At 46.9% G+C, this 144,179-nt stretch overlaps 1 protein-coding gene and 1 long non-coding RNA gene across 2 annotated transcripts; both read left to right on the forward strand.

Annotated features, from left to right (window-relative positions):
• Positions 1-11,410: 11,410 nt before the first annotated feature.
• Positions 11,411-88,395, forward strand: LOC138663169 (oocyte zinc finger protein XlCOF22-like). The gene is made up of 8 exons (XM_069749316.1): positions 11,411-11,452; positions 55,608-55,752; positions 55,882-56,061; positions 56,144-56,267; positions 56,351-56,448; positions 56,649-56,739; positions 86,161-86,226; positions 87,077-88,395. The coding sequence occupies exons 2-8, from the start codon at positions 55,675-55,677 to the stop codon at positions 88,180-88,182; spliced, it is 1,743 nt and encodes a 580-aa protein (XP_069605417.1). The 5' UTR covers positions 11,411-11,452; positions 55,608-55,674; the 3' UTR covers positions 88,183-88,395.
• A 1,131-nt stretch (positions 88,396-89,526) lies between these two features.
• LOC138663144 (uncharacterized) lies at positions 89,527-116,935 on the forward strand. Its single transcript, XR_011318123.1, has 2 exons — positions 89,527-90,343; positions 115,129-116,935. It is a non-coding gene; the product is annotated as an uncharacterized lncRNA (long non-coding RNA).
• Positions 116,936-144,179: the final 27,244 nt, after the last annotated feature.

Raw genomic sequence — 144,179 nt, forward strand, 5'->3', positions numbered from 1 at the left:
GTGAGTACGGACCACTTTCTACATTTCTGACAATATACCTCTATCTCATCCTGACCCTGACACAGAGCCAGCAAATTTTTCTCTGCCTGATCCACTGAATTAGGTTCATCGTACAGCAATCTGAGAGCCAGGAAAAACGCATCGATATTACTTAATGCAGGATCTCCTGACGCAAGAGAAAATGCCCAGTCCTGAGTGTCGCCACGTAAAAAAGAAATAATGATCCTAACTTGTTGAACTGGGTCACCAGAGGAGCGAGGTTTCAAAGCTAGAAATAGTTTACAATTATTTTTGAAACTCAGAAATTTAGTTCTATCTCCAAAAAACAAATCAGGAATAGGATTTCTCGGTTCTAACATAGAATTCTGAACCACAAAGTCTTGAATATTTTGTACTCTTGCCGTGAGCTGATCCACACATGAAGACAGACCTTTAATGTCCATTGCTACACCTGTGTCCTGAACCACCCAAATGTCTAGGGGAAAAAAAAGGCAAAACACAGTGCAGAGAAAAAAAAAATGGTCTCAGAACTTCTTTTTTCCCTCTATTGAGAATCATTAGTACTTTTGGCCTCCAGTACTGTTATGATAAGGTAATTCAGTACCACAATGGACATAGAGGTCAGAGCACATACAGTGACCTGACAATAACCCAAAAATATAGAACGAGCTCTGAGACGTGGGAACTCTGCTGACCGCAATCCCTAATCCTCTCCAACCACACTAGAGGCAGCCGTGGATTGCGCCTAACGCTCCCTATGCAACTAGGCACAGCCTGAGAAACTAGCTAGCCTGAAGATAGAAAATAAGCCTACCTTGCCTCAGAGAAATACCCCAAAGGAAAAGGCAGCCCCCACATATAATGACTGTGAGTTAAGATGAAAAGACAAACGTAGAGATGAAATAGATTTAGCAAAGTGAGGCCCGACTTTCTGAACAGAGCGAGGATAGGAAAGGTAACTTTGCGGTCAACACAAAACCCTACAAAAACCACGCAAAGGGGGCAAAAAGACCCTCCGTACCGAACTAACGGCACGGAGGTACACCCTCTGCGTCCCAGAGCTTCCAGCAAGCAGAAAAAAACAAATAGACAAGCTGGACAGAAAAAACAGCAAACAAAATAGCAAAGCGGAACTTAGCTATGCAGAGCAGCAGGCCACAGGAACGATCCAGGAGGAAACAGGTCCAATACTAGAACATTGACTGGAGGCCAGGATCAAAGCACTAGGTGGAGTTAAATAGAGCAGCACGTAACGACTTCACCACATCACCTGAGGAAGGAAACTCAGAAGCCGCAGTACCACTTTCCTCCACCAACGGAAGCTCACAGAGAGAATCAGCCGAAGTACCACTTGTGACCACAGGAGGGAGCTCTGCCACAGAATTCACAACACCGCAGTCCCCGACGCGCGTTTCGGTTAAGAAACCTTCCTCAGGGGGCGTGCCAAAGATCTAAACATACCGTCTTATATAGTGCAAGTATAGGCCGCAAAGCGAAACCGGAAGTCGATTGCCATTGTAATACATTACAAGGCACCAACGGCGTAAAACCGGAACTAGTGGGGCGTCGCTACTATGTCGCCATAACAACGATAACGCCGTGGTAATACATGCAAAACATAGAGCCGGAAAACCGGAACCAGTCGAGCGTTGCCAAAGCGTCGCTGGAGTATCGCTCAAGCGTCGCCATTGCAACAAAAATACCAACTCACTATAAATCATTTGCCGGGGGAGATCGCAAATACCCACATGGCGCACAAAAGCCGGAAACGCTAGAGCGTCACCAAAAGCCAGAAACGCTAGAGCGTCACCATAAAGGCAGCCACAGCATCCAGGTACGCCGCCACCCGAACAGCTGATGCCGGAACACATGGGGCCCCATGTGACCGAGCAACAGACTGACAAGAGGTCTTACGATCGGTGGTCTTCCTAAAAATATCTGTCTCTTCCTGTCTGACGAACAGGGGTCGGTGGACCGTGTCCCTCTTTGGACACGTTACATCGATGATATCTTCTTCGTCTGGCAGGGCACATCCTTCGACCTTGCGCAATTCATTTCCACACTTAACAGCAATGACCGTAACATCCACCTGACATTTGTATGGAGTACGGACAGAATAGATTTTTTGGATGTCACCATTTCCAGAGATGCCGCGGATATGGCTCAGACAGATATTTTTAGGAAGACCACCGCTACCAATACGCTCCTCCACGCTTCGTCGGGGCACCCACCACACATGATCAGATCTGTCCATATTGGACAGTTTCTGAGATTACGCCGCATCTGCTCGACAGATGTAGACTTCGAGAAAAGAGCCTCAGACTTAAGGGAACGCTTTCTAGCAAGGGGGTATAGTGGTAGAGTAATTAAAAAAGCGTACCATCGGGCTAAGTATACCTCTCACCAACAACTGCTGTATGGGAACAGATCAGATACTGTACGTCAGGGTGATCAAGTGAGGTTTATTACCACCTTTAACTCACAATCTAGTAGGGTGAGGTCCGCGCTTGCCAAAGCGTGGCCCATCCTTAAAGTTGACCCCATAATCAGCAGGTTTCTCCCCGATAAACCGTTGATTACCTTCCGCCGCTCTAAAAATCTTAGAGACCATCTTACACAGAGCCATTATGTAGGACCACGTCCATCTATGTTTTTGGACGGTGGCACTGTTGGGGGTGGTTGTGTCCCCTGCGGCAGATGTATCGCCTGTTCTAATGTCGATCGATGTGCTACCTTCACGGACTCCAGTGGCAAGAGAACTTTCGATATCAGACAGCGTATTACGTGTACTACACGATATGTAGTATACTATGCATCTTGCCCTTGTGGCCTAATATACATCGGTCTGACAACTCGCCAGCTGAAGATCCGTGTGAGGGAGCACGTCTTGGGCATTCGGGCGGCATCTGCGCAGGTGGACACTTCCACCCTCAAGACGTTACCTAGACATTTCAAGCTGTTTCACGCCTGTGATGGTTCGCTATTGCGGGTTCGTGGTATCGATGCCCTCCGGATTAATATCCGGGGGGGTCAATTGTCTAAACGGCTGGGTATGATGGAGTCACGCTGGATATGGACGTTAAAGACAGTCCATCCGTATGGATTGAACAAGAATCTTCCCTTTGCTCCTTTTCTGTAGTCGCCCCGCCCCTGCGCACCTAACATGTTTATAATGCTGCATTTGGTTCTTTTATGTGGTTTTAATATGTGTTTTTCATTTTTAGTATCCATATGCCTTATGTGGGTTGGCGATCGTAGGTATACTTTCTGTGAGGATGATGTCATCGGACATACGGGGGACTGCGTGAATCTACTGGAGCTGCCTTTTCTTCTGGATTCATTGCTGCTATCTGTATTCGAGATTATTTGTATGTCTGGACATTATCTATATATATATAGTAATACTGTGATACTCCATACATTGTTTTTTCATATTTATATCTCTGGATATATGCAGTTTTGGTCTGATGATCCATTGATTATTGTTTTTAATATATCTGGATTACCCTCGGGATAGTTGTACATCTGCGTTTAGTCCTGTTACCTGCCTCTGTCCTCTCTTTTTGAGTTTAGGTATACCTGTAATAAGATCCAAACTTGAATAAGTTGTATATTCATATAGTAATACGCTGTACCCCCATTTGGATTCTGTTTTTATGCTTTGTTTCCTTAGTTTTTTTCATTTTTATTTTTTTCCTCCTTGTCTTACATCCGTCTTGTGGTTACCTGTTTTGCTGCGGCTGCTATGCGGCTTATTTTTCCATTTTTGGCGCCGGGACTCCGCCTCTTGTCAGTCTGTTGCTCGGTCACATGGGGCCCCATGTGTTCCGGCATCAGCTGTTCGGGTGGCGGCGTACCTGGATGCTGTGGCCGCCTTTATGGTGACGCTCTAGCGTTTCCAGCTTTTGGTGACGCTCTAGCGTTTCCGGCTTTTGTGCGCCATGTGGGTATTTGCGATCTCCCCCGGCAAATGATTTATAGTGAGTTGGTATTTTTGTTGCTATGGCGACGCTTGAGCGATACTCCAGCGACGCTTTGGCAACGCTCGACTGGTTCCGGTTTTCCGGCTCTATGTTTTGCATGTATTACCACGGCGTTATTGTTGTTATGGCGACATAGTAGCGACGCCCCACTAGTTCCGGTTTTACGCCGTTGGTGCCTTGTAATGTATTACAATGGCAATCGACTTCCGGTTTCACTTTGCGGCCTATACTTGCACTATATAAGACGGTATGTTTAGATCTTTGGCACGCCCCCTGAGGAAGGTTTCTTAACCGAAACGCGCGTCGGGGACTGCCGTGGACGGTGCGGTGACGGACGCTATACTCTGGTATGTCTCTACTTTAGTGTGTGTACGATACTGCTGTATGTATTTCATTAAACTGCTACCAGGGTAGCCAAACATGGCTGTATATATGGTCACGTCATGATATACCTTGTTTCTACTACTGACATTATACGGATACCGTCCACGTCTTTCGTTGGGCACTTGTCGTGCCGTGTTCTTACGTGTGTTCCCATTTGTTTCCATGTACCTGTTGGTCTATTTCTATGATAATAAAGTAATTTTTGATATTTTGGATATTTAAGCTGCCTATGGTGCTTTTGTTTCTTTCTAAGAATGTGAAGACTGATGCCCTGTCAAGGAGTTTTGTGCCTGACTCTCCGGGTGTTCCTGAGCCGGCGGGTATTCTCAAAGAGGGGGTAATTTTGTCTGCCATCTCCCCTGATTTGCGGCGCGTGCTGCAGAAGTTTCAGGCTGATAGACCTGACCGTTGTCCAGCGGAGAAACTGTTTGTCCCTGATAGATGGACTAGTAGAGTTATCTCTGAGGTTCATTGTTCGGTGTTGGCGGGTCATCCTGGAATCTATGGTACCAGATATTTGGTGGCTAGATCCTTTTGGTGGCCTTCTTTGTCACGGGATGTGCGTTCTTTTGTGCAGTCCTGTGGGACTTGTGCTCGGGCTAAGCCCTGCTGTTTTCGTGCCAGCGGGTTGCTTTTGCCCTTGCCGGTCCCGAAGAAGCCCTGGACGCATATTTCCATGGATTTTATTTCAGATCTCCCTGTCTCTCAAAGGATGTCGGTCATTTGGGTGGTTTGTGATCGCTTCTCTAAGATGGTCCATTTGGTACCCTTGTCTAAATTGCCTTCCTCCTCTGATTTGGTGACATTGTTTTTCCAGCATGTGGTTCGTTTGCATGGCATTCCAGAGAACATCGTCTCGGACAGAGGTTTCCAGTTTGTTTCGAGGTTTTGGCGGTCCTTTTGTGCTAAGATCGGCATTGATTTGTCTTTTTCTTCAGCTTTTCATCCTCAGACAAATGGCCAAACCGAACGAACTAATCAGACTTTGGAGACATATCTGAGATGCTTTGTTTCTGCTGATCAGGATGATTGGGTGTCCTTCTTGCCTTTGGCTGAGTTCGCCCTTAATAATCGGGCCAGCTCGGCTACTTTGGTTTTGCCTTTTTTCTGTAATTCTGGTTTCCATCCTCGTTTCTCTTCAGGGCAGGTTGAGCCTTCGGACTGTCCTGGTGTGGATAAGGTGGTGGACAGGTTGCAGCAGATTTGGACTCATGTGGTGGACAATTTGACATTGTCCCAGGAGAAGGCTCAACATTTCGCTAACCGCCGGCGCTGTGTTGGTCCCCGACTTCGTGTTGGGGATTTGGTTTGGTTGTCATCTCGTCATGTTCCTATGAAGGTTTCCTCTCCTAAGTTTAAGCCTCGTTTCATTGGTCCGTATAAGATTTCTGAAGTTCTTAATCCTGTGTCATTTCGTGTGGCCCTTCCAGCTTCTTTTGCCATCCATATTGTGTTCCATAGGTCGTTATTGCGGAGATACGTGGCGCCTATGGTTCCCTCCGTTGATCCTCCTGCCCCGGTGTTGGTCGAGGGGGAGTTGGAGTATGTGGTGGAGAAGATTTTGGATTCTCGTATTTCGAGACGGAAACTCCAGTACCTGGTCAAGTGGAAGGGTTATGGTCAGGAAGATAATTCCTGGGTTTTTGCCTCTGATGTTCATGCTGCCGATCTAGTTTGTGCCTTTCATTTGACTCGTCCTGATCGGCCTGGGGGCTCTGGTGAGGGTTCGGTGACCCCTCCTCAAAGGGGGGTACTGTTGTGAATTCTGTTATCGAACTCCCTCCTGTGGTCATGAATGGTACTGCGGCGAGTTCTGTCCATGGACTCCCTCTGGTGGCTGTGAGTGGAGCTGCTGCTTCTGAGGTTCCTTCCACAGGTGATGTAGGTTATCCTTTGGCTGGCTGCTCTATTTAACTCCACTCAGATCATTACTCCATGCCAGCTGTCAATGTTCTTGTACTGGTTCAGTTCGCTCTTGGATCTTTCTGGTGACCTGTCTACTCCAGCAGAAGCTAAGTCCCTGCTAGTCATTTATTTGTTCATTGTTTCCTCGTCCAGCTGGCTATCATGATTTTTCCTTGCTAGCTGGAAGCTCTGGGATGCAGAGTGGCACCTCCGCACCGTGAGTCGGTGCGGAGGTCTTTTTGCACACTCTGCGTGGTCTTTTTGTAGGTTTTTGTGCTGACCGCAAAGATACCTTTCCTATCCTCAGTCTGTTTAGTAAGTCTGGCCTCCCTGCTGAAACCTGTTTCATTTCTGTGTTTGTGACTTTCATCTTAACTCACAGTCAATATATGTGGGGGGCTGCCTTTTCCTTTGGGGAATTTCTCTGAGGCAAGGTAGGCTTTATTTTCTATCTTTAGGGTTAGTTAGCTCTTACGCTGTGAAGAGGCGTCTAGGTCGTGTTAGGTATGCTCCACGGCTATTTCTAGTTGTGTGATAGGATTAGGGGTTGCGGTCAGCAGAGTTTCCACTTCCCAGAGCTTGTCCTGTGTGAGTTTAACCATCAGGTCGTTCCGGGTGTTCCTAACCACCAGGTCCACAACAGATATGAATCTAATACGCTCATCTCCACCCATGCGGCGACGTCGGGCGTTAGAGTGTAGTAGATTACTACGCGGTGTATTGCGTGCCCGGTCGTATCCAGCTTTTATGGACCTGCGGCTATACCCGCGGGCCACGAATCTATTCTTTAGATCCGTGGCTTGCGACTCAAAACGGGCCTCAGTGGAGCAAATTCGCAGCACCCTGAGGAACTGTCCGACCGGGATGGCCCTAATGGTGGCCGAATAGTGAGCAGAGAAGGCATGTAGTAAAGAACTAACAGCGGTCGGCTTCCTGTAAACATCCGTCTGGATGCGCCAGTCAAAATCGACCTCCAGACGGATATCCAGGAAGTCGACCGCAACCTCACTAAATTTGTATGTGAGCCGTATGTTAAACGGATTTTCGTTAAGACTCATCATGAACTCCTCGAGCTGGTGGGCAGACCCCCCCCCCCCACAAAAACAGAATGTCATCGATATAACGGTGCCAGCACAGCACATGAGCAGCAAGCGGTGGGCCCCCGTCCCCAAAAACCTCCCTCTCCCAGGAGCCAAGGAAGAGGTTGGCACACGAGGGCGCACACGCCGCGCCCATGGCTGTGCCGCGCTTCTGGAGATAGAAAACGTCTTTAAAGACGAAGTAGTTGTGGGTGAGGATATACCCCACCAGCTCAAGGATCAGCTCACACAGAGGGCCGCCCAGGTCGGAGGCCCCCAGGAAGCGGCGGACAGCCGCCAAACCATGAGAGTGATCTATACATGTATATAAGCTCTCGACGTCAGCCGTGAAAAATATGGTGCCCTGGTCCACAAGGATGCCGTCAACCCTAGCCAGGACGTCCGTCGTGTCCTTAACAAATGATGGCAAGGTCTCCACTAATGGTTTAAGGTAGTAATCAATGAAACGACACACAGGATCACATATACCGTCGATCCCGGACACGATAGGACGCCCCGCGGGGTCGAGGGCATCCTTATGGACCTTGGGCAACAGATAGAAGGTTGGAACTCTCGGGGACCTAACCAACAAACCCTCAAGCACCTGCTTGGTAATTACATTTTCATCAAGAGCCCCAACTAGAATGTTCTGCAGTTCCCGTAGGAAGGGAGCCGTGGGATTGGAGGACAACTTGAGGTAAGTATTTGAATCTTTGAGCTGCCGGAAAACTTCCCGCTCATATTTGACACACGGCCAGAACACCACGTTCCCCCCCTTGTCCGCTTGTTTAAAAACGACATCTTTCATAGACTTTAGTTGTTGTATAGCTTGACGCTGTCTGAAGGTTAAATTATCGTATGTCCGCCGTGCCGACAATTTCTTGAAGTCCTCACCAACCAGTTTGGTAAAGACTTCTATTGCCGGGGACAGGAACAAGGGGGGAAACTTGGTTGATCTGGAATGAGTAGAAGGAGGAAAATTACTTACATCAGATGTCTGTTGTTCCTCAAGTAAATCCTCCAAATCACGAAGAGTCTCCCTCTCTATTTCACTCATCCCCACAGTCGGGTCTCTGCCAGAATGGAGTTTCTTGAGGATAAGTTTACGGGAAAATAAATGGAGGTCTTTTAGTGCTGAAAAAAAATCAAAAGAATTTGTGGGAGAAAAGGTCAAACCCTTACTGAGGACATAAACCTGGTCCTCTGAGAGAGTATGGGTAGAAAGATTGAGCACTTGTAAGTATCAGCAGATCCAACCATGTATATACTCCAGCTCCAGATAAATGGTAAAAAACTTTTTCTTTATTGATCCAACGTAATAAAAACAGGATAATCCTTACAGATGGCAGACAGAATAAGTGATTGCGCAGAGAACGGCTACGCGTTTCGACCACAATGGGTCTTACTTGTAAGCATCCCTGTGTACCCACCTGGGTGGCCCTCCCTCTGGATGCCTGGGTCTTATTATATTGTCTTGTAGCCATTCTTCTGTCACCGGATACCGGGACAGCAGAACCTCCAGGTTGGGAGGTGAAAATCGCATCCTCATCACAGGTGGATTTGTTGGAGCGGGTAGAGGTGGACCTTGACCTAGATTGGAAACCATTTCTATACCTAGTGTGAGATCGTCCAAGGGGATTCTGCCACCTATATACTCTAGAGTGTTGCTTATCTTGGATGTCACGCTGGAATTTTTTTGCTTTAGAAGCCTGTATTTCCTTGGCCCATTTCTGGAGCTCCACATCCACCTCATCTTTAATTTTTTCAAAGCATCACCTGTCATGTCCTTATGCAATATGGCCTGTAGCCCGTCAATCTCAGCTTCAATAAGGTCCAAGGATTTTTGATTCATTTGTTTCAGAAGAACCATAAACCCCTTGGAACAGGTGTTAGTAAGGTCCTCCCATTTGCCCCTGAACTCCTCATCATCAATCGGAAATGAGGGGAAAACTTGAATACGAAGTCCCCTTGGGGTGAGGTCTTTTGAGATGTACTTGGCAAGGAATTCATAATTCCACCAAATACGCGTTCTTTTGCGTAACAGATCCTTGAACCGTACGATGACCTCCTGTAACTCTCTGGTGGGTCCATCACTGCCCCCTTCAGTGCTATCGTGGAATACCTCATTTAGTTGTGCGCGCCAGGTGCGGTCACGTGCACGAAAGTCCATTATAACAACGGAAAAGACTGTGAAACACACAGAAACAGTTAATGCAAACCAGGATTCCGAATACATATCAACAAACACTAGGAATAACTGCTAGTGCATGTAATAATAACCCAGATAATATATATAATTGCTCAAAACACTAAATAGGAAAAAAGAGGAGGACCAAGAGCATATAGTAAAGCTATAAAAGGCAATTTTTATTCATACAAAAAGCTATTAAAATTTGGACATCAGCACTAGTTACAAAGCATACCACGACATACCATAAGCAGGGGGAAAAAAGACAGTGCGCACTTGCTTTATACCCTGACTAGGTCCTGGCAGTTTTGTGACTGCCTTTTCCCATGTAGTTACTTGCTGCTATGCGGTGTCTTCCCGCTTTTAGCTGCAATTGTAATCACTCCTTACATTCTTATAGGGGCGTTGAGATGTAGGGTGTTTACTGTCTTTTTTCCCCCTGCTTATGCTATATCGTGGTATACTTTGTAACTAGTACTGATGTCCAAATTTTAATAGTTTTTTGTATGAATAAAAATTGCCTTTTATAGCTTTACTATATGCTCTTGGTCCTCCTCTTTTTTCGTATAAGGGGTGAAGGGCAGGGATTGTGCACCGTGATTTTATAAATCTCTCTAAAATACAATCATGGACGCAGCCCTCCATCCTTTTAACAAAAAAAACCCACGTTGACTGAAGAGGTGGATGGTCATGTATGACCCTTAGCTGGACACAGGAAGGGTTAAATAAGCAAGATTTCGGCATTTTAGCTCCAGGTATGGAGTCGATAGCACAATCATATGCCGCCATATAATAGACGTCCGCTAACTGGTAATAATTCCCTCATGTGTGGGGTCTATTTGTCTCCAGAGAAATCACACGTTACAGTCCACACATAACATTGTGTAGAAAAGGCGGCGCGGGGTAATTGTGCCAGTAGAGAGGGCGAATAATGGCAGAAATGTGTTGTGAATTCTGTTGTCGGGCTCCCTCCTGTGATCATGAATGGTACTTCGGCTGGTTCTGTCCATGGACTTCCTCTGGTGGGTGTTTCTGAGTTTCACAGGTGACTAGGTTAATTCGTTAGCTGCTGCTCTATTTAACTCCACTTAGATCTTTGCTCTATGCCACCTGTCAATGTTCCAGTATTGGTCTAGTTCACTCCTGGATCGTTCTTGTGACCTGTCTTCCCATCAGAAGCTAAGTTCTAGCTTGTATTTCTTTGGTTTTCTATTTTTCTGTCCAGCTTGCTATTTAATTTGTTGTCTTGCTTGCTGGAAGCTCTGGGACGCAGAGGGAGCGCCTCCGCACCGTGAGTCGGTGCGGAGGGTCTTTTTGCGCCCTCTGCATGGTCTTTTTGTAGGTTTTTGTGCTGACCGCAAAGTAACCTTTCCTATCCTCGGTCTGTTCAGTAAGTCGGGCCTCACTCTGCTAAATCTATTTCATCTCTGTGTTTGTATTTTCATCTTTACTCACAGTCATTATATGTGGGGGGCTGCCTTTTCCTTTGGGGAATTTCTCTGAGGCAAGGTAGGCTTTATTTTTCTATCTTCAGGGCTAGCTAGTTTCTTAGGCTGTGCCGAGTTGCATAGGGAGCGTTAGGCGCAATCCACGGCTATTTCTAGTGTGTTTGATAGGTTTAGGGATTGCGGTCAGCAGAGTTCCCACATCCCAGAGCTCGTCCTTATTATCAGTAACTATCAGGTCATTCCGTGTGCTCTTAACCACCAGGTCCATTATTGTCCTGACCACCAGGTCATAACAAAATGTCACTGACTGAGAAGAAGTTTCCATGTAGCGTCTTCACTGTGGATATCATTCACTGAGGAGGACCCTGATCACGTGATCACTGACTCCTCCCCTCCTGTGACCTCATCACAGGTCCTGTGCGCACAGAACAGCCATATATGTGGAGTTCGGCTCTGCTGGTGGAGGTAAGTGCTGGAGATTCCCAATTACTGGGGGGACATTAACCCCTTCAGCACTGAGTCTCTTCTGGTGTTTTTGTTGCCACTTTATAAGAATCATTGCGTTTTTGTTCTGTTTCCTGTAATAGATACATACGACCCAAAAATGGAAGACAGGAAAGGAGGAAACAGATTGTTCTAATAGTACAGGGCCCCTTTCTTGGCTCCACACAGTGTAATACCCCCATTATGCCCCTGCAAGCAGGGTTCTGCCACCACAACCAGCTGCCTCAGGCACTTTACCATGGACTGGTACCACACATTCTTTCCCAACACCCCATTCCTTTTCTTGGTGTCACATCTGTTCTGGCTTTGGGGCTATGGCCTTTACAATAACAGTAAACTGCATCATCAAGGTCACCTGACTTGGTGTACCATGTAGACTAGGGTGGGGAACCTTTTTCCAGCCGGAGGCCATTTGGAAATTTCTACCATCGGTAAACCAGGGGAAGAGTCTTGAGGAGATCATTTGCATATTCCCAGTGCCTTCGGGGATAAGTGAAGAGTCTCCGCGAGCTCAAAGAACACTGGATTTTGGCCGTTAACAGCTGAAAGGAGGACATCGGTAAACCGCGCGCCAGAATTTTGGCATATTTTTTACCTCTTTGATATGCACTAAGAATATGGAAGAGGCAAGGAGCCATATGGTGAGCTTCATTTCTTGCTACATGTTCACAGAATTACCAGTGGAAAAGCTAAACGTCACATGCCAGAAATGCAAGCTTGTGTCCCTGTTGGAGGAAAAGTTGCAAAATCTAGAAGAGAGGTTAGCAACATTGAAAATCATTAAGGAAAGTGAAGAGTTCTTAGACAGAGCAGAATTATCTCTTTATGTTACAGAAAGAGAAGAAATTCCAAGTGCACCTGAAGAAACGGAGGAATGGAAGCATGTGACACAGACAAGCAGGAGGATCAAGAGGCAGTCAGCACCTATACTGCTCAGGAACCAATACCAGGCTCTCACACAGGAGAAAGACGGAGAAATACATCAAGATAAGACTTTGCCCACAAAGCACAACCTTGGATGCCCTCAGAGTCCTCTTGAATGGAGAAAGAAGAATGTTGTGAAGAAGGAACGGAGAGTTGTGGTCATGGGGGATTCCCTGTTGAGAGGAACAGAGGCTGCAATCTGCAGACCGGATATAACCCCAAGAGAAATGTGCTGCCTTCCCGATGCAAAAATTAAAGATGTGTCTGACAGGATATCAGGACTCTTCAGACCTACAGATGACCACCCATTCCTGCTAATAAATGTGGGGACAAATGACCACAAGAAAGGACCTGGAAACCATCTGCAGTGACTTTGAAAGCTTAGGAAAGAAAGTAAAAGAGCTGGGAGCACAGCTGGTCTTCTCTTCCATCCTCCCAGTGGATGGCCATGGAACAAGGAGGTGGAATAAGATTCTGCAGGTGAACAACTGGCTACGTCGATGGTGCCTTCAGCAAGGATTTGGATTTCTGGATCACGGTGTGAATATCTATATGATGGACTACTTGCTAGAGATGGGGTGCACCTTACGAAGACTGGAAACATGTATTTGGAAGTCGCCTTGCTACACTCATCAGGAGAGCTTTAAACTAGAACAATGTGGAAAGGGAAGCAAAAGGCCAGAAAAAGCCATACACCTTCCTAATACTACTGAGAACTCTGCTATTAGAAGTGGAAAGGAAGAACAAAGACAAAAAAATCTAAATAATAAAAATATTGGAGGAAGAGAAACCAATCACAAACTAAAATGTTTCTATATGAATGCACAAAGCATGGGCAACAAACAAGGAGAACGCAGGAAAAGAAATATGATATCATTGGAATTACTGAAACTTGGTGGGACGATACACATGATTGGAATACAAGGCTAGAAGGATACAACTTATTTGCAAGAAACAGACTTGATAAGCGAGGGGGAGGTGTCGCATTGTATGTTAGAAAAGCATATATCTGCACAGAGATTGAAGCTTCAGAGACTGGGAGTTCTGTGGAAAATGTTTGGGTAAGAATACAAGGACAGAACAATGGAAAGGACACGATTGTAGGCATTTACTACAGGCCGCATGTGCAAACTGAGGATATGGATGAACTCTTTATGCATCAAATGGCCAAGTTCTCCAAAAAAAATGACATAGTTGCCATGGGTGATTTCAACTATTCAGACATTTGTTGGGAATCTCTCTCAGGCAAAGCTAACAGGTCAAGCAAATTCTTATCCTCTCTTGCTGACAATTTTATCTTCCAAAAGGTAGGAGAGAAAACAAGGGGATCTGCAACCTTTGGATCTAATCCTTATAAACAGGGAGGAAATGGTTGAGGAGGTAAGGGTGGCTTGGACCCTAGGACGTAGCGACCATGCTATTTTAGAATTTTGGATAACTAGAGGAGGAAGACCTGAGAAGACTCAGACTTCAAGGTTAGATTTCAGAAAGGCAGATTTTAAGGGACTCCGAAAGATCGGAGGGATCCAATGGCTGGATATCCTTAAGGGCAAAAATGTCCAGGAAGGATAAGAAATCTTGAAAAACGAGATTCTCAAAGCACAATCGTTAACAATTCCAAAAAGAGGGAAGAATAGGAAGCATTTAAGGAAACCAGGATGGATGAACACAGAACTTAAACAAATGCTAAAAACTAAGAAAGAAATGTTTATCAAATGGAAAGAGGGAGGCATATCTAAAGAAGAATATAATGATGTCTGCAAAAACTGCAGGGCACGAATCAGATTAACTAAAGCTGACAATGAGGTAAGGCATGCAAGAGACCTCAAAAGCAATAAAAAAGGATTTTGGGGATATGTCAAAAGTAAAATAAAAGTGAAAGATGCTATAGGATTTTTACAGGATGGAAATGAAAAAATGATAAGAAAGGATGCTGAGAAGGCCAAACTTTTAAATTCCTATTTTGCATCTGTTTTCTCTCAGAAAGGAAATGTAACATCAACTGATTTTCACTGTCCTATTAAGGGAATAGAAGAATCCAGGATATCTATAAACAGAAAGATAGTGAGGAAACACTTAGCTAACATAAATGAATTCAAGTCTCCAGGTCCAGATGAATTACACCCCACAGTACTGAAGGAGATAGCAGAAGACATTTTTGAACCACTCTCCATAATCTTTGAAAATTCTTGGAGAACAGGAGAAGTACCAGAAGACTGGAGAAGAGCAAATGTTGTTCCTATCTTCAAAAAGGGGAAGAAGGTGGACCCAGGGAACTATAGGCCGGTGAGTCTGACCTCTATACCAGGAAAGATCTTTTAACAAATTATTAAACAACATGTATGTAAGGACCTGGATAAGAATTATGTGATTAAACAGAGTCAGCATGGGTTTGTAACTAATAAGTCATGTCAGACTAACTTAATTTCCTTCTATGACAGAATCACTGACTGGGTTGATCAGGGAAATGCTGTAGATATAGTAAATCTTGACTTCAGCAAAGCATTTGACAAAGTATCTCACACAATCCTTATTGAAAAAATTACTAAGTATGGAATGGACAAGGCAACTGTTAGGTGGATTCATAACTGGCTTAGTGATCGGGCCCAAAGAGTGGTCATAAATGGCTGAACATCCAGTTGGAAAAATGTTTCAAGTGGGGTACCACAGGGCTCTGTCCTGGGCCCTGTATTGTTCAACATCTTTATCAATGATTTAGATGAAGGAATTGAGGGTAAACTGATTAAATTTGCTGATGACACAAAGCTAGGAGGGATAGCTAATACTAGAGAAGAGAGAGGATTCAAAAAGATATAAATAAACTCGAGCAGTGGGCAGCAACTAACAGAATGGTTTTTAACAAGGAAAAATGCAAAGTACTACATCTGGGCAATAACAATTAAAAAAGCATATACAGAATGGGAGAAATAAGGCTAAGCAACAGCACATGTGAAAAAGACTAATTGATCACAGACTGAACATGAGTCAACAGTGTGATGTAACAGCAAAAAAGGCAAATGCAATTCTGGGATGTATTAACAGAAGCATACAGTCTAGATCACGCAAAGTCATTATTGCCCTCTACTCCTCTTTGGTCAGACCTCATCTGGAATACTGTGTCCAGTTTTGGGCACCACCTTTGAAAAAATACATTAACAAACTGGAGCAAGTTCAGAGAAGAGCGACCAGAATGGTGACCGGTATGCAAACCATGTCCTATGAGGAACGGTTACAGGATTTGGGAATGTTTAGCTTGCAAAAAAGAAGACGGAGAGGAGACTACAAATATCTCAAGGGCTGTCACATTGTAGAAGGATCATCTTTATTCTCATTTGCACAATGAAAGACTAGAAGCAATGGGATGAAACTGAATGGGAGGAGACACAGATTAGATATTAGAAAAAACTTTTTGACATTTAGGGTGATCAATGAGTGGAACAGGCTGCCACGATAGGTGGTGAGTTCACTTTCAATGGAAGTCTTCAAACATTAGTGAATCCTGCTTTGAGCAGGGGGTTGGACCAGATGACCCAGGAGGTCCCTTCCAATTCTACCATTCTATGATTCCATGATACATCATTCAGGGGCCACACAAAAATGATCACCTTGAAAATTACCCCACTATATTTAGTCAATTAATTACGGTAACTCACCCTTAATGTGACGGCTGGAGTTGCTTCTCTTTGGTGCAGCTGTGATGTTAGGTGATACTGATAATGTTGCTTCTCACAGCTGCTTTTCCATGTTTGTGTCGGCAAGGAGAGCAGTCAACTTTTTGTCATAATAAGTTTTGTAAATCATATACATCACATAGGAGACGCTGGGACTACTGCATGTACATCACCTAGGAGATGCTGAGACAGCTGTATATACACCACATAGGAGATGCTGGGACTGCTGTATATACATCACACAGGAGACACAGGGACAGCTGTATATACATCACACAGGAGATGCTAGGACTGCTGTATATACATCTCACAGTAGACACTGGGACTGCTGTATATACATCACATAGGAGAAGCTGGGACGGTTGTACATACATAACATAGGAAACTTTGAGACTGCTATATATGCATCGCAGGAGACTCTGGGGTCATGTAAATTACAGGAGGGGCTGGGAGGCATAGACATCACAGGAGATGCTGGGACATATTCATCAAAGGGGAGGCTGGAGGAATAGACATCACTGAGGGGCTATATACATCACTAGGAAGCACAGACAGCACTGGGGGTATACATGTCCCTGAGGTGGATATACATCACTGATGAGATCACATACATCACTGGGGGCTATATATATCACAGGTGGGGGGATATACAGTACTCAGGGGGTTATACAGCACTTTTGAGGTAAATGCAGCATTAGGGAATATACACATCACTTGGGTGCACATACAGCCGTGGGGGATATACAGCACTGGGGAAGAGGGATATACAGCACTGGGGAGAACAGGCATCGCCAAGGAGGCATATAGATCACTGGAGTGAGAGCTCATAGATCACTGAGGCACACAGAGCTGGAGGGGGCACAGATCACATAGGGGCACAAATATCACAGGGGATACATAGCAGGGGGCACAGGGATAACAGGGGGCACATAGATCACAGGGGGCACAAAGCTTGGAGCCACAGATATCACAGGGGTGCACATAGCTGGGGGAACAGATCACAGGGGTGCACATAGCTGGGGGCACAGATCACAGGGGGCATATGTTGGGGGGGCACAGATCACAGGGGAGCACAAAGCTGGAGGCCACAGAGGTCACAGGGGCGCATATAGCTGGAGGGCACAGAAATCACATGAGGGGCATATAGCTGAGGGGGCAGAGATCACAGGGGGACATATAGCTATGGGGCACAGAGATCAAGGGGGCACATAGTTGGGTCCACAGAGATCACAGTGGGGGACACAGATCACAGGGGCAAAAAGATCACATGGGGACACATAGCTGGGGGGCACATATTACCAGTGGAAAAGCACAGAACTGTCCAGACACAGATCCCTGGGGAGGCACAGAGATCACTCTGGACTCAGCAGCAGCTTCTCTTCCGCAGGGACAAGAGAGCATTGGGCGCTAACCCCACCCATCTTTGCACTAACCCCACCCACCCAGATGACATCATCATTCATGTGCAGGGCATTCAGCGTTCTATAATGGACACTACATGCCATGCACTTGTGGGTTAAAGGGCCGGCAGCCATCACGATACGGCTGCCGCCCGAGCATTGGGGACTGCGGGGACCTGCCCGCGGGCCACATGAAAAGTCACCACGGGCCGGTGGATCCCCACCTCTGATCTAGACTCTTGCTTCCTGAAACCCTCCCTCTTCCCATTGATTCCGCAGAGCCCAGTCTGGATGGCAGCCTTTTTGTACAAATGCAGCACAGCCATGAGGATTCTTTCTTATGACACACCTTTTTACACCCCTTTTGCAGTATATATGATACCCCTCACACAGTAAAATATTTCCACAGTACTGGCATCTCTCATACAAAAGATATTTCCACACTACGGCCATACCCCCGCACACAGCATAATGTTCCTACAGTACCACCATCCCACCACACACAGTATAATCTTCTCACAGTCACTCCATTCTCTCCACACAGTATAATGTTCCCACAGCACCACACACAGTATTTTGTTTCCATACCCACAAAATAATGTTTCCACAGGACTGGCATCCCTCTGACATCCAGCTTAATGTCCCTACAATACTGCCTTCCTCCCACTTTCTAATGATGTCACACTGCTGCCCCCTGTTAGGAGCCAGGATTCTCCAGCTGCACGGGCTAGATCCCAAGCCTTTGGCCACTGCGGATGCTGCTGAGCATAGACGTCAGTCCAATCTTCTTGCTCAGGCTGGTGCTATTCGTTTGGTTACAGCTGGCTCTTCAGCCAAGTCTATGGTAACCAGCGGTAGGCATCAACGAGCAATCGCTCTGGAGACTAAGACCAGAAATCACCCTACTGAGCATGCTCATGATGTGGCAATGTCTCATTGGTGGTCGGTCATCAGCTGCTCTGATGATGTGGCAGCTCCGGATTGGTCCACGGGCAAGGTCATATCTGACTGGACGTGAGCTTTACGTATAAAAGGCTAGTATCAACCTCTTTCTATGTGTGAATGAGACATTGCAACAGTGTGGTTCTTGTCAGCATGTGCTTAGGGTTGGCGGTAAGCTGTTAGAATTCCGGCACCTCCGGAGAGGAGTTTGTTTGGATTCAGGGCTGGCATCTAGCCATTAGAATTCCAGCTCCTATGGAGAGGAGTTGGTTGAATGCTGTTGCTGACTGTGTGACCACTGTTTGCTACTTACCCCATTAGTGGGCTTCCATCCACTGTGAGGTTAACAGGGATCGCATCTAGCATCATATCTGCTTCATTACTGTGTGCAAGTGACACAGCTCTATTTCAGAGTATCTACTTCGTTACTGTGTGCGAGTGACACACCTCTATAGCAGAGCATCTATTCTGTTTGCGAGCGACACAGTTTTATGTGCTGTTCAATGAGTGACGTGTAAGGGTATGTGCACACGCTGCGGAATACTCTGCGGATTTTTTCCAGATTGATTTTGGTAAATCCGCAGGTAAACCGCACTGCGGAATTACAGCGAATTTACCACGATTATCTAGCGGATTTCACCTGCGGTTTTACAGCTGCGGATTCCTATTTTGGAGCAGGTGTAAACCGCTGCGGAATCCGCACAAAGCATGTGTGAGTCGCCTGTCAGGGCTGTGGGGTACTCGATACCGGGTCCGGTGTTCACAGGGGGATGTCACGGTGGCGACCCGGTCTGTGGCCCTGGGCGCCCATGTAAAAGGGGAAAGTCTTAAAGGGATTTGATGAATAAAGTCTATTGTTCGCTACGCCATCTGTGGTGTTCGGTCAGTGGGGACCGTCGCTGCATTAAAAGGTCCTCCAAAGTGATGGTATGGCAGCTAGATGGTATAACTTCCCACAGGTGAAGTATATCCCCAGGGCTCCCGGTGTGTAGATGGAAGATGGTGAATGGTGCAGTAAAGAACGAGGACACAGGTTTGCAGTCTCTTTACTTGGTTTACTTCAGGCAGCCACAGTCCAGGGTACCCTGTCACAGGGTAGGCAGGGTCCGGCCGGCTTGGAAGCGAATCCAGAGTTCCACTTTACCAGGTGGAGATGAAAGTCTTCCTCTAGCGCGGTGGTGTTGTAGTCCCTTACTGCCTATGGATTCAGATAAGGTCCTCACTCTTCTTCTCTGTCCCCCATATAGGATAGGACAATACCTGCATGACAGGTAACTCGAGCCTTTTTACAGGGACTCTAGCACGCCCCGGGCTCTATGTGTTACTGTGTCACAAGTGTGTGTGGTGGACAGGTAACTTGCAGTTCAGCTGTCCTGCCGATCTCTGCTGTAAGTCGTAGAGTCCCTTACAACCTCGGTGGTCCGGCTACCTGCAATCAGCGCTTCAGAAGGAGGCAGCCTGCTCATAGCTGGTCTCCCCTGATATCACGCTCCTGTGCTTCGCTCTCCTTTACACTCACTGAACAATGTTCTGTCCTTCTGTACGTCTCTTTTCAGGAGCTGTAGCAACTGCAGCTACACGGCTCTTTCAGACCTTCTGACACTCTATGTCGGTCTGCCCTCTTCTGTCTCTCTGACAACCTAAACTCTCTTTCCCTCCAAACCACAATATGCATATGGGAGTCACCTAGTAAATAGGATCAAAAGCTCCCCCTTGTGGCCTGGAGTGTGAACATATTGTGTGTTTGGTGGTTACCTGATGAGAGTTATCCTTCATCGCTTCCAAACGTAACATCTCTCTCCCCGTGAGGAGATGCTATCTTTCCACAGTGTCAGTGAATCAAGTTGTTTGCTAATATGCTAATGACATATTGAACTAGCTTTTTGAAACAATGAGCCCCTTTGACATCCTCCCCCCCTGACCTGTCAATGAGGAGAGGGACTTTTAAAATATCAGGGAGGTTAGACATGAGAGCAGATTGTGTGTGGAATAGTAATGGATAGTCCGGCTCTTTTTGGTGATCCAGCTCTCATGGCTCCGCTCACCCAAAAGAGCCGGCTCTTTTGGCTCACAAGATTGCTCTTTTTGGATCCTAAATGGATGCCCACTGAATGTGTGTTCAGGCGCCCGAAACTATGCCCATCTACCGCAGAAACTGGAGTTTTGCTCAGGTGGGCGGGGTTAAGCCTGCCGAAGTCCGGGATTTTATGCCCAGTGAGAGACATTCAGGGATTTTAGTGGCTCTCACTGGCGTGCCGGCTCTCATCGTTCACAGCAGGGAGCCGGCTCTTCATGAACAACACATCACTAGTGTGGAACTATGATGTGAACACAGCACCTCAGAGAGAAAGTAGAGTATATGGACTACGTTATCCTCTGTCTGCTGGATTGTTGCACTCTAACCTCCCAGGGCTTTTATCCTATTACTGAACTGCATTCTGGTTCTGGACTATCTTATCCTTTGTGTAGTGGATTGTATATAGACCTTTCATATTTTTGCCTAAATAAAGGACTTGGGATTGTTTACTCTTCTCTTGCTCTGTTGATTGTGTGATATCGGAGAAGGACCCCGTGACAACTGCTGGCGGTGGTGGGACAGAGCGTAACCAAATTGAGAACCACACACAGAGTGAGTACAGAAATTGGACTGTATCCAGTTTACAGGAGAGAGTCAGAGACCTGGGCCTGAACTACCAGGAACTGACTAAAGAGGCCTTAATTGTTCTACTGGTGGGTGCTAGCCAGATCACCTACTCCCATATGTCTGACGGAATAAGCACAGAAGACGAGGACCCCACCCCAAAAAACCAGTGGTTGGTGTGGTACGACGAAGAAGTGGCGGTTCTGGGTCCAGGTGTCTCTCAGGAGTATAAGGAGGAGGCTGCTCGCCGAGCACAGCGGAGACAAAAGCGATGGAGGTCGAAATAGGGAGTAATGCAATGTAAAGTGTAAACCCCACAATCTGGGATCCTGTACGGATCACCTGGACAGACTTTAAAGGGAACCTGTCACCTGAATTTGGCGGGACTGGTTTTGGGTCATATGGGTGGAGTTTTCGGGTGTTTGATTCACCCTTTCCTTACCCGCTGGCTGCATGCTGGCCGCAATATTGGATTGAAGTTCATTCTCTGTCCTCCGTAGTACACGCCTGCGCGAGGCAATCTTGTGGAGAGTTATAGTGGTGTTTCTTCCATTTTTCAGTATCATCTGATGGTATGCTGTTTACATATGTGCTGGAATATACAATTCCTGGCCCACATGTGGGATAGGTTCTGGGTTATAGCTTTATTATACAGTGCTGTGCAAATTAATTGGAACAAAGTATTTTTTAAGTAAAATCGTAAGTTGGTTACCAGTCAGTGATTCAAACCAGTTTTAATATATAATAAATAAATCTTGGTCAACTAGCCAGTGGAAAAAGGTAATTTTAAGAATCAGTATGTAACAGTGCATTATATTTTATTATTAAATATTCAAAAATATGTGTTTTTTGCTTTGTCCCAATTAATTTGCACAGCGCTGTAAGCTTATTTGCTCCTTAGGTTATGTCACATGTGTGACTTTTTAGGCTATGTCCACACGTTTTGGATTTTTCACTATAAAAACACGATAAAACTGTAAAAACCACATCCATTAAGCATCCTATAGTTAGAATGCAATCCGCAATTTTTGTGCACATGTTGCGTTTTTTTCCGCAAAAAAAAGCATTGCGGAAAAAAAAGCAGCATGTTCATTAATTTTGCAGCTTTTTCGCGTTTTTCCCTCTATATTATTCAAGTGGGGAAGCTCCAGAAAAAAAATGGGAAAAATCCGCAAAAAAAGTGCAAAAAACGCGAGAAAATGCGTGCGGATTTCCTGCGGAAAAAGTCCGTTTTTTGTCAGGAAATTTCTGCAAACATTCCTGAGGTATCTTCTTTACCATCTGCTTATAGTGAATTTTCAGACATTTGTGAGAAGATGGCAGACCAGCTTCCTCCTCACAGACCGTATGATTATCCCATTGAGCTACTTCCGGGGGCCGCTATTCCATTTAAGAATGTCTACCCACTAGCAGCTCCAGAGCTGCAGGCTTTAAAGGAATACATCAATGAGAATTTGGGTAATGGTTTTATTTGCCCCTCCTCATCACCGGCAGGAGCACCCATCTTTTCCGTTAAGAAGAAGGATGGAACTCTTAGACCATGTATTGACTATCGGGAGCTCAATAAGGTGACCATTTGGAATCGCTATCCGTTACCGTTGATTCCTGAACTGCTGGAAAGAGTGCGACAGGCTAAGATCTTCTCCAAGTAGGATCTTCGAGGAGCCTCTAATTTAATTGGGATTCGCTCTGGAGATGAATGGAAAACTGCACTTAGATGTCGGTATGGGCATTTCGAATATCTGGTGATGACTTTCGATCTCTGTAATTCTCCGGCAACCTTCCAACATCTGGCTAATGATATTTTCAGAGATCAATTGGACCATTTTATTGTGATCTATCTGGACGATATTTAAATTTTTTCTGATTCTTTGCAGGAACACCAGGAGCATGTTAAAACTGTCCTGAGGTGTCTGAAAGAGAATCATCTCCACATTAAGCCCGAGAAATGCAAATTCCATTGCAATGAGATTCATTTTCTGGGGTATGTCATCTTACCACAGGGGCTTAACATGGAGGCAAGTAAGATACAGGCTATTCTTTTTTTTTAACCATTCAATTTTTATTGAGAAAACAGAGTACAATTAAAATGCAACATGGGAAGGAAAAAGGGGGAGGAAGGGGGAGGGGAAGAGGCAGACATAAATGTAAATATCCACGATCAAGAATGAAACAAAAAAAAATTACAATACATGGTCGCATACATAGCTATGATATCAAACAATTGAGTCAGCTGGCAGAAGATGGGGGATGGTGGTCAGGCGAGGAAATAAAGGGTGAGGAGACCCAAGGGTCCCACCACGTAAGGACCTTATTCTTTTTTGCAAGACAGTCCGCAGTAATCGACTCATAACTAAAGTGCAGATTAATTTTGGATATCAATTCAGGTCTGGAGGGAATATTAGAAGATTTCCAATGCTTTGCAATACATTGTCGGGCCGCCGCAAGAATATTAGAAATAATGGGTTGAAGGGAAGATGGGAAGTCCAAGAGAGATATACCCAATATTGCTAAAGGGCCAGTTAGGTTGATAGGAAGATGGGTCACCTCTGAAAGAATCGCTTCAACCTGACGCCAAAATATTTGCACACTAGGGCAACTCCACCATACATGAGCCAGCGAACCAGAAACACCACAATTTTTCCAGCATAATGGGGAAGAGGAGGGATAAAATTTAGCTAATTTAACAGGAGTGAAGTACCATAGGAGCTGAATTTTTTTGCTTTGTTCGAGGTGACCAAGAGACGAAGAGAATTTGGAAGGATGCAGCATAGCCATGCTCCAATCCTCCGGGGAAGCCTCGAATGCAAGGGCACCCTCCCAAGTGGACATAAATGGGAGTCTCTCAGAGAAATCATGGGAGAGGAGGGATTTATAAATGATGGAAATGCCATGATCAATCCACGTGTTTGGTCTGAAAAATCTGTGGATTGGGGTCTCCATACCCAGGGGGGACACGGCCACACCGAAGGAGTTACAATGTTTAAGGAGGCTACAAATTTGGAAATACTGAAAAAAAGCCCTAGGAGGCAAGTTATAGCGAGCAGTGAGGTCCGCAAATGATCTCAGGCCCGACTCATTATAGAGATCATTCACTCGGTGTATTCCGCAGTCCCACCAGGCAGAGAGAGACAAACCATCTATTGCATATTCTAATGCTTGAATAGAGACGTAGTCAAATATAAAAGGGAGGTAAGTAGGGCAGAGACTTGTCCAGACCTTAGTGGCGGAGCAAATTGTTTTAAGAGGGGAGCTCCGACTGGGCGGCTGGAGCAAACAGATCTCCAGCAAAAGTTTGAGGGAACCCCTAGGGGCAAAGCACGACTCAATATGGAACCACTGGAGGGAGGAGTTCCCCTCCCACCAAATCTTAAGGGGGTCTAGGAGAGCAGCTTTGTGGTAAAGGTGGATATTAGGGGCACCAAGACCTCCCCTGGCATATGGGAGAGACATTAGAGAGCGTTTTATTCTATGTGGCTTGTTATTCCAAATAAAACGGTCAATAATTGCTTGAAAAGCAGAGAGGTACTTAGAGGGGATAGCGAAGGGGAGGCATCTAAAAAGATATATAAGTTTAGGGAGAATTAACATCTTAGACGTTTGTATCCTAGCCATCCAGGATAGATGAGAGCTGTTGTGAATTCTGTGGCTGAATTCACTCCTGTGGTCACAAGTGGTACTGCAGCTTCTGAGCTTCTTCCCTCAGGTGTTCTGGTGAGCTCGTTAACTGCTTCGTTACTTAACTCCGCCTGATGCTGCTATCCCTGCTCCTTGTCAATGTTCCAGTGTTGGATCTGAGCTTCTACTGCTTGTTCCTGTGTCCTGCTGCTCTGTATAGCTAAGTGCTTTTTTGCTATTTTGTTGCTTTTTTTCTGTCCAGCTTGTCTTTTGTTTTGCTGGTAGCTCTGAGAAGCAAAGGGTGTACCGCCGTGCCGTTAGTTCGGCACGGTGGGTCTTTTTTGCCCCCTTTGCGTGGTTTTTGCTTTAGGGTTTTTTGTAGACTGCAAAGTTCGCTTTACTATCCTCGCTCTGTCTAAGATTATCGGGCCCCACTTTGCTGAATCTATTTCATCCCTACGTTTTGTCTTTTCATCTTACTCACAGTCATTATATGTGGGGGGCTGCCTTTTCCTTTGGGGTATTTCTCTGGGGGCAAGTCAGGCCTATTTTTCTATCTTCAGGCTAGCTAGTTTCTTAGGCTGTGCCGAGTTGCATAGGTAGTTGCTAGGCGCAATCCACAGCCGCTTTTAGTTGTGTTTAGGATAGGTAGGTGTGCAGTCTACAGAGTTTCCACGTCTCAGAGCTCGTTCTTTGTTTTTGGGTATTTGTCAGATCACTGTGTGCGCTCTGATTGCTAGGCACACTGTGTCTCTGGATTGCCTTCATTACACCTTTCATTAGCAGACATAACAGTACAAGGAGCCAACTAATGATTCTCAATAGAGGGAAAGAAAAAGTTCTGACATCATTTTTTTTTTTTTTTTCTCTGCTCTGTGTTCATTTTTTTTTTTCCCCTAGACATTTGGGTGATTCTGGACACAGGTGTGGACATGGATATTCAGGGTCTGTGCTCTTCAATGGATAATCTCGTTTTAAATGTACAGAAGATTCAAGATGCTATTGATCGGAAATCTATGTTAGAACCAAGAATTCCTATTCCTGATTTGTTTTTTGGAGATAGAACAAAGTTTCTAAGTTTCAAAAATAATTGTAAGCTATTTCTGGCCTTGAAACCTCATTCTTCTGGTAATCCTATTCAACAGGTTTTGATTATTATTTCTTTTTTGCGCGGCGACCCTCAAGACTGGGCATTTTCTCTTGCGCCAAGGAGACCCTGCATTGAGTAGTGTCGATGCGTTTTTCCTGGCGCTCGGATTGCTGTACGATGAGCCTAATTCAGTGGATCAGGCTGAGAGAAATTTGCTGGCTTTGTGCCAGGGTCAGGATGATATAGAAGTATATTGTCAGAAATTTAGGAAATGGTCAGTACTCACTCAGTGGAATGAATCTGCGCTGGCAGCTTTGTTCAGAAAGGGTCTCTCTGAGGCTCTTAAGGATGTCATGGTGGGTTTTCCTATGCCTGCTGGTTTGAGTGAGTCTTTGTCTTTGGCCATTCAAATCGGTCGACGCTTGCGCGAGCGTAAATCTGTGCACCATTTGGCGGTATTGCCTGAGGTTAAACCTGAGCCTATGCAGTGCGATAGGACTATGACCAGAGTTGAACGGCAGGAATACAGACGTCTGAATGGGCTGTGTTTCTACTGTGGTGATTCCACTCATGCTATTTCTGATTGTCCTAAGCGCACTAAGCGGTCCGCTAGGTCTGCCGTCATTGGTACTGTACAGTCCAAATTCCTTCTGTCCATTACCTTGATATGCTCTTTGTCGTCGTTTTCTGTCATGGCGTTTGTGGATTCAGGCGCTGCCCTGAATCTGATGGATTTGGATTATGCTAAACGTTGTGGGTTTTTCTTGGAGCCTTTGCGGTGTCCTATTCCATTGAGAGGAATTGATGCTACACCTTTGGCCAAGAATAAACCTCAGTACTGGGCCCAGCTTACCATGTGCATGGCTCCTGCACATCAGGAAGTTATTCGCTTTCTGGTGCTACATAATCTGCATGATGTGGTCGTGTTGGGGTTGCCATGGCTACAAACCCATAATCCAGTATTGGATTGGAATTCCATGTCGGTATCCAGCTGGGGTTGTCAGGGGGTACATGGTGATGTTCCATTTCTGTCAATTTCGTCATCCACCCCTTCTGAGGTCCCAGAGTTCTTGTCTGATTATCAGGATGTATTTGAAGAGCCCAAGTCCGATGCCCTACCTCCGCATAGGGATTGTGATTGTGCTATCAATTTGATTCCTGGTAGTAAATTCCCTAAAGGTCGATTATTTAATTTATCCGTGCCCGAATACGCCGCTATGCGCAGTTATGTGAAGGAATCACTGGAGAAGGGACATATTCGCCCATCATCATCACCACTGGGAGCAGGGTTCTTCTTTGTAGCCAAGAAGGATGGTTCGCTGAGACCGTGTATTGATTACCGCCTTCTTAATAAGATCACTGTTAAATTTCAGTATCCCTTGCCATTGTTATCTGACTTGTTTGCTCGGATTAAGGGGGCTAGTTGGTTCACTAAGATAGATCTTCGTGGTGCGTATAATCTGGTGAGAATCAGGCAAGGAGATGAATGGAAAACTGCATTCAATACGCCCGAGGGTCATTTTGAGTATCTAGTGATGCCGTTCGGACTTGCCAATGCTCCATCTGTGTTTCAGTCTTTTATGCATGACATCTTCCGTGAGTATCTGGATAAATTCCTGATTGTTTACTTGGATGACATTTTGATCTTCTCAGATGATTGGGAGTCTCATGTGAAGCAGGTCAGAATGGTTTTTCAGGTCCTGCGTGCTAATTCTTTGTTTGTGAAGGGATCTAAGTGTCTCTTCGGTGTGCAGAAAGTTTCATTTTTGGGGTTCATCTTTACCCCTTCTACTATCGAGATGGATCCTGTTAAGGTCCAAGCCATCCAGGATTGGATTCAGCCGACATCTCTGAAAAGTCTGCAAAAGTTCCTGGGCTTTGCTAATTTTTATCGTCGCTTCATCTGTAATTTTTCTAGCATTGCCAAACCATTGACCGATTTGACCAAGAAGGGTGCTGATTTGGTTAATTGGTCTTCTGCTGCTGTGGAAGCTTTTCAGGAATTGAAGCGTCGTTTTTGTTCTGTCCCTGTGTTGTGTCAGCCAGATGTTTCTCTTCCGTTCCAGGTCGAGGTTGATGCTTCTGAGATTGGAGCAGGGGCGGTTTTGTCACAGAGAGGTTCTGATTGCTCAGTGATGAAACCATGTGCTTTCTTTTCCAGGAAGTTTTCGCCCGCTGAGCGTAATTATGATGTGGGCAACCGAGAGTTGCTGGCCATGAAGTGGGCATTCGAGGAATGGCGCCATTGGCTTGAAGGAGCTAAGCATCGCGTGGTGGTATTGACTGATCATAAGAACTTGACTTATCTCGAGTCTGCCAAGCGCTTGAATCCTAGACAGGCCCGTTGGTCGTTATTTTTTGCCCGCTTCGACTTTGTGATTTCGTACCTTCCGGGCTCTAAAAATGTGAAGGCGGATGCTCTGTCTAGGAGTTTTGTGCCCGACTCTCCGGGTTTATCTGAGCCAGCGGGTATCCTCAAGGAAGGAGTCATTGTGTCTGCCATCTCCCCTGATTTGCGGCGGGTGCTGCAAAAATTTCAGGCGAATAAACCTGATCGTTGTCCAGCGGAGAAACTGTTCGTCCCTGATAGGTGGACTAATAAACTTATCTCTGAACTTCATTGTTCGGTGTTGGCTGGTCATCCTGGAATCTTTGGTACCAGAGAGTTAGTGGCTAGATCCTTCTGGTGGCCATCTCTGTCACGGGATGTACGTACTTTTGTGCAGTCCTGTGGGATTTGTGCTAGGGCTAAGCCCTGCTGTTCTCGTGCCAGTGGGTTGCTTTTGCCCTTGCCGGTCCCAAAGAGGCCTTGGACACATATTTCGATGGATTTCATTTCTGACCTTCCCGTTTCTCAAAAGATGTCAGTCATTTGGGTGGTCTGTGATCGCTTTTCTAAAATGGTCCATCTGGTGCCCTTGGCTAAATTGCCTTCCTCCTCTGATTTGGTACCTTTGTTCTTTCAGCATGTGGTTCGGTTGCATGGCATTCCTGAGAATATTGTTTCTGACAGAGGTTCCCAGTTTGTTTCAAGGTTTTGGCGAGCCTTTTGTGGTAGGATGGGCATTGACCTATCCTTTTCCTCGGCTTTCCATCCTCAAACTAATGGCCAGACCGAACGAACCAATCAGACCTTGGAAACATATCTGAGATGTTTTGTTTCTGCTGACCAGGATGATTGGGTGTCCTTTTTGCCGTTGGCTGAGTTCGCCCTTAATAATCGGGCCAGCTCGGCTACCTTGGTTTCTCCATTTTTTTGCAATTCTGGGTTCCATCCTCGTTTCTCTTCAGGACAGGTTGAGTCTTCGGACTGTCCTGGTGTGGATTCTGTGGTGGACAGGTTGCAGCAGATCTGGACTCAGGTAGTGGACAATTTGACCTTGTCCCAGGAGAAGGCTCAACTTTTCGCTAATCGCAGACGCCGTGTGGGTCCCCGACTTCGTGTTGGGGATCTGGTTTGGTTATCTTCTCGTCATATTCCTATGAAGGTTTCCTCTCCTAAATTTAAACCTCGTTTTATTGGTCCGTATAGGATTTCTGAGGTTCTCAATCCTGTGTCTTTTCGTTTGACCCTCCCAGACTCCTTTTCCATACATAATGTATTCCATAGGTCGTTGTTGCGGAGATACGTGGCACCTATGGTTCCATCTGTTGAGCCTCCTGCCCCGGTTTTGGTGGAGGGGGAATTGGAGTATATTGTGGAGAAGATTTTGGATTCTCGTGTTTCTAGACGGAAACTCCAGTATCTGGTTAAATGGAAGGGTTATGCTCAGGAAGATAATTCCTGGGTTTTTGCCTCTGATGTTCATGCTCCCGATCTTGTTCGTGCCTTTCATGCGGCTCATCCTGGTCGGCCTGGGGGCTCTGGTGAGGGTTCGGTGACCCCTCCTCAAGGGGGGGGTACTGTTGTGAATTCTGTGGCTGAATTCACTCCTGTGGTCACAAGTGGTACTGCAGCTTCTGAGCTTCTTCCCTCAGGTGTTCTGGTGAGCTCGTTAACTGCTTCGTTACTTAACTCCGCCTGATGCTGCTATCCCTGCTCCTTGTCAATGTTCCAGTGTTGGATCTGAGCTTCTACTGCTTGTTCCTGTGTCCTGCTGCTCTGTATAGCTAAGTGCTTTTTTGCTATTTTGTTGCTTTTTTTCTGTCCAGCTTGTCTTTTGTTTTGCTGGTAGCTCTGAGAAGCAAAGGGTGTACCGCCGTGCCGTTAGTTCGGCACGGTGGGTCTTTTTTGCCCCCTTTGCGTGGTTTTTGCTTTAGGGTTTTTTGTAGACTGCAAAGTTCGCTTTACTATCCTCGCTCTGTCTAAGATTATCGGGCCCCACTTTGCTGAATCTATTTCATCCCTACGTTTTGTCTTTTCATCTTACTCACAGTCATTATATGTGGGGGGCTGCCTTTTCCTTTGGGGTATTTCTCTGGGGGCAAGTCAGGCCTATTTTTCTATCTTCAGGCTAGCTAGTTTCTTAGGCTGTGCCGAGTTGCATAGGTAGTTGCTAGGCGCAATCCACAGCCGCTTTTAGTTGTGTTTAGGATAGGTAGGTGTGCAGTCTACAGAGTTTCCACGTCTCAGAGCTCGTTCTTTGTTTTTGGGTATTTGTCAGATCACTGTGTGCGCTCTGATTGCTAGGCACACTGTGTCTCTGGATTGCCTTCATTACACCTTTCATTAGCAGACATAACAGAGAGCATGCAAGCTGGTCAATTTCTTTTTTAATTTCATGGAGGGTTGAATCACAGTTAAGGCAAACAATGTTTTTAATATGGGTAATTTGAACACCTAGATAAGTGAATCCGAGCGGAGACCATATAAAAGGGTAAATATTTTGGATTTGAAGTTGGAGAGAGGAAGAGATAAATAGGGGAAAAATTGTGGACTTGGACAGATTTAGCTTATAATAGGAGGCTTCAGCAAATTGGGTAAGAATGGAAGACACTGCAGATAGTGACTGTAGAGGAGCAGAGCAAGACAACACCACATCGTCAGCGTAGAGGCCAATTTTGTGTTCCTGACTTCCCACCATTACCCCCCTAATGTCAGGGCATTGCCTCACCGCAGCCGCCAGGGGCTCCATGACTAAAGCAACGTCATCTTTGGAATAAAGTGGGAGAACAGATATGACAAAGTCTTGTAGAAAGGCTCTGAGATCATCAGCCCCAATTGATTCAGCAATGCCTCTTAGTTTCACATTATTTCTCCTGGATCTGTCTTCCAAATCCAGGGTTTTAACATGAGTTTTGGTAACAAGCAGCTGCAGGTTATCATGAGCTTCCCACAAATCATTGTGAGAAGCTACCAGTTCGGACATTTTATTTTCAAGATGATCCGTGCGGCCTCCCAGCTCCTCCACCTCCCCCCTGAGCTCTGCCATCATGGAACGCATATCCTCCTGCAGGGAGGTACGGAGGTCACCAAGCATGTCTCTGAGCAGCGTTGCTGTAACTGGAGCCTCTGAGAGATCAGCCGCTGCTGTGCTTGAGGCAGAAGACTGAGAGCCTCGGCGTGCAGCTCTGGAGGATCTAGGAGAAAGCGGCGCCATCTTGGGCCTCTGAGGCTGCTGAGGGGTGGCTGCAAAGAAGTCCACAATGCGCCTGGAAGGGTCCCCTGCGCCGGCTTTAGATTTCCCCATACACTCACCGAACGGTAAGGAGCAGGAGTGGGGAGTTCTGGAGGAGAAAGCACCGTCTGTGCACTGCTGTGTGCCGCTTTATGAGTCCTGGGAATGGAGCTCCCACACTATGCAACCTGCACCATCAGAAGTCAGGCCACGCCCTCCGATACAGGCTATTCTTGATTGGCCCGCACCTAAAAATGTCACGGAGGTCCAGCGTTTCACCGGATTCGCAAACTTTCATGGGCGATTTATTCGTAATTTTTCTGAAATAGTTCGACCCACAGCTAACCAAGAAGGAAAAGACTTTCTTGTGGGTCCGCACAGGTTCAGGAAGCCTTTGATTGTCTTAACTCCCGGTTTGCTCCTGCACCTGTATTGTTTCTCCCTAACCCAGCACATCCTTTCACCGGAGAAGTGGATGCTTTGGACTGTGCTCTAGGGGCCATCCTCTCACAGAGAATGGGAGAGAAGGGTTTGTTACATCCATGTGCTTTTTTTTCTCGAAGACTCTCCGTTGCAGAGAAGAACTAAGTTGAGGGAGATAAGGAGCTTCAAGTCATTATTGCTACATTTAAGGAATGGAGGCACCATCTGCAGGGGGCAGCACAACAAGTTATTGTGCTCACGGATCATCTCAACCTGGAATTCCTTAGATCTGCGAGATGTCTTTCTCCTCGGCATGCTCGATGAAGTCTATTTTTGAACCAATTTAATTTTGTCATTTCGTACAGCCCAGGTTCATGTAATGGGAAAGCCGATGCTTTTGTCCCAAATCCACACCACGGATTCTGTACCTGGGACCCCGTCTTAGACCGTCTTGTCTGATGCCAACTTTGTCTGAGTCATTCAGAAGAAGGACTTATGGAAGACCATTAAATGGAACCTGTCACCCCCCTCAGGCCTTTGTAACTAAAAGAACCACCTTGTGCAGCACTAATGCTGCATTCTGACAAGGTGACTCTTTTAGTCATGCTCCCTGCACACGCTGAAATAAACGCTTATAAAATGTGCCCTCATACCGTGAAATCGTCCCGGGGCAGGTCTTTCCCCCCTAATCAGACGCAGCACAGCTGTCACTCCAGGCCTGTGCACACCGGGCACGCCTCCTCTTGCTTCATTAGCATCCCTGGTGCCAGCGCTGTAAGTTCAAAGAGCAGCGCAACTGCGCATGCCCAGAAACAAATACAGCGCAGGCCCCAGGGACGCTAATCAGAGGCGTAGCTAGGGTTTTGGTCCAGGGGGGGCGAAGCTTCTGAGTGGGCCCCTAACCAGATAACCTTGATTACAACTCGATGACGCCCCCTAATAGTGGAGAACCTCAGCAGATGACCGCGCCGTTACTGAAGATAATCTCTATATAACGACCAACATGGATACTATCGCCATATGGTCAGTGGTAAATACCAGCCCTACAGAGCATATAAGAGATCACAGCACAGTTATTGATAATGTCTTACCATTGACGTTCTTTATGATGGAATCGTCACTTTTCCCGTCTTTTCCATCTAGCCCAGACCGACATGACAGCTTCTTCCAGCTACAACTTGTCTGCAGAGAAAACAACAAAGACACGTTTCACTTCTCATATTCCAGCCATCACCATCTATTCTCAACCTGCACAAACCCCTAATCCTGCTGATACCCTAATACTGAGCCGCTGCTGCCATATATTTCCCTATTACTACACCTGATACCCCAATACTGAGCCGCTGCTGCCCTATGTGTCCCTATTACTGCCCGATACCCCAATACTGAGCCGCTGCTGCCGTATGTGTCCCTATTACTGCCCCTGATACCCCAATACTGAGCTGCTGCTGCCGTATGTGTCCCTATTACTGCCCCTGATACCCCAATACTGAGCCGCTGCTGCCGTATGTGTCCCTATTACTGCCCCTGATACCCCAATACTGAGCCGCTGCTGCCATATGTGTCCCTATTACTGCACCTGATACCCCAATACTGAGCCGCTGCTGCCGTATGTGACCCTATTACTGCACCTACTCTGTGGTTCTCTGTACCCTCTAAATTCTAAAGCACCCCTCTATAATATAGTAATGCTGGGTGCAAGTGCCCTAGAAAAGAGCCCACATTTTGCCCCTAGAAAGTAATAATGCCCTCTGTGTGCCCCTTTGATAGTCACAGTAACCTGAGTTCCCCTATTTAAATAAGTGCCCACTTTACATTTAATAATGTCCCGAGTCTCCCCCCGTACAGCTCCCCTATACACAGTATAATGCCCCCTAACTATATAGTACCACCCACACAGTATACTGACGCCTTAGTAGCCTTCAAACTGTTTGATGGCTCCAACACTGTAATCCCCATACTGTATGATGGCTCCATAGATAAACGCCATATAGTATAATGTGCCAGATAGTCCTCAATATAGCACAAGGCAGCACCCCTATAGGCAGACCCTGTAGTATAAGGCAGCACCCCCCATAGGCAGATCCTTTAGAATAAGGCAGCACTCCCCCATAGGCAGATCCTGCAGAATAAGGCAGCACTCCCCCCTCTAGGTAGATCCTGTATAATAAGGCAGCACTCCCCCCATAGGCAGATCCTGTAGAATAAGGCAGTACTCCCCCTATAGGCAGATCCTGCAGAATAAGGCAGCACTCCCCCCTCTAGGCAGATCCTGTATATAAGGCAGCACTCCCCCCCATAAGCAGATCCTGTAGAATAAGGCAGCACCCCCCGCTATAGGCAGATCCTGTATATAAGGCAGAATCCCCCATAGGCAGATACTCTACTGTATATAAGGCAGCACCCCCCATAGGCAGATCCCGTATATAAGGCAGCACCCCCATAGGCAGATCCCGTATATAAGGCAGAACCCCCCCCCAATAGGCAGATCCTATTAATAAGGCAGCCCCCCCCCCAATAGACAGATCCTATTAATAAGGCAGCACCCCCCCAATAGACAGATGCTATTAATAAGGCAGCACCCCCCCAATAGACAGATCCTATTAATAAGGCAGCACCCCCCCCAATAGACAGATCCTATTAATAAGGCAGCCCCCCCAATAGACAGATGCTATTAATAAGGCAGCACCCCCCCCAATAGACAGATCCTATCAATAAGGCAGCCCCCCCAATAGACAGATCCTATTAATAAGGCAGCACACCCCCCCCCCCCCAATAGACAGATCCTATTAATAAGGCAGCACCCCCCCAATAGACAGATCCTATTAATAAGGCAGCACCCCCCCCCAATAGACAGATCCTATTAATAAGGCAGCACCCTCCCCCCAAAATAGACAGATCCTATTAATAAGGCAGCCCCCCAATAGACAGATCCTATTAATAAGGCAGCACCCCCCCCCCAATAGACAGATCCTATTAATACTCACCTCTCTTCCTCCTTGTTCTTCCAGCGGCGCTCCCTACTCCCGCTCACATCTACACTGACAGCGGGCGCCGGACAGTGACGTCATCGCGCCCGCTGTCAGTGTGGGGGATGATGGGAGAAGGAGCGCAGCGCAGCGCTCCTTCCCTCATCACTGCAGTGAGCTGTATCGGCTAGATGCCGATACAGCTCACATTGCGATAGTGGGCGGGGGGCCCACTGCTGGCACCGGGCCCCCCCGCCTGCTCAGGGGCCCTATAGCGGCAGAGCAGGGAGATCGATTCTCCCTGACCTGTCGCAGAATGTAACTGCATCGGCGCGCTGCGCGCGCCGATGCAGTTACAGTAGCGTAGCTCCGGGTGGGCCCCCTCAGAGCGCGGGGCCCGGGGCGATGGCCCCCTCTGCCCCCCCGGTAGCTACGCTACTGACGCTAATGAAGCAAGAGGAGGTGGTGCGCACAGGCCCAGAGTGATGGCTGTGCTGCATCTGATTAGGGGGGAAAGACCCGCCCCAGGACGATTTCACGGTATGAGGGGGAAGATTTTATAAGCATTTATTTCAGCGTGTGCAGGGAGCATAACAAAGAGCCACCTTGTCAGAATGCAGCATTAGTGCTGCACAAGGTGGCTCTTTTAGTTACAAATGCCTGAGGGGGGTGACTCGTTCCCTTTAAGGAGGCCTATGACGCAGATCCATTTCTTGCCAACCCAACTGCTAACGTGAACTTATTTCTCAAAAATGGCATGTGGGTCCGGAATCAACGTTTATACGTTCCAGAGGCCGTAAAGCTGCAGGTCCTCAAGTTTTTCCATTATTCCAATTTGGCGGGTCATTGGGAGTACAGAAGGCACACTAGATCCTGAGCCTTATTTTGGGTGGCCTACCTGTCTGAAAGACGTGAAGAGTTATGTTCTCTCTTGCGAGGTATGTGCATGTTTTAAGACTCCTCTTGTATCACCTACTAGACTGCTTCAACCACTACCCATCCACTCTCGTGGACCTTGAAGGTCTTTTTCAATGGACTTAATAGTTTAATTGCCCACCTCTGGGGGGAAAGTATTCTATTCTGGTGGTTATACCAATATCGCCTTACTAAAGCTGTCCATTCCTTGCACTGGTCTTCCTTCAGCCAAGGAGAAGTTAGATCTGGTTATCCAGAATGTGTTACGGCTGCATCGAGTTCCAGACGAAATCATCTCCGATAGGGGAGTGCAGTTTACGTCCAGGTTCTGGGAGGGATTCTGCGCTGCACTTTGTGTTAATGTTTGTCTGTCTTCTGCATATCATCCTCAGACAAATGGACAGATGGACTGGACTAATCAGACTCTGGAACAGTATCTTCGATGCTATGTCAGCCATTCGCAAGATGACTGGTTGGAGTTGTTTCCACTAGCAGAGTTTTGTTACAACAACTCTGAGTTCATCTACTAAAGGAGAAATCTTGGGAGCCGGTGGGCAATATTAGTGCTCCTCAAAAAATGACTCTGTTCTATCAGAGATATCCTGACGAGCCTGGTCCTTTATCATCCTGAGGCTGCTTCTGAGGTGGGAGTAATGTAAGGATTCTGGACTTTCCTTGTTCCGGTTCACCCTGATCCAAGATGGAGTCTTCGATCTCGCCCTGCCATGGAACTTCCTGTTTGTCCGATTATTTAAGTCCGGATAATGTGTTCTCCTGTGCCTGAGTATTTTGTGCTGTTGGCTCCTGAGCTTCTGCCTGTTTGCTGGTAAACTCCGGGCTTCTGCTGTTCATTACTCGGTGGTCTGCCTTCAAAACAGCTAACATAGAGAAACTCAAAAAAACACATCATAAAAAGTAGACTCACAAAATCCTTGTCAAATGACAAATGCACTAGCAGGGTGCAGCAGGCCCCCACTTATAAAGGCTGGAGCAGGACAGGTGCAAGCTACTGATGAGAACAACCACCCACTCACCTAAATAATAGAAGGATTGGCTGCCTAGTAGCAAAATGCACACAGGTAAGGCTTGCATAAGAAACTATTTACTCAGATAGGTTTGATGCACAGTGTCTGGACAACCTATTGATCACGCCCATAGTATTAGCAGGTGGGCCATCCAGCGCTATATATAAATGCATCACACAAAAATCAAGCCAACATAAAGGGGCCCTGCTGCACCCTGCAAAAAAATTATAAAAAGTGCAATAAAAAGATGAAAAAAATTAATGCATATAATACATTAAATGAGGTATTGGTTACTATTTTGGCCAAAATGGATAAGCTTGCAACCCAACGTCAAGGGTCCTCATTAACTTGTGAGTCAAATGACAAATGCACTAGCAGGGTGCAGCAGGCTAGACATTGGGTTTAGATAGCACTCTCCCTCATTTTCCCCTCATCCTCTCTTTCCCAGGACTTCATTCACCATCTGCGTATTATTGAACTTCAACAAACAAGTGCTGTGCGCACGTGTGATCAAGTTATTGCTGGACTTTATCGTTTAAGTACTCTTTGCATTCCCTCTACACTTTTGCTGGATTCCAAGGTTTAAGTACTGTGTGCATTCATGCTAATATCCTTACTGGACATCCTTGTTTAAGTGTCTTGTTCGCTCCCGAGTCATATCCTTGCTGGACTGGTTCGTACTAGTGGTCGCGCCCCACTATTCAGTTTGCTGTGATTTACTATTCTGTGCTGTGCACCTCGTTTCAACTGCAGGCATATCTGTGTTAGTTCTGTTTGCATTTCTATTTTGTTAAATACACCTTTTTGCTGCAGCTTTGTTCTCAGACTGGTTTTATCCCACACCGTCAGATTCCCTAGTACCTACATAATTGGCTCAGTTCCAAGACCTTCCATGCACCATGGGGGGTCGTTTAGGATGTAGGCCCATAAGATGTCACAGGCATGGTGGAGATGACTGGAAGCCGAAAACGCTTTTACTGTGGAAGATGTTATACAGACTTTACTTATAGAACAATTTTTTGCCAAATGCCCTGCAGAATTATTGGAATGGGTCCAGGAGCGCACGCCATGAACCGTGGACAGAGCTGCAGCCCTGGCCGATAAGGCCCTTACTATACGACTGCAATGGAGGAGGCTTCTGGACAATAAACTACAGCTTGCTCCCTCGCCCTGGCCCCCTCAGACTATATCTGCCCTTCCACCCAGCCACAGGCTGATGACAATTAGTGATGAGCGAGTATACTCGTTGCTCGGGTTTTCCCGAGCACGCTCGGTGATCTCCGAGTTTTTGTTATTGCTCGGAGATATAGTTTTCATTGCCCCAGTTGCATGATTTACGGCTGCCAGATATGCTGAATACATGTGGGAATTCCCTAACAAACAGGCATTCCTCACATGTATTCAGCGTATCTGGCAGCCGTAAATCATGCAACTGAGGCGATGAAAACTATATCTCCGAGTAATAACAGATACTCGGATATCACCCGAGCGTGCTCTGGAAAACCCGATCAACTAGTATACTCGCTCATCGCTAATGACAATCATGCCTCACAATCCTGGGCCCCAACAGTTCCAACCACGTACTGGGGGTATCACCGAGAGGAGATGTCATGGATGTGGGAGCCCAACGCAGCCCCACCTCTTCCAGTGAATCTTGTGTACTCCATCCCGCCTGAGAAAGAGTTACCACCACCCCCACCCGAGAGGACCACCACCCTGGGCATCATAGAAACCCCTCCTGGAGTGTACGGACTCTGGCCTTTGTCCCTCAGAAATACAGAACAATGGCAAAGCCACCTGCAGGATGTCTTAACCCCTTACCCCTAAGGGTGGTTTTCACATTAATGACCGGGACAATTTTTACAATTCTGACCACTGTCCCTTTATGAGGTTATAACTCTGGAACTCTTCAACGGATCCCGGTGATTCTGTCATTTTTTCTCGTGACATATTGTACTTCATGATAGTAGTAAAATTAATTTCATATTACTTGCGTTTATTTGTGAAAAAAATAGAAATTTGGCAAAAATTTTGAAAATTTCACATTTTTCCAACTTTGAATTTTCATGCCCTTAAATCTCAGAGATATGCTACACAAAATACTTAATAAGTAACATTTCCCACATGTCTACTTTACATCAGCACTAGCACTAATATTTTTAAATAACATTTGAACTATAAATAACTCTCAGTACCCAGCCGGGTATTCTACTAAGTGCAAATTCTGAACAATAAGTTAACTTTTTTCTTTATGGGCGCATACGCTGAACCCACTAAAGGCCTACCATAGAATGCTATACAACTCAACTTTTCTTTCCGTTCCAACTTCCCCAATGCAGGACCGCCTAGCTCCTTTGCTGGGCCTACTGTCATTGTGCCGACCATCTTTCTACATCTCTCAAGAGGACTCTCTCTCTAACCCCTACGGGTTCACTTTCAAGCTTTCCTGTCCTCAATCTCTGTCAACATTATCGAACTGTCTAAATTTTTATCATTATTAACGTTTCAACCTTTATTAAAGCAATCATCAGACATTCCCTTTAAGAGGGACCCAAGTCTCTGGTGCAGATTCTCTCTCCGCAAGCAAGTTCACAGCAAGCAAGTCTTTCTGCAACATGTCTTCGCAAAGTCTTCTTTGGCTTGTAAAAGCAGTAGGGTGCACCTTTAAGAAGGTGCAAACTATATACAAAGCAGTTCTGAATCATTCACCGTCCATGATCCGGCAGTCTTTAAAACAATGATGAACGTTGTGCAAAAATAGAAAAGAAAAACAATAGAAAACAATAGGGATCCCGGGTAAACAAAGGGATCCCTAAGAGTTAACCCTGGACGGTGTTGTGAATTCTGCTCTTGGGCTCCCTCCGGTGGTTATGAGGGTTATGAGTGGTAGTGCTGCTGTCTTTGGATCGCAGCATTCATCAGGTGTGTCCACTTATTGCAATTTGGACTGGGCTATTTAGCCTTGCTTGATTCTTTAGTCAGTGCCAGTTGTCCATTGTTTTTGGAGGATTCACATCCCTGCCTGGTCTCTCCTGTTTTGCTGTTCATTTCAACAAAGATAAGTTCTGGCTTTGTTATTGCAGTCCACATGCTGTGGGCCTTAGAGTTCAGTGTATTTCCATGTATTGTCTTGTCCAGCTTTGTCTGTGTAAGGATTTTTTCAGCCAAGCTGTATCTCTGGAGATGCAGATATACCCTCCATGTCTTTAGTCAGATGTGGAGATTTTGTATTTTCTGTGGTGGATATTTTCTAGTGTTTTAATACTGACCGCATAGTACTCTGTCCTATTCTTTCTTTTTAGCTAGTATGGCCTCCTTTGCTAAATCCTGATTTCAGTCTGCGTATGTCATTTCCCTCTCCTCTCACAGTCAATATTTGTGGGGGGCTGTCTATCCTATGGGGATTTTCTCTGAGGCAAGATAGTTTTCCCGTTTCTATCTTTAGGGGTATTTAGTCCTCCGGCTGTGTCGAGGTGTCTAGGGAGTGTTAGGTACATCCCACGGCTACTTCTAGTTGCGGTGCTAAGTTCAGGGTCTGCGGTCAGTACAGGTACCACCTTCTCCAGAGTACGTCTCATGCTGCTCCTAGGCCACCAGATCATAACAGGACAGGTTGAAAGTAGCAGCAGGAAATAGTGAACTATATACAAGTCGGGTTTTTCGAGGTTTATTCCCTCGGCGTTAGTGGCTGTGACAACTCCACCGGCAGTAGTGGGCGGGGCCACCCACCCGGGTACTTGTGGGCACTCGATGTGGTCACAGGAGATTCTGGGCTCCAATCCGGGGTCTGAGTGGTGATGGTTCTGAACCCCGCAACAAACGGGGAACTGACCCCTCCTAAAGCGTAGCTTTCTGCCACCACCGTAGTGACAGTGTCCACAGTGCAAGTGGTGGTCTTCACAACAGTACATGTGGGGGTCACCACTGTGGTCTTGGTGACAGTCGTGGTCCGGTCACAAGGGGGCACCCTCGCTATGGGGGACAGCTTCTCCGCTGCCTTGATGGATGACGTCATGGGGACTGGCCGCTTGCGCACATTCAGGGCGAACCAACCCCTCTCTCCGAAGTGGCGGGTGTAGGTGACCTCATCCCCCTTGTATAGATCCAGGTCCGGGTGGCCCTCTTTGAGATGGGACTCTACATCCCTCCAGTTTACGAAAACCTCGGAATATAGGTCCGGCTCCTTGATGAAGCCCCATCCTCCACGGAGCCGGAACTCAACAACGGTGCCCTGCCTGCATGGGGCCTGGTGGGTGGTACGGTCCTGGCGAGCCCGGTCCTTCACCTCAAGGTCTCGCCGGTAGTGGGCCTCCCGCTGGGCCTGGTGCTGTCTCTCCGACTCCTTCCACTGCTGATCCAGCTGGGCCTGGTACTGCTCCCAGCTAAGGGCCTCTACCATCTCTCCCTCCTGCGTCTGCACCCCGGGGAACCCCATGATGTTCGATCCTGAGTTCACCCAGCGGCACACCATGCGCTCCGCGTAGACCTCGCCTGGCGTGGTAAGCGGCGAGATCGGGGCCTTGAGGAAGTGCTCCATGCCCGTGGGTTGGTCCCATTGTGGGAGGCGCTGAAGTCTATGGGTCCCAGGGAGAGGGGGCGCTGCGATGGGGCCTATTAACAGGTCCTTCGCCTGCGGGATGGGGTCGGCAGACTCACCAGTCGATGCGACTCCCTCCATTGCAGTCGGCTCCGGGGATGGCAAAGGATCCGGGGTCGAGAGCTCCTCCGCCGGCACCTCCTGGCACGTGGCCTTGGTCTCCAGCCGCCACTGGAGAAGCTGTTCCATGAGATCCTCCATCTCACTCTGCAGGAGACCGGTCCCAGTTGTGGAGGTTTGGTTGCTGGGCTCGTCCGGGTAGCAGGGGGAGCCCTCTGCTTCAACCCCGCAGTTTGGGTCTGAGCGGTCAGCCATGGCGTCTGTTGTGAATTCTGTTGTCGGGCTCCCTCCTGTGGTCATGAATGGTACTTCGGCTGGTTCTGTCCATGGTCTTCCTCTGGTGGGTGTTTCTGAGTTTCCTTCCACAGGTGACGAGGTTAATTCGTTAGCTGGCTGCTCTATTTAACTCCACGTAGATCTTTGCTCCATGCCACCTGTCAATGTTCCAGTATTGGTCTAGTTCACTCCTGGATCGTTCTTGTGACCTGTCTTCCCAGCAGAAGCTAAGTTCCTGCTTGTTTTTCTTTGGTTTGCTATTTTTCTGTCCAGCTTGCTATTTTTATTGTTGTCTTGCTTGCTAGAAGCTCTGGGACGCAGAGGGAGTGCCTCCGCACCGTGAGTCGGTGCGGACGGTCTTTTTGCGCCCTCTGCGTGGTCTTTTTGTAGGTTTTTGTGCTGACCGCAAAGCAACCTTTCCTATCCTCAGTCTGTTCAGTAAGTCGGGCCTCACTTTGCTAAATCTATTTCATCTCTGTGTTTGTATTTTCATCTTTACTCACAGTCATTATATGTGGGGGGCTGCCTTTTCCTTTGGGGAATTTCTCTGAGGCAAGGTAGGCATTATTTTTCTTTCTTCAGGGCTAGCTAGTTCCTTAGGCTGTGCCGAGTTGCATAGGGAGCGTTAGGAGCAATCCACGGCTATTTCTAGTGTGTGTGATAGGATTAGGGATTGCGGTCAGCAGAGTTCCCACGTCCCAGAGCTCATCCTTTATTATCAGTAACTAACAGGTCATTCCGTGTGCTCTTAACCACCAGGTCCATTATTGTCCTGACCACCAGGTCATAACAGGCGTCCTCCACGTGGGTCGCTTCCTGGTCTCTTTGCCGCTCTCTCCTTCGTGGGTGGTTTCGTTTCTTGTTCCTCCACCCCCCATTGAGGATCAGGAGGCGGATCTCTGCTGCTGACGGACACGTCCTCAAGGTGCAGAAATATTTAGACTGGGCGGCCATTACCTTTCGCGCTCTTCAGTTCTTTCACACCCACTTCCACGCCTTTCTTCTTCTCTTGCGCTCCTCGTGGCGCTACAATGGCGGCAGTTTTGGCGGGAATCTTGCAGCAGATTGTAATACACAGTCCTTGCAATAAATCACTATTCCAACACGTTTCAATCACAGTTCCAAGGCACACATGACCCAATTCTTCAGGCTTAAGTACGATCCTGTTCGTGACACCAAGTTGGATCGCCCCCAGACACAGGGCCACAGGTTACTCGGCACCGGTCCCTTCTGTCTCAATTCTCGGGTTGTCACGCTGGCTGGACCCGGTCATGACCCTGCTAAGGGGCATCCAATAAAGGTGATAGTACAGTCTGTCAGAGGTTCGTGGCGCCACCTATGGTGTTCGGTTAGGGTGACCGATGCTGCTGTGGGATCCACTGGGGTGATGGAGTGGCAGCTGGATGGTATAACTTCCCACAGGTGAAGTATGTCCCCAGGGCTTCCCAGTAAGGTGGATGGTGATGGTGTGAGGTGCAGGCAATAACGAGGACACAAGGTTGCAGTCTCTTTACCTCTTTACTGAAGACCTCAAGATCCTCAATCCAGAGCACGTTTAACCGGGCTATCAGAGACCGTCCGGTCCGATGGGCACATCCAAAGTTTCCTTCGCAGATGGAAATCGTTGCCTACCAATAGCGCCTGTGTGTTGTAGTCCTACCCTGCTGAGCATTCGGAATAGTCCTCACAACTGCTGTTCTCGTTCGTTCGTTCTCTACAGCTCTCTCTCTCTCTCGTTCTTTGGTTCCAGATGTTGCTAGTTTCTAACGTCCCCCAGATATGTTATGGCTAGGACGCCACCCGTTTGACGGGAAGGCTCGGAGCTCTTCTGGGACCCTAGAGACGCCCCTCTCCACGCGTTGCCCCCTACATCTTCGTAGGTGTAGTAGGTAGACAGCCAACCTATGATTAACTGTCCGGCGGAATTTGAAGTAAGGCCTGAAGTCAGTTACTCCTACGGTGATCCGGCCACTGACTACGCGCCTCAGTAAGATGTTGCCTCTCTCTCTCGGCACGACTCTTACTGGCTCTCCTTTGTGCTGATCTCGTTTACACTGTTACACAATATCCTTCCCTTCATGTCTCTCTCCTGGATACCGCCGCAGGGTGTGTAGGCGCGGTTCCGTTATGTTCTGTTCTGTTCGCTAGGCACCTGCCAGGTTCCCACGCCTGACAGGGACCCCCCTGTGCCTTCTCCCTGCAACACCCCCTGCCACGGGATGTTGCCTGGTTCCAACCCAGTCAGCTTCTGACTAACTTCCTCCCCAGCGCCTAGTTTTACCAGTGTGAGGAGTGGCCCAATAAATAAAGCCTTTTTCTCCCCCTAGTGGCCGGAGTGTGAAGTGTAATGTGTTCTGGTGATACCTGGTCAGGAGAACTCCTTAGTGCCATCAGACGTACCGCCACTCTCCTTAGCGGCAGAGTGCCATACTGCAACGACCAGGTCTCTGGGGCGCTGCACTTACATGTGGGGCTTGCCTAGCAACCAGGCAACCCCTACATGTACTCAGGCTGGCTAGAAGCTGTAAATCATGCAGCTGAATCAGCAAAAACTAAATCTCCGAACACTAACAAATACTCGGAGACCACCTGAGCAATGAGTATACTTGCTCATCACTAATCAGCAAAATTTTGGAACCAAAATTTTTTTTTGTTAGGGAGTTATAAGGGTTAAAAGTTGACCAGTGATTTCTCATTATTACAACACCATTTTTTTATGGACCACATCACATTTGAAGTCACTTTGAGGGGTCTATATGATAGAAAATACCAATAAGTGACACCATTCTAAAAACTGAACCCCTCAAGGTACTCAAAACCACATTTAAGAAGTTTATTAACCCTTAAGGTGCATCACAGCAATTTTTGGAATGTTTAAACAAAAAAAAGGAACATTTAGTTTTTTTTTCACAAAAAAATTACTTCAGATCCAATTTGTTTTATTTGCCAAGGGTAACAGTAAAAATTGGACCCCAAAATTTATCGTGAGCACGCTGATACCCCATATGTGGGGGTAAACCACTGTACGGGTGCATGGCAGAGCTCAGAAGGGAAAGATCACTGTTTGACTTTTTCAACGGAGAATTGACTGGAATTGAGATCGGACGCAATGTCGCGTTTGGAGAGCCCCTGATGTGCCTAAACATTTGAAACCCCCACAAGTGACCCCATTTTGGAAACTAGTCCACCTAAGGAACTTATCTAGATGTGTCTTGTGCACTTTGAACCCCCAATTGTTTCACTAAAGTTTATAATATTAAGCTGTGAAAATTAAAAAATCATTTTTTTTCCACAAAAATGATCTTTTCGCTCCCAATTTTGTATTTTCCGGAGAGATTAGACCCCAAAAGTTGTTGTGCAATTTTTCCTGAGTACGTTGATACTCCATATGTGGAAGAAAACTACTGTTTGGGCACATGTCAGGGCTCGGAAGGGAAGAAGTGACGTTTTGGAATGCAGACTTTGATGGAATGGTCTGCAGGCGTCATGTTGCGTTTGCAGAGCCCCTGATGTACCTAAATAGTAGAAACCCCCCACAAGTGACCCCATATTGGAAACTAGACCCCCCAAGGAACTTATCTAGATGTGTTGTGAGAACTTTGAAACCCCAAGTGTTTCACTAAAGTTTATAATTCAGTGCCGTGAAAATAAAAATATTTTTTTCCCACAAAAATGATTTTTAGCCCTCAAATTTTATTTTCCCAAGGGTACCAGGAGAAATTGGACTGCAAAAGTTGTTGTTCAATTTGTACTGAGTATACTCATACCCCATGTGTGGGGGTAAACCACTGTTTGGGCACACGGCAGAGCTCGGAAGGGAAGGGGCACCGTTTTACTTTTTCAATACAGAATTGGATGGAATTGAGATCGGACGTCATGTTGCGTTTGCAGAACCCCTGATGTGCCTAAACAGTGGAAACCCTTCAATTCTAACTCCAACCCTAACTCCAACACACCCCTAACCCTAATCCCAACCCTAACCAATCCGCTAACCCCAACACACCCCTAATCCCAACCATAACCCTAACCACACCCCTAACCAAACATACCCTTAACCCTAATCCCAACCCCAACACACCGCTAACCCCAACACACCCCTAATCCTAACCATAACCCTAACCACACCCCTAATTGTGACACACCCCTAACCCAACCATAAAAGTAATCCAAACCTTAGCCCCGACCCTAACCCTAACTTTAACCCTAACCCTAACTTTAGCCCCAACCCTAACTTTAGCCCTAACCCTAACTTTAACCTTAACCCTAATGGGAAAATGGAAATAAATACTTTTTTTATTTTATTATTTTTCCCTAACTAAGAGGGTGACAAAGGGGGGTTAGATTTACTATTTATAGCGGGTTTTTATAGCGGGTTTTTGTTTGGCAGCTGTCACACACTAAAAGACGCTTTTTTTGCAAAAAATAGTTTTTGCATCATCACATTTTAAGAGCTATTATTTTTCCATATTCTGGTCCACAGAGTCACGTGAGGTCTTGTTTTTTGTGGGACGTGTTGACGTTTTTATTGGTACCATTTTTGAGCACATGACTTTTTTTATCGCTTTTTATTCCGATTTTTGTGAGGCAGAATGAAAAAAAAACAGCAATTCATGAATTTCTTTTTGGGGGGGGGGCGTTTATACCGTTCCGCGTGTGGTAAAATTGATGAGTCAGTTTTATTCTTTGGGTCAGTACGTTTACAGCGATACCTCATTTATATTTTTTATGTCTTGGTGATTTTATACAATAAAAACTTTTATATAAAAAAATAATTATTTTTGCATCGCTTTATTCTGAGGGCTATAACTTTTGTATTTTTTGCTGATGACGCTGTGTGGTTGTTCGTTTTTTGCAAGACAAGATGACGTTTTCAGCGGTGCCATGTTTTTGATCTCGTGTTATTCAACTTTTTGATTGGCGGTATGATGATAAAGCATTGTTTTTTGCCTCGTTTTTTATTTTTTTGCTACAGTGTTCACTGAAGGGGTTAACTAGTGGGACAGTTGTATAGGTTGGGTCGTGGTGATACTAAATATGTGTACTTTTATTGTTTGTTTTTTTTAACATAAAGAAATGTATTTATTGGAACAATATTTTTTTTTCTTCTTTATTTAGGAACGTTTTAAAAATATTTTTACACACTGTAATATATATTTTTTTACTTTCTTACATTGTCCCAGGGTGGGACATCACTATATAGTGTCAGATTGTGACCTCTCCTGGCACATAGTGGCGGATGTCAGCTGTGATAATCAGCTGACACCCGGCCGTGCTCCCCCCGTTAGCGCTTCTGATCAAATATGAAGTACTATCCCGTTGATGGTCATACGGGCCCAGGGCATCTTGACGGGATAGTACGTCCGATGTTAGAAAGGGGTTAATTGATGGATACAAAGTATTGGAATTTAGAGACGGGGGGGGGGGGGTATTCCTGACTCTCTCTGACCCCCGTGTGGTTCAACCAGAGTCAATTCACCAGGGCTCGGGAATTCCCATTGTCCTAGCAGGGGGTGTCCGCAAATACATTACTCAAAAAAATAAAGGGAAGACTTAAACAACAGACTATAACTCCAAGTAAATCAAACTTCTGTGAAATCAAACTGTCCACTTAGGAAGCAACACTGTTTGACAATCAATTTCACATGCTGTTGTGCAAATGGAATAGACAACAGATGGAAATTATTCGCAATTATCAAGACACACTCAATAAAGGAGTGGTTCTGCAGGTGGGGACCACAGACCACATCTCAGTACCAATGCTTTCTGGCTGATGTTTTGGTAACTTTTATTATAATAATAATAATAATCTTTATTTTTATATAGCGCTAACATATTCCGCAGCGCTTTACATTTTATCATCACTGACCCCAATGGGGCTCAATCTAAATTTCCTATCAGTATGTCTTTGGAGTGTGGGAGGAAACCGGATTACCCGGAGTAACCCCACGCAAACACGGGGAGAACATACAAACTCCTTGCAGATGTTGTCCAAGGTGGAATTAGATCCCAGGACCCCAGCGCTGCAAGGCTGCTATCCACTGAGCCACCGTGCTGCCTTTTGAATGTTGGTTGTGCTTTCACACTTGTGGTAGCATGAGACAGACTCTACAACCCACACAAGTGGCTCAGGTAGTGCAGCTCATCCAGGATGGCACATCAATGCGAGCTGTGGCAAGAAGGTTTGCGGTGTCTGTCAGAGTAGTGTCCAGAGGTACTACCAGGAGACAGGCCAGTACACCAGTAGATGTGGAGGGGGCCATAGGAGGGCAACAACCCTGCAGCAGGACTGCTACCTTAGCCTTTGTGCAAGGAGGAACAGGAGGAGCACTGCCAGAGCCCTGCAAAATGACCTCCAGCAAGCCACAAATGTGCATGTGTCTGCACAAACGGTTAGAAACCGCCTCCATGAAGATGGTCTGAGTGCCCGACGTCCACAGATGGGGGTTGTGCTCACAGCTCCACAATGTGCAGAATACTTGGCATTTGCCACAGAACACCAGGATTGGCAAAATCGCCACTGGTGCCCTGTGGTCTTCACAGATGAAAGCAGGTTCACACTGAGCACATTTGACAGAAGTGACAGAGTCTGGAGATGACATGGAGAGAGACCTGCTGCCTGCAACATCCTTCAGCATGTAATGGTGTGGGGTGGCATTTCTTTGAAGGGCCACACAAAGCTCCATGTGCTCACCAGAGGTAGCCTGACTGCCATAAGGTACCACGATGGGTTTCTCCTAATGCAGGACAATGCCAGACCTCATGTGACTGGAGTGTGTCAGGAAGTTCCTGCAAGATAAAGGCATTGCAGATATGGACTGGTCCGTCCATTCCCCAGACCTGAATCCGATTGAACACATCTGGGACATCATGTCTAGCACCATCGATCAACGTCACGTTGCATCACAGACGGTCCAGGATTTGGTGGATGCTTTAGTCTCAGTCTGGGAGGAGCTCCCTCAGGAGACCATCCGCCACCTCATCAGGAGCATGCCCAGGCATTGTAGGGAGATCATACAGGCATGTGGAGGTCACACACACTACAGACCATCAATTCCTTGTCTTGAGGCATTTTCACTGAAGTTGGATCAGCCTGTAACTTAATTTTCCACTTTGATTTTGAGCATCATTCTAACTCGAGACCTCCGTAGAATATTAGTTGTGATTTACGTGGATCATTTTTAGGTTTTATTGTTCTCAACACATTCCACTATGTAATGAATAAAGATTTACACCTGGAATATTTCATTCAGTGATATCTAGGATGTGAGATTTTAGTGTTCCCTTTATTTTTTTGAGCAGTATATATACAGCAAGCTTTGGTGCGTTTGGATTATGGTTTTGGAGAAAGACTGTGTTGGATTGGAGTTATGGGATGACTTCCTGCAGATATCCTCCTTGGAAATGACATTGGCGAGTTAGTGCCATTATTTGGGAACACCACGACATCCTTACCTCACCGGGTAGCAATCTGTTTGGCCGTAAGGCCCGTGGGCCTCTCACTCTTCTGAAAGAACACTTGGAGGAAGATATCTGTTGTGAATTCCGCTCTTCTGCTCCCTCCGGTGGTTGTAAGTGGCACTTTTGTGAGTTCTGCTCTTGGGCTCCCTCCTGTGGTTTCAAGTGGTATGGCTGCTCCTTGGAGTTAGCTGTCTGCAGCTGCTTTCACTGATCGTCTTTTCTGCTCGGCTCTTTATGCCTGGCTCTTTCTTCAGCCAGTGCCACTTGTAAATGGTTCCTGGTTGGATTCACATCTCTTTGGATTTCCCTGTTATCCTGACGAGTTCAGCAAAGCTAAGTCTTGCTTGCTTTTTTCTGTTCACTGATTGTGGACTTATCCGTTCTGTGCTTTCTATGTTTGTCCAGCGTTATCAGTATGAATTAATTCTGTCTTGCTGGAAGCTCTGGGAAGCAGATTTACCCTCCACATCTTTAGTCAGGTGTGGAGATTTTTAGTAAACTCTGCGTGGATTTTTGTAGTGTTTTATACTGACCGCACAGTATTCCATCCTGTCCTATCTATCAAGCTAGACTGGCCTCCTGTGCTCATCCTGGTTTCATTCTGTGTATGTCTTTTCCCTCTCCACTCACAGTCATTATTTGTGGGGGGGCTAATCTACCCTTTGGGGATTTTCTCTGAGGCAAGATAGTTTTCCTGCTTCTATCTTTAGGGGTAGTTAGCTCTTAGGCGGTGACGAGGTGCCTAGGGAGAGTTAGGAGCATCCCACGGCTACTTCTAGTGTTGTGTTGAGCTTAGGGACTGCGGTCAGTACAGTTACCACTTCCTTCAGAGCTCGCTCCATGTTGCTCCTAAACCACCGTATCATAACAGATATCACAGACATCAGAACACCCATCATTCCCTATGTTCTAGAGTTCAGAGACTGTGTCGCCCAGCTAGCTACCTTGGCTAACAAACATCAGCGAATAGCCCAGTCAAGTAAAAAAAAAACTGAAAAAAACTGGTATGACTGTAACGCCAGGACCCGGGAATTTATGGAAGGACAACAAGTGATCATGATTATAGCAACCCCTGCCACTTACAAGAAACTATAAACAGTGGAGCAAAGTGGAATAAAGTGAGCAGGCCAGAGGTCTGTGTAGACCTCATGGTTTGCTCACTTTTTAAGAGGGGGGAGAGGTTGTGGTGGTGGGATATGGTATGTGGGTATCATTTTGTCTGTATTGTTATTTTACTGATTTTCATGGTGTTCTCTTGTAGGATGAGTTGTTATTTGCTAATTGATAAATGGCTGTTGTTGCAATCTGATATTGCCCCCACTGTTATGACCTGGTGGTCAGGACAATAATGGACCTGGTGGTTAAGAGCACACGGAATGACCTGATAGTTACTGATAATATAGGACGAGCTCTGGGACGTGGGAACTCTGCTGACCGCAATCCCTAATCCTATCAACCACACTAGAAATAGCCGTGGATTGCTCCTAACGCTCCCTATGCAACTCGGCACAGCCTAAGGAACTAGCTAGCCCTAAAGATAGAAAAATAAAGCCTACCTTGCCTTAGAGAAATTCCCCAAAGGAAAAGGCAGCCCCCCACATATAATGATTGTGAGTAAAGATGAAAATACAAACACAGAGAGGAAATAGATTAAGCAAAGTGAGGCCCGACTTACTGAACAGACTGAGGATAGGAAAGGTAGCTTTGCGATCAGCACAAAAACCTACAAAAAGACCACGCAGAGGGCGCAAAAAGACCCTCCGCACCGATTCACGGTGCGGAGGCGCTCCCTCTGCGTCCCAGAGCTTCCAGCAAGCAAGACAACAATCCAAATAGCAAGCTGGACAGAAAAATAGCAAACCAGAGAAAAACAAGCAGTCACTTAGCTTCTGCTGGGAAGACAGGTCACAAGAACGATCCAGGAGTGAACTAGACCAATACTGGAACATTGACAGGTGGCATGGAGCAAAGATCTAAGTGGAGTTAAATAGAGGAGCCAGCTAACGAATTAACCTCGTCACCTGTGGAAGGAAACTCAGAAACACCCACAGCCACCAGAGAAAGTCCATGGACAGAACCAGCCGAAGTACCATTCATGACCACAGGAGGGAGCCCGACAACAGAATTCACAACACCCCACCCCACAGTACTGTACTGTTATCTTTCCACAGGGTCAGTGAATCATGTTATTTGCTAATATGCTAATGACATATTGATCTAGCTTGTTGAAACAATGAGCCCCTGAGATCCCCCACCGACCTGTGAATGAGAAGAGGGATTTTTAAAATATCAGGGAGGTGAGACCCCAGAGCAGATCATGTGTGGAACTATGATGTGAACACAGCACCTCAGAGAAAAAGAAGAGTATATGGACTATGTTATCCTCTGTCTGCTGGATTCTTGGACTCTCATCTCCAAGGGCTTTTATCCTGTTACTGAACTGCATTCGGGTTCTGGACTATGTTATCCTTTGTGTGGTGGATTGCATGTAGACCTTTCGTATTTTTGTCTAAATAAAGGACTTGGGACTGTTTACTCTTCTCTTGCTCTGTTGATTGTGTGATATCGGAGAAGGACCCCGTGACATGTAACATCCAAAACTGTAGCCCACTCGGTCGCTCTGATGCCCATGAATTGAGATGCCTTAGTGTGGTTTGCCATTGGTCACCCTCTCCTTCCCATCATAACAATTTCAGTGATATCCACACTCCCTTGATGGTGAAACCATTGAACAGAATAGTGAATCAGGGTGTCGAAAGCTCCTGATCCACCAGTCAGCCTTCGCCTGTGAGTCTGAGACTCCTTGCACAGCAGGCACAATGATGTCACTACATCACACCTGAGGTATGTAGCCTCAGTACTCACAATGCACAGACTGGAGCAGTTCACCCACCTCGGGAACAGAGTTGGGTGAGTAGTGTGGGTGTTTTTTAAATATCAGGAATTGTGAGGCACAATATTGACCCCTTAATGACCTTGGGATTTTCCATTTTTCCGTGTTTGTTTTTTGCTCCCCTTCTTCCCAGAGCCATAACTTTTTTATTTTGGTCATGTGAGGGCTTATTTTTTGCGAAACAAGTTGTACCTTTGCACAACATCATTGGTTTTAGCATGTCGTGTACTAGAAAACAGGAAAAAAATTTCAAGTGCGGTGAAATTGCAAAAAAAGTGCAATCCCACACTTGATTTTTGATTGGCTTTTTTACTAGGTTCACTAAATGCTAAATTTAACCTGCCGTTATGATTCTACAGTTCATTACGAGTTCATAAACACCAAACATGGCTAGGTTCTCTTTTATCTAAGTGGTGAAAAAAAAAAATTGCGCCATTTTCCGATACCCGTAGCGTCTCCATTTTTCATGATCTGGGGTCAGGAGAGGGCTTATTTTTTGCGTGGTGAACTGGCATTTTTAATGATAGCATTTTGATGCAGATACGTTCTTTTGATAGCCCGTTATTGCATTTTAATGCAATGTCGCGGTGACCAAAAAAAAGTAATTCTAGCGTTTCAAATTTTTTCTCGCTATGCCGTTTAGTGATCAGGTTAATCCTTTTTTTTAATTGATAGATCGGGCGATTCTGAACACGGCGATACCAAAATATGTGTAGGTTTGATTTTTTTTAATTGATTTATTTTGAATGGGGCGAAAGGGGGTCGATTTAAACTTTTATATTTATTTTATTTTTTTCACATTTTTTTTTTTTTTTTTTACTTTTGCCATGCTTCAATAGCCTCCATAGGAGGCTAGAAGCTGGCACAATGTGATCGGCTCTGCTACATAGCAGCGATCATCAGATCGCTGCTATGCAGCAGAAATGCAGGTGTGCTATGAGCGCCAACCACAGGGTGGCGCTCACAGCAGGCCAGCATCAGTAACCATAGAGGTCTCAAGAACCTCTATGGTTACAATGCAGAAGCATCGCTGACCCCCGATCATGTGACGGGGGTCAGCGATGCGCTCATTTCCGGCCGCCCGGGTGGAAGCGCCATTTAAATGCCGCTGTCAGCGTTTGACAGCGGCATTTAACTAGTTAATAGCGGCGGGTGAATCACAATTTCACCCGCTGCTATTGCGGGCACATGTCAGCTGTTCAAAACAGCTGACCTGTCTCGGCTTTGATGCAGGCTCACCGCCGGAGCCCTGCATCAAAGCGCGGTATCTGACCTCGGACGTACTATCCCGTCCGAGGTCAGAAACAGGTTACGAGATGTTTGGGCTCTCATATTGAGTGTATAGCTGGTAGGGGTCATTATACTGAGTATGGGACTGGTGGACTGTAAATGCCTCCATACTGACTGGGAGTCCTTATTTTGTGTAGCAGGTTGTGGTGGCGATAATACTGCATGAGATGCTGTAGGGGCCGTCATACTGTGTGGGGTCTGTGGGGGCCGTCATACTGTGTGGGAGCCCTCATACTGAGCTACACGGGCACACAGGAGAACAATTTCCTTGTGATGAGTCAGATAGACCAAAGTTCTATATTTATCACTTTCTATCTGATTGCAGCCCTGAATTGATATGGTGTTGTGTGCCAGGAGGGAGACATCAGATAGTACGTTCTGAAGGAAAGCAAAGATATAATGGCAGTGAGAATCTGGATTGCAGGCAGAGAGAATAGCAGAAACAAAAAGTAGGGCGAGGTCCTTAGCACAGTTTTGCTGAACTATTTTGCTTATAACAAAAGTTATGTACCGTCACATATAACTGGAAAGTTCCTGATTCTGCATAATGCAGAAGCATCCATGAAGTGTTTTGATGTATGTACAGTACTTCTCATCAAGTTCTTGTTAAGTAACGGAAAGTTTATATTTTGGACTTTGGTCTCCCTCATTCATCTCCATACCATCTGATCCGGGCCTGCCAAGTCTAACAGCAGCATGCAGTCTGCAGAGTCGTGAGATATGACTCTGCCAAATGTATATATATATTTTTTCCTTTTGTTTTAAGTTGTAGAGCCCAATTCCAGCTATTGCTATCGGACCTCTGATTTCTATCTACTCCATTGTGTTCAGGATAATAGAGTATAATAAAGTAGTTATGGACGAGACTTAACTAACATTGTGCAGTGACTGTGCATTCCATATAGTCACAGATATTTCTTGTTGCTGAAACTATGAGGTTTTTCTCTTTAAACCTTTGTTAAACCCCTCTGATCAGTGCGATCATACAACATCCAAGCCTCTGATGGCTCATCCCTGCCTGTCAGTGTAATACTAACGGCCCCATACACATGAGATAAGTGTTGGCTGAACGGTCATTTGGCAGACGGACATCTCTCCCGACTCCCCCACACACACAAATATTCCAGCTTTCCTGTAGTCTGTATGAGAGAGTCGCCTCCAGCAGAGGATTATCTACAGGAAGAACAAACGGATTATCCTCTGAAATTCAGGATGCCAGATCCTTCTCTGCCCCAGCATCATCTGTCAGGAGGCCCTGAAATACATTATATAGTCGCCCAAACCCCCGAAATCAGTGATTTCATGGAACTTTAGTCTAATGTTATGGGGGTGGTGAAAGGTAACTTATTGGACGCTGCCTATGGCCTGGCCTAATAGACCTTCATGTATTGCAGCCCAGACACCATTATTAGGCATGTAAGTATCATAGTAACTAGGCCGCCCCATACTATCGAGTACTTGGGGGCGAAGGGGCATTCAGCCGAACTCTCACACATTAGATGCCATGTTTGCTTTTGGAAGCAGTAAGTGGTTAAACTGCCAGGATTTTTGTTGAAGGCTCATCTGTGCTGTCCCTGTGGTGTACATCTATGTTCTGGGGCCCAAAAGAGTAAATTTTTTAAAACAATCGTTTATTGTATGAAAAAATAAAATGTCTTCTGCTTTTTCCATGTATTTTTCTTTTCAAAAGTATTGTTGGAGCCAATTTTATTTAGAAAAATTTTGATATCTGTTTATTTTCTGGTATTTTTCTTGTAATATAGGAAAGCCTAATGACAGAAATAAACCCCATAAAACACTGTACATGGAGACGTTGGGATCAGTTCATTTCTGTCCGTGGTGTTTGTGGAAACAAAAAATCTTTTATAAAAGCCTCAAACTTCTGTGTGTGAATCAGACCTGAGATCTAATGTGATAGAAGATTACTGTGCGGGGAAGACGGGAAACCTTCATATAGACGGCCGGTGGTGATGGAGTCAGTGACGGACTCCGGACAAATATGTTTCTAGAACCGTAGTAGAAGATGAAGATGTCGTCCTCATCATGAAGTAGTTATTTCTCCTGTCACATGTAATGAATATCTCCTGCAGTATTGCTAATGCCGATTCCAGGGTCGGTAAATGAGACGAGAATTAGCGTTATGGAAGATGAGTCTATGAGGAACGTATTCAGCTGCCGACTCCGAGGAAGAAACTGCTTGTTGTCTGTGGCCTAAATATATAGGTTTTATTAGTAGATGGAAAGAAGAAAACTAAATACTGTAAAATAATAAATCTCCTCATATGTTTGCCCTTATTATCTCCAGTAATTGTATTATTACACAGGATTTTTATGATGTTACATCGGCTCATCTTCTTCTCATTCAGGTCTCTACAATATCGGATCCTCTCAGATCTTCTACATAAGAAAATTTTCCTGATTTACCCGTCAAGGATGGATATGGACAGAGACAAGATGGTGGAGAGGATATTACACCTCACCCTAGAGATCCTCTTCCAGCTTACTGGAGAGGTGAGAGATTCTGATGACGTCACATTACATCATTCTTATCTATGGGAATAACAGATGGACAGAACTGGAGAGGTGAGGACTCTGGAAATGTCTGTACTGAGATTTATTAATGTGTCTCTCCATTACTAGGATTACACAGTAGTGAAGAAGACCTCTAGTGAGCACTGTCAGGACCCTGTGTCTGAGGGATGTAAAAGACCCCTGATCCCAATCACGGGACTTCCACCTCACCCCCTGATACATGAGGACATCAATGACCAGAAGATCCTAGAACTCACCTACAAGATGACTGAGCTGCTGACTGGAGAGGTGACACTGCTGGGAATGCTGGGACATTATACAGTAACACTATGAAGGGATCAGGGGATGACGGTATCATTGTATGTGTCAGGTTCCTATAAGGTGTCAGGATTTCGCTTTCTATTTCTCCATGGAGGAGTGGGAATATTTAGAAGGACACAAATATCTGTACAAGGACGTCATGATGGAGGTTCCCCAGCCCCTCACATCACCAGGTAATAGACAGGACTAAATACACACGCCCTATAATTATCTGTATGTTAAGAATGAATTCAGTTCCTGTATGTGTTTTCTCCAGATAAATCCAGTAAGAGGACAACACCAGAGAGATGTCCCCGTCCTCTTCTTCCACAGGACTGTAAACAAAAAGATCCCAATGTTCCTCAGGATCATCAGGTAGATGGAGAGAAGGTGTCATGAGATCTCCCGTATGATGTGTAGATGGCTGTGAAGGTCTTGTTTTATCCGTTTTATCCACCAGTATTCTATGTTTTATACTTGTGTGATGAGAATGGTGGAGATTTCAGGATTAGAGCTGATCATAGATGTGACTTCTCCATCTACTGTATCTGTGACTTTTACAATATTTGTTTCAGGGTGAAGATCTGACCCATATTAATACTACAGAGACATATGTGAGGGGTGATGAGCGGTGTAAAGAGGAGATTCCTACATATGACTACCCAGGTGAGTAGTGACCACTGACCACTAAATGCAGAGAAGTCACAGATTCTTCTCAGTCACCGGCTGTGGCTGCTTTATCAGTGGTGTAGTCCGTCCGTATCACAATCGTGTGATCAACATTTGGCCTCAAGACCACAACATTCTCCTCCACCCAAAACTGTTCAAATGACTTTGGACTTTAAAAGCCATTTTCTATAGAACTTTCCACCTGGAGGATCCACCTACTGTACCCTGGGATTAGAAGATGCTGACCTTTAACTGCCCAGATCTGTAAACTACAAAGTCAAATGACAGCGTACGTAGAATGTGCTGACAAGTTAGAAAATCACTTAAAGAAAAATATGATGGGCCTGTAAGAGAAAGCGGAGGGTAATGATGCTGTTGGCTTCTTAGATCCCTGATATCTTATTGGATGAATCTACCTTCTCCCCCTTCTGTGCTGCTGAATGTGCTCATATGGTCCCTACAAGACCAGGTCCAGTCTTTCTGGCCAAACTTTGCTTTTATGATCGACAACATTAAATGTGCAGTGAGGCCAAGTGTGAATCCCTTTATCCTGATTTTTCAATTTGTATTAAAACAAACTAATTTCAGAGAGGATTGTGATAATCTACAGGAAAACCATTACACCTATGCCATGATATATCTCTAAGCTGTGTGTGGCTGATGGCTGTAATATACATTTATTCACACCTGCAGGAGCTATGGTGGCTCGAGTCCTAGTTTCATGGATTCACTCCACGTCATAAAATACATTGTTTTCGATCCTGAGGAATTCAGATTACTGTATATACTCGAGTATAAGCCAACCCACCTAATTTTGCCACAAAAAACTGGGAAAACTTAATGACTCGAGTATAAGCCTAGGGTGGGAAATGCAGCAGCTACTGGTAAATTTCAAAAATAAAAATAGATACCAATAAAAGTAAAATTAATTGAGACATCAGTAGATTAAGTGTTTTTGAATATCCATATTGAATCAGGAGACCCATATAATGCTCCATACAGTTCATGATGGGCCCCATAAGATGCTCCATACAAAATACGCCCCATATAATTCTCCATATAAAAAATATTCCCCATATAATGCTGCACAAAGGTTAATAATGGCCCCATTAGATGCTCAGTAGATTATGCCCCATTAGATGCTCTGTTGTGAATTCTGTTATCGAACTCCCTCCTGTGGTCATGAATGGTACTTCGGCGAGTTCTGTCCATGGACTCCCTCTGGTGGCTGTGAGTGGAGCTGCTGCTTCTGAGGTTCCTTCCACATGTGACTTAGTTTATTCTTTGGCTGGCTGCTCTATTTAACTCCACTCAGATCGTTACTCCATGCCAGCTGGCAATGTTCTTGTACTGGTTCAGTTCGCTCTTGGATCTTTCTGGTGACCTGTCTACTCCAGCAGAAGCTAAGTCCCTGCTAGTTAATTATTTGTTCATTGTTTTCTTGTCCAGCTTGCTATCATGATTTTGCCTTGCTAGCTGGAAGCTCTGGGATGCAGAGTGGCACCTCCGCACCGTGAGTCGGTGCGGAGGTCTTTTTGCACACTCTGCGTGGTTTTTTTTGTAGTTTTTTGTGCTGACCGCAAAGATACCTTTCCTATCCTCAGTCTGTTTAGTAAGTCTGGCCTCCTTTGCTGAAACCTGTTTCATTTCTGCGTTTGTGACTTTCATCTTAACTCACAGTCAATATATGTGGGGGGCTGCCTTTTCCTTTGGGGAATTTCTCTGAGGCAAGGTAGGCTTATTTTTCTATCTCTAGGGCTAGTTAGCTCTTAGGCTGTGAAGAGGCGTCTAGGCAGAGTTAGGTACGCTCCACGGCTATTTCTAGTGTGTGTGATAGGATTAGGGGTTGCGGTCAGCAGAGCTCCCACTTCCCAGAGCTTGTCCTGTGTTAGTTTAACCATCAGGTCGTTCCGAGTGCTCCTAACCACCAGGTCCATAACAGTACAGCTGGCCCAAAGTGTTAATTCATCTCAATAGAGGGATAAGAGAAGTTCTGAGACCATTTTTTTTTCTCTGCAGTGTGTTTTGTCTTTCTTTTCCCCTTAACCTCTGGGTGGTTCAGGACACAGGTGTAGATATGGACATTCAAGGTCTGTCCTCTTGTGTGGATCATCTCACTGCAAGGGTACAAAACATTCAAGATTTTGTGGTTCAGAATCCGATGTTAGAGCCTAGAATTCCAATTCCTGATTTGTTTTCTGGGGATAGATCTAAGTTCCTGAATTTCAAAAATAATTGTAAACTGTTTCTTGCTTTGAAACCCCGCTCCTCTGGTGACCCCGTGCAACAAATAAAAATCATTATTTCTTTGTTGCATGGCGACCCTCAAGACTGGGCATTTTCCCTTGCGCCAGGAGATCCTGCATTACGTGATGTAGATGCGTTTTTTCTGGCGCTTGGATTGCTTTATGATGAACCAAATTCAGTGGATTAGGCAGAGAAAATCTTGCTGGCTTTGTGTCAGGGTCAGGATGAAGCGGAGGTATATTGTCAGAAGTTTAGAAAGTGGTCTGTGCTTACTCAGTGGAATGAGTGTGCCCTGGCGGCAATTTTCAGAAAGGGTCTTTCTGAAGCCCTTAAGGATGTCATGGTGGGATTTCCCATGCCTGCTGGTCTGAATGAGTCTATGTCCTTGGCCATTCAGATCGATCGGCGCTTGCGTGAGCGCAAAGCTGTGCACCATTTGGCGGTATTCTCTGAGCATAGGCCTGAGCCTATGCAATGTGATAGGACTTTGACCAGAGCTGAATGGCAAGAACACAGACGTCGGAATGGGCTGTGTTTTTACTGTGGTGATTCCACTCATGCTATCTCCGATTGTCCTAAGCGCACTAAGCGGTTCGCTAGGTCTGCCACCATTGGTACGGTACAGTCTAAATTTCTTTTGTCCGTTACTCTGATTTGCTCTTTGTCGTCCTATTCTGTTATGGCATTTGTGGATTCAGGCGCTGCCCTGAATTTGATGGACTTGGAGTTTGCCTGGCGCTGTGGTTTTTTCTTGGAGCCCTTGCAGTATCCTATTCCATTGAGAGGAATTGATGCTACGCCTTTGGCCAAGAATAAGCCTCAGTACTGGACTCAATTGACCATGTGCATGGCTCCTGCACATCAGGAGGATATTTGCTTTTTGGTGTTGCATAATCTGCATGATGTGGTCGTTTTGGGGTTGCCATGGCTACAGGTCCATAATCCAGTATTGGATTGGAAATCTATGTCTGTGTCCAGCTGGGGTTGTCAAGGGGTACATGGTGATGTTCCATTGCTGTCAATTTCGCCTTCCACTCCTTCTGGAGTCCCTGAATTTTTGTCGGATTACCGGGATGTATTTGATGAGCCCAAATCCAGTGCCCTACCTCCTCATAGGGATTGCGATTGTGCTATTAATTTAATTCCTGGTAGTAAGTTTCCTAAGGGCCGACTGTTCAATTTATCTGTGCCAGATCACGCCGCTATACGGAGTTATATAAAGGAATCCTTGGAGAAAGGTCATATTCGCCCGTCGTCATCACCGTTGGGAGCAGGGTTCTTTTTTGTGGCCAAGAAGGATGGTTCTTTGAGACCTTGTATTGATTACCGCCTTCTTAATAAGATCACAGTCAAATTTCAGTACCCTTTGTCGCTGCTGTCTGATTTGTTTGCTCGGATTAAGGGGGCTAGTTGGTTCACCAAGATAGATCTTCGAGGGGTGTATAATCTTGTGCGTATTAAACAGGGCGATGAATGGAAAACAGCATTTAATACGCCCGAGGGCCATTTTGAGTACCTGGTTATGCCATTCGGGCTTTCTAATGCTCCATTTGTATTTCAGTCCTTTATGCATGACATTTTTCCCTTCACCATGACAGCACCGCACATGAGATATGGCATCCGCCCCCAGGAACAGGAAACCTGCAGCAGAGATAAAAGAAAGGGGCGGCCACTCTCTCCTCAGTTTTGGTTTCCTGTTCCTGCAGGTGGACGCCTGTGGCAGAGCTCCTACCTCCGGAGGGACACCCCTCTGACGATTCCGGTCCGGAGGCCGAGGTCCGCGGGGGGGGGAGCCAGCCTTGCTCGGCGGCGCTGCGTGCGGTGCTGCCCGGGTGAAAAGGCTTCTGTGCGCGCCTGTTTCTCCCCTCGCCGGACTCCCCGGCAACCGCTCTGGGCAGGAGGCAGGTCCAGGGGGCGTGTCCTTCACTGACGCCGGCCGCCGAAGTGAAGGAAGACTACTTCCGGTCGCGCCGGAAGTAGCGTCACACGCCGAAAGGAGCCGGTGTGCTGGACACTTCCGGGCGGAAGTTGCTCCAGAGGCGCACACACCGCTCCTTTCCAATATAACAGAAGCAACCGAGTCTGCCTGCTAAAATGACCGAACCAGCGATGGATCCTGAGATGCCTGCGCCCAGAATGTCTGAAGAGGCACAAGTTACCGTGGTATCCAGGGTCCTGGAGGGGTGAGTGCCTTTGTAAGGCAATCCACACATACTGATACCCTGTATACTGTGTCTTTTAGGGAAGAAAAGCCACCTCCAAACAAAAGAATAGGGTGTGTCCACTATGTAAAGAAACGCTCCCTAGGCTATATAATAAAATAATCTGTCAGACCTGTATAGACAAGACAGTGGCAGAAGAATCATCTTCCTTGTTACAGAATATTAAAACAATAATACGGGAAGAAGTTAAAACTACAGTTAAGGAACAACTGAAACATCATACAACAAGAGAAACCCCCCCCTCCTCCAACAAGTGAACAGGGTTCGTGCATGGATTCAGGGGATGAGCCGGGAGCATTAACCCCCTCTGATGCCTCAGACTTAGACTCCTCGGATGAGGAGTATGGCCACCCATATTTTCAATCCGAAGATATTGGAAAACTGCTCAAACTTGTTAGAGCAACTATGGGGGTTGAAACCCCAAAGGAGCTACGATCTATTCAAGATAGTATGTTCAGTAACTTGGAGGAGAAAAAGCGTAAGGTTTTTCCCTTCCATGATAATATAGTTAATTTAATTAAAAAAGAGTGGAAAAAGCCCAATAAAAAGATTTCCATCCCTCAAGCCCTTAAACGCAAGTACCCCTTTGATGAAGAGGTCTGTGAGAAGTGGGAAAAGGCTCCCAAATTAGACGCTGCTATAGCCAGCACCTCTAAAGGGGTAGCATTGCCATTTGAGGATATGGGAGCCTTAAAAGACCCCCTCGACAAAAAGGCAGATGCCTTTCTAAAATCGGCTTGGGAGGCATCAACATGGTCATTTAAACCCGGGGTTGCTGCCACTTGTACGGCCCGTGCTATGGTCAAGTGGTTGGAAGAGTTAAGTGACCAAATCAAAAATAAGTGTCCACGAGAAAGGCTACTGGAGGCATTGCCCTCCCTTCAAGGTGCCGCAAAATTCCTGGCAGATGCCTCAATCGATTCCGTCAGAAGTGCCGCACGTGCCTGTGCTTTGTCCAATTCAGGTCGTAGAGCATTGTGGCTGAAGAATTGGTCGGCTGACTTCCAATCGAAGGTCAAACTTTGTGGGGTACCTTGTGAAGGACAATATCTTTTTGGCAAAGCTCTAGATGAGATTCTTGAGAAAGCGTCAGACAAAAAGAAACGTTTTCCACCTCCTTCCTTTAATAGGCGCCGGTGGGAGACTTCCCGTTCGTCCTTTCGGGGATCTGGATACAGAGGGACCCGCGGTCGTTCAGATGACAGGTCGGGCCGAGGCAGACCTTGGAGGGATCGAAGGGAAAAGGGATTCCTGTTCAACAAGACTCCCCCTAAGTCTGATCCCAAACACCAATGACGCCAGGATTCCGGTGGGGGGAAGACTTCGATTGTTTGTCCACCACTGGGCGGCACTACCAGCTTCCCAATGGATAACCAACTTATTGTCAGAAGGTCTAAAACTCAAGTTCTCCAGCCTCCCACCAAATCGTGTGATAATGACCCATGTAGGGAAAACAAATCAGGCCACGCTAGAAAGAGAAATTCATCTCCTCATACAAAAAGAGGTATTAGTAAAGGTTCCTCTTCAGGAAATAGGGAAAGAGTTCTACAGCACCTTGTTCCTAACGCCGAAACCAGACGGCTCATTGAGAATGATATTCAATTTGAAAGTTCTAAATCGTTACATTCAAATAGACAAATTCAAAATGGAAACTCTAAAAACGGCGATAAAAGTACTCAACCCAAACTGTTATATGGCAGTAATCGATCTCACCGATGCTTACTACTATGTGCCGATCGCAGTCCAACATCAGCAATATCTGAGACTACTGGTAAAACTAGGAGAAACCCCCACCCACCTACAGTATCAATGTCTTCCCTTTGGGGTAGCTATAGCACCCCGAGTGTTTACCAAAATTATTTCCGAAGTAGCGTCCTTCATCAGAAAAGAAGACATATTGCTGGTCCCTTATTTAGACGATTTTTTGATAATAGCAAACAGCAAAGAAGATCGCGAGAAAACGATCACAAGAGTGCTAGACGTGTTAACCAAATTAGGATGGCTGATAAACCGGAAGAAGTCAAGGCTTATTCCAACACAGTCTCAGGAATTCCTCGGGATCCTACTAGATTCCGTCAATCAAGAGTGTATCCTCCCACAAAGGAAAATCCAGTCTATCCAACAAAAAATACGACTGTTTCAACAACGATCTATATCTCTACGGAATGCAATGTCGCTCCTGGGAGTTCTAACGGCGACAATTCCAGCAACGCTGTGGGCTCAAAGCCACACAAGGGAATTGCAATGGCAGATACTAGCCGAACAAGTGGGGAATCCTTACAATCTGAATCGGAAGATTCTCCTATCCCCAAGGGTTCAGGAGTCTTTAGAATGGTGGCTAGAAACAAAAAATCTAATCAAAGCAGTACCATGGACAATACAAAATCCAGTAGTCCTCACTACCGATGCGAGCCCATGGGGATGGGGGGCTCACGTGAAAGATCAGATCCTACAGGGTCAATGGGAGGCCTCAATGACAGCAGCGTCTTCCAATCTAAAAGAACTGTCGGCAGTGAGACAAGCACTTCTTCAAATAGGAGAAGAGATACAAGGAAGACATGTGGTGGTGTTGTCCGACAACAACACGACGATAGCCTATATAAATCGCCAAGGGGGCACAAGATCTCCATTCCTCATGGCAGAAGCCAAAGAGCTTTTTATGTGGGCCAAAAGCAACCTTCTCTCTCTAACCGGAACACACTTAAGAGGATCAGAGAACCAAGTAGCCGACTTCCTAAGCCGTCACTCATTACATCAAGGGGAGTGGTCCCTGAACCAGGAAGTCTTTGGGGAAATATGTGCCAACTGGGGCGTTCCAGAAATAGACTTATTCGCCACAAAACAAAATCGGAAAGTGAAGAAGTTTTATTCTCTCAACCCAAGAGAACACCCGGAGGGAGTAAACGCGTTTCTATACCAGTGGAACTTCCATCTGGCATACGCATTTCCCCCAATACCGTTAATCCCGACAGTCCTCAGGAAAATTCGGGAAGACAAGGCGCGAGTTATCCTCATAGCTCCCTTTTGGCCGAAAAGGGCATGGTTCACATGGCTCAGACGCATGTCTATCTCGGACCCATGGATCCTCCCAGATGCCTCGGATCTCCTATACCAGGGACCAGTTCAACACCCTCAAGTACACAGGCTACATCTCACCACCTGGAACTTGAGAGGGGACTTCTATTAGCAAAAGGATTCTCGAACCCTTTAGTGACCACACTGCTCGCCAGCAGGAAAAAAGTCACCTCAGAAAAATATAAAAAAATTTGGCAAAAATTCCTGGAATTCTCAGGGCGACAGTTATCCGAGTCAAGCCAAGAAGTCCCGGTAAAAGAAATTTTAGAATTTCTCCAAAAAGGGTTGGATAGAGGGCTATCTACTAGCACCCTAAAGGTGCATGTTTCCGCCCTGGGTGCGCTGTTTGTTCAGAAACTTGCTGACCACCCTTGGGTCTATAGGTTCATCCGAGCCTCTTTTATATCTAGACCCTCAAAATTATTACCTAAGGTGGCTCCCTGGGATTTAAATTTAGTTTTGAATGCTTTAACTGTTTCCCCCTTTGAACCTCTTAATTCTATTTCAATAAAATCTTTGACATTAAAAACTGTCCTCCTGGTTGCTTTAACTTCAGCCCGCCGTATTTGCGAGCTGCAAGCTATTTCTGTAAACCCTCCTTATACTACCTTCCAGGATGACAGAGTGGTTATCAAAACCGACCCGCCCTTCCTTCCGAAGGTCAATTCTAAATTTCATAGGGACCAGGAAATTATTTTGCCCTCTTTTTGTTCTCAACCAAAATCCCAGGGAGAGCAAACCTTCCATTGTCTTGATGTCAGACGCTGCCTGCTTCAATACATAGAAGCCACAAAATCTTGGCGTCAGTCATCAGCCCTTTTTGTCACCTTCCAGGGGACAAACAGGGGAAAAAAGGCCTCAAAGGCAACTATTGCACGGTGGTTGCGTACGGCTATTTCACTTTCGTATTCCTCTTCTGGCCAAATCCCCCCACAGGGTGTTGCGGCCCACTCCACGCGTGCTATTGCCACATCCTGGGCGGAAAGGGCAAACGCCTCGGTGGAACAGATTTGTAGGGCGGCAGTATGGTCTTCACCCTCTACTTTCTTCCGACATTATAGGTTAGATTTAGGTCTATCAAACTTGTCTTTCGGGAGAAAGGTGTTATCTGCTGTTGTCCCACCCTAGGAATCTTCTATTTCTTCTTCTCATGTGCGGTGCTGTCATGGTGAAGGGAAAAAATGATAATTACTTACGGGTAATTTGATTTTCCAGAACCATGACAGCACCACATTAATTCCCGCCCTATCTTGGTGATGGTTGTGTGATTCATCAAAAAAAAAAAGTTTCTATATATCTAAATATACTTTAAAACATATATGTATAGATAAGAGCTAATGAACAGCTACACAATGTAAATATGATATATGAGTGTGTACTAACAAAGCGGTCATCTTCCATACTCTGAAACAAACTGAGGAGAGAGTGGCCGCCCCTTTCTTTTATCTCTGCTGCAGGTTTCCTGTTCCTGGGGGCGGATGCCATATCTCATGTGCGGTGCTGTCATGGTTCTGGAAAATCAAATTACCCGTAAGTAATTATCATTTTTCCGAAAGTACCTGGATAGATTCATGATTGTATATTTGGATGATATTTTGGTCTTTTCGGATGATTGGGAGTCTCATGTAAAGCAGGTCAGAATGGTGTTCCAGGTCCTTCGTGCGAATTCCTTGTTTGTGAAGGGGTCAAAATGTCTCTTTGGAGTTTAGAAGGTTTCATTTTTGGGTTTCATTTTTTCCCCTTCTACTATCGAGATGGACCCTGTTAAAGTTCAGGCCATTTATGATTGGACTCAGCCGACATCTGTGAAGAGCCTTCAGAAGTTCCTGGGCTTTGCTAATTTTTACCGTCACTTCATCGCTAATTTTTCTAGTGTTGCTAAACCGTTGACTGATTTGACCAAGAAAGGTGCTGATGTGGTCAATTGGTCCTCTGCGGCTGTAGAGGCTTTTCAGGAGTTGAAGCGTCGTTTTTCTTCTGCTCCTGTGTTGCGCCAGCCAGATGTTTCGCTCTCGTTTCAGGTAGAGGTTGATGCTTCTGAGATTGGAGCAGGGGCTATTTTGTCGCAAAGAAGTTCTGATGGCTCGGTGATGAAACCATGTGCCTTCTTTTCTAGAAAGTTCTCGCCTGCTGAGCGCAATTATGATGTTGGCAATCGAGAGTTGTTGGCCATGAAGTGGGCATTCGAGGAGTGGCGACATTGGCTTGAAGGAGCCAAGCATCGCGTGGTGGTCTTGACGGATCACAACAATTTGACTTATCTCGAGTCTGCCAAAAGGTTGAATCCTAGACAGGCTCGATGGTCGCTGTTTTTCTCCTGTTTTGATTTTGTGGTTTCGTACCTTCCGGGCTCTAAGAATGTGAAGGCTGATGCCCTGTCAAGGAGTTTTGTGCCTGACTCTCCGGGTGTTCCTGAGCCGGCGGGTATTCTCAAAGAGGGGGTAATTTTGTCTGCCATCTCCCCTGATTTGCGGCGGGTGCTGCAGAAGTTTCAGGCTGATAGACCTGACCGTTGTCCAGCGGAGAAACTGTTTGTCCCTGATAGATGGACTAGTAGAGTTATCTCTGAGGTTCATTGTTCGGTGTTGGCTGGTCATCCTGGAATCTTTGGTACCAGAGATTTGGTGGCTAGATCCTTTTGGTGGCCTTCTTTGTCACGGGATGTACGTTCTTTTGTGCAGTCCTGTGGGACTTGTGCTCGGGCTAAGCCCTGCTGTTCTCGTGCCAGTGGGTTGCTTTTGCCCTTGCCGGTCCCGAAGAGGCCCTGGACGCATATTTCCATGGATTTTATTTCAGATCTCCCTGTCTCTCAAAGGATGTCGGTCATTTGGGTGGTTTGTGATCGCTTCTCTAAGATGGTCCATTTGGTACCCTTGTCTAAATTGCCTTCCTCCTCTGATTTGGTGCCATTGTTTTTCCAGCATGTGGTTCGTTTGCATGGCATTCCGGAGAACATCGTCTCGGACAGAGGTTCCCAGTTTGTTTCGAGGTTTTGGCGGTCCTTTGGTGCTAAGATGGGCATTGATTTGTCTTTTTCTTCGGCTTTCCATCAGACAAATGGCCAAACCGAACGAACTAATCAGACTTTGGAAACATATCTGAGATGCTTTGTTTCTGCTGATCAGGATGATTGGGTGTCCTTCTTGCCTTTGGCTGAGTTCGCTCTTAATAATCGGGCCAGCTCGGCTACTTTGGTTTCGCCTTTTTTATGTAATTCTGGTTTCCATCCTCGTTTCTCTTCAGGGCAGGTTGAGCCTTCGGACTGTCCTGGTGTGGATACTGTGGTGGACAGGTTGCAGCAGATTTGGACTCATGTGGTGGACAATTTGACATTGTCCCAGGAGAAGGCTCAACGTTTCGCTAACCGCCGGCGCTGTGTTGGTCCCCGACTTCGTGTTGGGGATTTGGTTTGGTTGTCGTCTCATTATGTTCCTATGAAGGTTTCCTCTCCTAAGTTTAAGCCTCGTTTCATTGGTCCGTATAAGATTTCTGAAGTTCTCAATCCTGTGTCATTTCGTTTGGCCCTTCCAGCTTCTTTTGCCATCCATAATGTGTTCCATAGGTCGTTATTGCGGAGATACATGGCGCCTATGGTTCCCTCCGTTGATCCTCTTGCCCCGGTGTTGGTCGAGGGGGAGTTGGAGTATGTGGTGGAGAAGATTTTGGATTCTCGTATTTTGAGACGGAAACTCCAGTGCCTGGTCAAGTGGAAGGGTTAAGGTCAGGAAGATAATTCCTGGGTTTTTGCCTCTGATGTTCATGCTGCCGATCTAGTTCGTGCCTTTCTTTTGGCTCGTCCTGATCGGCCTGGGGGCTCTGGTGAGGGTTCGGTGATCCCTCCTCAAGGGGGGGGGGTACTGTTGTGAATTCTGTTATCGAACTCCCTCCTGTGGTAATGAATGGTACTTCGGCGAGTTCTATCCATGGACTCCCTCTGGTGGCTGTGAGTGGAGCTGCTGCTTCTGAGGTTCCTTCCACAGGTGACTTAGTTTATTCTTTGGCTGGCTGCTCTATTTAACTCCACTCAGATCGTTACTCCATGCCAGCTGGCAATGTTCTTGTACTGGTTCAGTTCGCTCTTGGATCTTTCTCGTGACCTGTCTACTCCAGCAGAAGCTAAGTCCCTGCTAGTTAATTATTTGTTCATTGTTTTCTTGTCCAGTTTGCTATCATGATTTTGCCTTGCTAGCTGGAAGCTCTGGGATGCAGAGTGGCACCTCCGCACCGTGAGTCGGTGCGGAGGTCTTTTTGCACACTCTGCGTGGTTTTTTTTGTAGTTTTTTGTGCTGACCGCAAAGATACCTTTCCTATCCTCAGTCTGTTTAGTAAGTCTGGCCTCCTTTGCTGAAACCTGTTTCATTTCTGCGTTTGTGACTTTCATCTTAACTCACAGTCAATATATGTGGGGGGCTGCCTTTTCCTTTAGGGAATTTCTCTGAGGCAAGGCAGGCTTAATTTTCTATCTCTAGGGCTAGTTAGCTCTTAGGCTGTGAAGAGGCGTCTAGGCAGAGTTAGGTACGCTCCACGGCTATTTCTAGTGTGTGTGATAGGATTAGGGGTTGCGGTCAGCAGAGCTACCACTTCCCAGAGCTTGTCCTGTGTTATTTTTTTTACCATCAGGTCGTTCCGGGTGCTCCTAACCACCAGGTCCATAACAATGCTCCATAGATTATGCCCATAAAATGCTCCATACATTATGCTACATACATTATGCCCCATAAGTGCTCCATAGATTATGCCCCATAAGTGCTCCATACAGTGTGCTCCATAGATTATGCCCCATAAGATGCTCCATAGATTATGCCCCATAAATGTTCCATAGATTATGCCCCATAAATGCTCCATACATTATGCCCCATAAATGCTCCATACATTATGCCCCATAAGTGCTCCATACATTGTGCTCCATAGATTATGCCCCATAAGTGTTCCATACATTATGCCCCATAAGTGCTCCATACATTATGCCCCATAAGTGCTCCATACATTATGCCCCATAAGTGCTCCATACATTATACCCCATAAGTGCTCCATTCATTGTGCTCCATAGATTATGCCTCATAAGATGCTCCATAGATTATGTCCCGTAAGTGCTCCATACATTGTGCTCCATAGATTATGCCCCATAAATGCTCCATACATTATGCTCCATAAGTGCTCCATACATTGTGCTCCATAGATTATGCCCCATAAATGCTCCATAGATTATCCCCCATAAGATGCTCCATAGATTATGCCCCATAAGATGCTCTATGGATTCTGCCACATATGCTGCGATTAAAATAAAAAAATCACATGCTCACCTCTCTTCGCTCAGGCTCCCAGCACTTGCAATATTCACCTGTCCTCCTCGTTCCACTGCTGCGTGCCGCTCTGTCTTCCGGCTCTCTGACTGTTCAGGCAGAGGGCGCACAGTAAACACGTAATCGTGCCCTCTGACCTGAACAGGCAGCGGAGCCCAACGGTGGAACCGGGTCAGGTGAATATAGTGCAATACTCACCCTCCCCCGTTATACTCACCTGCTCCCTGGTAGCTTCTCACTATCAGATGGTCTCCGGGAGCCGACAGCTTCTTCCTGTGTTCAGCGGTCACGTACCGCTCATTAAAGTAATGAATATGCGTCCATATTCATTACTGTAATGAGCGGTACCACGTGACCGCTGAACACAGGAAGCGCTGCCCAGAGACCATCGAAGATGCAGGGACCACTCCAAGAGCAGGTGAGTATGTGACAGCCGCCACTCCCCCTCCCCCACCGACAATGACTCGAGTATAAGCCGAGAGGGTCACTTTCAGCCTGAAAATCTCGGCTTATACTCGACTATATACGGTACTGCCCAATCTCTCCTGAAATGGGGGGCACTAATACTTTCTCTAATCTTCTGGTCAGGACTCATAGTAGCTCCAGTGGTCCACCATAAATGAGTGCAAGTCCTGTTTATTGTCGGAGTTCTCCCCTCGCACATATGTTGTTGTTGGAAATGTAGCATTTTTTTATTCTATGTCTTTTTTACCTGTTCATTCTGTATGATAGTTTGATTGAAGTGGGATTGACCTGCCTCACGTATGTGAGTCTGTAACTCCCTGATAGTCTTAAAAAAAACAACTCTCCATCGCCTCTTCCAAATGCCTGAGATCTACGTAAATTTAAAGTGAACCTGTCAGCAGGATTGTTCACAGTAACCTACAGACAGTGTCAGGTCAGCGCTATTACACACGTGGTCAAAATTGTTGGTACCCCTCGTTTTTGTTTTTTTTTAATCAGATATTTTTTATTACCCTTTTCAGAACATAGGTACCCCTCGTTTAATAACAGAAAATCCCACAATAGTCACAGAAATAACTTATATCTGACAAAAGTACTAATAAATAAAAAATCTCTGAAAATTAACAAATGAAAGTCAGACATTGCTTTTCAACCATGCTTCCACAGAATTAAAAAAAAATAAATAAAACTCATGAAACAGGCCTGGACAGAAATGATGGTACCCCTGAAAATAATGTGACAAAAGGGACATGTTAAATCACGGCGTGCCCATTAATTAGTATCACAGGTGCCTACAATCCTGGAATCGGTGAGTTGCCTGTATATAGGGCTACAGATACTCACCGTGCTGTTTGGTGACATGGTGTTTATCACACTCAACACGGACCAGAGGAAGCGAAGGAAAGAGTTGTCTCAGGAGATTGGAAAGAAAATCATAGACAAACATGTTAAAGGTAAAAGTTATAAGAACATCTCCAAACAGCTTGATGTTCCTGTGACTACAGTTGCACATATTATTCAGAAATCTAAGATCCATGGGACTGTAACCAACCTCCCTGGACGTAGCCGCAGGAGGAAAATTGATGACAAATCAAAGAGATGGATAATACAAATGAAGACAAAAGAGCCCAGAAAAACTTCTAAACAGATTAAAGATGAACTTCAAGCTCAAGGAACATTAGTTCAGTTGAAAAAAAATCATAAAAAGTCAGACTGGAATTTGTCAAAATACATGTTGACAAGCCACAAAGCTCATGGGAGAGTGTCCTATTGGCAGATGAGACAAAAATTGAACTTTTGGCAAGGCACACCAGCTCTATGATCACAGATGGAAAAATGAAGCATATCAATAAAAGAACACTGGCCCTACTGTGAAACGTGGAGGAGGCTCTGTTATGTTCTGGGGCTGCTTTGCTGCATATGGCACAAGGTGTCTAGAATCTGTGCAAAGTACCATGAATTCTCAAGACTATCAAGGGATTCTAGAGAGAAATGTACTGCCCAGTGTCATAAAGCTTGGTCTCAGTCGCAGGTCTTGGTCTTACAACAGGATAATGACCCAAAACACACAGGTAAAAACACCCAAGAATGGCAAAGAGGAGAAAACATTGGACTCTTCTGAAATTGCCTTCTATTGCCCTGACCTAAATCCTATTGAGCATCTTTGGAAAGAGCTGAAACATGCCATCTGGAAAATGCAATCTTCAAACACGGGACAAATGGAGCAGTTTGCTCTTGAGGAGTGGCCCAAAATACTTGTCGAGAGGTGCAGAAGTCTCATGGACAGTTACAGCAAAGTTTTTATTGCAGTGATTGCCTCAAAAGGTTGTACAACAAAATATTAAGTTTAGTGTACCATCATTTCTGTCCACGCCTATTTCATGAGTTTTAGAGTGCCTTGCAAAAGTATTCGGCTCCCTGGAACTTTTCAACCTTGTCCCACATATTATGTTTCAAACATAAAGATACCAAATGTAAATTTTTGGTGAAGAATCAACAAGTGGAATACAATTGTGAAGTTGAATGAAATTTATTGGTTCTTTTAAATTTTTGTGGAAATTCAAAAACTGAAAAGTCGGGTGTGCAATATTATTCGGCACCTTTACTTTCAGTGCAGCAAACTCACTCCAGAAGATCATTGTGGATCTCTGAATAATCCAATGCTATTCTAAATGCCTAATGATGATAAATATAATCCACCTGTGTGTAACCAAGTCTCTGTATAAACGTACCTGCTCTGTGATAGTCTCAGGGTTCTGTTTGAAGCACAGAGAGCATCATGAAGACCAAGGAACACAACAGACAGGTCCGTGGAGTAGTTTAAAGCTGGATTTGGATACAAAATGATTTCCAAAACTTTGAACATCCAAAAGGAGCACTGTGCCATTGATCATATTGAAATGAAAGGCGTATCATACCACTGCAAATCTACCAAGACGTAGCTGTCCCTCTAAACTTTCATCTCAAACATGGAGAAGACTGATCAGAGATGCAGCCAAGAGGCCCATGATCTCTCTGGATGAACTGCAGAGATCTACAGCTGAGGTGGGACAGTCTGTCCATAGGACAACAATCAGTCGTACACTGCACAAATCTGGCCTTTATGGAAGAGTGGCAAGAAGAAAGCCATTTCTCAAAGATATCCATATAAATTGTCGTTTAACCCCTTTCTGACATCGGACGTACTATCCCGTCGAGGTGGGGTGGGCCCCTATGACCACCGACGGGATAGTACGTCCAGCGCGATCGGCGGCGCTCACGGTGGGAGCGCGGCCGATTGCGGCCGGGTGTCAGCTGCCTATCGCAGCTGACATCCGGCACTATGTGCCAGGAGCGGTCACGGACCGCCCCCGGCACATTAATCCCCAGCACACCGCGATCAAACATGATCGCGATGTGCCGGCGGTGCAGGGAAGCATCGCGCAGGGAGGTGGCTCCCTGCGGGCTTCCCTGAGCCCCCCGCAGCAACGCGATGTGATCGCGTTGCTGCGAGGGTCTGCATACCTCCCTCCCTGCTCCAGGCCCGGATCCAAGATGGCCGCGGCATCCGGGTCCTGCAGGGAGGGAGGTGGCTTCACAGAGCCTGCTCAGAGCAGGCACTGTGAAGCCTGCAGTGCTGCATGTCAGATCGGTGATCTGACAGAGTGCTGTGCAAATTGCCAGATCACCGATCTGTGATGTCCCCCCCTGGGACAAAATAAAAAAGTTAAAAAAAATTTTTCCAAGTGTGTAAAAAAAAATAAAAAAAAATATTCCTAAATAATGAAAAAAAAAAAATATTATTCCCATAAATACATTTCTTTATCTAAATAAAAAAAAAACAATAAAAGTACATATATTTAGTATCGCCGCGTCCGTAACGGCCCGACCTATAAAACTGGCCCACTAGTTAACCCCTTCAGTAAACACCGTAAGAGAAAAAAAAAACGAGGTAAAAAACAACGCTTTATTATCACACTGCCGAACAAAAAGTGGAATAACACGCGATCAAAAAGACAGATATAAATAACCATGGTACCGCTGAAAACGTCATCTTGTCCCGCAAAAAACGAGCCGCCATACAGCATCATCAGCAAAAAAATAAAAAAGTTATAGTCCTGAGAATAAAGCGATGCAAAAATAATTATTTTTTCTATAAAATAGTTTTTATCGTATAAAAGCGCCAAAACATAAAAACAATTATATAAATGAGGTGCCGCTGTAATCCTACTGACCCGAAGAATAAAACTGCTTTATCAATTTTACCAAACGCGGAACGGTATAAACGCCTCCCCCAAAAGAAATTCATGAATAGCTGGTTTTTGGTCATTCTGCCTCACAAAAATCGGAATAAAAAGCGATCAAAAAATGTCACGTGCCCGAAAATGTTACCAATAAAAACGTCAACTCGTCCCGCAAAAAAACAAGACCTCACATGACTCTGTGGACCAAAATATGGAAAAATTATAGCTCTCAAAATGTGGTAATGCAAAAAATATTTTTTGCAATAAAAAGCGTCTTTCAGTGTGTGACGGCTGCCAATCATAAAAATCCACTAAAAAACCCGCTATAAAAGTAAATCAAACCCTCCTTCATCACCCCCTTAGTTAGGGAAAAATTAAAAAAATGTATTTATTTCCATTTTCCCATTAGGGCTAGGGTTAGGGCTAGGGTTAGGGCTAGGGTTAGGGCTAGGATTAGGGTTAGGGCTAGGGTTAGGGTTAGGGCTAGGGTTAGGGCTAGGGTTAGGGTTAGGGCTACAGTTTGGGTTGGGGCTAAAGTTAGGGTTGGGGCTAAAGTTACAGTTAGTGTTTAGATTACATTTACAGTTGGGAATAGGGTTGGGATTAGGGATAGGGGTGTGTCAGGGTTAGAGGTGTGGTTAGGGTTACGGTTGGGATTAGGGTTAGGGGTGTGTTTGGATTAGGGTTGGGGGTGTGTCAGGGTTATGGTTGGGATTAGGGCTAGGGGTGTGTTTGGGTTAGGTTTGGAGTTTGAATTGGGGGTTTCCACTGTTTAGGCACATCAGTGGCTCTCCAAACGCAACATGGCGTCCGATCTCAATTCCAGCCAATTCTGCGTTGAAAAAGTAAAACAGTGCTTCTTCCCTTCCGAGCTCTCCCGTGTGCCCAAACAGGGGTTTACCCCAACATATGGGGTATCAGCGTACTCAGGACAAATAGGACAACAACTTTTGGGGTCCAATTTCTCCTGTTACCCTTGGGAAAAAACAAAACTTGGGGCTAAAAAATTATTTTTGTGGGGAAAAAAAGAGATTTTTTATTTTCACGGCTCTGCGTTATAAACTGTAGTGAAACACTTGGGGGTTCAAAGTTCTCACAACACATCTAGATAAGTTCCCTGGGGGGTCTAGTTTCCAATATGGGGTCACTTGTGGGGGGTTTCTACTGTTTAGGTACATTAGGGGTTCTGCAAATGCAATGTGACGCCTGCAGACCATTCCATCTAAGTCTGCATTCCAAATGGCACTCCTTCCCTTCCGAGCCCTCCCATGTGCCCAAACGGTGGTTCCCTGCAACATGTGGGGTATCAGCGTACTCAGGACAAATTGGACAACAACTTTTGGGGTAGAATTTCTCCTCTTACCCTCGGGAAAATACAAAACTGGGGGCTAAAAAATAATTTTTGGGGGAAAGTTTTTTTTTTTTTACATTTTCACGGCTCTGCGTTACAAACTGTAGTGAAACACTTGGGGGTTCAAAGCTCTCACAACATATCTAGATGAGTTCCTTAGCGGGTCTAGTTTCCAAAATGGTGTCACTTGTGGGGAGTTTCTACTGTTTAGGTACATTATGGGCACTGCAAATGCAATGTGACACCTGCAGACCATTCCATCTAAGTCTGCATTCCAAATGGAGCTCCTTCCCTTCTGAGCCCTCCCATGCACCCAAACAGTGGTTCCCCCCCACATATGGGGTATCTGCGCACTCAGGACAAATTGGATAACAAATTTTGTGGTCAAATTTCTCCTGTTACCCTCGGGAAAATACAAAACTGGGGGCTAAAAAATAATTTTTGTGGGAAAAATTTTTTGTTTTATTTTTACGGCTCTCCATTATAAACTTCTGTGAAGCCCTTGGTGGGTCAAAGCGCTCACCACACATCTAGATAAGTTCCTTAGGGGGTCTACTTTCCAAAATGGTGTCATTTGTGGGGGGTTTCAATGTTTAGGCACATCAGTGGCTCTCCAAACGCAACATGGCGTCCCATCTCAACTCCTGTCAATTTTGCATTGAAAAGTCAAACGGCGCTCCTTCCCTTCCGAGCTCTCCTTTCCGCCCAAACAGTGGTTTACCCCCACATATGGGGTATCAGCGTACTCAGGACAAATTGTACAACAATGATTGGGGTCCATTTTCTCCTGTTACCCTTGGTAAAATAAAACAAATTGGAGCTGAATTAAATTTTTTGTGAAAAAAAGTTAAATGTTCATTTTTATTTAAACATTCAAAAAATTCCTGTGAAGCACCAGAAGGGTTAATAAACTTCTTGAATATGGTTTTGAGCATCTTGAGGGGTGTAGTTTTTAGAATGGTGTCACACTTGGGTATTTTCTATCATATAGACCCCTCAAAATGACTTCAAATGAGATGTGGTCCCTAAAAAAAATGGTGTTGTAGAAATGAGAAATTGCTGGTCAACTTTTAACCCTTATAGCTCCCTAACAAAAAAAAATTTTGGTTTCAAAATCGTGCTGATGTAAAGTAGACATGTGGGAAATGTTACTTATTAAGTATTTTGTGTGACATATCTCTGTGATTTAATTGCATAAAAATTCAAAGTTGGAAAATTGCGAAATTTTCATAATTTTCGCCAAATTTCCATTTTTTTTCACAAATAAGCGCAGGTACTATCAAAGAATTTTTACCATTGTCATGAAGTACAATATGTCACGAGAAAGCAATGTCAGAATCACTGAGATCCGTTGAAGCGTTCCAGAGTTATAACCTCATAAAGGGACAGTGGTCAGAATTGTAAAAATTGGCCCGGTCATTAACGTGCAAACCACCCTTGGGGGTAAAGGGGTTAAAGTTTGCAACATACCACCTGGGAGACACACCAAACATGTGGAAGAAGGTGCTCTGGTCAGATGAAACCAAAATCGAACTTTTTGGCAACAATGCCAAATGATGTTTGACATAAAGGCGACACAGCTAATCACCCTGAACACACCATCCCCACTGTCAAACATGGTGGTGGCAGCATCATGGTTTGGGCCTGCTTTTCTTCAGCACGGACAGGGAAGATGGTTAAAATTGATGGGAAGATGGATGGAGCCAAACACAGGACTATTCTTGAAGAAAACCTGTTGGAGTCTACAAAAGACCTGAGACTGGGATGGAGATTTGTCTTCCAACAAGACAATGGTTCCAAACATAAAGCAAAATCTACAATTGAATGGTTCACAAATAAATGTATCCAGGTGTTAGAATGGCCAAGTCAAAGTCCAGACCTCAATCCAATCGAGAATCTGTGGAGAGAACTGCAAACTGCTGTTCACAAACGATCTCCATCAAACCTCACTGAGCTTGAGCTGTTTGCCAAGGAAAAATGGGCAAGAATTTCAGTCTCTCAATGTACAAAACTGATAAAAACATACCCCAAACGACTTGCTGCTGTAATCGCAGCAAAAGGTGCCGCAACAAAGTATTAAGTTAACCCCTTAAGCCCCATGGGTGGTTTGCACGTTAATGACCGGGCAAATTTTTACTATTCTGACCAATGTCCTTTTATGAGGTTATAACTCTGGAACGCTTCAAATACCCCGGTGATTCTGACAATGTTTTCTTGTGACATATTGGGCTTCATGATAGTGGTAACATTTCTCTGATATTACCTGCTTTTATTTGTGAAAAAAATGGAAATTTGGCGAAAATGTTGAATTTCGCAATTTTCCAACTTTGAATTGTTATGCCCTTAAATCACAGAGATATGTCAAACAAAATACTTAATAAGTAACATTTTCCACATGTCTACTTTACATCAGCACAATTTTGGAACCAAAATTTTTTTTGTTAGGGAGTTATAAGGGTTAAAAGTTGACCAGCAATTTCTCATTTTTACAACACCATTTTTTTTTTAGGGACCACATCACATTTGAAGTCATTTTGAGGGGTCTATATGATAGAAAATATCCAAGTGTGATACCCTTCTAAAAACTGCACCCCTCAAGGTGCTCAAAACCACAGAAGAATTATCAACCCTTCAGGTGTTTAACAGGAATTTTTGGAATGTTTTAAAAAAATGAACATTTAACTTTTTTCACAAAAAATTTATTTCAGCTCCAATTTGTTTTATTTTACCAAGGGTAACAGGAGAAAATGGACCCCAAAAGTTGTTGTACTATTTGTTCTGAGTACGCCGATACCCCATATCTGGGGGTAAACCACTGTTTGGGCGCATGGCAGAGCTCGGAAGGGAAGGAGCGCCATTTGACTTTTCACTGCAAAATTGACTGGAATTGAGATGGGACACCATGTTGCGTTTGGAGAGCCCCTGATGTGCCTAAACATTGAAACCCCCACAAGTGACATCATTTTGGAAAGTAACCCCCTAAGGAACTTATCTAGATGTGTTGTAAGAGTTTTGAACCCCCAAGTTTTTCACTACAGTTTATAACGCAGAGCTGTGAAAATAAAAAAAAAAAATTTTTCCACAAAAATTATTTTTTTGCCCCCAGTTTTGCATTTTCCCAAGGGTAACAAGAGAAATTGGATGCCAAAAGTTGTTGTCCAATTTGTCCTGAGTACGCTGATACCCCATATGTGGGGGGTAACCACAGTTTGGGCGCATGGCAGGGAAGAAGCGCCATTTGGAATGCCGACTTAGATGGATTGGTCTGCAGGCGTCACGTTGCATTTGCAGAGTCCCTGATATACCTAAATAGTAGAAACCCACCACAATTGACCCCATATTGGAAACTAGACCCCCCAAGGAACTTATCTAGATGTGTTGTGAGAACTTTGAACCCCCAAGTGTTTCACTACAGTTTATAACGCAAAGCTGTGAAAATAAAAAATCATTTTTTTCCTACAAAAATGTTTTTTTAGCCCCCCACATTTTTATTTTCCCAAGGGTAGCAAGAGAAATTGGACCCTTGAAGTTGTTGTCCAATTTGTTCTGAGTACGCTGATACCCCATGTAACGCTCGCACCGAGACTGGTTGGCGCGGGCGCCTGGGGGTGTGGCCCCACTGGACCACAGACCGAACTTCCCTGGAAGGGGCGTAACTAAGTAGCTTCCTAGGTGTTCGCTGGAGCCTCTGATGGTGAGGTCAGACTTGTGCAATAGGAAGCTACCAGGTACCACTCCAGGGTGGAGTTGGACTGTGGATGCTGATCCCACCGGGGACAAGACACGGGCAGGCAGGCACGGCTGTGACACTGGCTGACAGACAGATATGGCAGAGGCCCTGACGGGCGGACTGGCTTGACGGAGATACAGGCAGGCAGATGGGCACGGCTGGCACTCAGGCAGACAGGCGGGCACAGCTGGCACTGGCAGACAGGACTGATACTCTGGTAGGAACTGGGATTCAGATGGATGTGTGGAAACAGGTAAGTACCTGTTCAGACTGGAGAATATAAAGGAACAGGTAGAGACCTGTATGGAAAGTTGCAGAATAAAGATAGAGCAAGAGTGGAAGCAAAGCTGAATCGCAGGAGGCTGAGTACGAGTAGAAGGTGGAGCTAAGAGAAGAGAAGGAGAAGGCAGAGCTATGAGCAGAGAAGGAGAAGGCAGAGTAGAGAAGGCAGAGTAGAGAAGGAGAAGGCAGAGCCAAGGACGGAGCTGCAGGAGGCGGAGCCAAGAGCAGAAACGCTGGAGGCGGAGCCAAGAGCGGAGATGCTGGAGGCGGAGCCAAGAGCGGAGATGCTGGAGGCGGAGCCAAGAGCGGAGATGCCTGAGGCAGAGCCAAGAGCGGAGACGCTGGAGGCGGAGCCAAGAGCAGAGACGCTGGAGGCGGAGCCAAGAGCTAAAGATGTAGAACCGCAAGCAGCGGTGCCAGGTGGAACCGCAAGGAGCGGAGCCGCAGAGCAAAGCCACAGAGTGCGGAGCAAGGTCAGAGAGCAGAGCTGAGAGAAAAGCTGAGAGACACAGAACCACAGGTTGTGGTAGACCTGAGCAGAGAGAAGAAGAGCCACAGACAGTGGCAAACAGAGCAGAAAGATAAGGCAGAGGTACACACAGCAGAGTGGGAAATGACTAATGACAAAGAAGGAGCAGGGACGGACATAGACCAGAGTACAGACAGGAACGGACACGGATACACAAACAGAACACAGATGAAGGCCTGCAGTAGTGCAGCCCTCTGAGACAGGAAACACATGACCTGGCAGCTCAGTAGCAAATGCTAACTGAGGGGAATAGTTTGCTCAGGCATCCTCCAATGGGTGAGGATGCCTTAAGTATCAGAGGCCTCAAGGCTATTGGCCAGAAGCACCTTAGGGAGGTGCACACAGTCTCAATAAGAATCCGGAGTGGCTGGCGCCGCACCCCTATGCACACAGCCAGGAAGTGTACACAGAGCAGGCCGCCATGAAGCACATGGCATGGAACCAGCAGCAGACAGATCTCACAGCATGGCACTGGGTGAGTGAGTAGATGTAACAGGCAGGTGGGGAATGGAAGGCCATGCAGTTTTGCCGGCAGGGTTGTTACAGTACCCCCTCCTTTACGCCCCCTCTTCTTCAAACCCGCTAAAATGATCCATAGAAGAAGAAAGAAACCACTCACAGTCCAAGTCATAACATCTTCAAAGTAGGATAAGGCAAACGGGTCACCAGGAATCTCAGAAGACAAAGTTTCTTTGTGCCCAACAGGGTTAGCTTCATCAGAAATCTCAGATAGCCAAGTCTCTTTGTACCCAATAGGGTTAGCCTCCTCAATGGACTGGACCATTTCCTCTGGGTAGACAAGAAGCAGGGACTTGGATGCTACTGGTTTGATATCTTCACCAGCCAGCCACTTAGAAGCCGAAGGAACACTCACAGGATACATCTTCTGCCTGATATCCAGAGACAAATTTTCAGGTAGCAGAGATGTCTTGAAATCTTCACCAGCCGGCCACATTGAAGCCGAAGGAACACTCACAGGATACACCTTCTGCCCGATATCCAGAGACGAACTTTCAGGTAGCTGAAATGTTCCAGAGTACTGAACGCAGGAAAAATCACTGGAGCAGAGGGTGGAGAATAATAACTCCACCGGATCAGGAAAAAACTGAGAGGAGAAAACTTCTGTTTTGGAATCTTCACCAACCGGCCATATGGACAATGAAGGCACCCACATAGGAACCATTTTCTGCCGATTATCCAGAAAAAAACGTCCAAGAGGCGGAGGTATTTCCACGAACAGGTTACAGGTATAGACATTAGAGTAGTGAGGAGAGATTGTCACCGCTTTCCCATCTTTGGTAACATCAGCACTCCTTGACTCGATGACTAATGGGTTCCTGGTATAGTCACTGGAGACGTGTGGAGAGATAATCACCGCTTCCCCATCTTGGGTGACATCAACACACCTTGACTCGACGACTAACAGGTTACTGGTATAGTCACAAGAGACGTGTGGAGAAATATTCACCGCTTCCTCATCTTGGGTGACATCAACACACCTTGACTCGACGACTAGCAGACCAGCTGAAGAAGAAGACAACACAGTTGACTGTCCTTGATGCATGGGAACCAGACACCTCTCATGACTGGGTAAATTCAAACGAAGTATTTTGCAGGAACTCTTGACCAGAGCGGGTGGTAGAGTCCCAGGCTCAGAATGACCCATGGGCATAACAGACAGCATACAGTAGATAAACTTCTTTGTGTATAAGGCTCCAACTTGGAGCTGTAGTTGTCCTTGCAGGACTAGACTGCTCTTGAGTAGGGCTTGACCAACTTCAGACAACGCCCTTACCGGGTTCTGGAGCTGTATGACAGAGACCACACACCGACTCCGAATGGTTGGCGTCTTTATCACACCAAAGCTCCCGGAAAACAGAGACACCGTCTTTGATTTTAATGGAGATGAGGTACTCTCACCTAGGGCAGCCTCTCCTGCTGGCCCACGGTTTTGGAGTTTTAGATCTACAGGGCAGAGACCGTATGGATGTTCATTGCAACCGCAGCGATACCGCGTTCCCTTCTTGCGGCTGGATTTGGGCTGCTGCTTTGCCAGCCCACTTTTATCAGCCTTCTGGGGTTTTGCTTGGGTAGCTGCTGGGACAGGTAGAGGAACAGGTGGGTCTTGGACGGACTTTGTCTGACGTGACGATTTCTTTGGGGGATTCGCTCGTCTAGACCGCCTCTGGGATCTGGTGAGGGAAGACTTTGCAGGAGAAGCAGGTTTAGGCGCTTTGAAGGCTTTAACAAAGGCTTCCAGGAAAGCCCCAAGGTCTGAGAGGATTGGATCCCTTGCTTCCCAGAGAGGGTTCATCCAATTCAATGCATCTCCTGCTAGGTAGGACAAGATAAATCCTACCTTGAACTCATCAGAAGAAAATTCGGAAGGATTAGCTTCGATATACATCAGACTATGCTCCAGGAACTCCATGCACTCCTCTGGATCCCCATAGTATCTAGGCGGAAGGAGTTTTTCTCTACTGGCAATGTAATCATACAACTCTCTAGAGATTATGAGGGGACCACCAGGAGTAGGTGTAGGCAGATCTTTCAACTGAGTATAAAAACCTTCCGGGGGCCAATAAAGGCTAGAAGAGAGTTCATTTTGCTCCGAGAGCAACGGCTCATGGGACTCAGCGGGGACCATGGCCTGAGCAATCTGTAACGCTCGCAGCGAGACTGGTTGGCGCGGGTGCCTGGGGGTGTGGCCCCACTGGACCACAGACTGAACTTCCCTGGAAGGGGCGTAACTAAGTAGCTTCCTAGGTGTTCGCTGGAGCCTCTGATGGTGAGGTCAGACTTGTGCAATAGGAAGCTACCGGTACCACTCCAGGGTGGAGTTGGACTGTGGATGCTGATCCCACCGGGGACAAGACACGGGCAGGCAGGCACGGCTGTGACACTGGCTGACAGACGGATATGGCAGAGGCCCTGACGGGCGGACTGGCTTGACGGAGATACAGGCAGGCAGACGGGCACGGCTGGCAATAAGGCAGACAGGCGGGCACAGCTGGCACTGGCAGACAGGACTGATACTCTGGTAGGAACTGGGATTCAGATGGATGTGTGGAAACAGGTAAGGACCTGTTCAGACTGGAGAATATAAAGGAACAGGTAGAGACCTGTATGGAAAGTTGCAGAATAAAGATAGAGCAAGAGTGGAAGCAAAGCTGAATCGCAGGAGGCTGAGTACGAGTAGAAGGTGGAGCTAAGAGAAGAGAAGGAGAAGGCAGAGCTATGAGCAGAAAAGGAGAAGGCAGAGTAGAGAAGGCAGAACAGAGAGTAGAGAAGGAGAAGGCAGAGCCAAGGACGGAGCCGCAGGAGGCGGAGCCAAGAGCAGAGACGCTGGAGGCGGAGCCAAGAGTGGAGACGCTGGAGGCGGAGCCAAGAGCGGAGACGCTGGAGGCGGAGCCAAGAGCGGAGACGCTGGAGGCGGAGCCAAGAGCAGAGACGCTGGAGGCGGAGCCAAGAGCGGAGACGCTGGAGGCGGAGCCAAGAGCGGAGATGCTGGAGGCGGAGCCAAGAGCTAAAGACGTAGAACCGCAAGCAACGGTGCCAGGTGGAACCGCAAGGAGCTGAGCCGCAGAGCAAAGCCACAGAGTGCGGAGCAAGGTCAGAGAGCAGAGCTGAGAGAAAAGCTGAGAGACACAGAACCACAGGTTGTGGTAGAACTGAGCAGAGAGAAAGAGAGAAGAAGAGCCACAGACAGTGGCAAACAGAGCAGAAAGATAAGGCATAGGTACACACAGCAGAGTGGGAAATGACTAATGACAAAGAAGGAGCAGGGACGGACATAGACCAGAGTACAGACAGGAACGGACACGGATACACAAACAGAACACAGATGAAGGCCTGCAGTAGTGCAGCCCTCTGAGACAGGAAACACACGACCTGGCAGCTCAGTAGCAAATGCTAACTGAGGGGAATAGTTTGCTCAGGCATCCTCCAATGGGTGAGGATGCCTTAAGTATCAGAGGCCTCAAGGCTATTGGCCAGAAGCACCTTAGGGAGGTGCACACAGTCTCAATAAGAATCCGGAGTGGCTGGCGCCGCCCCCCTATGCACACAGCCAGGAAGTGTACACAGAGCAGGCCGCTATGAAGCACATGGCATGGAACCAGCAGCAGACAGATCTCACAGCATGGCACTGGGTGAGTGAGTAGATGTAACAGGCAGGTGGGGAATGGAAGGCCATGCAGTGATGCCGGCAGGGTTGTTACACCCCACATGTTGGGGTAAACAACTGTTTGGGCCCACGGGGGAGCTCGGAAGAGAAGGAGCACTGTTTTACTTTTTCAATGCAGAATTTGCTGGAGTTGAGATCGGATGCCATGTCGCGTTTGGAGAGCCCTGATGTTCCTAAACAGTGGAAACCCCCAATTCTAACTCCAAACCTAACCCAAACACACCCCTAACCCTAATCCCAACCACACCTCTAACCCCAGCTCTAACACACCCCTAACCCTAATCCCAACCATAACCCTGACACACCCCCAACCCTAATCCCAACCGTAAATGTAATCCAAACCCTAGCCCTAACCGTAACCCTAACGGGAAAATGGAAATAAATACATTTTTTAATATTTTTTTTTCATTTTTCCCTAACTAAGGGGGTGATGAAGGGGGGTTTGATTTACTTTTATAGGGGGGAAGGGGGTTTAGCAGATTTTTATGACTGGCAGACGTCACACACTAAAAGACGCTTTTTAATGCAAAAAATATTTTTTTGCTATACCACATTTTGAGAGCTATAATTTTTCCATAGTTTGGTCCACAGAGTCATGTGAGGTCTTGTTTTTTGCAGGACGAGTTGATGTTTTTATTGGTAACACTTTCGGGCATGTGACATTTTTTGATCGCTTTTTATTCCGATTTTTGTGAGGCAGTATGACCAAAAACCAGCTATTCATGAATATCTTTTGGGGGGGGGGGCGTTTATACCATTCCACGTTTGGTAAAATGGATAAAGCAGTTTTATTCTTTGGGTCAGTACGATTACAGCGATACCTCATACATATCTTTTTTTTTATGTTTTGGCACTTTTATACAATAAAAACTATTTTATAGAAAAAATAATTATTTTTGCATCGCTTTATTCTGAGAACTATAACTTTTTTATTTTTTCGCTGATGACGCTGTTTGGCGGCTCTTTTTTTTCGGGACAAGATGACATTTTCAGCTGTACCATGGTTATTTATATCCGTCTTTTTGATCGCGTGTTATTCCACTTTTTGTTTGGCGGTATGATAATAAAGCGTTGTTTTTTGCCTTGTTTTTTTTTTTTATGGTGTTCACTGAAGGGGTTAACTAGTGGGAAGGTTTTATAGGTCGGGTCGTTATGGACGCGGCGATACTAAATACGTGTACTTTTATTGTTTTTTTTTATTTAGGTGAAGAAATTTATTTATGGGAATAATATATATATTTTTTTCTTTATTTAGGAGTTTGTTTGTTTTTTTACACAACGTTTTTTTTTTTTTTTTACTTTATAACATTGCCCCCGGGGGATCATCATGTTATAAAGGTCAGATTGCTGATCTGACACTTTGCTGTGCACTGTGTCAGATCAGCGATCTGATGTGCACTCCTGGAGGCTTCCCGGCCTGCTCTGAGCAGGCGCTTGGTAAGCCACCTCCCTGCAGGACCCGGATGCAGCCCCGTGGCCATTTTGGGCCCGGGGTCTGCAGGGAGAAGAGGGTAGGAGACCCTCGGAGCAATGCGATCACATCTTGTTGCTCCGAGGGTCTCTGGGAAGCACGCAGGGAGCCCCCTCCCTGCGCGATGCTTCCCTATACCGCCGGAACACTGCGATCATGTTTGATCGCAGTGTGCCGGGGGTTAATGTGCCGGGGGCATACGTGACCGCTCCCGGCACATAGTGCCGGATGTCAGCTGCGATAGCCAACTGACACCCGCCCGCGATCGGCTGTGCTCCCCCCGTGAGCGCGGCTGATCGCTATGACGTACTATCCCATCCCTGGGAATTAAGTCCCAGGTCACCTTGACGGGATAGTACGTCAAATGGGATTAAGGGGTTAAAGGGGCCGAATAATATTGCACGCCACACTTTTCAGTTTTTGAATTTCCACAAAAATTTAAAATAACCAATAAATTTCATTCAACTTCACAATTGTGTTCCACTTGTTGTTGATTCTTCACCAAAAATTTACATTTGGTATCTTTATGTTTGAAGCATGATATGTGGGAAAAGGTTGAAAAGTTCCAGGGAGCCGAATATTTTTCGCAAGGCAGAAGGCACTGTATGTTTTTTTTAAATTCTAAAGCTAAAGCACTTGGCGCTTACCACCAAAGGGATGGGGAAACTGGTTCAGAAGCTGCTCCCTGCATGGATAATATAGTGCAATCTACACCATCAATGTGATCACCAGTAAGTACATTCCCTTATCTACGACTATAGTATACCGTTCACACTTGATGCATTTAAACAACTTAAATAAAACACAGTATCATTTTTTATAACCCTCTTAACAGTCGCATCAGTCTGGACAAAAAGCCCCTGTTTTGACCCATATATTTGTATGCTACCTCTACAACCAAGTGAGTATCTAGTCTAACAAATTTCATCTATATTTATTCTTGGTACTGCATTTTTTTAAATTCTGTGAAAGCACGGTTGAAAAGCAATGTCTGATTTTCATTTGTTAATTTTCATAATTTTTTTAAATTTATTATTACTTTTGTCAGATTCAAGTTATTTCTGTGACCATTGTGGGTTTTTCTGTCATTAACCGAGGGGTACCAACAATTTTGATCACGTGCGTAGGAGGAGTGAATATTTTGACTCCACAGCCACTTTCCAGAAATTAACACGCAGTGGTTGTTGGAGAGTGAAAATTACACATTTGCCATTTTATTATCCAACACATAGTGCCCAGATTGTGTTCCAGGAGCAAAATTAAGTGGATTCTTCTCACTATAATATTGCTAAATACAGGGACCCTAAATGTTGTTTGAGCACACTGCAAGACTCAGAAGTGAGAGTGGATTTTGCTGGATTGATTTATAGAAACCCTGTTGCTTTTCAATAGCCTTCGAGCCACTAGTAGTGTGGGAACATCTGTTTTTCCATTGACAGATGATGGACCTGAGTGGGGACTTGTTTTTTGTGAGATGAGAATTAGTATTATTTTTGCCTACATAAAATTTATTGGTTTCTTTTTATTCGTTATTTCGGAGGCAGAATGGACAAACATGTGAACACCACGCACTTCTGCTTCATCCATCAAGGTTTTCTGTTAGTTGTGAACTGTCATTGTCTTGGTAAATAGTTAAAGTTTTTTTTTACATAGCTTGCCATTTTTATGGACAGTTTAATTAAAAATGCTCAAAGATATAAAACGCAAGGATATTTTCTTATAAAATAATAATTGTTTTTTTATCTTAGCAGATGACTGTACCAGGAGATCAGAGGGACAGCTAACATCTTCAGTTTTTAAATCTGATGATCTTGAGATCCTACAAGATACAACTAAAGTGATTGCTGTTACTCCAGATAGACCATCATCCATTCACAGCAAAGATCTTTCATCTGATCCTATGAAAACGATCCCATCTTCTCATTCATTACCGACGAGTAAGGAAAAGCAAAGTCACAAAAGAGGCATTAAAAAACAACCTGCTCCGAAAGCAAAGAAGTCATTTTCATGTTCAGAATGTGGGAAATGTTTTACTTGGAAATCACGTTTTGTTACTCACCAGAGAATTCACACAGGGGAGAAGCCTTTTTCATGTTTAGAATGTGGGAAATGTTTTAACCTTAAATCAGATTGCGTTATGCACCAGAGAATCCACACAGGGGAGAAGCCTTTTTCATGTTCAGAATGTGGAAAATGTTTTAACAATAAATCATATTATGTTAAGCACCAGAGAATCCACTCAGGGGGAATGCCTTTTTCCTGTTCAGAATGTGGGAAATGTTTTCACTGGAAAAATGCTCTGGTTATTCATCAGAGAATCCACACAGGGGAGAAGCCTTTTTCATGTTTAGAATGTGGGAAATGTTTTAACCTTAAATCAGATTGTGTTACGCACCAGAGAATCCACACAGGGGAGAAGCCTTTTTCGTGTTCAGAATGTGGGAAATGTTTTTCACATAAATCACATTTTGTTTCTCACCAGAGAAATCACACAGGAGTGAAACTTTTTTCATGTTCAGAATGTGGGAAATGTTTTAACAATAAAACATCTTGTGTTATGCACCAGAGAATCCACACAGGGGAGAAGCCTTTTTCCTGTTCAGAATGTGGGAAATGTTTTACACGTAAATCAAATTTGGTTTCTCACCAGAGAATTAACACAGGAGCGAAACCTTTTTCCTGTTCAGAATGTGAGAAATATTTTAAACAGAAATGCAGTCTTGTTGTACACCAGAAAACTCACACAAGGGACAAGCCTTTTTCTTGTTCAGAATGTGGGAAATGTTTTAACCGGAAAGCGCTTCTTGTTAGACATCAGGGCAGTCACACAGGGGAGAAGCCTTTCTCATTTTCTTAATGTGGGGAATATTTTACTTGGAAATCAACTGTTAATAAACATCAGATATATCACCTAGTGGAGAAGCCTATTTTATATTCTTAATGGTGGAATAATTTTAACCAAAATTGGATATTGTTAAATGGGTTGCCTCTTGTCATTCCTCATGTTTTCTAAAAAAAAGGATAAAACTAAACTTTATTAATTCCAAATGTAAATCTATACACATAATTCACCCCCTGAAGGTTAGTCAGAAGGTGAATAATACAAAAAGCATATACCCCACATTTCAGTATATAGGATGAGGTGATGTATACACACTCTGGGTATGTGCACACATTGCGGATTTGGCCTTGCGGATCTGCAGCAGTTTTCCATGTGGTGTACAGTACCATGAAAACCTATGGAAAACCAAATCCTCAGTGCACATGCTGTGAAAAATTTCACGCAGAAACGCAGCAGATTATTTTCTGCAGCATGTCAATTCTTTGTGCGGAATCCGCAGCGTTTTTACACCTATTTCATTATAGGAATCCAAAAACGCAGGCGAAATCCGCAGAAAACCCGCAGGGAATCCGCAGGTCATTTTACCTGCGGATTCTGTAGAATCCGAACGGAAAGATAAGCAATGGAATCATCAACATGTGCACATACCCTCACTCTTCAAGCCTCATTTCTACGGGTTTCATCGTCCTCACCAATGGTGACTCATCAGGAGACTTTATTTAATATTGACCTATATTCAAGCGAGACAAGACTAAAAAAAAACTAAAATCCTGTATCATGCCATCCGAAACAGTCAGAAAACTAGCCATATATAGGCTGATTCAAGACCTCAAACTATATACTTTGTAAGTTTATAAGCCACTTCAGTGTCAGGAATAGATAGTATGTGAAAATACAGTATAATTATTGTGTTTTTTCTCTTAAGGGACTGCCCTAGTTTGGTATTGTAACAGGTGTCAGTTAGTAGTGCAGACAAATTGTCCTAGACTGAACTCAGTTTTCAGATGGCCCAATATATACCACTCATGGAAAACTTACCTGCTCCAAAGACCATTAGCAGCTTCTAACTAATGGCCATGCTGCGGTCTGTCAAGGAATGAGTGCAGTATCATTATAAAGACTAGGGATATTTGCAACCATAATGTCTGGGAGATCTGTGCAATTATTTAGTATGAATATGGAAATGATCTCTGGAAGTTAAGTGTTCCCTGAGCGGTATATACTGTATTTTCACATACTATCTATTCCTGACACTGGAGTGGCTTATAACCTTACGAAGTATATAGTTTGAGGTCTGGGATCTGCCTATATGTGGCGAGTTTTCTGACCGTTTTGGATAACATGATACGTGGTTTTAGGGTTTTCTTCATCTAGCCTCGATTGAATTTAGGTTAATATTAAATAGTCTCTTGATGAGTCGTCTTTGGTGAGGACGATGAAACCAGTAGAAATGAGAGGCTTGGAGATTGAGTGTGTATACATCACCTCACCCTATATGCTGAGATGTGGGGGTATATGTTTTTCTATTAGTCAACTTCTGACTAACCTTCAGGGGGTGAATTATGGGTATAATTTTACATATGGAATTAATAATGTTTAGTTTTATCCTTTTGTCAGTGAAAATTCTAATCAAGAGGTAATTATATAAATATTTTTTTTCTCAGTTAACTCATTCCTCATGTTTGGCCTCATTAAAATAAAAACACTCCTACTCTGCTGGCATGCCGGCTACACTTCAGCGGTGTCGAGACTCTGTCTCAGGCCTTTTGTGAGTTTGTCACATCACACGAGCCTTGCGCCCAATCAGCGACAGCTTCACTGTTCCCGCATTCGGACGTATTGAACATCAACACGAAGCCAGGGCCTCAGCTGGTCTCTGACTGCCTCATGATGATCAATTTGTCCAAAAGTGGGGACAGTGACACCAGAGCTCATTGGGCACAGGGCTCACATGACGTAAAAACCTCAAAAGAGACCCCAGAACGCAAGTGCCGACACTGCTGAAATGGTGCCGGTGTGGGAGGTTTGTATAAGTGTTTTTATTTTAATGGGACCAAACATGAGGAATGAGAAGGGGCTGTCCAACTAGTGGACAAGCTTTTTAAACATCAAAAATCCTACACAGAGAAAAGAGAAAAATCATTATCACACCTACAGTGTGAGAAATTAATTACAGGTAGTGTTGAGCGATACCTTCCGATATCGGAAAGTATCGGTATCGGTTTGGATCGGCCGATATTCAAAAAATATCGGATATCGCCGATACCGATACCCGATCCCAATGCAAGTCAATGGGACCAAAATATCGGAATTAAAATAAACCCTTTCTTTCCTTGTAGGTTCATTCTACCTGAAGGAAAACAACTAAGAATAATGTAGGATGTATGGGGGAGGTGGCGGAGACATTAAAGGCAATGAGGATTAGTCCAATCAAATAGAATAGCATGTTTTTTTTTTTTTTTTAAAGAAGTTCGGATTGAAAAAGATATTGAGTATGTAAATTTTTTTTATTTTGTCAGATATTGATGTTTCACTATTCCACGCCCTTCCCCTTCTTTTTTTTCTTTTTTTTTTTTTTCTTTTCCCACACTTTCATCTTCATCATCATCAGCATCCTTGACATCAACTTCTTCACCTTATTCATCTTCTTCTTCATCTTCTACCTATTTTTTTTTTTATTACATTCTTCATATTCATTTTCTTCAACTATTATTATTCTTCCTATTCTACATATTCTTTTTATTCCACTGTTATTATTCTTCCTATTCTACTTCTTCATCATATTCTCATTTGTGACAGGCATTCCCGTAGTTGTTATCTATAAAAGTTGGAAGATTACACCTTCCGTTCTGCCAGTCACAAAAGTTACATTTGTCCGCGTTCAGTTTGGCCTGCAGCATCAGGCTTTATCCAGGGGCACCACGAGGAGGAACGGACTCACCCCCATACACTGCTTAGTCTTCTTCTGCATATAATTTAGATAATATCTTTTGCTCTGATATTAAGTCTTATGCTTAATGTTCTTCTGCTCTTTGTTCTGCAGCCTCTTGTTCTTCTGCTTCTCGGTCTTCCATGTTGTCGTCTCCAGGGTCTTCGTCTCCAGTGTCGTCATCTCCGCCGTCGTCGTCTCAGCCGTCGTCGTCTCCGCCGTCGTCGTCGTCGTCGTCATCGGGGTGGTCTTCCGGGTCGTCGTCATCGGGGTGGTCTTCCGGGTTGTCGACGTTAGGGTCTTCAACTTGGAAATGTAGCAGAAGGTACAAGAAGGCTGAGAAAATGCCAAGAACCAGCTGATGGAACTGGAACTCGGATGGCTACCCGAAGGTTCAAGAGCCTATGGAACTACCGAGGACCAGCTGACGTTACTGGAACCCGGTTACTAAGCAGGAGGTACCCGTGCTAAAAAGCACTACCAAGGACCGCCTGACGTTGGCGGAACTCGGATACCCAGAAGGAGGCACCTAAGCCAAAGGCTCTGCCCGGAACCAGATGACGTTACTGGAACCAGGATGGGGAGCAGAAGGTACAAGAGCAAAAGACACTGCCGAGAACCAGCTGACGGTACTGGAACCCGGATGGGTAGCCGAATGTCCAAGAGCCAATGGAACTACCAAGGACCAGCTGACGTTACTGGAACCCGGTTACTAAGCAGGAGGTACCCGTGCCTGAAAGCACTACCAAGGACCACCTGACATTGGTGGAACTTGGATACCCAGAAGGAGGCACCTAAGCCAAAGGCTCTGCCCGGAACCAGCTGACGGTACTGGAACCAGGATGGGGAGCAGAAGGTACAAGAGCAAAAGACACTGCCGAGAACCAGCTGACGGTGCTGGAACCAGGTGGTGGACCCGAAGGCCCACAGGAGAGGAGAGAACAGCTAGGCCGCGAGGCAGCCGCAGTTACCGAACCCCAACAGTCCTACAGGGGGAGCTGGGCCTACTGGCACTACAGAACCAGCCTTGACTACCAGTTCACGCAGCCCACATAGGAAGCTCCTAAACTGGAGGCACCCTGGAGTTGGCTAACTCGACCGCCCCACGACGGGGCAAGCATAGGCGTCTCAGTGAAGTTGACACAACCCGGAAACAGCTGACGGTGCTGAAACCAGGCTTGGCACGAGGGAGTACCTGTGACAAGAACACTGCCGAGAACCAGCTGGCGGTGCTGGAACCCGGATGCGTTGCCCCAGTGTGCAAGAGCCAATGGCACGACCGAGGACCAGCTGACGGTGCTGGAACCCGGTTACTAAGCTGTAGGTGCCCGCGCTTAAAAGCACTACCAAGGACCGCCTGGCGTTGGCGGAACTCGGATACCCAGGAGGAGGCACCTTAGCCAAAGGCTCGGCCCGGAACCAGCTGACGGTGCTGGAACCAGGTGGTGGACCCGAAGGCCCACAGGAGAGGAGAGAACAGCTAGGCCGCGAGGCAGCCGCAGTTACCGAACCCCAACAGTCCTACAGGGGGAGCTGGGCCTACTGGCACTACAGAACCAGCCTTGACTACCAGTTCACGCAGCCCACATAGGAAGCTCCTAAACTGGAGGCACCCTGGAGTTGGCTAACTCGACCGCCCCACGACGGGGCAAGCATAGGCGTCTCAGTGAAGTTGACACAACCCGGAAACAGCTGACGGTGCTGAAACCAGGCTTGGCACGAGGGAGTACCTGTGACAAGAACACTGCCGAGAACCAGCTGGCGGTGCTGGAACCCGGATGCGTTGCCCCAGTGTGCAAGAGCCAATGGCACGACCGAGGACCAGCTGACGGTGCTGGAACCCGGTTACTAAGCTGTAGGTGCCCGCGCTTAAAAGCACTACCAAGGACCGCCTGGCGTTGGCGGAACTCGGATACCCAGGAGGAGGCACCTTAGCCAAAGGCTCGGCCCGGAACCAGCTGACGGTGCTGGAACCAGGTGGTGGACCCGAAGGCCCACAGGAGAGGAGAGAACAGCTAGGCCGCGAGGCAGCCGCAGTTACCGAACCCCAACAGTCCTACAGGGGGAGCTGGGCCTACTGGCACTACAGAACCAGCCTTGACTACCAGTTCACGCAGCCCACATAGGAAGCTCCTAAACTGGAGGCACCCTGGAGTTGGCTAACTCGACCGCCCCACGACGGGGCAAGCATAGGCGTCTCAGTGAAGTTGACACAACCCGGAAACAGCTGACGGTGCTGAAACCAGGCTTGGCACGAGGGAGTACCTGTGACAAGAACACTGCCGAGAACCAGCTGGCGGTGCTGGAACCCGGATGCGTTGCCCCAGTGTGCAAGAGCCAATGGCACGACCGAGGACCAGCTGACGGTGCTGGAACCCGGTTACTAAGCTGTAGGTGCCCGCGCTTAAAAGCACTACCAAGGACCGCCTGGCGTTGGCGGAACTCGGATACCCAGGAGGAGGCACCTAAGCCAAAGGCTCGGCCCGGAACCAGCTGACGGTGCTGGAACCAGGTGGTGGACCCCAAGGCCCACAGGAGAGGAGAGAACAGCTAGGCCGCGAGGCAGCCGCAGTTACCGAACCCCAACAGTCCTACAGGGGGAGCTGGGCCTACTGGCACTACAGAACCAGCCTTGACTACCAGTTCACGCAGCCCACATAGGAAGCTCCTAAACTGGAGGCACCCTGGAGTTGGCTAACTCGACCGCCCCACGACGGGGCAAGCATAGGCGTCTCAGTGAAGTTGACACAACCCGGAAACAGCTGACGGTGCTGAAACCAGGCTTGGCACGAGGGAGTACCTGTGACAAGAACACTGCCGAGAACCAGCTGGCGGTGCTGGAACCCGGATGCGTTGCCCCAGTGTGCAAGAGCCAATGGCACGACCGAGGACCAGCTGACGGTGCTGGAACCCGGTTACTAAGCTGTAGGTGCCCGCGCTTAAAAGCACTACCAAGGACCGCCTGGCGTTGGCGGAACTCGGATACCCAGGAGGAGGCACCTTAGCCAAAGGCTCGGCCCGGAACCAGCTGACGGTGCTGGAACCAGGTGGTGGACCCGAAGGCCCACAGGAGAGGAGAGAACAGCTAGGCCGCGAGGCAGCCGCAGTTACCGAACCCCAACAGTCCTACAGGGGGAGCTGGGCCTACTGGCACTACAGAACCAGCCTTGACTACCAGTTCACGCAGCCCACATAGGAAGCTCCTAAACTGGAGGCACCCTGGAGTTGGCTAACTCGACCGCCCCACGACGGGGCAAGCATAGGCGTCTCAGTGAAGTTGACACAACCCGGAAACAGCTGACGGTGCTGAAACCAGGCTTGGCACGAGGGAGTACCTGTGACAAGAACACTGCCGAGAACCAGCTGGCGGTGCTGGAACCCGGATGCGTTGCCCCAGTGTGCAAGAGCCAATGGCACGACCGAGGACCAGCTGACGGTGCTGGAACCCGGTTACTAAGCTGTAGGTGCCCGCGCTTAAAAGCACTACCAAGGACCGCCTGGCGTTGGCGGAACTCGGATACCCAGGAGGAGGCACCTTAGCCAAAGGCTCGGCCCGGAACCAGCTGACGGTGCTGGAACCAGGTGGTGGACCCGAAGGCCCACAGGAGAGGAGAGAACAGCTAGGCCGCGAGGCAGCCGCAGTTACCGAACCCCAACAGTCCTACAGGGGGAGCTGGGCCTACTGGCACTACAGAACCAGCCTTGACTACCAGTTCACGCAGCCCACATAGGAAGCTCCTAAACTGGAGGCACCCTGGAGTTGGCTAACTCGACCGCCCCACGACGGGGCAAGCATAGGCGTCTCAGTGAAGTTGACACAACCCGGAAACAGCTGACGGTGCTGAAACCAGGCTTGGCACGAGGGAGTACCTGTGACAAGAACACTGCCGAGAACCAGCTGGCGGTGCTGGAACCCGGATGCGTTGCCCCAGTGTGCAAGAGCCAATGGCACGACCGAGGACCAGCTGACGGTGCTGGAACCCGGTTACTAAGCTGTAGGTGCCCGCGCTTAAAAGCACTACCAAGGACCGCCTGGCGTTGGCGGAACTCGGATACCCAGGAGGAGGCACCTTAGCCAAAGGCTCGGCCCGGAACCAGCTGACGGTGCTGGAACCAGGTGGTGGACCCGAAGGCCCACAGGAGAGGAGAGAACAGCTAGGCCGCGAGGCAGCCGCAGTTACCGAACCCCAACAGTCCTACAGGGGGAGCTGGGCCTACTGGCACTACAGAACCAGCCTTGACTACCAGTTCACGCAGCCCACATAGGAAGCTCCTAAACTGGAGGCACCCTGGAGTTGGCTAACTCGACCGCCCCACGACGGGGCAAGCATAGGCGTCTCAGTGAAGTTGACACAACCCGGAAACAGCTGACGGTGCTGAAACCAGGCTTGGCACGAGGGAGTACCTGTGACAAGAACACTGCCGAGAACCAGCTGGCGGTGCTGGAACCCGGATGCGTTGCCCCAGTGTGCAAGAGCCAATGGCACGACCGAGGACCAGCTGACGGTGCTGGAACCCGGTTACTAAGCTGTAGGTGCCCGCGCTTAAAAGCACTACCAAGGACCGCCTGGCGTTGGCGGAACTCGGATACCCAGGAGGAGGCACCTAAGCCAAAGGCTCGGCCCGGAACCAGCTGACGGTGCTGGAACCAGGTGGTGGACCCCAAGGCCCACAGGAGAGGAGAGAACAGCTAGGCCGCGAGGCAGCCGCAGTTACCGAACCCCAACAGTCCTACAGGGGGAGCTGGGCCTACTGGCACTACAGAACCAGCCTTGACTACCAGTTCACGCAGCCCACATAGGAAGCTCCTAAACTGGAGGCACCCTGGAGTTGGCTAACTCGACCGCCCCACGACGGGGCAAGCATAGGCGTCTCAGTGAAGTTGACACAACCCGGAAACAGCTGACGGTGCTGAAACCAGGCTTGGCACGAGGGAGTACCTGTGACAAGAACACTGCCGAGAACCAGCTGGCGGTGCTGGAACCCGGATGCGTTGCCCCAGTGTGCAAGAGCCAATGGCACGACCGAGGACCAGCTGACGGTGCTGGAACCCGGTTACTAAGCTGTAGGTGCCCGCGCTTAAAAGCACTACCAAGGACCGCCTGGCGTTGGCGGAACTCGGATACCCAGGAGGAGGCACCTTAGCCAAAGGCTCGGCCCGGAACCAGCTGACGGTGCTGGAACCAGGTGGTGGACCCGAAGGCCCACAGGAGAGGAGAGAACAGCTAGGCCGCGAGGCAGCCGCAGTTACCGAACCCCAACAGTCCTACAGGGGGAGCTGGGCCTACTGGCACTACAGAACCAGCCTTGACTACCAGTTCACGCAGCCCACATAGGAAGCTCCTAAACTGGAGGCACCCTGGAGTTGGCTAACTCGACCGCCCCACGACGGGGCAAGCATAGGCGTCTCAGTGAAGTTGACACAACCCGGAAACAGCTGACGGTGCTGAAACCAGGCTTGGCACGAGGGAGTACCTGTGACAAGAACACTGCCGAGAACCAGCTGGCGGTGCTGGAACCCGGATGCGTTGCCCCAGTGTGCAAGAGCCAATGGCACGACCGAGGACCAGCTGACGGTGCTGGAACCCGGTTACTAAGCTGTAGGTGCCCGCGCTTAAAAGCACTACCAAGGACCGCCTGGCGTTGGCGGAACTCGGATACCCAGGAGGAGGCACCTTAGCCAAAGGCTCGGCCCGGAACCAGCTGACGGTGCTGGAACCAGGTGGTGGACCCCAAGGCCCACAGGAGAGGAGAGAACAGCTAGGCCGCGAGGCAGCCGCAGTTACCGAACCCCAACAGTCCTACAGGGGGAGCTGGGCCTACTGGCACTACAGAACCAGCCTTGACTACCAGTTCACGCAGCCCACATAGGAAGCTCCTAAACTGGAGGCACCCTGGAGTTGGCTAACTCGACCGCCCCACGACGGGGCAAGCATAGGCGTCTCAGTGAAGTTGACACAACCCGGAAACAGCTGACGGTGCTGAAACCAGGCTTGGCACGAGGGAGTACCTGTGACAAGAACACTGCCGAGAACCAGCTGGCGGTGCTGGAACCCGGATGCGTTGCCCCAGTGTGCAAGAGCCAATGGCACGACCGAGGACCAGCTGACGGTGCTGGAACCCGGTTACTAAGCTGTAGGTGCCCGCGCTTAAAAGCACTACCAAGGACCGCCTGGCGTTGGCGGAACTCGGATACCCAGGAGGAGGCACCTTAGCCAAAGGCTCGGCCCGGAACCAGCTGACGGTGCTGGAACCAGGTGGTGGACCCGAAGGCCCACAGGAGAGGAGAGAACAGCTAGGCCGCGAGGCAGCCGCAGTTACCGAACCCCAACAGTCCTACAGGGGGAGCTGGGCCTACTGGCACTACAGAACCAGCCTTGACTACCAGTTCACGCAGCCCACATAGGAAGCTCCTAAACTGGAGGCACCCTGGAGTTGGCTAACTCGACCGCCCCACGACGGGGCAAGCATAGGCGTCTCAGTGAAGTTGACACAACCCGGAAACAGCTGACGGTGCTGAAACCAGGCTTGGCACGAGGGAGTACCTGTGACAAGAACACTGCCGAGAACCAGCTGGCGGTGCTGGAACCCGGATGCGTTGCCCCAGTGTGCAAGAGCCAATGGCACGACCGAGGACCAGCTGACGGTGCTGGAACCCGGTTACTAAGCTGTAGGTGCCCGCGCTTAAAAGCACTACCAAGGACCGCCTGGCGTTGGCGGAACTCGGATACCCAGGAGGAGGCACCTAAGCCAAAGGCTCGGCCCGGAACCAGCTGACGGTGCTGGAACCAGGTGGTGGACCCCAAGGCCCACAGGAGAGGAGAGAACAGCTAGGCCGCGAGGCAGCCGCAGTTACCGAACCCCAACAGTCCTACAGGGGGAGCTGGGCCTACTGGCACTACAGAACCAGCCTTGACTACCAGTTCACGCAGCCCACATAGGAAGCTCCTAAACTGGAGGCACCCTGGAGTTGGCTAACTCGACCGCCCCACGACGGGGCAAGCATAGGCGTCTCAGTGAAGTTGACACAACCCGGAAACAGCTGACGGTGCTGAAACCAGGCTTGGCACGAGGGAGTACCTGTGACAAGAACACTGCCGAGAACCAGCTGGCGGTGCTGGAACCCGGATGCGTTGCCTTGCCTATTAAAGATTGTCTTCCTAGAGCCCCAACTAGCGGTGTTGGAGCAAAGGGTAAGCAGGGGGAGATGAGTGTAGGCCGAAGCCTGCACTGGAGGCAGCTTTGTGTCTGCGTTGCGTTTGCAGGACACTTTGCCGGCTACACACTGGGGGAACAGCTGGCGTTGCTGAACCCCACTAACACAATGGCGTGTGTTTTTATCTGTGCAGCTAGCACTTGCGGGCAAAAACTTGCGATGTTAGAGCCCGTGTTGAAGCAGGAGGAGGAGGAGAGGAGCAGAGTGTAGGCCGAAGCCTAGTTGAACCAATTTCAAAGGAAACCTTTAACCCCCCCCTCAGGTGTTACAAAGTACAAGAGACACACCTTGTGCAGTATTAATGCTGCACAAGTGAAAGGTTGCTCTATTTCATTCTACTTGCACACGCTGAATGAAAGACATACACAATTTACCCCATTCTACAGTAAAACTGTAGTGGATGCGTGACTTGGTTTTTTGATGAGACGCAGCACAGGTGTCCAAAATAACGCCTTGGTGCTTGGCGCAGCTTCCTGAGCGTTGTTATTTGCTGTACAGGAGTCTGCGCTCTTGTGTTATCCCTTGGCAATGCCCTGTTAGCGCTGCCCATCTTATGACCTCATTTCATGTTGGCCGGTGCGGTTAACGATGGCCATAAATCCCAGACCCACAGTGGCTTTTCCTAAAGTCACACTGCGGTGCTGGGATTCGTGGCCTTGAGCAGTAAATATTTTGGCCGCTCACACACGTCCTTACACCTGCTTCAGACTGGGCGGCCTCTGCTGATCCCTTCTCGCATGCCGCGGCCATGAGGCTGCACAGTCTGAAGAAGGCGGAAGGAGATGAGTTAAGACAGGCGAAGATATGCACTGCTCGTGCCCATCAATCACACCCTCGCAGTCAAAATAATTAAGACAACGAGGAGCATTTTATTCAGGCAGGGCGGACGAACAGGCGCAAGTAGCCAACCAATGATGTCAGAAGACGGGAAGCGCTACCAAGGGGGGTGCTGCGTATCATTAGAAAGGAAAGTCACACCTCAGGGACAGTGGAATGGTCTCAAAGAGACACATTTTGTACGTGTTGAGTTCCACGTGGGCAAGGAGAAAACGTCAGCCACCTTGTACAAATGCAGCAGTACTGCTGTACAAGGTGGCTGTTATACATAGAAACACCTGGGGGGGTGGGGGGCAGGCTCCCTTCAATTTCAGTTCATGTTCCTGCGTGGCGTTTGCAGGTCACGTTGCAAGCTACACAGCAGGGGAACAGCTGGCGTTGCTGAACCCCACTGACACATTGACTGGTGTTTTTCTCTGTGCAGATTGCATGTCCGGGCAAAAACTAGCGGTGTTAGAGCCCAGGGTCAGCAGGAGGAGGAGGAGAGGAGCAAAGTGTAGGCCGAAGCCTGCACTGGTGGCAGCTTTTGGTCGGTTGTGCCAGCGTGGCTTGTGCTGGACACGATGCCGGCTACACAGCGGGGGAACAGCTGGCGGTGCTGAACCACACTAACACATTGGCTGGTGTTTTTCTCTGTGCAGCTAGCATGTCCGGGCAGAAACTGGCGTTGTTTGAGCCCAGGGTCAGCAGGAGGAGGAGAGGAGCAAAGTGTAGGCCGAAGCCTGCACTGGTGGCAGCTTTTGTTCTGTTGTGCCAGCGTGGCTTGTGCTGGACACGTTGCCGACTACACAGCAGGGGAACAGCTGGCGGTGCTGAACCCCACTAACACATTGGCTGGTGTTTTTCTCTGTGCAGCTAGCATTTCCGGGCAAAAACTAGCGGTGTTTGAGCCCAGGGTCAGCAGGAGGAGTAGAGGAGCAGAGTGTAGGCCGAAGCCTAGTTGAACCAATTTCAAAGGTTACCTTTAACCCCCCCCTCAGGTGTTGCAAGGTACAAGAGCCACACCTTGAACAGCATTAATGATGCACAAGTCAAAGGTTGCTCTATTTAATTTTGCTCCTTGCACACGCTGAATTAAACACGTACACTATTTAGCCCATTATACTGTCAAACAGTTGTGGAGGCGTGACTTGTCTTTTTAACGAGACGCAGCACAGGTGTCAAAATTTGCACCTAGGTACTGGGCGCAGATTCCTGAGCGTTGTTATTTGCTGTACAGGAGTCTGCGCTCTTGTGTTATCCCTTGGCAATACCCTGTTAGTGCAGGCCGTCTCATGACCTCATTTCATGTTGGCCGGTGCGGTTAACGATGGCCATAAATCCCAGACCCACAGTGGCTTTTCCTAAAGTCACACTGCGGTGCTGGGATTCGTGGCCTTGTGCAGTAAATATGTTCGCCGCTCACACATGTCCTTACACCTGCTTCAGACTGGGCGGCCTCAGCTGATCCCTTATCGCATGCCGCGGCCATGAGGCCGCACAGTCAGAAGAAGGCGGAAGGAGGGGAGTGAAAACAGGGGAACATATGCACTGCTCGTGCCCATCAATCACACCCTCGCAGTCAAAATATATGAGACAACGGGGGGCGTTGTGTCGGGCAGGGGGGACGCACAGGCACAGCCAGCCAACCAATGATGTCAGGAGACGGGCAGCGCTAACAATGGGGGTGCTGCGTGTCATTACAAAGGAAAGTCACACCTCAGGGACATTGTAATGGTCTCTAATGAGACACATTTTTTACGTGTTGAGTTCCACGTGGGCAAGGAGAAAAAGTCAGCCACCTCGTACAAATGCAGCAGTACTGCTGTACAAGGTGGCTGATATACATAGAAACACCTGTGGGTGGGGGGCAGGCTCCCTTCAATTTCAGTTCATGTGCCTGCGTGGCGTTTGCAGGTCACGTTGCAAGCTGCACAGCAGGGGAACAGCTGGCGGTGCTGAACCCCACTAACACATTGGCTGGTGTTTTTCTCTGTGCAGCTAGCATGTCCGGGCAGAAACTGGCGTTGTTTGAGCCCAGGGTCAGCAGGAGGAGGAGAGGAGCAAAGTGTAGGCCGAAGCCTGCACTGGTGGCAGCTTTTGTTCTGTTGTGCCAGCGTGGCTTGTGCTGGACACGTTGCCGACTACACAGCAGGGGAACAGCTGGCGGTGCTGAACCCCACTAACACATTGGCTGGTGTTTTTCTCTGTGCAGCTAGCATTTCCGGGCAAAAACTAGCGGTGTTTGAGCCCAGGGTCAGCAGGAGGAGTAGAGGAGCAGAGTGTTGGCCAAAGCCTAGTTGAACCAATTTCAAAGGTTACCTTTAACCCCCCCCTCAGGTGTTGCAAGGTACAAGAGCCACACCTTGAACAGCATTATTGATGCACAAGTCAAAGGTTGCTCTATTTAATTTTGCTCCTTGCACACGCTGAATTAAACACGTACACTATTTAGCCCATTATACTGTCAAACAGTAGTGGAGGCGTGACTACTAGTCTTTTTAAGGAGACGCAGCACAGGTGTACAAATTTACACCTAGGTGCTGTGCGCAGATTCCTTACCGTTGTTATTTCCAGTACAGGAAACTGCGCTCTTGTGTTATCCCTTGGCAATACCCTGTTAGTGCAGGCCGTCTCATGACCTCATTTCATGTTGGCCGGTGCGGTTAACGATGGCCATAAATCCCAGACCCACAGTGGCTTTTCCTAAAGTCACACTGCGGTGCTGGGATTCGTGGCCTTGTGCAGTAAATATGTTCGCCGCTCACACATGTCCTTACACCTGCTTCAGACTGGGCGGCCTCAGCTGATCCCTTATCGCATGCCGCGGCCATGAGGCCGCACAGTCAGAAGAAGGCGGAAGGAGGGGAGTGAAAACAGGGGAACATATGCACTGCTCGTGCCCATCAATCACACCCTCGCAGTCAAAATATATGAGACAACGGGGGGCGTTGTGTCGGGCAGGGGGGACGCACAGGCACAGCCAGCCAACCAATGATGTCAGGAGACGGGCAGCGCTAACAATGGGGGTGCTGCGTGTCATTAAAAAGGAAAGTCACACCTCAGGGACATTGTAATGGTCTCTAATGAGACACATTTTGTACTTGTTGAGTTCCACGTGTGCAAGGAGAAAAAGTCAGCCACCTTGTCCAAATGCAGCAGTACTGCTGTACAAGGTGGCTGTTATACATAGAAACACCTGGGGGGGTGGGGGGCAGGCTCCCTTCAATTTCAGTTCATGTGCCTGCGTGGCGTTTGCAGGTCACGTTGCAAGCTACACAGCAGGGGAACAGCTGGCGTTGCTGAACCCCACTGACACATTGACTGGTGTTTTTCTCTGTGCAGATTGCATGTCCGGGCAAAAACTAGCGGTGTTAGAGCCCAGGGTCAGCAGGAGGAGGAGGAGAGGAGCAAAGTGTAGGCCGAAGCCTGCACTGGTGGCAGCTTTTGGTCGGTTGTGCCAGCGTGGCTTGTGCTGGACACGATGCCGGCTACACAGCGGGGGAACAGCTGGCGGTGCTGAACCACACTAACACATTGGCTGGTGTTTTTCTCTGTGCAGCTAGCATGTCCGGGCAGAAACTGGCGTTGTTTGAGCCCAGGGTCAGCAGGAGGAGGAGAGGAGCAAAGTGTAGGCCGAAGCCTGCACTGGTGGCAGCTTTTGGTCGGTTGTGCCAGCGTGGCTTGTGCTGGACACGTTGCCGACTACACAGCAGGGGAACAGCTGGCGGTGCTGAACCCCACTAACACATTGGCTGGTGTTTTTCTCTGTGCAGCTAGCATTTCCGGGCAAAAACTAGCGGTGTTTGAGCCCAGGGTCAGCAGGAGGAGGAGAGGAGCAGAGTGTAGGCCGAAGCCTAGTTGAACCAATTTCAAAGGTTACCTTTAACCCCCCCCTCAGGTGTTGCAAGGTACAAGAGCCACACCTTGAACAGCATTAATGATGCACAAGTCAAAGGTTGCTCTATTTAATTTTGCTCCTTGCACACGCTGAATTAAACACGTACACTATTTAGCCCATTATACTGTCAAACAGTTGTGGAGGCGTGACTTGTCTTTTTAACGAGACGCAGCACAGGTGTCAAAATTTGCACCTAGGTACTGGGCGCAGATTCCTGAGCGTTGTTATTTGCTGTACAGGAGTCTGCGCTATTGTGATCCCTTGGCCATGCGCTGTGAGCGCTTCCTGTCTTCTGACCTCATTTCATGTCGGCCGTTGCGGTTAGCGATGGACATGAATCCCAGACCCACAGTGTGTTTTTAAAAAATCACACTGCGGTGCTGGGATTCGTGCCCTGGTGCACTAAATAGGTTTGCCGCTCACACATGTCCTTACACCTGCTTCAGACTGGGCGGCCTCATCTGATCCCTTATCGCCTGCCGCGGCCATGAGGACACCCAGTCTGAAGAAGGCGGAAGGAGATGAGTGAACACAGGCAAACATATGCACTGCACATGCCCATCAATCACACCCTCGCTGTCCAAAAAAATAAGACACCGAGGGCCGTTGTTTCGAGCAGGGGAGATGCACAGGCGCAGCCAGCTAACCAATGATGTCAAAAGACGGGCAGCGCTAACAAGGGTGGTGCTGCGTGTCATTACAAAGGAAAGTCACACCTCAGGGACATTGTAATGGTCTCTAATGAGACACATTTTGTACGTGTTGAGTTCCACGTGGGCAAGGAGAAAAAGTCAGCCACCTCGTACAAATGCAGCAGTACTGCTGTACAAGGTGGCTGATATACATAGAAACACCTGTGGGTGGGGGGCAGGCTCCCTTCAATTTCAGTTCATGTGCCTGCGTGGCGTTTGCAGGTCACGTTGCAAGCTACACAGCAGGGGAACAGCTGGCGTTGCTGAACCCCACTGACACATTGACTGGTGTTTTTCTCTGTGCAGCTAGCATGTCCGGGCAGAAACTGGCGTTGTTTGAGCCCAGGGTCAGCAGGAGGAGGAGAGGAGCAAAGTGTAGGCCGAAGCCTGCACTGGTGGCAGCTTTTGGTCGGTTGTGCCAGCGTGGCTTGTGCTGGACACGTTGCCGACTACACAGCAGGGGAACAGCTGGCGGTGCTGAACCCCACTAACACATTGGCTGGTGTTTTTCTCTGTGCAGCTAGCATTTCCGGGCAAAAACTAGCGGTGTTTGAGCCCAGGGTCAGCAGGAGAAGGAGAGGAGCAGAGTGTAGGCCGAAGCCTAGTTGAACCAATTTCAAAGGTTACCTTTAACCCCCCCCTCAGGTGTTGCAAGGTACAAGAGCCACACCTTGAACAGCATTAATGATGCACAAGTCAAAGGTTGCTCTATTTAATTTTGCTCCTTGCACACGCTGAATTAAACACGTACACTATTTAGCCCATTATACTGTCAAACAGTTGTGGAGGCGTGACTTGTCTTTTTAACGAGACGCAGCACAGGTGTCAAAATTTGCACCTAGGTACTGGGCGCAGATTCCTGAGCGTTGTTATTTGCTGTACAGGAGTCTGCGCTATTGTGATCCCTTGGCCATGCGCTGTGAGCGCTTCCTGTCTTCTGACCTCATTTCATGTCGGCCGTTGCGGTTAGCGATGGACATGAATCCCAGACCCACAGTGTGTTTTTAAAAAATCACACTGCGGTGCTGGGATTCGTGCCCTGGTGCACTAAATAGGTTTGCCGCTCACACATGTCCTTACACCTGCTTCAGACTGGGCGGCCTCATCTGATCCCTTATCGCCTGCCGCGGCCATGAGGACACCCAGTTTGAAGAAGGCGGAAGGAGATGAGTGAACACAGGCAAACATATGCACTGCACATGCCCATCAATCACACCCTCGCTGTCCAAAAAAATAAGACACCGAGGGCCGTTGTTTCGAGCAGGGGAGATGCACAGGCGCAGCCAGCTAACCAATGATGTCAAAAGACGGGCAGCGCTAACAAGGGTGGTGCTGCGTGTCATTACAAAGGAAAGTCACACCTCAGGGACATTGTAATGGTCTCTAATGAGACACATTTTGTACGTGTTGAGTTCCACGTGGGCAAGGAGAAAAAGTCAGCCACCTCGTACAAATGCAGCAGTACTGCTGTACAAGGTGGCTGATATACATAGAAACACCTGTGGGTGGGGGGCAGGCTCCCTTCAATTTCAGTTCATGTGCCTGCGTGGCGTTTGCAGGTCACGTTGCAAGCTACACAGCAGGGGAACAGCTGTCGTTGCTGAACCCCACTGACACATTGACTGGTGTTTTTCTCTGTGCAGATTGCATGTCCGGGCAAAAACTAGCGGTGTTAGAGCCCAGGGTCAGCAGGAGGAGGAGGAGAGGAGCAAAGTGTAGGCCGAAGCCTGCACTGGTGGCAGCTTTTGGTCGGTTGTGCCAGCGTGGCTTGTGCTGGACACGATGCCGGCTACACAGCGGGGGAACAGCAGGCGGTGCTGAACCCCACTAACACATTGGCTGGTGTTTTTCTCTGTGCAGCTAGCATGTCCGGGCAGAAACTGGCGTTGTTTGAGCCCAGGGTCAGCAGGAGGAGGAGAGGAGCAAAGTGTAGGCCGAAGCCTGCACTGGTGGCAGCTTTTGGTCGGTTGTGCCAGCGTGGCTTGTGCTGGACACGTTGCCGACTACACAGCAGGGGAACAGCTGGCGGTGCTGAACCCCACTAACACATTGGCTGGTGTTTTTCTCTGTGCAGCTAGCATTTCCGGGCAAAAACTAGCGGTGTTTGAGCCCAGGGTCAGCAGGAGGAGGAGAGGAGCAGAGTGTAGGCCGAAGCCTAGTTGAACCAATTTCAAAGGTTACCTTTAACCCCCCCCTCAGGTGTTGCAAGGTACAAGAGCCACACCTTGTGCAGCATTAATGATGCACAAGTCAAAGGTTGCTCTATTTAATTTTGCTCCTTGCACACGCTGAATTAAACACGTACACTATTTAGCCCATTATACTGTCAAACAGTTGTGGAGGCGTGACTTGTCTTTTTAACGAGACGCAGCACAGGTGTCAAAATTTGCACCTAGGTACTGGGCGCAGATTCCTGAGCGTTGTTATTTGCTGTACAGGAGTCTGCGCTATTGTGATCCCTTGGCCATGCGCTGTGAGCGCTTCCTGTCTTCTGACCTCATTTCATGTCGGCCGTTGCGGTTAGCGATGGACATGAATCCCAGACCCACAGTGTGTTTTCACAAAAATCACACTGCGTGGCTGGGATTCGTGGCCTTGTGCAGTAAATAGGTTTGCCGCTTACACATGTCCTTACACCTGCTCCAGACTGGGCGGCCTCAGCTGATCCCTTATCGCCTACCACGGCCAGGAGGCCGCACAGTCTGAAGAAGGCGGAAGGAGATGAGTTAAGACAGGCGAACATATGCACTGCTCGTGCCCATAAACCACACCCTCGCTGACAAAATAAATATGACAACGAGGGGCGTTGTTTCTAGCAGGGCGGATGCACAGGCGCAGCCAGCTAACCATGATGACAAAAGACGGGAAACGCTACCAAGGGGGGTGCTGCGTATCATTACAAAGGAAAGTCACACCTCAGGGACAGTGGAATGGTCTCAATGAGACACATTTTGTACGTGTTGAGTTCCACGTGGGCAAGGAGAAAAAGTCAGCCACCTTGTACAAATGCAGCAGTACTGCTGTACTAGGTGGCTGTTATACATAGAAACACCTGGGGGGGTGGGGCCAGGTTCCCTTTTAATTTCAGTTCCTGTGCCTGCATGGCGTTTGCAGGTCACGTTGCCGGCTACACAGCAGGGGAACAGCTGGCGTTGCTGAACCCCACTAACACATTGGCTGGTGTTTTTCTCTGTGCAGCTAGCACTTCCGGGCAAAAACTAGCGGTGTTTGAGCCCAGGGTCAGCAGGAGGAGGAGAGGAGCAGAGTGTAGGCCGAAGCCTGCACTGGTGGCAGCTTTTGTTCTGTTGTGCCAGCGTGGCTTGTGCTGGACACGTTGCCGACTACACAGCAGGGGAACAGCTGGCGGTGCTGAACCCCACTGACACATCACCTAGTGTTTTTTTCTGTGTAGACAACACTTCCAGGTGGCAACTGACAGTGTTGAAACCCAGGGAATCAAAGAGGAGCAGAGTGTAGGCCGAAGCCTGCAGTGGAGCAAGTTGAAAGGGAACCTTTAACCCCCCCCCCCCAGGCATTTGTTGCTGAAAGAGCCATCTTGTACAGCAGTAATACTGCACATGGAAAATGGTGGCTCCGAAAATTATGCTCCTTGCAAACGCTGAAGTACACACTCATATAATGTGTCCCCTCACACCGTCAAACCATCCCGGAAGTGGGACTTTCCTTTGTAATGTGACACAGCACAGCCGTCATTCCAACCCCCTTGGTGCCGGGCACCACCTCCTCAACGTTGTTTGGTTCTGTCACGGAGCCCGCACTGTAATGTTATCCCTTGGCCATGCACAGTTAGCGGTGCCCGTCTTCTGACATCATGTAGGTGTCAGGCTGGCAGTGCCTGTGCGTCCAAGCTGCCCGAGATCCAACCTTGCAGTGTCATCTAATGTAGTCCCACTGCGGGCCAGGGATCCATGGGCATGCGCAGTGCATATCATCGCCTCTCACTCACCTCCTTCCTGCTTCTTCAGACTGTGCGGCGTCACGGCCGTGGCATGCTATTAGGGATCAGCTGACGCCGCCTAGTCTGAAGAAGCGTGAAGAAGGGGAGTGAGAGGCTAGTATATGCACTGCGCATGGCCATGGATACCAGGCCCACTGTGGGATCACATTAGACGACACTGCGAGGTGTGATTTCGGGCAGCGTGGACGCACAGGCGCAGCCAGGACGACAACAAATGATGTCAGAGGACGGGCAGCGCAAACTGTGCATGGCCAAGGGATAACATAACAGCGCAGGGTCCATGACGGAATCAAACAACGCTAAGGAGGCAGCGCACGGTGCCAAGGGGGTAGCAATGACGGCTGTGCTGCGTCACATTACAAAGGAAAGTCCCACCTCCAGGACGGTTGGACGGTGTGAGGGGACACATTACATGAGTGTGTAGTTCAGCGTTTGCAAGGAGCATAATTTCAAGAGCGACCTTTCCCTTGTGCAGTATTAGTGCTGCACATGGTGGCTCTTTCAGTAACAAACGCCTAGGGGGGGGGGGGGACAGGTCCCCTTACATTTTAGTTGTGCCAGCGTGGCGGTCGCATGACACGTTGCCGGATACACAGCTGGGGATCAGCTGACGTTACTGAACCCCAATAACAGAGGAGCGACTGTTGACTGTGCACACAGCACTTCCAGGCACCAACTGGCGGTGTTAGAGCCCAGGGACAGCAGGAGGAGCAGATTGGAGGTATTGCCGCACACACAGCTGGGGATCAGCTGACGTTACTGAACCCCAATAACAGAGGAGCGACTGTTGACTGTGCACACAGCACTTCCAGGCACCAACTGGCGGTGTTAGAGCCCAGGGACAGCAGGAGGAGCAGAGGAACAGAGTGTAGGCCGAAGCCTGATTGGAGCAAGTTGAAAGGAAACCTTTAACCCCCCCCCCCAAGACGTTTGTAGCTGAAAGAGCCATGTTGTGCAGCACTAAGGATGCAAAAGGAAAAGGTTGCTCTTTTAATTATGCTCCTTGCAAACACCGAAGTAAACACTAAAAATGTGTCCCTTTATACCGTTAAACCGTTCCGGAGGTGCGAATTTCCTTCGTAATGGGACACAGCACAGCTGTCATTCCTATCCCCTTGATGCCGTGCGCTGCCTCCTCAGCGTTGTTTTAAGCTGCCACGGAGCCTGCGCTGTTCTGTTAGCCCTTGGCCATGCCCAATTAGCGCTGCCTGTCTTCTGACATAATTTGGTGTCAGGCTGTCAGTGCCTGTGCGTCCACGCTGCTCCAGATCCCACCTCGCAGTCTCATCTAACGTAATCCCACTGCGGGCCTTGGAACCATGGGCATGCACAGTGCATAACCTCGACTCTCACTCCCCTCCTTCCCTCTTCTTCAGACTGTGCGGTGTCACGGCCGTGGCATGCTAGGGATCAGCTGACGGCGCACAGTCTAAAGAAGGCGGAGGGAAATGAGCGAGAGCCCGAGGGGAAGATATGCACTGCGCATGCCCATGGATCCCAGGCCCGCAGTGTGACTCAATCAGAAGACACTGCGAGGCGGGATCTCGGGCACCGCGGCCGCACAGGCGCAGCCAGCCTGACACCAAATTATGTCAGAAGACAGGCAGCGCAAATAGGGCATGCCCAAGGGATAACAGAACAGCGCAGGCTCCGTGACAGCTTAAAACAACGCTGAGGAGGCAGCGCATGGCACCAAGGGGGTAGGAATGACGGCTGTGCTGCGTCACATTACGAAGGAAAGTCCCAGCTCCGGGACGGTATAACGGTATCAGTGAACACATTTTATAAGTGTTAAGTTCTGCGTGTGCAAAGAGCTAAAAAAAAAGAGCTACCTTTTCCTTGTGCAGCATTACTGCTGCACAAGATGGCTCTTTCAGTAACAAACGACGGGGGGGGGGGGGGGGGACAGGTTCCCTTACATTCAGGTTGTTGTGCCAGCGTGGCGGTCGCAGGACACATTGCCGGCTACACAGCTGGGGATCAGCTGACGTTACTGAAACCCAATAACACTGGGTCGTATGTTTTTACTGTGCAGCCTGCACTTCTGAGCCGCAACTGGCGGTGTTGGAGCCCAGGAATAGCAGTTCAGGTGGTAGAAAGATGAACACAGCAGGAGACCTGGATGACACCCAATTACTTAATCAGGCAGAGGAGTGGCAAATTCCTGCGAGATCCAGGCCTGGTTCATTTTCAGGAAAGTAAGCCGGTCAACGTTATCGGAGGATAGTCGCATGCGACGGTCTGTTAGTACACCACCTGCGGCACTAAAGACACGTTCCGATAAGACACTAGCCGCAGGGCAAGCCAGCACCTCCAATGCATACTGGCTTAGCTCTGGCCATGTATCCAGCTTAGAGACCCAAAACTTGAACGGGGAAGAGCCGTCTGGGAGTACAGTAAGAGGGCAAGCCATGTAGTCTGTCACCATCTGACGGAACCGTTGCCTCCTGCTGACTGGAGCCGCCGGTGATGGTGTAGACATTTGGGGCGGGCACACAAAAGTGTGCCAGAGTTGTGCCATACTGGGCTTGCCTTGGGCAGAGGCACTGCTTCTGCTCCCTCTTTGGGCAGAGCCTCCCCCACTGCCTCGACGCACTGAGCTGCTTTGTAAAGCACTAGCAGCACTCCTCTCAGTTGGACAGGAGAAGATGATGGAATTCACCAGTGTGTCGTGGTACTCCCGCAATTTACGCTCCCGGGTCAACGCAGGGATGAGGTTTTGGACGTTGTCCCGGTAGCGAGGATCGAGGAGGGTGAACACCCAATAATCAGGCATGTTGAGAATGTGGTCGATGCGGCGGTCGTTTCTCAGGCACTGCAGCATGAAATCCACCATGTGCTGCAGAGTGCCAACCGGCCCAGAAACGCTGTCCCCTGCTTGAGACATGATCTCTGCCCGCTCGTCATCACCCCACCCTCGCTGTACACACTGACCACTGGACAATTGTGTCGCTCCCTCCTCTGGACGGAGCTCTTCCTCCTCCATTGACTCCTCCTCATCCTCCTCACAAATTGGCCCCTGCGTACCCCTTTGTGAGGAACCACGTGGCGCTGACTCTCCAGAAGCTGATGGAAAAGGTGACTCCTCATCCTCCACCTCTTCCACCACATCATCCCTTAACCCTTGCAAAGTTTGCTGAAGCAGGCAGATAAGGGGGACAGTCATGCTGACTAGTGCATCATCTGCACTTGCCATCCGCGTGGAATAATCAAAAGGACGCAAAACCTGGCAGACGTCCTTCATAGTGGCCCACTCTGTGGTTGTGAAGTCTGATCGGCGCTGACTGCGACTTCTTTGCGCCTGATGCAGCTGGTACTCCATAACTGCTTGCTGCTGCTCACACAACCGCTCCAACATATGTAACGTGGAATTCCACCGGGTAGGTAGGTCACATATGATGCGGTGTTCCGGAAGGCGGAATCGGCGCTGCAGAGCAGCAATGCGGGATCTGGCCAAGCTGGAACGCCGCAAGTGAGCACACTCTAGGCGGACCTTGTGCAGCAGGGCATCAAGATCCGGATAGTCCCTCAGAAAACTCTGCACAACCAAATTGAGCACATGTGCCAGACATGGGATGTGAGTGAGGTTGCCAAGGGCCAAAGCTGCCACCAGATTTCGGCCATTGTCACACACTACCATGCCTGGCTGGAGATTCGCTGGCAGTAACCACACATCGCTCTCCTGCTTTATAGCATTCCAGAGCTCCTGCGCTGTGTGGCTTCGATGCCCCAATGAAACTAGTTTCAAGACGGCCTGCTGACGTTTGGCCACGGCTGTGCTCATGTCGGTCATAGGTAAACGTTCACGGGTCCATGTGGGGGTGGACTGTGACGGATCCTGCAGAGAGGAATCAGAGGAACTGGTGTAAGAGGAGGAGTCGATGCGTACAGACTGGATTCCTGCAATCCTTGGAGTGGGCAGGACACGTCCTGCGCCACTCGCACGATCTGTACCTGGCTCAACAACATTAACCCAATGGGCAGTGAGGGAAACATATCGCCCCTGTCCATGCTGACTGGTCCACGCATCGGTGGTGAGGTGGACCTTGCTACTGACGGCGTTCAGTAGCGCATGTTTTATGTTTGCCTCAACATGCCTGTGCAGGGCAGGGACAGCCTGCCTGCTGAAGTAAAAGCGGCTGGGCACCTTGTACTGTGGGACTGCCAATGCCATCAAGTCACGGAAGCTGTCAGTCTCCACCAGCCTGAACGAGAGCATTTCCAGGGACAACAGTTTGGCAATGCCTGCATTCAGAGCCTGTGCTCGGGGGTGGTTGGCCGAGAATGCCCGCCTTTTCTCCCATGCCTGTACTACCGATGGCTGTAGAGTAGACTGGGAGTGTGAGGATGATTGGGAAGGTGGTGCTGTGGGTGGAATTACACAAGGTCTCTGGGAGGAAGCCAAACCAGCTGTGCGTGAGCTGGAGGAAGAGGCAACACGAGCTGAAGAGGTGGTAGCTGCCGCTGTTGGTTGGCCTACATCTTCAGTGTGTTTCTGTAACTCCACCGCGTGCCTGGTCCGCACATGTTTCCACATATTTGTGGTATTGAGGTTGCTGACATTTTTCCCTCTTTTTACTTTATGATGACACAGCTTGCATTTGACAAAACAAATGTCATCTGCAACTGTGTCAAAAAAGGACCAGGCACTGCAAGTCTTGGGAGCGCCCTTTTTGGCTTTGGAAAGAGACAGGCTCCTAACGGGTGCCAAAGTGGAGGCTACAGGCTCCGCAGTCTTCCCCCTCCCTCTCCCTCTTTGGCCCGTAAGAGGAAGCTCTTCCTCTGAGCTGCTCCCACCACCTTCCTGTTCCTCACGCCACGATGGGTCAAGGACCTCATCATCTCCACTACCCTCTGCCACCAACTGCTCCTCCTGGGTAGTCTCAGCAGCACAGTACGCACGAGAAAGCGGCACCTGAGTTTCATCATCAGATGCGTACTGCGCTGTGGTCACCGGAGGCACTGGCCCACCTGCCTCTTCAGAGTCAGAGAGAAAAAGGTGTTGGGCATCACTGCACACTGCCTCTTCTTCCATTTCTCCAATGCTGCTTGGCTGGCCCCCTGTTTCCAAGCCAAGAGATTCAGAGAACAGAAGTAGAGACGGCTCCTGTCCTGGGCTCTCTGACTGCCTGGCCAATTTGGCAGGTGGTGAAGAGACAGATGGCTGCTCTCCAGTGCTCTGTGCCTGAGAGGATGTGGCACTAACTGAAGTCGATGCCGAGGCGTTAGCTGCCATCCACCCGACAACGGCTTCAATTTGGTCTTCACGCAGCAGCGGTGCACGGCGCTCTCCGACAAAGCTGCGCATGAAGGACTGTTCCCTGCTGAAACTGAGTGACGACGAGTCACCGGCGCCCGCAGCAGGCACAGAATCACCACGTCCTCTCCCTGCTCCTCTCCCTGCTCCGCGCCCACGCCCACGTGCCTTACTCCCTGCCCTCTTCATCTTGGTTGACAGATAAAGATAAGCAGAAAAGTACTAAGGCCTTAGTGTGCTTATTCCTGTAATGCTCCTCCTAACAGGTGTAAGAAACACTAATGTTGTAAATTGTGGACTAAACTTTATTATTTTGCAAATGTGGCCTACACAAGTGTAAGTTGTGTTTGGTGAACTTAACCTTTTTTTTGGTGCAGATCGGGCTACAGAGCTAGTTTAAATCACACGGAGACCGTGCAGACAGCCGTAAACGGCGCTGCAAGGCCAAGAAACCCTCCTCTCGGTTATCCTATATAGTGTTTTTCCACTATTTAGCTGGATACGAGTGGAAAGACACTAATAGGAATTTTTTTTTTCAAATTTTAAACTGGCTGCACTATTTGAAAAAAAGGAAATTGTTTTTCAAGGTATGAGGCAGTAACGCACCCTGAGCTGAATCCAACCGGCTATGGCTGCACACAGACTACAGGGCGAGCTGCGCTCACACAGAGACCGTGCAGACAGCCGTAAACGGCGCTGCAAGGCCAAAAAACCCTCCTCTAGGTTATCCTATATAGTGTTTTTCCACTATTTAGCTGGATACGAGTGGAAAGACACTAATAGGAATTTTTTTTTTCAAATTTTAAACAGGCTGCACTATTTGAAAAAAAGGAAAATTTTTCTCAAGGTATGAGCCAGTAACGAACCCTGAGCTGAATCCAACCGGCTATGGCTGCACACAGACTACAGGGCGAGCTGGGCTCACACGGAGACCGTGCAGACAGCCGTAAACGGCGCTGCAAGGCCAAAAAACCCTCCTCTCGGTTATCCTATATAGTGTTTTTCCACTATTTAGCTGGATACGAGTGGAAAGACACTAATAGGAATTTTTTTTTTCAGATTTTAAACAGGCTGCACTATTTGAAAAAAAGGGAAATTTTTCTCAAGGTATGAGCCAGTAACGAACCCTGAGCTGAATCCAACCGGCTATGGCTGCACACAGACTACAGGGCGAGCTGGGCTCACACGGAGACCGTGCAGACAGCCGTAAACGGCGCTGCAAGGCCAAAAAACCCTCCTCTAGGTTATCCTATATAGTGTTTTTCCACTATTTAGCTGGATACGAGTGGAAAGACACTAATAGGAATTTTTTTTTTCAAATTTTAAACAGGCTGCACTATTTGAAAAAAAGGAAAATTTTTCTCAAGGTATGAGCCAGTAACGAACCCTGAGCTGAATCCAACCGGCTATGGCTGCACACAGACTACAGGGCGAGCTGGGCTCACACGGAGACCGTGCAGACAGCCGTAAACGGCGCTGCAAGGCCCAAAAAAACCCCTCTAGGTTATCCTATGTAGTGTTTTTCCACAATAGAGCTGGAGACTGGTGGAAAAACACTAATAGGAAATTTGAGAAAAAATGTGCAGCAGGCTGCACTAAGAGCAAAAAAGAACAACTGTGTGAGGCAGTGTGAACCCCCCCTGAGCTGAATACAACCGGGTATATGGCTGCACACAGACTACAGAGTGAGCTGCACACACACACACACACAGAGACCTTGCAGAACGCTGTTAAAACAGCGCTGCAAGGCAAGAGCAAGGTGAACAGTGAAGAACACACAGCGTTTTGCTAAATTAGCCTTTGGAAAGGAAAATAAAGCAATTAGCTAGCTCGACTGGCCCTCAGTTAGAACACAGCGTCCTGTCCCTAACTGAAATCACAGCAGAGTGAGCGCAAAATGGCGGCAGCGCTTTTTTATAGTGCAGAGTGACATCATTTCAGCAGCCAATCCCAGCCTTGCCAGTACTTACATGCCCACCATGCTAAACAGGATGTGCCCACACTTTCATTCATTCCTCATTGGCTGCTGCGTTCAATTTGAATTCTGGGAACTTCCGATTCCGGTATCCGATACGCGGGAAGTATCGGAATTCAGTATCGGAATTCCGATACCGCAAATATCGGCCGATACCCGATACTTGCGGTATCGGAATGCTCAACACTAATTACAGGAAAATTGTATTTTGTTGAGCGTCAAAGATAACTCAGAAAAGGAGAACCTATATATATTATTGACAAATTGTACAAAAACATGATGCGCGCGGCGTGCGTTCAAGGATGGAATATTATACGGGAGTTTTATAGAATAAATTCGAATTGAGAATATTATATGGGAGTTTTATAGGATAAATCAAATACCAACAGAAAATAAACTACCCAAAACAAACATTTACCTAATAAAGAGTTATTTTTACTGATAAAGTATAAAAGAATTGCACCATTTTCCGATACCCGTCGTGTCTCCATTTTTCATGATCTCGGGTTGGTTGAGGGCTTTTTTTGTGCCGAGCTGACATTTTTAATGAATACAATTTTGATGCAGATACGATCTTTTGATCGCCCATTATTACATTATAATGCAATGTTGCATTGACCTAAAAAACTTAATTCTGGCGTTTTTACTTTTTTTCTCGTTACGCCGTTTAGCAATCAGGTTAATTCTTTTTTTATACTGATAGAATGAGCGATTCTGAATGCAGCGATACCAAATACGTATACGTTTGATTTTTTCTATTGTTTTATTTTGAATGGGGCGAAAGTGTTTAATTTTAAATTTTATATTTTGTTTTACATTTTTTCAATATTTTTAAAAACATTTTTACTGGCATTGTGAAGACATACATCACTGTATCTTAATTACCAGATGACTATATTTAGCAAACAAAGAATAATAGTATATTATCTGTACGTTGGCTTTAAAATTTAATTGTTGATTTCTGGTTGGTCAAGAAAACAGACTTTTGTTAGTTTAAAGGGACACTGTCACCTGAATTTGGAGGGAACAATCTTCAGCCATAGGGGCGGGGTTTTTGGGTGTTTGATTCACCCTTTCCTTACCCGCTGGCTGCATGCTGGCTGCAATATTGGATTGAAGTTCATTCTCTGTCCTCCATAGTACACGCCTGCGCAAGGCAAGTTTGTTGACTTCTTAAGCAGAAAGGGAAAAAATATGCAAATAGTTTACATAATCAAGTAATGCTACTTGATCTTGTCTCCATTCTTACTCTTTAGGTAAGTACTGAATGAGGGACACTTGTTAAGTATAAAAATAGGTTATATGCATCTGTATAAAAAGACAGAGAGAGAAACAGTGAGAGAGATTCTGCTAAGACATCCATACATCCCAAAAGAACCAGAGACAGCGCAGTAGCCATTTTACATCATGGCTCCTTTACGACGGACATACAAATCTTCTCCATTGACCATCGCAGAACCATGGATACATTTGGAGAAGCCAGGTTGTGATCCACAGATTAAATGGCCTTGTACCTTGTATGGACTCAATGGACTGTCATCTTCCTTCACTTGCTGTTACCTCCTCCTGTGTGTGTGCCACAGGTGGAGTAAACCCTGGAAGAAGAAGCCAGGTTGTGATCCTCGGATCAACTGACCTTGTACCTTGTATGGACTCAATGGACTGTCCTCTTCCTACACTTGTTGTTACTCCTTCTCTGTGTGCATGCTCCAGGTGGAGAAACCGACCCTGGAATATAAAGCCAGGTTGTGATCCTCGGATCAACCTGCCTTGTATAGATTGAATGGACTGTCATGTTCCTACGCTTGTCAGTAACTCCTCTCTGTGTGCGTGCCACAGGTAGGGTAGCGACCCTGGAAGATCTGAAGTCACGGCTGCTATTTTCCTGGCAAGTCAGTGGATGAAGGAGACTCGTTAATGTGCACCATCTTGGGTATTTTGCTGGGACTGTTCTATGTGTTACCTGCATGTTTTGTAGTTAAATAAAGCATTGCCACACTGTTTTACCCTCACCCTGTGTTGTTTGAGTAGCGTTTTGCCCATGTTAAAAGGAGAGTGAGAGTACGGCAGGACGATCCCTGGCCCATGTGGTTTCAGCTAGCGGGTAGCGCTCATTGCAATCCGGTAGTGACAACCATAGAGGTCTGCTGGAGACTTCTGGTTGTCATGCCAACCCATTGGTGACTCGCGATCTTAGTGATGGGGTCACCAATGGGCGGGATTTCCGGCGCGCTTGCCAGAAGTGTGCGCTTAATGCCGCTGTCAGAGGCTGTTAGGGGCACATGGCAGCTGTTGTGCACCTCTATGGTTCTCAGCATCTGAGCCCACATCAAAGGGATGGAGATTGACATCGGCATACATTTACGCCCGATGTCGGAAAGGGGTTAAAGGAGATTGCTTTTTACAGAGCAGAAGTAATCAATCATGTATAGATACAAAAGTAGTGTAGCTTACATATTATTCGTCAAACTTAATTTGACAGGTGCCCCACCCCTATCAAAGTGTATCAAAAGTGTGTAACCGCTCCCCTCCCTGTCAGTCTATCAGTGTATCTGATTGCCTCCCCTTTTGATACGGCTTTGATATTCTTATCAGAGTATTTGATACAGCGATTCTCACTTTACATCATATCAATTAGATTCTCATTTTATATGAAGTTGATGAGTTTGCTGATGTTATCAGAGCAATGTATTTTATTTGATAGCCACAATGATCACATAGGCCAAAATGATAGTGTTTCTGCAGCATGTTATGTGAAAGGCATACCTCCCAACCGTCCTGAATCCAGCAGGACTGTCCCGATTTTGACAGTCAGCCCCACGATCCTGGGTGGGACATTAGTTGTCCTGCAGTGGTTGGGAGGTGTGCTGCAATATCAGGCGGTCAGCCTCATCCCTGCACCCGCAGAGCAGCCTGAGCACAGCACACCACATATTGGCTGTTCCGTGTGCACAGCACCTGTGATGAGGTCACAGGAGGGGAGGAGCAGGGGTCACATGATTGGAACCTCCGTGGATTGCAGGACTCGGCTGTGCTGGTTGCCATCTTGCCATGGTGCTGTTGGATGAGGTAAGTAAGCTGCCTTGTGTGTGGGGTCAGAAGGTGTTTACAGTGTGGATGTAGGAGAGCCATGTGTGTATGAGGTGTACGGAGCGGAGCCGTGTGTGTATGAGGTGTATGGAGCGGAGCTGTGTGTATGAGGTGCATGGAGCGGAGCTGAATGTGTACGAGGTGTATGGAGCGGAGCTGAATGTGTGCGAGTTGTACGGAGCGGAGCTGTGTGTGTATGAGGTGTATGGAGAGGAGCTGAATGTGTGCGAAGTGTACAGAGCAGAGCTGAATGTGTACGAGGTGTACGGAGCGGAGCCGTGTGTGCATGAGGTGTATGGAGCGGAGCTGAATGTGTACGAGGTGTATGGAGCGGAGCGCGTGTGTTATGACCTGGTGGTTAGGAGCACCCGGAATGACCTGATAGTGAAACCTCATACAGGACGAGCTCTGGGATGTGGGAGCTCTGCTGACCGCAAGCCCTAATCCTATCACACACACTAGAAATAGCCGTGGAGCGCTCCTGACCAGACCTAGGCGCCTCGTCACAGCCTAAGAACTATCTAGCCCTAGAGATAGAAAATAAAGCCTACCTTGCCTCAGAGAAAATCCCCAAAGGTAAAGGAAGCCCCCCCACATATATTGACTGTGAGTAAAGATGAAAGTCACAAACGCAGAAATGAAACAGGTTTCAGCAAAGGGAGGCCAGACTTACTAAATAGACAGAGGATAGGAAAGCTAACTTTGCGATCAGCACAAAAACCTACAAAAAACCACGCAGAGTGTGCAAAAAAGACCTCCGCACCGACTCACGGTGCGGAGGCGCCACTCTGCATCCCAGAGCTTCCAGCTAGCAAGACAATATCATGAAAACCAGCTGGACAAGAAAACAATTAACAAATAATGACTATCAGGAACTTAGCTTCTGCAGGAGAAGGCAGGTCACCAGAGAGATCCAGGAGCGAACTGAACCAATGCAAAAACATTGACAGCTGGCATTGAGTAACGATCTGAGAGGAGTTAAATAGAGCAGTCATCCAAAGGATAAACCACGTCACCTGTGTAAGGAACCTAAGAAGCAGCAGCTTCACTCACAGCCACCAGAGGGAGCCCATAGACAGAACTCGCCGAAGTACCATTCACGACCACAGGAGGGAGTTCGACAACAGAATTCACAACACGCGTGTGTACGGATCGGAGCCGTGTGTGCAAAGTGTACGGAGCGCAGGCGCATGTGTAGGAGTAGCTATGTGTGGCCATTATACGGTACAAAGTATCATGTGCGGCCAATATACAGTATGGAGCATCATGTGCGGCCATTATACAGTATGGAGCATCATGTGCGGTCATTATACAGTATGGAGCATCATGTGCGGTCATTATACAGTATGGAGCATCATGTGCAGTCATTATACAGTATGGAGCATCATGTGCGGTCATTATACAGTATGGAGCATCATGTGGGGCCATTATACAGTATGGAGCATCATGTGCGGTCATTATACAGTATGGAGCATCATGTGCAGTCATTATACAGTATGGAGCATCATGTGCAGTCATTATACAGTATGGAGCATCATGTGTGGTCATTATACAGTATTGAGAATCATGTGTGGCCATTATACAGTATTGAGAATCATGTGTGGCCATTATACAGTATTGAGCATTATGTGTGGCCATTATACAGTATGGAGCACTGTGTGGCCATATTTTTTGTTTACAATTATTCTTTATGAAACAGTGTGATCAGCAGTGCTAAATGGGTGTGGTTGGGACGTGGATATGGGTGTGACTAGTTATGAATGGGTTGCGCGCTGCAAACTTTGTCCCTCTTTCCCATCTTCAAAAGTTGGGAGGTATGTGAAAGGCAATCTGTGTATCACTGTGCTCATGCAGAGAACAGAGCAATATCTAATTGTAGTAAACAAGCCATCCTTTGTTTATAAAGGCAAAAGTTGTGAGACTTGACTGTGATTCTTATTTTATATGCAGTAATTTATTAGCTATGGAATTAGCAGCAGCTGTACAATCTCCCCACTACATGTGGGGCACAGATATGTCCAGACATCCTGCTTTGTAACAGTACAACAAACAGATGTGGGTGTTATGATTTCTGGGTCACAGAAGTGAAACACTAGATGCGGAAGCACACAGATCAGCTTAAAATGTTTTATTGCCAGAACTAATGGGAAATAAAGAACACATTATATGGTAGCAATGCCATAAACAACATCATTGGAATGTAATCATTGAACTTCCATTTGAAATGGGCGTTAGGGAATTTAGCTAATTGCTAGCAGCCACTAGCTATCAATGGGGCTATATATGCTCAGACATCCTGAGGTCAGACATCTAGTTCAGCGAAACTGACAAAGACAACCACATTTTTGTTGAAATAGATAACGCGTGTTAGAACAGATCTTTAAAGTTGTTAAAGGGAACCTGTCACCTAAATTTGGCGGGCCCTTTTTTCGGTCCGATGGGCGGTGTTTTGGGGCCTTTTATTCACCCCTTACTTTCCTGCTGGCCGCAATATTGTCTGGAAGTTGATTCGCTTTCCTCCGTAGAACACACGTGCGCAAAGCAATCTTGCCTTGCGCACGCACAGTATGCTTTGCCCAGCTGCGGGCAAAGCCGAAAAGCATTAGTGCGCATGCGCCGGCACACTATGTCCCGGAACACAGCGAAATACTTCCGGGACATAGTGCACCGGTGCATGCACACTAATGCTTTTCGTCTTTGCCCGCAGTTGGGCAAAGCATACTGCGCGTGCGCAAGGCAAGATTGCTTTGCGCACGCGTTTTCTACGGAGGAAAGCGAATGAACTTCCAGACAATATTGCGGCCAGCGGGAAAGGAAGGGGTGAATAAAAGACCCTAAAACACCGCCCATCGGACCGAAAAAAGGGCCCGCCAAATTCAGGTGACAGGTTCCCTTTAATTTTGATGCCACAAAATCTGATACGATTCGATCATTTCTTTGCAAGTCAGAAGTGAAACACTGTAAATCTTTTTGAATGGTAATCCACATGCTAAATGATGCAATACATATATGCAATAATGACCACATACAGTACTATACGTATCCTGGATTTGCAAGTTTTGGTAACAATAAGATTCACAATTCTTGTCCAGGAATGTCACAAATTCGCGTAGAAAGATAATACTATCCGGACAAAAGCCATAGCTATCAAAAAATATGCCCATCCTATCATCGCAGAGTATGATCAATATCCAGTGGTGCCCAGTTTGACTCATTGGATCTGTACTCACATTATATGCTGTGGGTCTCTGAGTCACTCTTTGTTGTGAATTCCGCTCTTGGGCTCCCTCCGGTGGTTGTAAGTGGCACTTTTGTGAGTTCTGCTCTTGGGCTCCCTCTTGTGGTTTCTAGTGGTATGGCTGCTCCTTGGATTTAGCTGTCTTCAGCTGCTTCCACTGATCGTCTTTTCTGCTCGGCTATTTATGCCTGGCTCTTTCCTTCAGCCAGGGCCACTTGTAAATGGTTTCTGGTTGGATTCACATCTCTTTGGATTTCCCTGTTATCCTGACCAGTTCAGCAAAGCTAAGTTCTTGCTTGCTCTTTTCTGTTCACAGATTGTGGACTTATCCATTCTGTGCTTTCTATGTTTGTCCAGCTTATCAGTATGAATTAATTCTGTCTTGCTGGAAGCTCTGGGAAGCAGATTTACCCTCCACACCTTTAGTCAGGTGTGGAGATTTTTAGTAAACTCTGCGTGGATTTTTGTAGTGTTTTACACTGACCGCACAGTATTCCATCCTGTCCTATCTATCAAGCTAGACTGGCCTCCTGTGCTCATCCTGGTTTCATTCTGTGTATGTCTTTTCCCTCTCCACTCACAGTCATTATTTGTGGGGGGCTAATCTATCCTTTGGGGATTTTCTCTGAGGCAAGATAGTTTTCCTGCTTCTATCTTTAGGGGTAGTTAGCTCTTAGGCTGTGACGAGGTGCCTAGGGAGAGTTAGGAGCATCCCACGGCTACTTCTAGTGTTGTGTTTAGCTTAGGGACTGCGGTCAGTACAGTTACCACTTCCTTCAGAGCTCGCTCCATGTTGCTCCTAAACCACCGTATCATAACAGTACAAGTGGCCAAAAATGAATTAAATGCATCTCAAAAGAAGGAAAAGAAAGTTCTGAACCATTTTTTTTCCTCTGTGCTCCGGTTTGTCTTTGTTTTCCTCTTGATATCTGGGTGGTTCAGGATATATGCTTTGGCATGGATGTTCAGGGTTTGTTTTCTTGTGTGGATCAACTTGCTGCAAGAGTACAGAGTATCCAGGACTATGTTGTCCAGACTCCGGCTTTAGAGCCTAGAATTCCTACTCCTAATTTGTTTTTTGGGGACAGATCCAAGTTTTTGAACTTTAAAAATAACTGCAAATTGTTTTTTGCTTTGAAACCCCGTTCTTCTGGTGATCCCATTCAGCAAGTAAAAATCATCATATCCTTGCTGCGTGGTGACCCTCAAGACTGGGCTTTTTCTCTTGAAACAGGGGATCCAGCATTATTGAATGTAGATGCATTTTTTCAAGCGCTAGGATTATTGTATGACGAACCTAATTCTGTTGATCATGCAGAAAAAACCCTGTTGGCCTTGTGTCAAGGTCAGGAAGTGGCAGAATTATACTGCCAGAAATTTAGAAAATGGTCTGTGCTCACTAAATGGAATGAGGAGGCTCTGGCTGCTATTTACAGAAAAGGTCTTTCTGAAGCCCTTAAAGATGTTATGGTGGGCTTTCCTATGCCTGCCGGTTTGAGCGAATCTATGTCTCTAGCCATTCAGATTGATCGGCGTCTGCGCGAGCGCAAAGCTGTGCACCATATGGCAGTGTCCTCTGAGCAGAGTCCTGAACCTATGCAAAGTGATAGGATTTTGACTAGAACAGAACGGCAGGAATTCAGACATCAGAATAGGCTGTGTTTTTACTCTGGTGATTCTGCGCATGTTATCTCTGATTGCCCTAAGCGTACTAAGAGAGTCGCTAGGTCTGTTACCATTAGTACTATACAGCCTAAATTTCTCTTATCTGTGACCCTGATTTGCTCATTGTCGTCCTTTTCTGTCATGGCATTTGTGGATTCAGGCGCTGCCCTGAACTTAATGGACTTGGAATTCGCCAGGCGCTGTGGTTTTTCCTTGCAGCCTTTGCAGAGCCCTATTCCTTTGAGGGGTATTGATGCTACTCCCTTGGCCAAGGATAAACCTCAGTACTGCATGCAGATGACTATGTACATGGCTCCTGCACATCAGGAAGATTGCCGTTTTCTGGTGTTGCATAACCTGCATTATGTTGTTGTACTGCGTTTTCCATGGTTACAGGAACATAATCCGGTGCTGGATTGGAAAACTATGTCGGTGACTAGTTGGGGTTGTCAAGGGGTACATAGTGACGTTCCTTTGATGTAAATTTCCTCTTCCCCCTCTTCTGAGGTCCCTGAGTTTTTGTCGGATTTCCAGGATGTATTTGATGAGCCCAAGTCCAGTCCCCTTCCAGCGCATAGGGACTGTGAATGTGCTATTAACTTGATTCCTGGTTGCAAGTTCCCTAAGGGCCGACTTTTCAATCTGTCTGTGCCAGAGCATGCCGCCATGCAGAGTTATGTTAAGGAGTCTTTGGAGAAGGGGCATATTCGTCCCTCTTCATCACCATAGGGAGCGGGTTTCTTTTTTGTTGCTAAGAAGGATGGCTCCGTGAGACCCTGTATTGATTATCGTCTTCTTAATAAGATCACGGTCAAATTCCAATACCCCTTGCCTTTGCTTACTGATTTGTTTGCTCAAATTAAGGGGGCTAGTTGGTTTACTAAGATTGACCTCCGAGGGGCATATAATCTTGTTCGTATTAAACAGGGTGACGAATGGAAAACTGCATTTAATACGCCCGAAGGCTATTTTGAATACCTTGTGATGCCATTTGGGCTCTCTAATGCTCCATATGTGTTCCAGTCTTTCATGCATGATATTTTCCGCAATTATCTTGATAAATTCATGGTCGTATATTTGGATGATATTTTGATTTTTTCCGATGATTGGGAGTCTCATGTGAAGCAGGTCAGGATGGTGTTCCAGATCCTTCGTGATAATGCTTTGTTTGTGAAGGGCTCTAAGTGACTATTCGGAGTTCAGAAGGTCTCTTTTTTGGGTTTTATTTTTTCTCCCTCGTCTATAGAAATGGATCCTGTTAAGGTCCAAGCTATTCATGACTGGATCCAACCCACATCTGTGAAGGGCCTTCAAAAATTTTTGGGCTTTGCTAATTCCTATCGCCGTTTGATTGCCAACTTTTAAAGTGTGGTTAAGCCCCTTACTGATTTGACGAAGAAAGGCGCTGATGTGACGAATTGGTCCTCTGAGGCTGTTGAGGCCTTTCAGGAGCTTAAACGCCGATTTACTTCTGCCCCTGTGTTGCGTCAGCCGGATGTTTCTCTTCCTTTTCAGGTTGAGGTTGACGCTTCTGAGATTGGGGCAGGGGCCGTTTTGTCTCAGAGGGAGTCTGATGGTTCTTTGATGAAACCGTGTGCTTTTTTTTCCAGAAAGTTTTCGCCTGCGGAACGGAATTATGATGTCGGCAATCGGGAGTTGTTGGCTATGAAGTGGGCGTTTGAGAAGTGGCGACATTGGCTTGAGGGAGCTAAGCACCGCGTTGTGGTCCTGAACGATCATAAGAATCTGATTTACCTCGAGTCGGCCAAGCGGCTGAATCCTAGACAGGCTCGATGGTCCCTGTTTTTCTCCCGTTTTGATTTTGTGGTCTCGTATCTTCCGGGATCTAAGAATGTTAAGGCTGATGCCCTCTCTAGGAGTTTTTGCCTGATTCTCCTGGAGTCCTTGAGCCGGTTGGCATTCTTAAGGAAGGGGTGATTCTTTCTGCCATCTCCCCTGATTTGCGGCGGGTGCTTCAGGAATTTCAGGCTGATAGGCCTGACCGCTGTCCTGTGGGGAAGCTGTTTGTTCCTGATAGATGGACAAGTAAGGTGATTTCTGAGGTTCATAGTTCAGTGTTGGCTGGTCATCCTGGGATTTTTGGTACCACAGATTTGGTTGCTAGGTCCTTTTGGTGGCCTTCCTTGTCGCGCGATGTCCGTGCTTTTGTGCAGTCCTGTGGGACTTGCGCCCGGGCCAAGCCTTGCTGTTCCCGCTCTAGTGGGTTGCTTTTGCCTTTGCCGGTCCCTGAGAGGCCCTGGACGCATATTTCCATGGATTTTATTTTGGATCTTCCTGTTTCCCAGAAGATGTCTGTTATCTGGGTTGTTTGTGACCGGTTCTCTAAAATGGTCCATCTGGTACCTTTGCCTAAGTTGCCTTCCTCCTCAGATCTGGTTCCATTGTTTTTTCAGCATGTGATTCGTTTGCATGGCATTCCGGAGAATATTGTGTCTGACAGAGGTTCTCAGTTTGTCTCTAGATTTTGGCGGGCCTTTTGTGCTAGGATGGGTATTGATTTGTCTTTTTCTTCGGCGTTTCATCCTCAGACTAATGGCCAAACTGAACGAACTAATCAGACCTTGGAGACCTATTTGAGATGCTTTGTGTCTGCTGATCAGGATGATTGGGTGGCTTTCTTGCCGTTGGCTGAGTTTGCCCTTAATAATCGGGCTAGTTCGGCTACTTTGGTTTCACCTTTCTTTTGTAATTTTGGTTTTCATCCTCGTTTTTCTTCCGGGCAGGTTGAGCCTTCTGATTGTCCTGGTGTTGATTCTGTGGTGGACAGGCTGCAGCAGATTTGGACTCATGTGGTGGACAATTTGACGTTGTCTCAGGAAAGGGCTCAACGTTTTGCTAACCGCCGTCGGTGTGTTGGTCCCCGGCTTCGTGTGGGGGATTTGGTTTGGTTGTTTTCTCGTCATGTTCCTATGAAGGTTTCTTCCCCTAAGTTTAAGCCTCGGTTTATTGGTCCTTATAAAATTTCTGAAATTATTAATCCGGTGTCTTTTCGTTTGGCTCTTCCAGCCTCTTTTGCCATTCATAATGTTTTCCATAGATCTTTGTTGCGGAGATATGTGGTGCCCGTTGTTCCCTCTGTTGACCCTCCTGCCCCGGTGTTGGTTGAGGGAGAGTTGGAATATGAGGTTGAGAAGATTTTGGATTCTCGTTTTTCGAGGCGGAGGCTTCATTATCTTGTCAAGTGGAAGGGTTATGGCCAGGAGGATAATTCTTGGGTTGTTGCCTCCGATGTCCATGCCACCGATTTGGTTTGTGCTTTTCACTTGGCTCGTCCTGATCGGCCTGGGGGTTCTGGTGAGGGTTCAGTGACCCCTCCTCAAGGGGGGGGTACTGTTGTGAATTCCGCTCTTGGACTCCCTCCGGTGGTTGTAAGTGGCACTTTTGTGAGTTCTGCTCTTGGGCTCCCTCTTGTGGTTTCTAGTGGTATGGCTGCTCCTTGGATTTAGCTGTCTTCAGCTGCTTCCACTGATCATCTTTTCTGCTCGGCTATTTATGCCTGGCTCTTTCCTTCAGCCAGGGCCACTTGTAAATGGTTTCTGGTTGGATTCACATCTCTTTGGATTTCCCTGTTATCCTGACCAGTTCAGCAAAGCTAAGTTCTTGCTTGCTCTTTTCTGTTCACAGATTGTGGACTTATCCATTCTGTGCTTTCTATGTTTGTCCAGCTTATCAGTATGAATTAATTCTGTCTTGCTGGAAGCTCTGGGAAGCAGATTTACCCTCCACACCTTTAGTCAGGTGTGGAGATTTTTAGTAAACTCTGCGTGGATTGTTGTAGTGTTTTACACTGACCGCACAGTATTCCATCCTGTCCTATCTATCAAGCTAGACTGGCCTCCTGTGCTCATCCTGGTTTCATTCTGTGTATGTCTTTTCCCTCTCCACTCACAGTCATTATTTGTGGGGGGCTAATCTATCCTTTGGGGATTTTCTCTGAGGCAAGATAGTTTTCCTGCTTCTATCTTTAGGGGTAGTTAGCTCTTAGGCTGTGACGAGGTGCCTAGGGAGAGTTAGGAGCATCCCATGGCTACTTCTAGTGTTGTGTTTAGCTTAGGGACTGCGGTCAGTACAGTTACCACTTCCTTCAGAGCTCGCTCCATGTTGCTCCTAAACCACAGTATCATAACACTCTTTCCTCTGGAAGCAAATCACATGGAAACACACCGACGAATATGCGTTCTGTATTATTATCTGACTTCCATACCGCTGTAAGCTGTAGACTGTCCATCGTTACTTAATTAAAATCGTACAAGATCTCTCTCCTATTATTAATTTCCAGAATGGTGGGGTTGATTGCAAAAACAAGCATATTTATTGTGTGGGGTGTCGGTAACGCAAACCGGACTTCAGCACGCAGGTTACCTGTTTAATGAGTGAGAAATGCCCTCCTGGCCCTTGATCAGGCGATAAATCAAACACAAATGGAGTGAATCCAGCCATACATTCTTCACGATCTATCGCCATGGCACAATCAGCCTTTTGCTTACCAGATATATGGGCAAGCTCCATATACTCTCGGATGGCTAAATCAACATTAAAATTAGGATTATAAGGTCTCGCGGGAATCTGTTGGACATCCAGATATAAAGCCACATGGCTGACATGGTAGTGATAGAACAGCAAAGGGTTTTTAGCATAAGGCCTGCTAAATGCTTCAATATCTACAAAGCCCAATATAACCGTTTTTGGTATCTGGCCTAGGAAAAGGTTCTCGTGGTTCGTGATCCGTGTCCCTGCAGCGATGCTGTACACTTTCATGCATGTTCAGTCAATAGCATACTTGGCCGTTGCGGATAAGAGGGCGTGACTGTGACCGATTCGGACTGCTGGAGATACCTGCACTCTCTTTACATAGAGAGCTGCTTGTGAGATTTGCACTTATTACACCGCAGTGTGTTTATAGAACAAACCAGCTGTAAATTGTGATGATAGCGTGTGCGAGCTGTAATTTAAAAGGGTCTCCATGTACGCTCTACAGAAGCATTTGTAAAGCCATGATAATTTTTTAGAAGATGCCGTCCACAAAGCGTCTTACTATTTTCTGACGGGGTTGTTTCTTGGTTGTATTTTTATTCATGAGCATCGACGGTAAAGGCGGGCACGCGCATCTCTTTCTTAAGAGACATAAATTGTCCCAGAACCATCCTGCTGTGGTTGTGTATTTATCCTATTCATAAGGGATAATGAGACTGTCTACGATTTCACCAGTCTGTATCCCTTTGTAAACAAAACTAAAACATACCCTGTAGGCCATCCAGACATCATCTACGACAATTTTGGATTCATTAAAAAATACTTTGGCATTGCTAAAGTCACGGTCTATCCGCCGAGAGATTTATTTTTTCCTGTTCTACCTGTAAAACACAATAAAAAAATTAATGTTTCCCCTCTGCTACACATGCGCTGTAAACTCCCAGACAGATATTTGTGCTTATAGTGATGAAGAACGTGCCCTGACAGGTACCTGGTTGTTGTGAATTCTGTGGCAGAGCTCCTTCCTGTGGTCACAAGTGGTACTTCGGCTGATTCTGTCTGTGAGCTTCCGTTGGTGGAGGAGAGTGGTACTGCGGCTTCTGAGTTTCCTTCCTCAGGTGATGTGGTGAAGTCGTTAGGTGCTGCTCTATTTAACTCCACCTGGTGCTCTGATCCTGGCCTCCAGTCAATGTTCTAGTATAGGACTTGCTTCCTCCTGGATCGTTCCTGTGGCCTGCTGCTCTGCATAGCTAAGTTCCGCTTTTGTTATTTTGTTTGCTGTTTTTTCCTGTCCAGCTTGCGTATTTGTTTTTTCTTGCTTGCTGGAAGCTCTGGGACGCAGAGGGTGTACCTCCGTGCCGTTAGTTCGGTACGGAGGGTCTTTTTGCCCCCTTTTGCGTGGTTGTTTGTAGGGTTTTGTGTTGTCCGCAAAGTTACCTTTCCTATCCTCGCTCTGTTCAGAAAGTCGGGCCTCACTTTGCTAGATCTATTTCATCTCTACGTTTGTCTTTTCATCTTAACTCACAGTCATTATATGTGGGGGCTGCCTTTTCCCTTGGGGTATTTCCTTGAGGCAAGGTAGGCTTATTTTCTATCTTCAGGCTAGCTAGTTTCTCAGGCTGTGCCGAGTTGCATAGGGAGCGTTAGGCGCAATCCACAGCTGCCTCTAGTGTGTGTTGGAGAGGATTAGGGATTGCGGTCAGCAGAGTTTCCACGTCTCAGAGCTCGTTCTCTGTTTTTGGGTTATTGTCAGGTCACTGTATGTGCTCTGGCTTCTATGTCCATTGTGGTACTGAATTGCCTTATCATAACAGTACTGGAGGCCCTAAGTACTAATGATTCTCAATAGAGGGAAAAAAGAAGTTCTGAGACCATTTTTTTTTCTCTGCACTGTGTTTTGCCTTTTTTTTCCCCTAGACATTTGGGTGGTTCAGGACACAGGTGTAGCGATGGACATTAAAGGTCTGTCTTCATGTGTGGATCAGCTCACGGCAAGAGTACAAAATATTCAAGACTTTGTGGTTCAGAATTCTATGTTGGAACCAAGAATTCCTATTCCTGATTTGTTTTCTGGAGATAGAACTAAGTTTGTGAATTTCAAAAATAATTGCAAACTGTTTCTGGACTTGAAACCTCGCTCCTCTGGTGACCCAGTTCAACAAGTGAGAATTATTATTTCTTTTTTGCGTGGCGACCCTCAAGACTGGGCATTTTCCCTTGCGCCAGGAGATCCTGCATTAAGTAATATTGATGCGTTTTTCCTGGCGCTCGGATTGCTGTACGATGAACCTAATTCGGTGGATCAGGCAGAGAAAAATTTGCTGGATCTGTGTCAGGGTCCGGATGAGATGGAGATTTACTGTCAGAAATTTAGAAGGTGGTCCGTGCTCACTCAATGGAATGAAGGTGCGCTCGCAGCTATTTTCAGAAAGGGTCTCTCTGAAGCCCTTAAGGATGTCATGGTGGGATTTCCTATGCCTGCGGGCCTAAATGAGTCTATGACTCTGGCCATTCAGATCGGTCGACGTTTGCGTGAGCGTAAATCTGTGCACCATTTGGCGGTATTATCTGAGCATAAACCTGAACCTATGCAGTGCGATAGGACTTTGACCAGAGTTGAACGGCAAGAACACAGACGTCGGAATGGGCTATGTTTTTACTGTGGTGATTCCACTCATGCTATCTCCGATTGTCCTAAGCGCACTAAGCGGTTCGCTAGGTCTGCCACCATTGGTACAGTACAGTCAAATTTTCTTTTGTCCGTTACTTTGATCTGCTCTTTGTCATCCTATTCTGTCATGGCATTTGTGGATTCAGGCGCTGCCCTGAATTTGATGGACTTGGAGTATACCAGGCGTTGTGGGTTTTTTTTGGAGCCCTTGCAGTGTCCTATTCCACTGAGAGGAATTGATGCTACGCCTTTGGCCAAGAATAAGCCTCAGTATTGGACCCAGCTGACCATGTTCATGGCTCCTGGACATCAGGAGGATATTCGCTTTCTGGTGTTGCATAATCTGCATGATGTGGTCGTGTTGGGGTTGCCATGGCTACAGGTCCATAATCCAGTATTAGATTGGAAATCCATGTCTGTGTCCAGCTGGGGCTGTCAGGGGGTACATGGTGATGTTCCATTCCTGTCTATTTCATCATCCACCCCTTCTGAGGTCCCAGAGTTCTTTTCTGATTACCGGGATGTATTTGATGAGCCCAAGTCCGATGCCCTACCTCCGCATAAGGATTGTGATTGTGCTATCGATTTGATTCCTGGTAGTAAATTTCCAAAAGGGCGACTGTTTAATTTATCTGTACCTGAGCACGCCGCTATGCGGAGTTACGTGAAGGAGTCCTTGGAGAAGGGGCACATCCGCCCGTCATCGTCGCCATTGGGAGCGGGGTTCTTTTTTGTGGCCAAGAAGGATGGTTCGCTGAGACCTTGTATAGATTACCGCCTTCTAAATAAGATCACGGTCAAATTTCAGTACCCCTTGCCGCTGTTATCTGATTTGTTTGCTCGGATTAAGGCGGCTAGTTGGTTCACCAAGATAGATCTTCGTGGTGCATATAATCTTGTGCGTATAAAGCGAGGCGATGAATGGAAAACTGCATTTAATACGCCCGAGGGCCATTTTGAATACCTAGTTATGCCATTCGGACTTGCCAATGCTCCATCAGTGTTTCAGTCCTTTATGCATGACATCTTCCGAGAGTACCTGGATAAATTCCTGATTGTGTACTTGGATGATATTTTGGTCTTCTCGGATGATTGGGAGTCTCATGTGAAGCAGGTCAGAACGGTGTTTCAGGTCCTGCGTGCTAATTCTTTGTTTGTGAAGGGATCAAAGTGTCTCTTTGGTGTTCAGAAGGTTTCATTTTTGGGGTTCATTTTTTCCCCTTCTACTATCGAGATGGATCCTGTTAAGGTCCAGGCCATCTATGATTGGACTCAGCCGACTTCTCTGAAGAGTCTGCAAAAGTTCCTGGGCTTTGCTAATTTTTATCGTCGCTTCATCTGCAATTTTTCTAGTATTGCTAAACCATTGACCGATTTGACCAAGAAGGGTGCTGATGTGGTCAATTGGTCTTCTGCTGCTGTGGAAGCTTTTCAAGAGTTGAAGCGTCGTTTTTCTTCTGCCCCTGTGTTATGTCAGCCAGATGTTTCGCTTCCGTTCCAGGTCGAGGTTGATGCTTCTGAAATTGGAGCAGGGGCTGTTTTGTCGCAGAGAAGTTCTGATTGCTCGGTGATGAAACCATGCGCCTTCTTTTCCAGGAAGTTTTCGCCTGCTGAGCGAAATTATGATGTTGGCAATCGAGAGTTGCTGGCCATGAAGTGGGCATTCGAGGAGTGGCGTTATTGGCTTGAAGGAGCTAAGCATCGCGTGGTGGTCTTGACTGATCATAAGAACTTGACTTATCTCGAGTCTGCCAAACGGTTGAATCCTAGACAGGCTCGCTGGTTGCTGTTTTTCTCCCGTTTCGACTTTGTGGTTTCGTACCTTCCGGGCTCTAAAAATGTGAAGGCGGATGCCCTGTCTAGGAGTTTTGTACCCGACTCTCCGGGTTTATCTGAGCCGGCGGGTATTCTCAAAGAGGGAGTAATTGTGTCTGCCATCTCCCCTGATTTGCGGCGGGTGCTGCAAAAATTTCAGGCTAATAAACCTGATTGTTGCCCAGCGGAGAAACTGTTTGTCCCTGATAGGTGGACGAATAGAGTTATCTCTGAGGTTCATTGTTCGGTGTTGGCTGGTCATCCTGGAATCTTTGGTACCAGAGAGTTAGTGGCCTGATCCTTTTGGTGGCCATCTCTGTCACGGGATGTGCGTTCTTTTGTGCAGTCCTGTGGGATTTGTGCTCGGGCTAAGCCCTGCTGTTCTCGTGCCAGTGGGTTGCTTTTGCCCTTGCCGGTCCCGAAGAGGCCTTGGACACATATCTCTATGGATTTTATTTCAGATCTTCCCGTCTCTCAAAAAATGTCAGTCATTTGGGTGGTTTGTGATCGCTTCTCTAAGATGGTCCATTTGGTACCCTTGTCTAAATTACCTTCCTCCTCTGATTTGGTGCCATTGTTCTTCCAGCATGTGGTTCGTTTACATGGCATTCCGGAGAATATCGTTTCTGACAGAGGTTCCCAGTTTGTTTCAAGGTTTTGGCGAGCCTTTTGTGCTAGGATGGGCATTGACTTATCTTTTTCCTCGGCTTTCCATCCTCAGACTAATGGCCAGACCGAACGAACCAATCAGACCTTGGAAACATATCTGAGATGCTTTGTTTCTGCTGATCAGGATGACTGGGTGTCCTTTTTGCCTTTGGCTGAGTTCGCCCTTAATAATCGGGCTAGCTCGGCTACCTTGGTTTCGCCGTTTTTCTGCAACTCTGGGTTCCATCCTCGTTTCTCTTCAGGGCAGGTTGAGTCTTCGGACTGTCCTGGTGTGGATACTGTGGTGGACAGGTTGCAGCAGATCTGGACTCATGTAGTGGACAATTTGACCTTGTCCCAGGAGAAGGCTCAACGTTTTGCTAATCGCAGACGCTGTGTGGGTCCCCGACTTCGTGTTGGGGATTTGGTTTGGTTGTCATCTCGTCATATTCCTATGAAGGTTTCCTCTCCTAAATTTAAGCCTCGTTTCATTGGTCCGTATAGGATTTCTGAGGTTCTTAATCCTGTGTCTTTTCGTTTGACCCTTCCAGATTCTTTTTCCATCCATAACATTTTCCATAGGTCATTGTTGCGGAGATACGTGGCACCTATGGTTCCATCTGTTGATCCTCCTGCCCCGGTTTTGGTGGAGCGGGAGTTAGAGTATATTGTGGAGAAGATTTTGGATTCTCGTGTTTCGAGATGGAAACTCCAGTATCTGGTTAAGTGGAAGGGTTATGCTCAGGAAGATAATTCCTGGGTCTTTGCCTCTGATGTCCATGCTCCCGATCTTGTTCGTGCCTTTCATATGGCTCATCCTGGTCGTCCTGGGGGCTCTGGTTAGGGTTCGGTGACCCCTCCTCAAAGGGGGGGTACTGTTGTGAATTCTGTGGCAGAGCTCCCTCCTGTGGTCATCAGTGGTACTTCGGCTGATTCTGTCTGTGAGCTTCCGTTGGTGGAGGAGAGTGGTACTGCGGCTTCTGAGTTTCCTTCCTCAGGTGATGTGGTGAAGTCGTTAGGTGCTGCTCTATTTAACTCCACCTGGTGCTCTGATCCTGGCATCCAGTCAATGTTCTAGTATAGGACTTGCTTCCTCCTGGATCGTTCCTGTGGCCTGCTGCTCTGCATAGCTAAGTTCCGCTTTTGTTATTTTATTTGCTGTTTTTTCCTGTCCAGCTTGCGTATTTGTTTTTTCTTGCTTGCTGGAAGCTCTGGGACGCAGAGGGTGTACCTCCGTGCCGTTAGTTCGGTACGGAGGGTCTTTTTGCCCCCTTTTGCGTGGTTGTTTGTAGGGTTTTGTGTTGTCCGCAAAGTTACCTTTCCTATCCTCGCTCTGTTCAGAAAGTCGGGCCTCACTTTGCTAGATCTATTTCATCTCTACGTTTGTCTTTTCATCTTAACTCACAGTCATTATATGTGGGGGCTGCCTTTTCCTTTGGGGTATTTCCTTGAGGCAAGGTAGGCTTATTTTCTATCTTCAGGCTAGCTAGTTTCTCAGGCTGTGCCGAGTTGCATAGGGAGCGTTAGGCGCAATCCACAGCTGCCTCTAGTGTGTGTTGGAGAGGATTAGGGATTGCGGTCAGCAGAGTTTCCACGTCTCAGAGCTCGTTCTCTGTTTTTGGGTTATTGTCAGGTCACTGTATGTGCTCTGGCTTCTATGTCCATTGTGGTACTGAATTGCCTTATCATAACACCTGGTGCACTATAGAGCTCGAGATGGCAGTAGAAAAAGGGTATCGGATCGCGCACATCTATGAAATATGGCATTTTCCTAAAACCACTGATGATCTGTTTGCACCCTACATTAAATTACATCTTAGGGATAAGCAGGAAACCTCTGGTTATCCTAACTGGTGCACTGATGAAACCAAGAAGAGGCAGTACATTGACTCCTTTCTTAAAAAAAGGTGTACAATTACGGGCTGAAAATATAGCTGTCAATCCTGCTAAGAGACAGATCTCCAAGCTTTTCTTTAATTCTTTATGGGGAAAGTTTGCTCAGAGATCTAATCTATCATGTACCAGCATTGTTAGGGACCCAGATGAGCTTTTTAAGTATTTGTTCCTACCTTACTATGACATTTCGATGTTACATTTCCTTGATGATGACACTGCAACCATTAACTGGAAATATGCAAAAGGACACCACACAGTCAACAAAAACACAAACATTTTTATAGCGTGTTTTACAACAGCGTATGCTCGGCTAGAGCTCTATTCCCTGCTGGACCGGCTGCAGGAGAGGTGTCTTTATCACGACACAGATTCCGTTATTTTTGTACATAGGGAAGGTAAGTGGCAACCGCCATTAGGCGATTACCTGGGGGAGCTGACCAGTGAAATATCCGATGGCACACACATCACAGAATTTGTATCCGCAGGCCCCAAAACTTACGGCTACAAACTCAACACCGGTAAAACTGTCTTAAAAGTTAAAGGTATAGCATTAAATGTCGGTAACTCTCAATCTATTAATTTCAACAGTCTAAAAGATCTAGTTCTGGACTACCTGCGCAATTCTGACACAGAAACTCAGAAACGTATTGTCGTACAGCAGCCGTCCATTGTGAGAAATGAAAAGTACTGTCAGAAAGTCTATTTTGCGCAATGCAAGCAATGATTTAATTACAGCCATAGGCGAGATTGCTTTAAACTTCTTAAAAGGCAGGATTCCGCTGAAAGAGCGTCAAAAGGGCATATTAAAGAAGTGGTTTAAAGCTATAAGAACCCTGAGCGACAGATCTCAGCCCATAAAGAAAAAGAAGTGTGTACTAAAGCAGGCCGGCGGGTTTATCGGCCCTCTTTTAGGTTTTGCAATTCCAATAATAACAAGTCTGCTCACAGGCAAATAATGGAGCATACAGAGAAAATGTATCTAGTCCCCAAACAGGAGCTAGTCAAACTAAGACACCCTACTACAGATAACATACGCGAAAGTGTTATTCATCACCTTGATGATGAAATTAGCGCCGTTTTGTAACGTTGTGACATCCCCGATGATGTGAAAATTAAAATGTATAGCTCCGTGCTACAGCACTACTTGGTACATACACGATTTAGCAAAAATACTGGTAAACAAAAAACAGAAAACTGAGTATAATCCAAATTAAATAAGTTTATTGTACAAATACAGAAAAATACATGAAATCTAAAACCAACTGGACACCATATAAAGGGACCAGGTAAACCCACACTGCAAAAGCCTGACATACGGTATGGAAAGATAAGATGTCAAACCCTAACTAGACTGTCAGGTGTAGTATCCACGCAAAGATAGAGGGCTAACAGCAATCAATCCAACTGACAAGGAAATCTACTTATAAAGTGCAAATGCATGTACAATCCTCAGTATGGAGGCACTGAGCCATCAGAATGCTATATAGTATAATGGATCTTACCAATAAACACGGCTAGAGTGTAGGTGATCCCCGGTCCCCGCCGCACCAACGCACGTTTCGTACAGGACTTCCTCCCGATTATTAAGGGCAAACTCGGCCAATGGCAAGAAAGCCACCCAATCATCCTGATCAGCAGACACAAAGCATCTCAAATAAGTCTCCAAGGTCTGATTAGTTCGCTCGGTCTGGCCATTTGTCTGAGGATGAAATGCAGAAGAAAAAGACAAATCAATGCCCAGCCTAGCACAAAACCTAGAAACAAACTGGGAACCTCTGTCGGACACAATATTGTCCGGAATACCATGCAAACGAACCACATGCTGAAAAAACAACGGAACCAAATCAGAAGAGGAAGGCAATTTAGGCAAAGGCACCAAATGAACCATCTTAGAGAACCGGTCACAAACAACCCAGATAACAGACATCTTCTGGGAGACTGTTATGATCTGGTGATTAAGGAGCGACATGCGACTAGCTCTGAGCAGGTGGTAACTATACTGACCGCAGTCCCTAAGCTCGACACAACACTAGAAGTAGCCGTGGAATGCTCCTAACTCTGCCTAGGCATCTCATCACAGCCTAAGAGCTAACTACCCCTAAAGATAGAAGCAGGAAAACTATCTTGCCTCAGAGAAAATCCCCAAAGGATAGATTAGCCCCCCACAAGTAATGACTGTGAGAGGAGAAGGAAATGACATACGTAGTATGTGTGAAAGAAATGGTTAATCTGAAATAAATAAAATGTATTTCTATGCAAGGAGTCAAGTATTATCATCTAAGTCTCCTTGTGTCCAGTCTCCCGGACATTCCATTTAGTGGAAGGTCAGTTATTCTCGGAGGAACGTCAATAGGTTGGGAGTTGATATCCTTTCAAGGATGTACATCTGTTATGCCCTTTTTACAGAATAACCTACATAGTTTAGTCAAATCCCTTGTTGACAAGAAATATGTAAAAAGCATTCCCGCATTCTATCTTGGGAATGGGTGACAAGCCATCAAGTAAATAAGTTTGTTTTTGCCAAATCTTGTGTAACCTATACTCCTTGTAACCTTGTGACTTTTGGGTTATAAAAGAAGGTTGGGGCGGGATTAAAGCAGATTATATTGGAAAGACAACTGCTGTCTGTCTCTCTGATTTATTTCTCCTAACTATAGGTACCTATCAACAATACCTGAGGTTGGTTTCCAATTGAGAGAAAATCTCGACTTCAACAACTTGGAGGCTTCCCAGCGAGATTTCCACTCCATTCCCCTTCGACTACCGTTCCAGACTGAACACGGCTGCCTACCGCCTGGTCCGAGAGAGGGGGGAAAATTAGAACCCGGGTAAGTGAGCTATTGCTCGCACTTCTTTTCCTGTCTCTCCGGACGGGGAGGCCGGTAGAAGGTCAGTCTGCAGGGTTTTTCTAACGGGAATCCCTTCAGGTAGAAAACATCTGTGTTCTGTGTTATCTGTTGTAATATCTGTATTTTTGTTTTTTTATTTTTTTATTGTCATATTCTCTTATAATGATAGTCTTCATAATCCGTTATCCGTCACTGTTGATTTTGCTTGTGTGTTTAAATTGTGGTACAGTAATTAAATTCACCTGCAAACCCATCTGTCCCGTTAAACGTTGCTGCTAACTATTGTCAATTTTGTCAATTGTCAAAACATTGTGTCCTGTCTGAATTGTATGCTGTGGTCCAGATTGTGCATTCACAAAATACCTTACATCCAAACTGGTTCCGGATTTTACTGTTATATCTTGTTGTTTAATTGTTGTTTATTGTGCAGTACTGCTAAAATTAGTTTCTGATTGGTAGTATAAATCATATTATGCCTTGTTATATATGCTCTATTTATCTCATTGTCTGTGCTATCCTTGCTTTGTATATGATGATCGATCACATTATTATGGTTTATTACTGCAGTTTTGTCTGCTTGGATAATCAAGAATATTAGGTCTGTTTATAAATTACATCTAGAGCATTTTAGAAAAAGCATTTAGTGTCTATCTGGTTGTTGCAGGACCTAGGAAAGTTTTTTTTCAATACTATATGCCTTGTACACATTGTCTGTGTTCTGTCACTATAGTAAAAAAGAAAGTAGGGGGTGAGGAAGATTGGTATTTGGAAAGAGTGCATTTGTCACCTGTATTTCCACATCAGTATAGCCGAAGAAATAAGTTATATAGAGTGTTCTCTTGTCACGTAGTCCCACACCCTCAGGCACTGAAAAAAAGTTGGGCATACATTATAAGGACTAGATGGTATATGCCTCAGTGGCAGGATATGGTCACTCATGACTATAATTTTGATACTTCATAAAGTAAGATTCTTTAATTGATTTGACATACTCATATTTCAGTAGGATCTCAGATGTTGCATGATGAATATTTAGCGCTAGTTTTTGGAATTGCAATATTCATGTGGGTATGTATTTATTTGTTTGAAAGAATTTACTCCAGCATCAGGGAAGAACAGAGAGCTGCAGTATAGCTAATTGCCGTGGGAACAGGAATCACTGACTATTCTAATAGATCAGTGGATTCCGGAGAGTACATAGCAGGACTGAAGACAGGGGTCGCTCCCTTTGACGGCTGTTATGGGTGCTAGATTTACTAGGTCAGGAAAAGATATGGATCCAAGATATAAAATGAAGGACCTGGTGGGTCTAGAGCATGGCAAAAAGGCTGTAAGGAATGCAGCAAGGATTTTAGAAAAGGCAGGAATGCCGAGTAATGGATGTTTGGATGCTGAGAGATGGAAGCGGTTCAGCAGAGAGCATGCTGCGTGGATTGACAAGCATGGGTATGAGGAGCAAGTGGCTGCATGGATCAGAACTTCTGAACGTCATGATCCGTATTATAATGCTGAAAAGAATGATGAGGATGAAAGTGATGAAGCCCACATGAGAGGCAGAATGTATGTAAACAGATCCTCGCTTCCCCCGCAGGCACTAGGGCTCCCTCCCTCACAGGGCTCATCAGAGCTGGGAAAGGCAGGCCCTCCCTCTCATGGCCAGCTGGAGCAGACAGCTCCCTCCGCTCCTGTAACAAAGGGGGATTCCAGCAGTCAGGCAAAAAGTGTGACTGAGTGTAATAAAGAAATGCTTTCTGGCTCTTCTAAATCCCCAGATAATAATTCGTCAGGGGCTAGTACAATACCTTACTTGCCCCAGAGCTTTATTTCTTCCCCATCATTTCCATCTCCTTTGGGAATAGCAAGGCCAGGACCTTGCAACATGCAGACACCAGTGATCTGCCAGCAGCCCACGGCCCCATGGATGTCACTTCCGGAAGGAGGGTGGATGCAGGCACCGGGGCAGGTACAGTTGAGCTACCCTGCCCATGTCTTGTCCCCTCCCCAATACTCATCCGCAGATCACTACCCCGGACTACCGAAAGGGTCCCCTGATAGTTTTTCCACTCCAATAAATAGTCCAAGTCATCCAGGGGTCTCTCCTGAACAAGGACACAACCATTTCCGCCTACTAACTACCCCTACGCCCTCTCCAGGAGAAACTGCTTCTCCTGATGATAATAAGGTCGTAGAAAAGATTGTCCTGACCAAGGGTGACCAAGGATGGACATGTTTGAAAAATGGGCAATCCGGTGGGAGGGAAGAAAAATCCAAAGAAATAGCACTCTCACACCCAGCAAGCAGTCTACAGGGTGGTCTAGAGGAAAGGAGGGCAATGAGATCTAGTACTTGGATCTGTGACAAGTGTCATAAACAAAATAACAAGGGAAAACCCCAATGTGACTTCTGTACTGGGATAGAGAAAAGTGACATGGCAACAGCCCTCCCAGTTATTACACAAACCACCAGCAGACCACCAGAAGCACAGGGAGAGGATGCAAAGGTAGATACCACTACTTGGTATAAGCCATGGAGTAGATCCGAGCAACTTACTATGGCCAATAGTTTCCCAGACCCATACAAAAATCCTCTTGGGTTTTACAAAGCTATGGAAAGTGCAGCTGATAATTACGATGCTGCATGGAATGACTTAGAACCACTATGTCGTATTTCTGCCGGAGTGCCACTGGTTGAAAAGGTAAAGGCAGTCCAAGTAGATACTGCAATACACGCTGTACCAGAGGACAAGAAAACTAGGGACTCAGGACTGCAGTTCCTGGCTAGATTACTTGTGGTTGCCAAAAAACAGGCAGAGGAACTAGCATCAGGGTTACCAGAGGTATTTCAGGGGGCAGATGAACCGATTGACAGATTTTATGCTAGATGTACAGCCGTATTTACAGACCATGACTATGACCTAAAGAATCCAAGAGAAGCTAGATTTCTCAAAAATATGTTCATGACAGGACTCAGGGAAGAGATACGGACAGAAGTAATGCGTGTACGACCAGAATGCATCTATGCCACCCTTGACCAATCCCTTCCCATGTTTAGAGGGGTGGAGGATCAGATTAACAGTAAAAAGGCAAAGAAACAACAGAAGCCAACCCCAGTTATGGTCAACATACCCCCAGATGCTTTCAATAATGCTGTCAGAACCGCAGTACAGGCAGCAGGGTTGCAAAATAGAGGAACATGGCAGGGCGCTCAGGGGAGAAGATATGGGGTACCTGACTCGGAGGAATGTAGAAAGAAGGGGCTCTGTTTTGGTTGTGGCCAAAGGGGGCATATTAAGAGAAATTGTCCCCGACGAACGGCAACCAAACCAGACCCAACCCATGTTGCAATGGTAATGACAGAGGAGGACGGAAATACTTCAGACTAGGAATTTGGCAGCCCCCGGCATACTTCTGTAATAGTGGTTCCCCCGCGGGATGGTCCAATGGCCATCACACAATTACAACTTCCTAATGGGAAGCAATTAGATTGCCTGATTGATACGGGGGCGAGCCGTACTATTATACGAAAAAAGGATATGCCACAACGATTCATGACAGGCAAAACGATTCCAGGGCTAGGAGCTGGAGGAACGACTCATCCTTTGTATGAAACTGAGCCTATGAAGGTGCGAATAGCACACACCACTGATTTGTGTGCCCAATTGCTAGTTTCAGACAAATGCCCACTAAATTTAATAGGTGCAGACATTCTAAATGCAGTAAATGCAATTATTAAATTTGGAAAGAAAGGTATTACTGTTGCAGGCCCGTTGTCAGAAGAAATACTTTCTACTATGATGTCAATGACTGTGCTGGATGATGCCGAAAAACCCCCGATTGAGCAAGATACGGAAGTCCAGCAGATGCTTGAACAAGTACCAAGTTTGTTTTTGCCAAATCTTGTGTAACCTATACTCCTTGTAACCTTGTGACTTTTGGGTTATAAAAGAAGGTTGGGGCGGGATTAAAGCAGATTATATTGGAAAGACAACTGCTGTCTGTCTCTCTGATTTATTTCTCCTAACTATAGGTACCTATCAACAATACCTGAGGTTGGTTTCCAATTGAGAGAAAATCTCGACTTCAACATATGAAACAAGATTAAGCACAGGAGGCCACTTCTAGCTAGATAGAAATAGTACAGGACAGAACGCTGTGCGGTCAGTAATAAAAACTACAAAAAGTCCACCGCAGAGGAATGCAAAAGTCTCCACACCTGACTAAAGGTGTGGAGGGCAAACTCTGCTGCCCAGAGCTTCCAGCCTAGCTGAATAGATCCATACTGATAAGCTGGACAAATGAACAAAACATAGAAAGTGCTGAACAACAAAGTCCACAAGTGACCCGCAAAAGGACAAGCAAGGACTTAGCTTTTGCTGAACTGGTCAGAGTGTCAGAAAATTCCTAAGAGCAATGACTCCAGGCAGGAACAATTGACAACTGGCATTGAATGAGGGATAAGGCTAGACTAATATAGCCGAGCCAGAAAGACGATCAGTGAAAACAGCTGTTGAAGCTAAATCCAATAAGCAGCCATACCACTCAAAACCACAGGAGGGAGCCCAAGAGCAGAACTCACAAAAATGCTACTTAAAACCACCGGAGGGAGCCCAAGAGCGGAATTCACAACAGGAGACCGGAAGATCAGAAATAAAATCCATCGAAATATGCGTCCAGGGCCTCTCAGGGACTGGCAATGGCAAAAGCAACCCACTAGCACGGGAACAACAAGGCTTGGCCCGCGCACAAGTCCCACAGGACTGCACAAAAGAACGCACATCATGCGACAATGAAGGCCACCAAAAGGACCTACCAATCAAATCTCTGGTACCAAAAATGCCAGGATGACCAGCCAACACGGAACAGTGAACCTCAGAAATCACTCTACTAGTCCATCTGTCAGGAACAAACAGTTTCCTCACAGGACAGCGGTCAGGTTTGTCAGCCTGAAATTCCTGAAGAACCCGTCGTAAATCAGGGGAAATGGCAGAAAGGACCACCCCCTCTTTCAGAATACTGACCGGCTCTAAGACCTCAGGAGAATCAGGCAAAAAACTCCTAGAGAGGGCATCAGCCTTAATATTCTTAGAACCCGGAAGGTATGAGACCACGAAATCAAAACGGGAAAAAAACAAGGACCATCGAGCCTGTCTAGGATTCAGCCGTTTAGCAGACTCGAGGTAAATCAAATTCTTATGATCGGTCAAGACCACAATACGGTGCTTAGCTCCCTCAAGCCAATGTCGCCACTCCTCAAACGCCCACTTCATAGCCAACAACTCCCGATTGCCGACATCATAATTGCGTTCAGCAGGCGAAAACTTACGGGAAAAGAAGGCACACGGTTTCATTAAGGAACCAACAGGATCCCTCTGAGACAAAACGGCCCCTGCCCCAATCTCAGAAGCGTCAACCTCAACCTGAAACGGAAGAGAAACATCCGGTTGGCGCAACACCGGAGCAGAAGTAAATCGACGTTTAAGCTCCTGAAAGGCAGAGACAGCCGCAGAGGACCAATTCGCCACATCAGCGCCTTTCTTCGTCAAATCAGTCAAGGGTTTAACCACGCTGGAAAAATTAGCAATGAAACGGCGATAAAAATTTGCAAAACCCAAAAATTTCTGAAGGCTCTTCACGGATGTGGGCTGAATCCAATCATGAATGGCCTGAACCTTAACCGGATCCATCTCTATAGACGAGGGAGAAAAAATGAAGCCCAAACAAGAAACCTTCTGCACCCCAAAGAGACACTTAGACCCTTTCACAAACAAAGCATTGTCACGGAGGATCTGAAATACCATCCTGACCTGTTGCACATGAGACTCCCAACCATCGGAAAAAATCAAAATATCGTCCAAATATACAATCAAGAATTTATCAAGATAAGTCCGGAAGATATAATGCATGAAGGACTGAAAAACAGATGGAGCATTATAGAGTCGGAATGGCATCACAACTGCTTAATACGAACAAGATTATATGCCCCTCGAAGGTCAATCTTAGTAAACCAACTAGCTCCCTTAATCCTAGCAAACAAATCGGAAAGCAAAGGTAAAGGGTATTGAAACTTGACCGTGATCTTATTCAAGAGGCGATAATCTATACAGGGTCTCAAGGAACCATCTTTTTTAGCAACAAAAAAGAACCCCGCTCCCAACGGTGAAGAAGATGGTTGAATATGCCCTTTCTCCAAAGACTCCTTAAAATAGCTCCGCATGGCGGTATGTTCAGGCACAGACAGGTTGAAAAGTCGACCCTTAGGAAACTTACAGCCTGGAATCAAGTCAATAGCACAATCGCAGTCCCTGTGCGGTGGAAGGAAACTGGACTTGGGCTCATCGAATACATCCTGAAAATAAGACAAAAAATCTGGAATTTCAGAAGGTGAAGAAGAGGAGATTGACATCAAAGGAACATCATTATGAACCCCCTGACAACCCCAACTAGTCACAGACATGGACTTCCAATCCAACACAGGATTATGTACCTGCAACCACGGAAAACCCAGCACGATAGCATCATGCAAGTTATGCAACACCAGAAATGGACAATCTTCCTGATGGGCTGGCGCCATGCGCATGGTCACCTGTGTCCAAAACTGGGGTTTATTTTTAGCCAAGGGTGTAGCATCAATGCCCCTTAAAGGAATAAGGTTCTGCAAAGGCTGCAAGGGAAAACCACAACGCTTGGCAAACTCAAAGTCCATTAAATTCAAGGCGGCGCCTGAATCCACAAACGCCATGACAGAATATGATGACAATGAGCAGATCAAGGACACAGATAACAAAAATTTAGGTTGTACAGTACTGATGGTAATTGAACTGGCGATCCTCTTTGTCCGCTTAGGGCAGACAGAAATGACATGAGAAGCGTCGCCACAATAAT

The sequence above is a fragment of the Ranitomeya imitator genome, chromosome 2, assembly GCF_032444005.1.
Source record: "Ranitomeya imitator isolate aRanImi1 chromosome 2, aRanImi1.pri, whole genome shotgun sequence".
Classification (NCBI taxonomy): domain Eukaryota; kingdom Metazoa; phylum Chordata; class Amphibia; order Anura; family Dendrobatidae; genus Ranitomeya; species Ranitomeya imitator.

Excerpts from the sequence above, each read along its gene's own strand:
- LOC138663169 (XM_069749316.1), top strand. The coding sequence starts at position 55,675 with ATGGATATGGACAGAGACAAGATGGTGGAGAGGATATTACACCTCACC. Across the intron at positions 55,753-55,881 it reads TCTTCCAGCTTACTGGAGAG|GATTACACAGTAGTGAAGAA; the intron begins GTGAGAGATTCT and ends CTCCATTACTAG. Across the intron at positions 56,268-56,350 it reads CCAGCCCCTCACATCACCAG|ATAAATCCAGTAAGAGGACA; the intron begins GTAATAGACAGG and ends TGTTTTCTCCAG.